Raw genomic sequence first — 144,179 nt, forward strand, 5'->3', positions numbered from 1 at the left:
TTCAGTAGGCAGGTGATTTGGGCAGAGACTGAAGGGGTGAGGCGAGGGGTAGAGAGGTAGATTTACGTGTCATTGGCGTAGAGGTGGTAGTTGAAGCCATGGGAGTGTATCAGTTGGCCAAGGGAGGAGGTGTAGATGGAGAAGAGAAGGGGCCTGAGGACAGAGCCTTGGGGGACCCCAACAGAGAGGGGAAGAGAGGGGGAGGTGGCAGCGTTATAGGTAACACTGAAGGAGTGCTGCGATACATAGGAGGAGAGCCAGGAGAGAGCAGAGTCTCTGAGGCCAAGGGAGTATAGTTTTTTAAGGAGGAGGGGGTGGTCGACTGTGTCGAAGGCCACGGAGAGGTCAAGGAGTAGGAGCACTGAGTAGTGGCCATTAGCTTTGGCGGTTAGCAGGTCGTTGGTGAGTTTGAGTAGGGCGGTTTCGGTGGAGTGTAGGGGACCGAAGCCAGACTATAGGGGATCAAGGAGGTTGTTGTCGTTGAGGTGGGAGCTTAGGCGTTTATAGACTAAGCGCCTGAGGAGTTTGGATGTAAATGGCAGCAGTAAGATGGGTCTAAGGTTGTTCAGGTCGGTGGGGTCCAGGGAGGGTTTTTTGAGTATGGTAATGATGTGCGCGTGCTTTAGGGGGGAGGGGAATGTACCAGTAGAGAGGGAGAGATTGAAGATGTGAGTGAGGGAGAGTAGGATGGGGGAGGAGGGTGACCGTAGGAGTTGTGTGGGGACAGGGTCAAGGGGGCAGGTGGTGAGGCGGGCTTCGGAGAAGACGTTAGTGACCTCTTCAGTGGTAGCAAGGTCGAAGGAGTGCAGTGTTGGGGGGGGGGTTTAGTGTGCAGGATGTTAGGTAGGGTGGGGGTCTGGGCAGTTGTGAGGTCAGAGGAGGGGAGTGTTGAGGGGGTTATCATGGTAGGGAGGCTAGGTGGGGTGGAGGTCTGAGCATTGGCGATGTCCCTACGAATTGCGTTGATCTTGTTTTGGATGTGGTTGGCAATCTCGTGGGCGGTGAGTGAGGTACTGGGTAGAGGTGGGGGGAGAGAGTAGGGAGTTAAAGGTAGAGAAGAGCCGGCGAGGACTGGAGAGGGTATTGATGATGGTTACGAAGTAGGCTTGTTTGGCAGCGTGGAGGGAGGATGTGTAGATGTGGTAGGCAGATTTGTATAAGGTGAACGCTTGTTGGGATCTGGATTTGCACCATAATCGCTCCAGCGCACGACTGCGTCGTTGAAGATTTTTGGTGTGGTCATTCTGCCAGGGTTGAAGCGGTCAGGGTCTAATGCTACGTGTGGCTGGGGGTGCTAAGGAGTCTAGGGCGGCTGACAGGTAAGTTGTTATAAGCAGGTGTGGCCAGGTCAGGGCAGGACAGTGGAAGGATACTGTCGTAAAGTCGGTCAGCTGCAGAGTGGAGAGGGGCAGGGTTCAGATTGCGGAGTTACAGCTGGTGATGGTTTGACGTTTGGGGGGGAGGTGTTTGAGGACAGGGCGATGGGGAATATAATGAGGTTGTGGTCAGAGAGAGGGAAAGGGGTGTTTCTGAGGTTGTGGGGGGTGCAGAGATGAGAGAAAACAAGGTCCAGGGTGTTCCCGTCGGAGTGGGTGGAGGATTGTGTACACTGTGTGAGTGCAAAAGAAGAGGTTAGGTGGATAACCTCTTCTTTGTCATATATATATATATATATATATATATATATATATATATGACATATATAATTAAATACGTAATACTGAAAAACTCAGAATTCTTTTGAGACACTTCATGATTATAGCAGCTCTGCCAAACTGTATGGTCAGGATAGTGACACTACTGTTCATTACTTCAGCTTTACAACTTCCTGTCATGTGTCACCCACCTGCTTATTGGACTATAAGGGCTTATTCACACCACTTGTGCTGCAGGAAATGCACTTCTCTGTATGTGTTTCCTACACCAATATTTCTTAATGGCACCCTCATGCACCTAGAGAACATGGGTGTGTTTACGGCCACCAAAACACATGGTACTGCAGTACCATACAGTTTAGTGTAACGCCATTTTAAAAACTGTGCCTGCCATACTTTTTGCGCATCCCAGTGAATTGGGGAGCTTATTGAAATAAATGGGCTGCCAAAAATGCACCATGCTGGGATGCAAAAAAATCATGCGCTCTTGGATGCACCTATATGGTGTGAACTAATAGAACTCCAACTTACTGCTGTGCTGCTCGTTGGGCTGTCCTTCTCCTGTATGCTTACAGAGCCATAGTGTATAGTCTGATTATCCTACAGTTCTTAAAATGTAGGTGAAACTCAAACTTTTTTTTTTGTTTTAGATTATTAGAATATGGACAGGTCAAAACCCACATCAGGATTTTTTTTTTTTCATGAAAGTTTTATTGAGAATAAACACAATACAGAGATACCAAAATAAAAAACCATTAGTAATAAAAAAAAAGGTACAACAAGGGTGTTCCCATTACACAATCAGTGATTTTGTCTGCAGAACATAGACAAACCTCTCCAGACAGTGCAATAAGAACCCCCACAGTATGAACAAGTATTAGTAGCCATTGCTATATAAGTACCCAGAGAGCCACACTTCCAGTAACAGCAGAGAGGGGGGAGGGGTTGAGAGTAGGAGAGGTGAGAGAACGGGAAGAGAGCAAGGAAAATGCCGAACAGGAGGGAAACAATGGAACACCCACTACAACCAATATTTCCTCACCACCCCCTCCCAGGGGACAGAACCCTCTTGCATAGCATAGACACAGGACCCAACAGGTAGGGTTGCACACTCATCCCTTTAAAACCAAACACATTATAATTACACAGGTTCTGAGGTTAATTTATTGCAGATAAGGTTGTAAGTGAGTTTAATTAACATTTCAATCAGCAACAGAACCTGTGTAATTAATATGTGTTCAGTTTTAAAGGGATGAGGTGGCAATCCTACCAACAGGCCATTCCATTCAGGCAAAATGCAGGGGGAGGAGAAGGACCATGACACAACTCCAGTAGACACCATGTCAGCAAATGTGCTCAAGTTGTGGGCACAACCTGTTTGTAGGCAAGCATTATTTTATAATGGAGCCAATATGCCCACGTCATGGTAAACAGTGAGATTCTATCATGGACTGTAAGAATTAGCTCCTCCATCTCCTCAAGTCTGTTGAAAAGGGTGAACCAGTCTTTTACAGTAGGTGAGGAAGTGTTCATTGACCAAATTGGAATGCAGAGCCTCCCAGCATTAATCATATGTAGTACCAACAATCTTCAGAACTATCCCCTCAATTTCTGTCCAGGAAAAGCGATAGATTCACTTCAATTGAATGGAATTCCCATTTCGGAGATTGGTCACAGGAACATTAAATGATTTTCCCTCTAAATGTTTGGATTCCCCTAACATTCTATCTCATGGACAATTGTCACCAGCACAAATAGGGAGATTTATTTTCCCAGTGGAGACACAGACACCAATAAAACCTGACAAAAAGCCTAATCCTTCTCTATTCTGTTTAAAATTACATAAAGCCACCTTTAGGTACACATTAACACCCAAATTTTAGTTAGATTTCTGGTATTCAGAAATTTACAGGAAAAAATATGAGTGGATTTCATATAATGCAATAGTAGCAAGGTTTTAAAATACATTTATTATATTTTTCATGAATACATAGCTGGGCTAAAGGGCATTTTTATATTTACCTGAGATATAACTGCAACTAAGCTCAGGTCTACCATTTACATTGATGAGGCAAAAAGAGGTTAAACCGTTATCAGGACCAGAAGAATGGGCTTTCTGGACCTTGGTGCTCCCCATGTGCAGAAAAAGTTTTCTCCTACAATACCCTTGAAAAGAAGATAGAGGTATTCCAATTCTCCTTTGAAAGACATATAATCATCTCTTTATGTTTTTGGCATTACACTTGACTGCAAGATTTTATTATACTAGTGTGAAAGTGTACACTGCCAATTTGAAATCCCAAGATTGCATTCCATTAATCTACTGTTCTTTGCCATATTTTCTTTTCTGAACCCTAATTTTTGAACAAAATTATTTGGAAAAAATACTTCTTGACTTCATGCTATGTTTCAACACACAGAGCCCCTTGAAGAAAACATAAAAGTATGAGACCCAGGCCAAAATCGTATCCATAAAGAAATACCATTGAACGTTAGGTTAGCAGTTTAATAATGTGTCCCATGGTAATAGGCATGGCCAGTAAAGAATGCAGGCTCCCTGCTGCACTAATGCCTTTAAAGTGTTCTGGTTTCAGCACACATCTGTATTGCCTTCTCTTCTGGACCAACATGAAGGTTATGATGGAGGCCCAGCAAGTCGTTTATTAGTCCCACATAATCATATTTTAATGGTACATCTTTTTGTGACTGCATAAACAGTTCCTAATAACTGTTTCCCCCGGAATCCCCTGGAACAAATTTCCACAGTTTTAGTGGGTTATACGGTTCTATTAATAAACAAAAAATAAATGCAGCATCTGTTTTCCATGAACATCGTTTCCAGGATTATACATTCATAGATGGACAAGCACTTGAACTCCTCTTACTGCTCCTACTGTATTTTGGTGTCTTTTATGCTTTAATTCAAGATTCCAAGAAAAAGCAAAAGGGAAAATGTCACATTCCACTGATTTGTCTGACCCATTTTTATATCGAAAATCTTATCTGAAAGTTAGCTACACAGTGAATAAAAAACAGAGATCAGGAAGGAAGATTCGGTGCCTTCTAAGTGCAGTATAAAAACTCTTTAATATGGTAAAGTAATACAGGCCACTCACAAAAGGTAAGATGAATTGCGCATTGGACCTAGGAAATCACCTGCTTGTGAAGGAATTGGAACCTCTAAGCATTTGGGGAGATCCGGTGTATGGCGGTGATGCTGGTGGCTTCTGAAAGCCATACACCGGATCTCCCCAAATGCTTAGACGTTTCAACTCCTTCACAAGCGGATGATTTCCTAGATCCAAAGCGCAATTCATCTTAACTTTTGTGAGTGGCCTGTATTACTCTATTTTTACCATATTACCACTTCAATACTGGGCACTTTTACCCCCTTCCTGCCCAGGTTAATTCTCAGCTTTCAGTGTTGTCGCACTTTGAATGACGATTGCGCGGTCATGCAACACTATAAACACTACCTATAAAACATTTTATCATTTTTTTCTCACAAATAGAGCTTTCTTTTGGTGGTATTTAATCACCACTGAGTTTTTATTTTTTGCTAAATAACAAAAAAACCTAAAACTTTGAGAAAAAAACTCCTTTTTCTTAATTTTTTGTTATAAAATTTTGCAAATAAATAATATTTCTTCATAAATTTAGGTCAAAATGTATTCTGCTACATTTTTTTTTAACATATTGTCACCAATCCAGTACAGCGTGATTATATAACTGGTGTGGTGGTAATCAGGGACACTGACTGGTGACAGTATGAAAAAAAAATACTATTTTTTTTTATTTTTTATTACATTATTTTTTCTTTTTTTTACTATTTTTTCAACACACTGTGACCACAGCAATACAATGTTACCAAAGTAACATTGAACTACTCTGGGCAAGTGATCAGGATTTTTTTTTTACACATTATGAGTGCTAATACCAATGTATTCAGTCTTTTGTTTTGATTAGCTGTGACTGGGCAAAGCTCATCACATGATACAGATGGGCTGTGATTGGCGCTGTCTGTACCATGTGACTGCTTTGATCAATAACAGCTAACAACACAATTCTATACAAGGAATGGCATGACAGGAAGCCATCCATTGTATACAATCGACATGTGAGCTGCTGTGACTGGCCACAGCAGTCACATGACACTGGCAACGGGCCGGTGTAGTGATTTGTCATCGGCTGTGTCCCATGGACACAACCGATGACAGATTGCGCCACTGCACAGCCGCTTGAACGGCTGCTTTTGACAGGACATCATATGACGCCCAATCACATTGGTGAGTGTCCCGCCCGGCCGTCAATCTGCTATAGGCCAGGCAGGAAGGTGTTAAAGAGTTTTTATACTGCACTTAGAGGGCGCCACCTCTTCCTTCCTGATCTCTTAGAGGGTCTCTCTAGCTCGCTACTGGCTGGCTGCCTCCTATCCAGCGGTGCATCAGAACTCTCCTAAGGACTATTTATTTAAGGACTTTACATTTATATTGGGGTTTTCATACATGTATATGTTTACATGCACATTCTTCACCTTATGTCCATTCTTATCTTTAATTATTGCCGCATATACCATTTTAACCCCGTCTTGGAGTGCACCAAATACCCATTTTTAATAAAAAACAGAGATCAACATACTCTTTATCTAGGTACACATATTTTTATGTCCTATTTTGTAGTTTAAACAGTCTATCTTAGCCTATTACATTGCTTTTATTTTTTGCTTTACTTTTTTTGCTTGCTGTTTTTACTTCTGTTGTTTATAAAGGCTAAATGCAATTTGCAGGAGAGGAATTTGGTGGAGATATTAGAAAAAAGACAAAGTCATCATGGACTAAGCAGGCCTTACAGTATATGGCCCCAGCTGTCAGCAACCCAGCTGAGCATTGTGTAGCAGTCACGTAGTGTCAGGATTAAATCCCAATGGATAAAAAACACTTCTTAGTTTATGGTCCTTTACTCACACACAGTTATCAACATTTTTGCGATCAAGCAGCATTCTTTACCTATTCTCCATAAAAAGGAGTAAGTGCCGTTATTGCTCTGAGCCACAGCTGTATGTCTGAATTTAAAAGTACCATTTCATATTGTTACAGTTACACAGTAATTCACCTACATGTGAATAGTAGTAGTGCTTTGATGACCAAAATGGGGACAAACTATCCAGGCTGTTGTCTGGGACTAGGGAAATTGACTACCTTGTGATATAGGAAAGGAGCCCCTCAACCCTACTCTCATCTATATCCTAGCCTCTGTAAACCAGTTATATCCTACTTTCTACAGGAGGAAATTATGTCACCGCAGTGTCACTTCCTCACTACCTCCTATAGAGAACTACAGATTATTGAAAATGAGTGTTAGAACTGTAATCCAGAATAAACAGTTCAGTCCTCAGTATCCATGACACCAATCAGCGGCTCATAACTCACTATTACATGCAGTGCCTTACACTTCTGTATACCAGTGCCACACACCTCAATCCTTGATATCCATGCCCCCAATGAATGCCTCATAACTCCCTGGTACATTAAGTGTCTAATAAGGTTAAATAGAACAAATATGAACATAATGTACAATATTATCAAGAAAATTACTTAAAGCCCCACTTTGGACTAAAACTAAGAAAGTGGGTGTGAAAATGATCCCAGAGTCTGGCCTTGAAAAGGCATGGGTAGATTATATAATGCAGCTCTACCCCCGAAGGAGCCACTGAGAATTTAAAGCAGAACTTCACTCTCTCGATCAACATGGACTATTTTTAATCCTTGTGTTGCTACCATTATTAAAGAGATTGAAAAGTATATCATATTTACTTGTTTTAAACTTTTTTTTTACATTTCTTCAGTTAAATCGTGGTTTACATGCCTAGGCAAATTATGTCACGCATTCTAGGATCCTTCAGGAGGGGAGGGTTCTCAGCTCAGCCATTGTCTGAGCTAGGGAAGTAAATGCTGCATGAATCATCTGCCCTTACTCAAGAAGGCCACCGCCAGCAATACTAGGGGATGTTTTTCAAAATTATTTTTTAGTAAAATAAAGCATGGAGACATGGATGGATGGGTGAGTTTGCTTTGATTTGTGGTGCTCAGATTCAGTGCAGTTCCACTTTAATGAGTTTCCCTATGCAGCACAGTGCAGTCACAAGAGCAACAGTCCATTCACTTTGGCTCCATGAAAATCTAGGGGATGTCTGCTTAAGTTTTATTGCTAAACAAATTCACCAAGACAGGGTGGGGGGGGTATGGGATACTCCAAAACGCTTAGGAACAGTTAGTAGAGGACACTCTTCTCTTGGTAAAGGTAGCACAGCTTGGGACTATGAGGTAGTTTACATAACAGTCTAGATAGCTCCAAAATAGTTAAACTCTCATAGCTGGGGACCATGAAGAAACTCCAGAACAGTAAAAGTCTCTGGGGACCATGAGGAATGTCTCTCTGGTAACACTATTTCAGATAATCAGTCAGGGTCTCTACTCAAGTCCTAGAGCAGCCACCTCTTCTGACTCAATCCCTTAGCAAAGAAATCCAGCTTTCAGTCCAGAGGTGCTTCAGGGTCAAGCAGCCCCCTGAGGGCTCGTTCACACCATGCTGCAGAGACATCAGTTTTTCAGCACGCGTTCTGCAAGGGCACAACAAAATCAATTGTTCTCTATTTGCCCTGTTCACACCACAACACTAGTATCAAATGCAGTTTTTTTCGGTGCAGAAATTTGCAACGTGTATAAAACTCATTGAAGCGTGCATGAAAACTGATGTAAACTGATGTCTCTGCAAGTTAAATCTAAACATAATTTTCCATCAGTTTTTCTGCACATATGGTGGGAACGAGGCCTGAAGATCACAGATCCATCCCTGATGGGGAAAAGACAGTCTGGACAGGTTTCAGGCTATTTACCACCTCCCTGGCCACCTCCTGGGAATACCTCCGCAGAGGCCAGAGCATGGTAAATATTCAGGCCAGTCATTTGAATTTCCCGCATTAAGTTCCGGAAGCTTCTCCTGGAGGCAGCGAGATACAATCAAACTCCTAGCCTGTGAAACCATGATCAAACTAAGGCAAATAATTGGTGTTTCTCACAGAGCACGCCAATACTAAATTTAACTAGCATCCTATACTAAGAGGGTGCTACACAGTATTAACAATAAAGAAAAAAGGGCACATTACCAAAGACACCATTTATTGAAAATAAAAATATAAATTGTCTACTCAAAAACCTGTGTGAAGTATAGGCATATATTAGAATATAGCAGAGACAGCCTCGAAGTCCATGATACCACATCAGTAGTATGGGAAGTCTGCGTAGCTTCCAAAATGTCTTACGTGTTTCAAGGGACTCTTCCTAAGAGCCAAAGTATGTTAATACTCAGTGGACTGCATGAACTGTTATATATACAACACTTAGTAACCTAAGCAGAGAGCATGTAGACCAAAAATAATCTTAATATCTACAACAATGTTTGTATTATATCTTCTGAGTGACGAGCCAACCAGGGAACCATATACATCAAATTCAAAAACCCTGTGTATTGCAATCAATATAATATTTTACATATATATATATATATATATACAACAAAATTTATTTTATATATATATTTATTTATTTACACACGTGTGTGTGTGTGTGCCTGTATCTGTACATCATTGGAAACTCACTGTCACGTACCTCGTTAGGGAGCCTGACGTGTAGAGGAAGGCCTCTTGTACAGCTCCAGCTCAGGGACCACTGAAGGTGGAACAGCAACCAAGAGAGCATGGCGTGGAATGAGCGCCTGATCAGTCCTTTAGTCTGCAGAGGAATAGCTGATGACTTTCTGAGTGGATGCCAGGAGTAAAGTAGCGGGCTGTAGGCAGACTTCATTGCGGAGCAGGCTGGTAGCAGGCAGATGACACAGCGGAGCAGGCTGGTAGCAAACAAAGCTGGATGCAGGGCCAGACGGGCCGGGTTGGTAACAGGCGGACAGGCAGACATAGACGGCAGGCAAAAGAAGTGTCAGGTGACAGGACATTATCAGCAGCAGAGAGGCAGATCAAGCAGATACCGTAGGCAGAGACAGAATCCAAGAAGCAAGCCGAGGTCAGTGCAGGAAGCATTCAAGTGAGGTCAGGATAAGCCAGGTCAATCAGGGGTATCAATACAGAAATGAACACAGGAACACAGGGAGAGCTGCACATCAGACAGCGAATCATTAGTGCAGCTGCTGTACCTATAAAGGCCAATAGGAGCCAGAATTAGCCAATGCGCATTTCCATGCACGCATATGCGCACGCCCACACACACCAGTACGAGCACCTGCAGGCTCACGCCTGTGCATTCACGTGCAGCTACGAGCCTCAGCTATGTCATGGCCAACATGTACCTCACACTCATGTTCTTAATATATATTGCAATTATTGCTCTAACCTTAGACGCTATTGTCAGGATCAATCAGTTAGGCTAGTGTGGTTTCTCGATATTCATTCTGGTTAGATTCCATAAGGTAGATATCACATATAGTGGTAGGGAAGATGGTGGATGCATAAGGTCCATAGTGGCGTGCTCTGCTGGAGTGCATGCCGCTTACTGGGAAGGAAGGAGCCGAAAGAGCAGGTGTGTTTGAGTTCCACCCGCACTTCCAGTTCCGGTGACATCACTTCTGGTTGGCTGCAATGACGTATATAAGTGTTCATGCAGTCCACTGAGTATTAACATACTTTGTCTCTGAGGAAGAGGGTCCGTCCCTCGAAACATGTAAGTCAGACTTCCCACACTACAGATGTGGTATCATGGACTTCAAGGTGGTCTCTGCTATATTCTAATATATGCCTGTATTTCACACAAGTTTGTGAGTAGACAATTTATATTTTTATTCTCAATAAATGGTGTCTTTGGTAATGCACTAAGTCAGTGCGCCCGTTTTTCTTTATTGTTATTTCTAGTGAAATGAGGACACCCAAAGTCCTATGAGGGTAGCAAGACCCATGCCACCTCTTGAAATCGATTAGTCTATGGGACCATTGAAATACATTCCTTGACACTGCACTGAAGCGCAGGAGTTTTGTTATTGTTTGTTCTTGCTACACAGTACTAAGCTGGCCACACATATTCTCTGTGTAATGTTCCCACATGTACCAATTTAGCTATATAGTGTGACAGCCTAGCTAAACATTCCATTCAAATTATATCAGTCTAATAGTTTATGTCAACTGTTAGCCATTCTAGTGTTTTATCTTTTAATTTTAAAATTGTAGCTCCCCACCAGTACATCACCCCTTCATTATAAAAGAAAACAACATTTTCTTCTGAATAAATTCAAGGTGCTTTGCTTGGAGTGCTGCAACCTACAAAACATTCTATGAAAGAGGGAGTAATTTGAAGCATTTTTTAATAGCAACCAGTGTCTGATTTCAGTTGTCATATTCAGGTGCCAGTTTGAAAATTAAAAAAGGAATCTAACATGTTGCTATCAGCAGCACTGTCTGCAACATTTGTCTTTTGAATCCATAATTGTCAGTTTGCTACAAGGGTTTAATGTGTATTTTTATTTTGTTCTGCATATTTTGTACGCTGCCCACTAGATGGTAGTGTACATATCTTCTTTGATTGTACAATTTCAGGTCACATATGTATTCTATGTGCTTTTCACTTTTTCCTAGTGAATTTATGTTTGCAGTCCATGAACTTAAATGTCCTTTCTGATTTAGGGTTAGAATGTTAATGGTAGCATATTAGTAAATCTAGTATATGGTATACGGTATAATGTTTACTATACCATTGTGTTATAGCACATATTTACCTTTTACCACCTCAACACCAGGATGTTTCTTCATTACCAAAAAATGTGGTAAAAATTACATTGCCTTGGGATGTCTACTTTTCATAAAAGGATCACTGGGGTCATGTTCGTACTATCCTGGCTTTTTTTTTTTTTTTAACAAAGTAAGGGAAACAGTGTTTTTCCAAAATGTTTGGTTTTTCTTTCTTTAGGTATTATTATATAAAAAGCAGGGTTTTTTTTCTCAGGGAAAAAAAATTAAACAGTGCATTGAGGTCAGCTTGTAAATTGAAGACATCCTGTAAGGATGTTATTCCACTGCACAGCTTCGTGTCATCTGCAAAGACTGAAATGGGATTTTTAATATCGTTTATAAATATATTAAAAAGTAAGGGTCCCAACACTGAACCTTGGGGTACACCACTGACAACCCTAGACCATTCAGAGTATGAATCATTAACCACTACTCTCTGTATGTGATCTTTTAGCTAGCATTAGTAAATAGGAAAGCATATCATATTTACTTGTTTTAAACATTTTTTTCCATTTCTTCAGTTACTTCCTGGTTGGCATGCCTAGGCTAATGATGTCATACATCCCAGAAGTCTTCAAGAGGGGAGGAGGGGTTTTCTCATCTAAGCACACCCTCCTGCCTACATACCTGAGCTAAGGGCAGATGGATTCCAGGAAGTAAATGCTACAAGAATCATCTGCCCTTACTTAAGATGGCCACAACAACAAATGCTATGGAGTGTTTTTTTAACCCCTTGGTGCTGACGTAACACAAATATGCGGCCTCACAGAACTGGGCTTTTTTCCGTGGAGACTGGGAGGTCACTGAGAGCCCCGTTCTAATGATCAAACCAGAGGCTATCACAGCAATTATGTGACTTGGAAACAGGAGTCCCGGGTCCCGTTCTAAAGATTCTGGGTCACATGATCGCTGTGGTAGCCTCTGAATGGCTATCACAGTGATCAGTCACTGTGAAGCCCGAACCCCTTGTTTTTTTCTTCTCTCAGAATGGAGGAGACAGATACATTTTAAAACCAACTGGTTGTGAAAAAAAAAAAAAAGAAAAGATAAATAAATATTAAAAAATGAAAGAAAAAGAAAGAAAAAATACCTAGATCAAGGTTTGATCTAGTTCAGTGCCAGGGTTTGTGTTTGGGTCAAGGTCAGGGTCAAATGTCAATGGTCAGGGTCAAAAGTCAGGATTTTTTTTTTAATTGGTATCAGTGTCAGTTAGAGTCAGTGTGTTTTAGGTAAATAAAAATATAAAGCAAAATGCGCACTATTGTTTCTAGGCTGTATTACAGCTTCAAACAACAAATAACACACATATATGGTAGTATTGCGATTGTCAAGAGCTGGAAAATGTATTTTGGGTTGTTCTTTGGTGGTAGGTTATGGTAGTAACAACAAACACTCAGCTAAATAAAAACTATTACTTTTACTATTTTGGGCCAGTTTTCCTTTGATAATGAAAAAAAAAATCAGGGGATATCCATTACCATTTATTACCAAGTGAAAGCCCAATTTGTCCTGAAAAAAACAAGGTATAATTCACCTGAATGTACAAAGTAGTTGTGATGATATGTACGGTTTTACTAACACATGTCAAAGTTGTAAAATTTTACTTAGGCTTTAAGATTTGTCTTACCCTCAGGCTTGAAGGGGTTAAAGAGATTTTTCAGCAAAATAAAGCATGGAGACATGGATGGATGTGTGAGTTTGCTTTGAATATTTAAAATGGGTTACATAGTATTTTTAGTTTGTTGTGCTCAGATGCAGTGCAGTTCTGCTTTAAAGTGGAGTTCCAGTTGAAAAAATAAAAAATAAAAGTCAGCAGCTACAAAAACTAGCTGCTGACTTTTAAAATACAGACACTTATCTGTCCCTCGGTGCAGCGGTGTCCTCACCATGGATGGTTTCACCGGCCATCTTCTCTTCCCGGCGTCGGTATCTTCAGTGAGGGCTCCCGGCTGTGACAGCTTGTGGCTTCACAGCCGGGTGTCCACTGCGCATGCACAAGAAGTTCTGTGCTTTGTGAATGGCCCCATAGTCTTCTGGGGCCTATCACCTGTCCCAAAAGACTATGGGGAGGGAGGGGGGAGGACAACTTCCGCTTCCGATCGCCTTAGGCGATCGCAGGGGAAGTGGGGGTGGGTACCTGTCAAATTCAGGTACCCACTGCTCCCCCCGCTCCCCAAAGGTGCCAATCCTTAATGTGGAGCGGGGGGCAAAGCCTTAAAGTGGAACTTCTCCTGTTGGGTGGAGTTTCGCTATAAATACCACCTAAAGAAAACTCTATCTGTCTAAAAAAAAAAGATATAAAATTCTTTTAGGTAAAGTGTTGTAAGAATGAGTAATTTTCAGCAGTGGCGTATCATTCATGTGTGAAATGTCGGCCCCATGGAAGGTGAAGCCTTCTATTTTTCAACTGAACAGATAGAAACATTTGTGAACCTTGGGTAAATAATATATGGATTTTGGGTGAAAACTTTTTAAATAGATTCCTAAGTTCCGGTTCACATATGTGCATTTCAAACCGCATCCAATCCGCATGACATTTGAAATAACATTGCTTCCTATGGTGCCTGTTCACATATGTCTGGTGCACTGGTGGTGCGGATTCAGTGCGGTTTGAAAAAGAGTCACATCCGATTTCTGAGCAGTGTGGTCCGGTTCAGGTGCGGATCACAGGCTATTGACTTCTATGGGAACTGTTTCTAAACTGCATATGTGTGAACAAGATAAGATCCTCCTGAGCTAAACCTGTCCTGAACCCGACTGAAATCTGACCTGAACCTGTGAACATCTACTGTATCAATTAGCTGTGAAACCTGACCTTCAATCTGCACCGCACATGTGTGAATCAGCTCTAAGGCTACTTTCACACTGAAACCCCTGAAAAATGCATAGGCATTTTTATCACGTTTTTGCTGCATTTTTTAAAGGACACGTGACTTAAAACTACACCCAAAACGCTTCTCAGAGGCGTTTTTCAAGCATTTTCCATTGATTGCAATGGGAAGAGGCATTTTTGGGGCATTTTTATAAACTCCCCAAACATGCCCAAAAGATGCTGCAAGCAGGAGTTACCGCACCACAAGCACAACGCCTCAGTGTGAAAACATACATAGATATACATTCACATACATAGGGAAGCAGTTTTCTTGAGCTTTTCAGGCGCTTTTTTTAACACAAAAATACTTGAAAAACTCCTCAGTGTGAAAGCAGCCTCAGTCAGCTAGTGCTCTTTTTTCCACATAATCAGTGCTCACTATTTTAGTCGCTAACTAAAATCTGCCAGCTCTCCTAATGCCATGGACAGTACAAAGATGCCTTCTACCTTCATCTGTGTTGCTTTCAACAATACATTGTATGAAAAAAAAAACCATCTTCAATAGATCAAAGAAAAACACCAGAGAGCCACTGTCAACACCATGGTACAGTTGCAAGAAAAAGTAGTGTTGTGTGTTCTTCCCAAACAACTCAATCTTGGTTTCATCTGTCCACAGTATATTTTGCCAGTAGTGCTGTGGAACATCCAGGTGCTCTTTTTCAAACTTCAAACGTGCTGCAATATTCTTTTTGGACAGCAATGGCTTCCTCCGTGGTGTCCTCCCATGTACTCCATTCTTGTTCAATGTTTTCCTTATTGTAGATGTGTTACTTTTGTAACCCTTTCCAGCTTCATGCAAGTCAACAATTCTTGATCGTAGGTCTTCTGAGAGCTCTTTTCTGCAAGGCATGGTTCACATCAGACAGTGCTTCTTGAAACCAGTAAACCCAAAACATGTGTGTGTTTTTTAAGGGCAGGACAGCTGTCAGCAACACATCCAATATCATCACACTGACTGGAGTCAAGATTGGCTCACTCCTGGCTCCAATTAGCTCTGGGAGAAGTCATTAAGCTAGGGCCTCACATACTTTTTCCTCCCTGCACTGTGAATGTTTACATGTTATGTGCAATTAAACCATGGCAACATCTAATGTTTGTGTAGTATTATGTTCAGCAGACTGTGTTCTTCTATTGTTGTGACTTAGATGACGTTCAGAGCACATTTTATGCCCAATTCATGCAAAACTCCATGTAATCCCAATGGGTTCACATACGTTTTCTTGCAACTGTAGGTGATGCCCTGATAATATGTAGCATATCTCCAACCTGTGATAGTGATATGAAATTGTGGTATATCCACAAAAATGGTTAAACTTCATTCTTTTTTTAGTTCTTAGTGGATTTTCCTTGTAAATAGGAATCTGAAAAATGTATAAAACACAGATTGAAACATTGCATCTAAGGAAAGCATATTTTATCTAAAAAGCAGTTGCATTCTGGTCTGTGCCAGATAGGTCAGAGACCCATATAATGGCATAAATATGAGATTAGGATAAATAAATAAATGACTAAACTTCATTAAATATCATAAAAGTTAAAATATATGTAGTTGTGGAATTTTATGGTGGGACTCTTGCACTCCGTTATGCACAGCAAGGCTCTGGATAGGAGAACTGGACATGTACCAGCTAAGTATTTACAGCTTTTTATTGCATCTAATACACTTTAAATAGGAGGAGCAGAAGTTCCACAGCATGTAGTCAAAGAACTGAGCTAGATGGATTGATTTTAACTTTGCGACTTCTTAGATTTAAAGCATTTCCCTGATATCCAGAATGGAATACTCTGTGTTCTTAACATCACAGATTCTACAGAATGATTCTGACTGCCCTGAGCATGCAACCATTTGTGACAAAACCTCCTGTCTTTTGCCGGAAAGTAACTTCAATGCCATTTTAAACAGAGTATTAAGCACTTCGATCACAATCATGTTAGCTCTGGTCATGTTTTCCATGGGCTGCACGGTTGAATTTAAGAAATTCTGGGGCCACATAAAGCATCCCTGGGGCATAGCTGTAGGATTTCTTTGTCAGTTTGGGATAATGCCACTGACAGCCTTTGTCCTTTCTCTGGCTTTTGACATTCTTCCAGTCCAAGCTGTTGTGGTTATAATTATGGGCTGCTGCCCTGGAGGAACTGGATCAAACATTGTTGCATACTGGGTAGATGGAGACATGGACTTGAGGTAAGTGCTGCAGATGGCACTGCAAAACATCAAGAATCAAGGCTATACTTTCATTACATAATCTTGTCATAGTTAAATTGATACTAAACTCACATTTTTTACATCAGTTGTCCTAAAATATCAATCAAGAATACCATGGCTCTGGATTTTTTTTTTTTTGGGGGGGGGCTTTTGTTTTTGTTTGTTTAATGAGTCTCTTACTGTTGCTTTCAGGCTTCTTTTTTTGCATTGTGCATGCTCTGCATCTTCTCACTTCTACTATGAGTACTACAATTCTTATAGAATTGAATGTGCCTGCATATGTAGTCTATCTTGGAGGCCAGCAGGAAATGATGGCTACATTTACATACACAAGGGGGCATGGGGATCAAACGTGGCCACGCTAGAACAGGAAGCCTGAGAATAGCAGAAAAAAAGCTTGCATTTGAGGGACGAAAGCAAGGAAGACAGGGATAGAAGGTATATTCTATTTATATTTAAATACATTGCAATTATTTTGTTGTATAACAAATCTGAGTTTAATGTCACTTTAACAAATCAGCAGTAAGAACTTTACCATGTTCTACTTAAATCTAAAGCAGAAAGTTGATAGGGCTGGTAGGTCCTACTTTTATTTGAAGTAGCAGTAGAAGACAATGACAGTAATATTCTAGGTTAAATAATTCACAAAGATCATGGGGGGGATTTACTAAAATTGGAGCACTCAGAATCTGGAGCAGCTATGCATAGCAGCCAATCAGCTTCTAACTTCAGCTTGTTCAAATATGCTTTGGTAAATAACCTGGAAGCTGATAGGCTACCATGCAGAGGTGCACCAGATTCTTAGTGCTCCAGTTTTAGTAAATCACCCCTAGGATGGTATTTGTGTAATTTAAAGATTAGACCATTAGATGATCCATAGAAATAGACAGTGATAACAAATGGGTTTTTGAACGTAAACCCATATCAAGCAGATTGGTATAAGAAATATAATAATGCATGTTAATCACCAGGGTCCATTTTAATTGGCTGTGGTTTGGCTAAACATTCACTTTGCCCAACAATAGATACTGGGGTTTATTTACTAATGCTGGAGAGTGCAAAATCAGGCTCACTTCTGCATAGAAACCAATCAGCTTCTAGCCTCAGCTTGTTCAATTAAGCTTTGGCAATAAAACCTGGAAACTGATTGGTTTCTATGTAGAAGTGAGCCTGATTTTGCAATCTCCAGCTTTAGTAAATAAACCCCAGTGTGTCACTAAAATCTAAATAGCTACAATCTCTGTAAATATTACAGACGAAGCATTACAACAGCAAAAAAATAAAAAAAAATGGATTTTATTGATATAAAATGCTAATGATATTTACAAACGAGATTTTAAAAATCCTTCATAATTATTTACTGGCAGGCATAAAGATTGTATTAACTAACCCTCATTCCTCATTATACAGCTGGCTGCATTAACTAGCAGATATATTGTTATAGCAGACTGGAGGGCAACATTAGATTTTCTACATCTGCTTTTGCTCTCTCTATGACTGCTATATTCCATTTGTTCTGAATAAATAAGATGTATGTAAAGCATCACTGCATATTGATTTGTTTTGCAGTATAAGCATGACAACCTGTTCCACACTCCTCGCATTAGGCATGATGCCTCTGTGTCTCTTCCTCTATACTAAAACATGGGTGGATTCCAGCTCCATTGTTATTCCTTATGATAGTATTGGTAAGTGGCACTATAAGTCACCAAGTTTTATTGTAATTACAAATATAGAAAACCATCTCTTTGTTATACATATTTTTTTAGAATGCCAACCTGGTTAGAAATATTAACATATATTTCCCACCACCACTTAAACTTCGATGTTTCCGCGCCACTCTCTCTTCTCTTTTTTTGGTGTGTTAGTAGCAAAATAAGAAATAGTTGAAATAGTGAGTATTAGTTGGGGTTTTTTTATATTTAAAGCGGAACTACACTTTCTCTGTCAACATTACTTATTTTCAATCCATATGCTGCTAGCATTAGTAAATGGATAAAGGTACTGTATATTATAGTTACTTTTTTAACCTTTTGTTTCACAGTCCTTCAGTTGTTTACGGGTTTCTGCCCTAGACTAAAGTTATACCATCCCAGTAGTCTTTGAAGACATCTTTTTTTGTTTAATCTAATTTTATTAGTTTTGTAAACAAAATTATAATAAAGCATAACAAAACTAAATCTTTTAGAGCGGTTAGATCTTCAATATAAAGTAACAAATACAAATATATTACAATGATGTGTATATATATATATATATATATATATATATATTCCAAAAAATTAAAGGAACACTTTTTAATCAGAATATAGCATCAGTTCATATCGATCTGGTCAGTTAAGTAACAGAGGGGGTTGTTATTCAGTTTCAGCTACTTTGGTGTTAATGAAATTAACAACAGGTGCACAAGATGGGCAACAACAAGACAGCCCCCAAAACAGGAATGGTTTTATAGGTGGAGGCAGGGGTGGATTGATCATTCGAGCACTCGGGCAGTGCCCGAGGGCCTGGGGTCAGTAGGGGGGCCCATGAAATGCCCCTGGTACCTTTTTATAGGCTTTTTTGGGTGTGCTTTGAATGTGGGCAAGGACACAGGGGCCCCATGATCCCCTATTGCCCAGGGACCCCATGAGTTGTCAGTCAGCCCCTGGGTGGAGGCCATTGACATTTTTTTCCCTACTCATCTTATCCGACTGTTTTTTACTAGTTTTTGCATTTGGCTAGGGCCAGTGTCACTATTGGTAGCATGAGGCCATACCTGGACCCTAGAGGTTGCACAGGCAGTCCAACTCCTGCAGGATGGCACATCAGTTCGTGCCATTGCCAAAAGGTTTGCTCTGTCTCCCATCACCGTCTCAAGAGCATGGAAGAGATTCCAGGAGACAGGCAGTTACTCTAGGAGAGCTGGACATGGCTGTAGAAGGTCCTTAACCTATCAGCAGGACCGTATATGCTCCTTTGTGCAAGGAGGAACAGGATGAGCACTGCCAGAGCCCTACAAAATTACCTCCATCAGGCCACTGGTGTAAATATCTCTGACCAAACAATCAGAAACAGACTTCATGAGGGTGGCCTGGAACCCAACATCCTCTAGTGCGCCCTGTGCTCACTGCCTGGCACCATAGAGCTCGAATGGTATTTGCCATTGAAAACCAGAATTGGCAGGTCCACCACTGGTACCCTGTGCTTTTCACAGATGAGAGTAGGTTCACCCTGACAGAAGTGAAAGGGTCTGGAGAAGCCATGGAGAATGTTATGCTGCCTGTAACATCATTCAGCATGACTATTTTGGTGGTGGGTCAGTGATGGTCTGGGGAGGCATATCCATGGAGGGACGCACAGACCTCTACAGGCTAGACAATGGCACCCTGACTGCAATTAGGTATCGAGATGAAATCCTTGGACCCATTGTCAGACCCTATGCTGGTGCAGTGATTCCTCGGTTTCTCCTGGTGCATGACAATGCCCAGCCTCATGTGGCAAGAGTATGCAGGTAGTTCCTGGAGGATAAAGGATTTGATACCAATCCAACAGAACATTCTGGTGCATCGGACACCGCCAGGTTGCACCTCAGACTGTCCAGGATCTCAGTAATGCCCTGGTCCAGATCTGGGAGGAAATACCCCAGGACACCATCTGTCATTTCATTAGGAGCATGCCCCAACATTGTTAGGTATGTAGGCAAGCACGTGGGGACCATACAATCTACTGAGCACCATTTTGAGTTGCTGCAATGAAATTTCAGCAAAATGGACTAGCCTGCTGCATAATTTTTTCACTTTGATTTTTGGGGTGTCTTTGAATTCAGTCCTCTACCAGTTGATCATTGTAATTTCCATCAAGAGATGGGGCATCCTTACGTTCCTAACACATTACCCAATCCATATCAGTATCAGAGGTGGACTGACCATTTGGAAACTCGGGCACTGCCCGAGGGCCCGGGGTCAGTAGGGGGCCCCATGAGATGCCCCTGGTACCTTTTTCATAGGCTTTTTTGAGTTTGGGCAAGGACACAGGGGCCCCGTGATCCCCTATTGCCCGGGGGCCCCATGAGTTGTCAGTCCGCCCCTGATCAGTATACATGTCCAGCATGATATTTTTCCCCATTGATACCTGATATGTTTTCAAAGTGTTCCTTTAATTTTTTTGAGCAGTGTATATATATATATATATATATATATATATATATATATATATGTGTGTAAAACTATATCATAGACATGCTAAAACCTTATAAGATAGCCACATAAGGAAATCTGTCACAAGGACTGAAAACATAAAGGACATAGCTTTTCCTAAATACCTTCATCAAAAATGAAAAAAAAGGACAAAAAAAGGGAAAAGAAGAGAAAAAAAATACTCTCCTCCCCTCTCCCCTCCTCTTCCCGCCCTCTCATGGCCCCATAGTAAAAACATCCTAGATACCTAGATATATATCGTAACCTGACACTCCTGTGAATAATGGAAAACACTCCAAGCGGCCATTTTTTCTTTAATCTGGAGGAAGGGCAGAGGGGCTTTCTCAGCTAAGCACACCCTCCTGCCTGCATGTCTGAGCTAAGGGCGGATAGATTCCAGGAAGTAAATGCTACATGAATCACCTGCCCTCACTCAAAATGGCCGCAGCTAGAAATGCTACAAGGTTGTTTTTTAAAGTGATTTTTCAACAAAATAAAGCAAATCCTGAGATATGGATGGATAGGTGAGTTTTCTCTGAATATTAAAAATGAATTAAATAGTGTTTTCAGTTTGTGGTACTAGGATACAATTTAGTAAGTTAATAAGGCTGGTGAGCCTAAGACTACTTGTGAGTTGCTATAACCTTGTAATTGCTTCAAACATTATAAATACCTTTATAATAACAGCAGTCATTCATATTACTTGAAAATCATTGCCTTAACATTATAGCTAGTGTTTTACATGACAAATAGTTTGTAATTTTGTTCAGCCAGTATTGTGATTCACATATCTCCAACACTGGCATAACCAGGAAGAGGATGTTTCCTTTAATATCTGTTACATTTAATATTTCATAGTTCATATTCCTGCTTAATGGAGAAGGAATACACAACATGCAGCATGATGATATTTATTCTACTGAAGGTCGAGTAGTGACATAGGAATTTGCAAAGTTAATCCCAAATAAAGGAGTCTCCTAACTGCTAGCACAGTATGACAGTAGGCATGTGAACCACTAAACTCGGTGATCAGATAAAGCAAGCTAATAAATGTATTTAAATGGTTTACTTAGACTTCTGCCTTGACTGGCTTTCACTTGCTTTCCTTAATAAAATGGAAACTTTTTAGGCTAAAAAAGTCTTCTGTTTAGGAGAAGTAAAACAACCTAAACCAGCAATTGGGCAATTTTTGATTTGCCAATGTTTAATTCTGCTATTTTTTAAAGTGGTTGTATAACGTAACAGAAATTGTCATTTTTAATAAACAAAGAAATAAAACCAGTTTTTCAGTATAGCTTCTCTCCGTTTTCAGCATATTATACCATGTTCAGAAAAGGCCCATGTCTTATTGAGTAAATGCAGAAGGAGCATCTCTGTCTCAAAGAAATCCATACTTTTAGCAAGATACAGTAATAGGGAATACTGTCTATTTCCTGGAACTCCACTTGCTTTACCAATATTTATATTTTAGGTATTGCATTGGTGGCCCTGGTTGTTCCTGTTGGATTTGGAATTGTTGTTAACTATAAATGGCCAAGATATGCAAAGAGAATTCTTAAGGTTGGTAAAGCGACATATTTAAAAAGTGCAAACCTGGCATCAGCTGCAACAATGAAATACCTGAAACTTGTTTCTCAAATCCACATCCTTACAACAAATCTCAGTGAAGTCAGGTTTATTAAACCCAATGGTTGGTTACACTCAAGCATTTAGTTGAATTGCATCATGCTTCATGTAGTCAAAGGGAAGCAAACCTTTAGAATGTGGCCTTTCAGGCCAAGTTATTTCTATTTATTTATTACAGGTACCTCTATTGAGCTGTCAACTTATGCAGCACTTTACATATAATATATATATTGTACATTCACATCAGTCCCTGCCCTCTAGGAGTTTACAACCTTAGGTCCCTAACTCACATTCATACATACACATACTAGGGCCAGTTTAGACAGGATCCAATTAACCTACCAGCATGTCTTTGGAGTGTGGGAGGAAACCAGTGAACAGGTAGTGCCATGGTTGGGATTCAAACTGATGACCCTAGTGGTGCTATTTTCATGCGCTCTAAAAACATTTAAAAGATGTATTGCCATAGCCAGTTTGCCTGTATTATGTTATATAAACGTATGTTCACAAAATGCTATAAACAATAGTGTTAAAGCTGGACCCAGGGCACAATATTTTTCAACTAAATATTTAGATAGTTTTCACTTACCCAGCATGCAACACTTTCCTCTGATAAACATATAAAAGCACTTGTAAGCTCCCCCTGAAAGTGTAGCTGCCACTGTACGTTTGGCTTCACAGAAGATCCCAGCACCACACTTGTGTTCCTGACCATCCCTGTGCTCTTTCTGACTCAGTGTCATTGAAAAAAATGGCTCTGGGGTCAGCTGAGAGGCCGAAAGAAGAGCGGCAGCTGGACCTCTTACAAGTTATTTTATATGCTTATCAGAGGAACATAAATGAATAAGACCATGATGTGTGGGAAAGTGAGGAATATAAAATCAAAAAGATATTTAAAACATTGGGGTTTATTTACTAAAGCTGGTTCACTCAGAATCTTGTTCATCTGTGAATGGTAGCCAATCAGCTTCCAACCTCAGCTTGTTCAGTTAGGCTTTAGCAATAAAACCTGAAAGCTGATTCGTTTATCTGTACAAGTGTACGAGATTCTGAGTGAACCAGCTTTAGTAAATAAACCCCATTGTGTCCAAGGGTCAACTTTAATGTTAACAGATGAGTGAAATCCATTAATCACAACAGACACAACCAGCAAATAGATGTATCTTGAGTTTGGATGTTACTGGAAAGTATTAATACTCTATTAAGACCACCTTCCTTTTATAAAATGCCATTGGAAATATCCGAAGTCTTGAATTTGTGTAAATAACAGTAAGGTAAAAAGGCATTGGCTTACTGTATGAATGTTATTTACTTGTTCATATTTTTCTCTGGTAGATTGGTTCGATCACTGGTGGTCTTCTCATTGTTGTTGTTGCCGTCATTGGTGGAGTTCTTTATAAAGGATCATGGGAAATTGCACCTAAGTTATGGATTTTAGGAACAATATTTCCACTTTGTGGCTATATGTTTGGATTCGTTTTGGCTTATATATCTAATCAGTCATGGAGCAGGTATGCATCACATTTAAACAAAGATTACAAAAAAACACAGCTATTCTTGTCATGCATTATGAAACACTGGCCATATACTGTATAAGCAGATCAGCCCATTTGGACCAAACAGCCGGGTGTTCTCATGATTAGATCATAAACGTTTATAGATATTTTTAAGTATCTAGATGTTTAGAGCTCAAGAAGTTGGTTAAACAGACTTGCCTTGCAGAGTGGAAAGTCAACATATAAAGTGATAACACTTTAACATACATTTACTTATTTAATTAGTCTCTGATGACCACATCATACAATGTAGCTTAGGTGGGTGAACTTCCCATTCATGGAATAAATTCAGGACATAATTACAGATGAGTGGAACCAAGTGGCCAGTGGTCATTCTGGGCTGTCAATATGGTTTCCAACATTCTAGAATCGAGGGCAGCATTCCAAGCACTCCTGGCTTTCAAAAAACTAATTCATGGTGTACCCGTTCTGATTAAGTTGGACAACACAACGTCAGTAGCCTACATATGCAGACAGGAGGGCACCTGCAGCATTCCCCTCTTGAGGGAGGTTACTCCAATTATGGAATGGGTCCAGGCCAACTTACAACTGTTAACAGCAATGTATGTGCCTGGTAGCGTGAATACCCAGGAGCATTATCTATCCAAAACGAGTTTGGACAACAACGAGTGGGGCCTTTCTCCTCAGGTTTTTCGGAGTCTAGTGGCATGTGCCTTTCTGCCAGAAATAGACCTGTTTGCCTCCCCAGAGAATATCAAACTACCTCATTTTTTTTCTCCAGGATCAGCCACCCACAAGCTATGGTGGTGGATGCATTGACAATGGCATGGAATTTCAAGACTGCGTACGCCTTCCATCCAATTCCAGTGATTCTCAGCTTGCTGCACAGAATACACCAGGAGAGGGTGACGGTTCTATCAATAATACCAGATTGGCCAAAGAGACCCTGGTACCCACTACTCCATTCATTAAACATCAGAGAACCATACCCTCTGCCAGTGACACTGGATCTGCTCATGCAGGGATCCGTTCGGCACCCTGCTCCAGAGAAACTCAGACTGACGGCCTGGATCTTGAAAGGCAAAGGCTGATCAATCTAGGCTGCTCAACTAAGGTCACAGATACCTTGATGAGAGCCAGAAAGGACAGCACCAACACAGCCTATAGCAGGATATGGCGCAAGTTGTGGAATTTTCAAACAGGCATGGCTTTGCACCAGATACCACAAGAATCTGCCACTTATTGGAATTCCTCCAGGCAGGGTTGATTATAGTTCTGTCTGTGAGTACTCTGAAGACACACGTTTCTGCCCTCTCAGCTTTTACAGGTACCCTACGGCCATCAGACTCTTTGGTGGTTCAGTTCTTTAAGGCAGCTATCCACCAAAGACCACCCAAGCCTCTGATTTTCCTGAAATGGGACTTGCTCCTGGTGTTGGACTTTCTCTCATCAGACACCTTCAGTCATCCTGTTTCACTATGGCATCTTACTACGAAAACAGAATTTCTCTTGGCAATAACATCAGCCAGAAGAGTCTCAGAATTGGCAGCCTTAGGGTTTAAAGAACCCTTTCTGTCGTTCTTTCTGGATAGGGTCATGCTTAGACCAATGTTAGGATTCGTACCCAAAGTTACCTCCAGGTTTCACATAATGCAAGACATTACACTCCCGATGCTCCTTTCAGAAAATTCCCAGGACCCACGTCCATTGGATGTCGGGCACTCATTGAGAAACTATATGAATGCTACTTCCAAACTCAGGGAGTCAGAGCATCTTTTCACCATCCCTAATGGTGCACAGAAAGGCTTGAGGGCTTCTAGCAGAGTAATCGCTACTTGGCTGGTCAAGACCATCTCTTAAGCTTACAAAGCGAGAGGCTTGCCTGTGCATGAGGGGGTCACAGTGCAATCCACTAGAGGGGTTTCAACCTCATGGGCAGCAGTGGACCCCAGAAACAATCTGCAAAGCGGCTACATGGTCTTCTGTCCATATCTTCATGACTCATTATTGTATAGAACCTGCAGCTTTGACTGCTGCTGATTTCGGCAGGGGTGTCTTGACATCTGCTTCCAGGCTAAATTAAATTGTTTTTGCATTACCCTCCCATGTGTGCCTAGTTAAATCCCAGCTGTGCTGACATGGAGCCGTCAGGAAAACGGAAAATCTAATTAAAATACTTACCGTAATTTTCCTTTCCATGGCAGCACAAATCCCACCCAGTTTAGTAGTACGAGTTACAGAACACCTAGGCTGAGGTGGGTCAAAAAGTTATTGAGTTAAGTTCTGATCAGGCAGGGGGTGGGTGGGGCCTCACCCAACTGTGCAGCCACGGAGCTCATCAGGAAAGCAAAATTATGGTAAGTATTTGAATTCAATTTTCCATTTTTTGGAATTCCCATCTCTGCCCCGACTCAATAACTACCAGTACCAGTGAGGCTCCCTCTTACAACAGGCAGGCTCCAACACAGGAGGCATTCCCATTTTAATGTCATCAGGAAGATCACTGCATAATTGTTTAAATTATCTTTTTAATAGACAAGAATAATGTCTTTTAATGGTTGGTTTCACTGTTAAAGTGATACTAAAGTTTGGGGTTTTTTTTTAAATAAAATAACAAACATGTTATAATTACCTGCTGTGCAGTAGTTTTGAACACAGCTGCCCCGATCCTCTTCTTTTCGGGTCCCCCACTGGCACTCTTGGCTCCTTCCCCTCGAACAGTGCCCCCAGAGAAAGCTGCTTGCCCTGGGGGCACCGCTATGTGCTCACTCCCGAGCTGCTGCTCTATGCGTCCATAAGACACATAGAGCCATGGCTCGGCCCCGCCCTCCCAGCTCTCTCCTTATTGACTCACTGGCTGTGATTTACAGCAGCAGGAGCCAATAGGCTCCCTCTGTTGTCTCAGCCAATGAGGAAGGAGAGTCCCCATACAGCCAAGGCTATTGTGAACATCGCTGGATCAGCGGGGGCTTAGGTAAGGAATGGGGAGGGCTGGGGGGGGGCACTGCACACAGAAGGTTTTTTACCTTCATGCATAGAATGCATGAAGGTAAAAAACCTTGAGCCTTTAGAACCACTTTAAGGTAAATAAAATCATGTCCCTATCGTTTAGATGTCGCACAGTGTCTTTGGAAACCGGAATGCAAAATACTCAGCTTTGTACAACAATTATTCAGCTTTCCTTTACACCAGAGCAGCTGAATTTGATGTTTACTTTCCCGCTTATCTACAGCATTTTCCAGATTATATTTGCAGCTCTATTAATAGCAGGTGAGTAATGAAACATTATTGTTCATGGTCTTTCATTTATAAAGCCTAAACCCATTATGCCAACTTGTAAGTCCCCAAAGGTTTCACAGACCCCATGGGGGAGATTTACTAAAACTGGAGCACTCAGAATCTGATGCAGCTGTGCCTAGTGGCCAATCAGCTTCTAATGTCAGCTTGTTCAGTTCAGCTTTGACAATAAATAAATAAGCTGGAAGCTGATTGGTTTCTATGCAGAGCTGCACCAGAATTTGAACTCTCCAGTTTTAGTAAATAACCCCCCATGTTTCTACTTTCCAATGTTTTTGGGATAACAAAACAGAAGCTATTTTTGCTTATCTGATCATCGGTGAACTTAACAGTGGATCCTACAGTCTTTATTTAAAATATTTATAACCTACCTGTTACATTTCCTTTGCTTTTGTAAGCTGTCACTTAAAATACATATCACTGGTTAGCTGCAAGCATTGGCCTTCATTTAGTCCTTTTGCTGCCAGAGCCATTTTTTTTTTATTTTGAGCATGATTAATAAAAGAAACTTTTTTTTGTACATAAAAATGCACTTAAAACCCCAAGACATTATAATTTGCTGAAATTTAATTTTAAAATTTAGCTTTGTAAGTTTATTTTATTAATCTTCAACTTTTAAACCAGGTTTCCTTTTATAATTTAACTGTATTGCTATCACAACTAGGGTGGAAAGCCCCCTATGTGATAGCATAGTGGGGAGGGGACAGGTTCTCTTTAAGGAGAAATCAGGGGTCTATTAGACTCCTGATGTCAACTCTGCACTCTGTTGAAGCTGATCGAGCACAGACTGTGCTCAGTCAGCTTCTTTTTCGGTCAGAGTGGCGAGGGTTTGGCAGCTCATCAGTTTATAAAATGATGTCCATATAATTACTGTATACAGTCATTGAAATACCCAAAATGTGAGTATTTACATACATATATGCATGCTAACAGCATGGATGTATGTGTGGGTGCCTTTTTGTCTTTGGTTTTCTTTAATTCTTTTATTAATTATTTGTTCATACATTTTACTCAGTTATTTAACTTTACTGCTATCTCAGAGGGTCCAACAATCTCATAGCTTTGACTGACAGTGATAGGTTCTCTATATCAAAACATCAGATGTCTAGAACAGTGGTTTCCTGGGGGCTGGATGAGGCCCTTTGTTTGCCTTTACCCATCCCTTGGGGCATTATTCCTGCAACTGACATCAATAATGGGGCACCTTTCCTACCATGACACCATTGACAGAATACTATTCCTTCCACTGATATCAACAATGGAGCACTATTCCTCTCGCTAAAACCAATGATGGGGCATTGTTTACTCCCACTGATACCGGGCATTTGTACTCCTACTGGTTACAGTCCGGCCCACCTAAAGCCTAAAAGCCAATAAACTGACCGTTTGTTTAGAAAGTTTGGAGACCCCTGATCTAGAAGACTCCAACACCTTCTCTTCCAGAAGCCCTTGCAGATCAGCATTATTAGCACAATACCAACATTAATTAAATCCAGATGTTTTGATCACTATTAATTATGCAAGTTGATCAGTGACCAAAGTGAAACGGACCGCCTGGCAACCCGCTTTCGTGCCTCTGTCAGAGAACTGCTTCTTCACAGCTGGGACACAGGACCAAGGTATTATAGCTGGACCAAGGGTGGACTGACAACTCATGGGGCACCCGGGCAATAAGAGATAATAGGGACCCCTGTGTCTCCGCCTACACTCAAGCCAAAGCCACACCCACACAACACTGCATCTACATATTGTAGCTCAGCTGCATAGAAAGAGCATTAAAAATAATTAAAAAGTAATAAAACAACCTCTTGGGGTCCCTCCTCCATTCATACCAAGCCCTTCGGGTCTGGTATGGGTTTTGAGAGGAAACCCATGCCAACATTTTTAAAAAATGGCATGGGGTCCCCCCCAAGATCCATTCTAGACCCTTATCTGAGCATGCAGCCCGGCAGGTCAGGAAAGGGGGAGAGAGCAAGCACCCCCCCTGAACCATACCAGGCCACATGCCCTAAACATGGGGGAGTGCTTTGGGGGATTCCCCCCTACAGCACCTTGTCCCCATGTTGATAGGAACAAGGGCCTCTCCCCCACAACCCTGACCTGTGGTTGTGGGGGTCTGTGGGCAGAGCGCTTATCGGCCCCCAGATCCTGCCCCCATGTGAATGAGTATGGGGTACATGGTACCGCTACCCATTCACAAAAAAGTGTAGTGTGAAAAAAAAGAACAGGAGACAGTTTTTGACAAGTCCTTTATTAAAAAAAGAAGAAAAAAGAATGTCCCCCGAAGTAGATCCAACATCAATCATGATGCCCGCGGCGGCACTACCCGAAAAAATAAGGCTCCACTCCTGACGCTGACTCCTGGCCGTCTGACTGCTCCGCTGGGTTGACAGTTCTTAAATATGTAAGGGGCAGGGCCACCCAGTGAGATAATGTGTGTGGCCCCACCTCCTTGTCACATTGTTGACCCAGCATGCCCGGTTGTTGATGCCACAAGGGGCGGGGTTACACGTGATGTCCCCAGGTGGCCCCAGCCCTTACATATTTAAGACCTGTTAAGCCAGTAGAGCAGTCAGATGGCCAGGAGCCAGCGTTGGGAGTGGAGCCTTTTTTTCCTTTTTTCAGGTAGCAGCAGCGGGCATCGTGATTGACGTTGAATCTACTTCAGGGACATTGTTTTATTTTTCTTCTTTTAATAAAGGGCTTGTCAAAGACTGTCTCCTGTCTTTTCACACTACACTTTTTTTGGGAATGGGTAGCATGTACCCCATACTCATTCACATGGGGGGGCGGGATCTGGCCCCCTACCTGCAGAAACCCCCACAACCACTGGCCAGGGTTGTGGGGAAGAGGCCCTTGTCCCCATCAGCATGGGGACAAGGTTCTTTGGGGGGGAGCCCCCTCCGCCCCAAAGCACCCCCCCATGTTGAGGGCATGTGGCCTGCTATGATTAAGGATGGTGGTGGTGCTCGCTCATCCCCCCCTCTTTCCTGACCTGCATGCTTGGATAAGGGTCTGGTATGGATTTTGGGTGAGACCCCCACGCCATTTTTTTCTAAATTTTGGCGTGGGGGTTCCCCTCAAAATCCATACCAGACTCGAAGGGCTTGTAAGGATGGAGCGGGGACCCCATGTATTTATTTAATTATTTTTTAAATTGCGGACAATTCTTTCTTTTACATTCAGCTGTCTGTGGGGAACCCTGCTGACAGCTGAAACATTAACACATGGTTTTCACTACTAAAATACCGCATGACTTGATAAAATAACTCATGTGGTATTTTAGTAGCATTTTTTGGTGAATTCAAACTTTTTTTTTAAATGCTATGCTGTATCCTACTGCATACTCAGATGCGGTAAGATACCGCTTAGTGAATTGTGCCCAGTGAGCCTCTCACTGGGCCCCCTACTGACACCGGACGCTCAGTCAATGTCCGAATGGCCAGTCCATCCCTGAGCTGGACATTGCACTCAAGGACTAGATGACACTAGCTTAGGTGGAACTAAAACTCTTTCTGCTGTACAGAAATACAGGTTTTTATACACTCCAGAAATAGGAGCAGTCCCCACATGAACAATAAAAAAAATATTACACATTAGGATAAACATTCCACACTGATTAGATAACAAGGTAAAGCTGACACCAGATTAATCCTATCATGTAGGAACCTCCAGGAGGACTAACCAACAGACAGAAACAATAGGTGACTCAATTAACAACGAGAGAAAGAAACAGTAAACACATCACACTTTAATAGACAGATAACAGAAGGAGACTTCAGCATCAGGTTGTTTGAGCTGTTTACATTAACATCTGCTTAGAGTGTCTGGGTCGAGAAGGGGGTGGGGGGGGGTAAAGGAGTCAATGCTGGTTTGGGCACAAAGACCACAAATCTGTATCCTGGTCCTTCAGTGCTCGGAGTCTGTGTGTTTCAGGAAGACATACACTTGAATCCAAAGTAAAACTACTCCAAAAGGTCCCCCAGGCACACACCTTCCAAAAAGAATAGAGCCCCCTCAGATGTCAGGACCCATGGTCAGTAGGCAAGAGGCTAGCTTGAAGTCTGCTCCAAAAGACCCTTTCCTGGTTGGGTCTGTCACATTAATTAGTCCAGAAGATCTGTAAATAGATTGTCATGGTAACATCCAAGTTGACAGGTAAAGGGCCACATGGTATGAGCAGTAACACCAACCTCTTTTACCTGTTTGACCAGACTTCACCAGATTTGTCAGTGCCAGTTTAGTGGCAACGTTGCAACTACCCCATAAGTAATTCCTGCAGTGTATGTGTTTTGTGGACATCCAGGTATGGGGTGAGTATTCCAAGGTAATCCAAGAGTGTTAGACTGGTCCATCATTATTTCTAATTATTGGATAAAGACTATGTACATTTGCAGAACACATAGAAAGACTGTATAACAAGAAATCTATATTTCTTTCCTAGTCTATCTTGAAATTCCCTAACAAAAGCTAAGTTAGGATTGGCTATTATTATAATATGTGGGTAAACACTATGGTGATACCACCTTATTGATCTGCTCAGCACTCCAAGCCCACTGACACAGTATAAATAACATTCAATCATGTACCTATCTACGAAAGGGAAGGAAATATTAGTAAACTACAATTTTTGTTTTGTATATCTATTTTTGTTATAGCATATCTAAAGGCAAACATTTGAAGAGAGCAGAGGTGGCTACTGGATTATCTGTTACATTTTTTTTATAACCATCTGTTTCTTATTTTGGCAATTTCCCTTTATTTCTCATCCTGTAGACTCAACAGGAAGTCAGGGGATATGTGAATGTGAAGGAAATAACCACTTGCCCTCCAGAGGATTTACCCCCCTTCCTGACCAGGCCATTTTTTGTGTTACGGCGCTGCGTTATTTTAACTGACAATCGCACATTCCTGCAACGCAAATAAAATTTAGGTTATTTTTTCCCCACAAATAGAGCTTTCTTTCCATGGCATTTGATCACCTGCGCGTTTTTTAATTTTTGTGTTATAAACAAACAAAGACCAACAATTTTGAAAAAAAAAAGGGTTTGACTTTTTGCTATAAAACATATCCATTTAAAAAAATCGAATTTCTTGATAAATTTTGGCCAAAATGTATTTTGCTACATGTCTTTGCTAAAAAAAAATCCCAAAACGTGTAAATTAATTGGTTTACATGAAAGTTATAGAGTCTACAATTGGCGGTATATATATATTGGAATTTTTGTTTTTATTTCTTTATACTAGTAATGGTGGCGATCAGCGACTTATAGCAGGACTGCGGTGGGCATTCTGACACTGGATGGGAACTGACCAACTGCCACTGACATCCCCAGTGACACTAATACAGTGATCAGTGCTAATAGAAGAATTGACACTGTACTAATGACACTGGGCAGGAAGGGGTTAACTCCTGGGATCAAAGAGTTAACTGTGTGCTGTGTTTTAATAGGGAGACATGTTGTTTTGTACTTCTCTGCTGTGCTGCTGCATGTCCATGCTGACAGGAGAGAGACCTGTGTTATTGACATCCCTAGCTGCCAATAGCGGTGCGGTTAGGGTGGCGTGCGCACGTGCCCCCTACCCAGAAATGCAAATCATGTATATACATGTGATTTTGCGCAGCTGTGCTGCCCTGTAGCAGTACTTCTACTATAAGGTGGCGGGAAAGTGGTTAAACATGGTACACACAATGAGAATATTGGATGAATGATTGTCCATTTTGGGGGGGGGGGTTGTATGCTAGACTGATATTGAAACTGAATAGGTTACGATAGTTACGAAAATCCTCTTACCACAGAATACAACTTTGGGAGTGATGTAACACATAGCATTGTAATGTATTCTTTTATGGACAATTACCATACTGAGTAAACAAAAATAATGTGTTCTGGTACTGTACACTAACCATTTCTGTGCTTGTCCTTTCTGATAATTTTGCATGAACTGTCATGATCAGCTCTCAAAAGCTGCGTACTAACAATCAGATTGTCGAACCATTGCTCAGAAAGCGGTATTTTTCATCTGATTTTCTCTTTGTGTGTACTAGGCATTAGACAATTGTTGTGGGAACAAATGTACTTATCGGAACACTACCACTGTTCTGGTGGCCACTAAAAATCTGGATATGCCCTCATTTTGATTCTCAGTGATCAGGAAAATTAGAGAAAGTTTATCTCCCTAATGGGGACAGAGTCAGCAATAGAACCTAACCTAATTTCTCATCACTTTATCCAAATCTAAAAAAAAAGTTGCCTTTTAGTTATACTTTAACACCTTCCCGCCCAGCCCATTGCAGATTGACGGCCGGGCAGGACACTCCTCGTTGTGACTGGGCGTCATATGATGTCCTGTCAAAATGAGCCACTCACAGGGCCGCAACAGCGTGAACTGTCACTGGCTGTGTCCACGGGACACAGCCGATGACATTTCATTACACCGGCCCATTGCAAGTGTCATGTGACTGCTGTGACCAATCACAGCAGATCACATGTCAATTGTATACAATGGATTGCTTCCTCTCATGCCATCCATTGTATACAATTATGTTGTTAGCTGTGACTGGTCAAAGCAGTCACATGATACAGACAGGGCCATTCAAAGCCCATCTGTATCATGTGATCAGCTTTGCCCAATCACAGCTAATCACAACAAAAGACTGAATGAATCAGTTTAATTCAGTTACAATGATTGCAAATATCAATGAAATACCTTAGCAATCATAATGTGTTAAAAAAAAAAGAAAAATCCTGATCACTTGCCCAGAGTAGTTCAGTGTTACTATGGTAACATTGTATTGCTTTGGTCACAATGTGTTGGAAAAAAAATAGTAAATAAAATAAAAAATAATGTAATAAAAAATAAAAAAAATTACTGAAAAATATGGAAAAAAATAAATTAAATTATTATTATTATTATGTTTATTATTTTCACCAAAGAAATGTAGCAGGATACATTTTTACCTAAGAAATGTTATTTATTTGCAAAATGTTTTAACAAAAAATGAACAAAAGTGAATTTTTTTCAAAAGTTTCATGGTTTTTTTGTTTTATTTTTGTTTTATTTAGTAAAATATTAAAAAAAAACTCAGTGGTGATTAAATGCCACCAAAAGAAAGCTCTATTTGTGTGAAAAAATGATAAAAATATCATATGTGTACAGTGTTGCATGACCATGCAATAGTCGTTCTAACTGCAACAGTGCTGAAAGCTGAAAATTGGCCTCGGCAAGAAGGGGATAAAAGTGCCCGGTATTGATGTGGCTAAAAAGTATGTAATTAAAGAATTGGTTAAATTGGTAGCAATATAGAAAGGTATATTTAAAGGTCTATGATCGGTATAAAGACACTGAAGTTAAACATATGGGGCCCTGCTATGCCCCTTCTTACTTGACTAAGCTGAGGCTAAGTCTATCCTTTGAAACAGTATCCATCTGAGTATCAGGCTACAAAACAGTTTGACAGCGGGGCTGAAAAGGCACAGCCACCATAGCACAACTCCCAAGGACTAGAAGATAACTTTTTTCTGCTCTTAACATTGGATGCATAAGTTGGGTAGGAACGGAGGTAACACAGTCCATTTAGGATTTTACTATTATTGTATGATGTTATTTGCCTTCCAGGTTACAGACTGACTTTACGTTTCACTCGTGACAAAACAGATAATAAGGTCGATCCAGTGGATGGAGAAACAAATACAGGGTTTCAAATGGAGGACAAATTGAGCAATGGAGATGTCAGTGACATGCCAGAATCATGCCAAAATGAAATCTGACTAATAAAATTAACTTTTGACAGGGGTTTAGGTTTTTCTATTGTACTGAGATGCCAGATGGGAAAATCAGAGGCACATAATGATGTCAAAATCAAACCAAGCCTGCAGCGTTTATTGCTTACCATTTTAGGCACCCTTCCCCCATGATGTCGCAAGAAATAATGCAAGGTCCCGTTTTTCAAGTAAAGAGGTTCTTTACTACACTACAGTGAACACTGCAGCTCCAGAACCAGTTTCATTCCCTATAACTGTGGCACATTGTCAACTTTGTATATCATGTCTATATACTGTATAATAAATAGCAATACATTGCCACATTAAAAGGAACACGAAAATGTCTTCCTGTATATACTATTAAATTATTGTGTACAACTGATGTTTTTGTGTTTCATTTCATGTTTATAACAGAAAACTGTCATTTAATAAATCAGTGTGAACAATTACACTGCGCCCCCCCCCTCCCCCCCAAAAAAAACAAAAAACATTTTAAAAACAATAGAAAATATTAAATCAACAAAACATGGAATGGCTAAATGTCTTTTAATTTGCAAAAATAAGTGCCGTAAGATGTCACCAGCACCAACAGTAAAGACAAAATCAATGTCACGGACGGACTGTATCTGTGGCTGGCAGTGGCAGGGTGACAGATGCAGTGAGTGGAGGATGATGGATCCACGATCTTACAGATCTCAGGCTGGAATTCCCCAGGCATTGGGGGAGATAAAATGCTGTGACAGCAGGCAGCCCAACCCACACACACACACAGACAGTAAACCTGAACTGAGCGATCCCACACAGTGACAGATCCAACACAACACACCACCACCAACACTGACACAGATCAGCAGGCCCAGCAGGTGCTAAAAGAGCAGGCTTTGGGATTGTGATGATGTCATCATTCACTGACACATTGCACATGTGATGGATGTCCGCAGGGGTCACACACAGGCACAAGACATCAGAGTCAGACATTACCTTCCTCAGCAGGCACAGCTTGGCCTCTGCTGATGAATGGGAAGAGAAGGGCTGCAACTCCACAGTGATCAGCAGCCACCAGCTTGCAGCGAGGGACTGAGTTTGAGAGGAACACTGGAAGGTGCGGCAGCTCAGCTGCTACACTGGCCCCAGACATCCGGCATCTTCTTCTGTCTTTTCATCCTCCTCTCTGCCACCCCTCCCCTCAGCTGGAAGATCATTCATGACATGGTGGCATCCCACACAGAGAGAGTGCCAGCCTTTGCCGCACCCAGGCGCCCCTAGGCGGCAGTGTGCCCTAAGCGGCTGCCTAGTTTGCCTAGTGGAAGCACAGGTTCTGTGTGTTGCATTAATTCAGGAATGTTACTGCTCATTGTTTTAATCACTTGCTGAGTGCCCACCCACATTTTACTGCAGGTGGCACATACAAGCATGATCATGTACCTGTATATCAGCAGTGGCTTCCAGGTTCAGGGCACGCAAGCGCCCCTCTTACCTCCACCAATTTCCGCTGTGATTGGAAACAGCAGGATTTTGTCAACAGGTTTCAGCCTATAATTCATGGCTAAGATACTGAGACCTGAGACACTGAGACCCTATGCGTTTGTCAACACAGCCCAGAGCCCAATGTGTTTTTGACAAACACACAGGGCTTCTTATAGAAGGAACTATCTGCTTGTTTCTTCTCCTTGCAAAGCACCATGGGTGGAAGGAAAGAAAGAAAGTTGCTAGACTCCCCCATCAACACAGTCTGTGGAATCCCTCCCAAAGATCCATTGTATTCTGCTGTGGAAAAATAGAAAAAGACGGATAGGGAATATGATTATTAAATATTTGTATTGTATGTTCAGTGTGGTGTATACTGGTGTATACTGTGAAAATCACTTTTTTTTTCTTTCATTGCTATGGACTCTGCACTATTGCTATGGGTTATCCATGGATGTCTAGAGGTGAGTTTTATGGTCAAGGGTTGGTGTGTCTGTAACTGTATGCATTTGTACAGATGGTTTTATGATGATGGGTTGGTGTCTCTGCAACTATATATATTGGTTGCACGTATTTTAATAATGTTATGAGTTTCTTTGTCACATTACCCAAATTGCTTTTTCTCCTTTACTACCACCTTAATTTACACAGAACATCATACAGTACATTTGCTGCTAAAAAAAGAAAAAAAACATACAGTAATTCAAGCTTGTATTGATTGGGAGTGACAAGTTTGGGCACAGCTGTTACATCTAAGCAAATAAAAAAAAAAAGAAAAAAAGAGTAGGAAGATAAGAGAATAGCTGCAGAGAGTGCAGTCGATTGTTAGGTCAAACATCAAAATCGACAGAAAAGGCACAAAGCACAGATACGTAAGGACGTATCCATCACTGAAAGCAGAAGCATGGCAAATCTTATCTGTCTGAATTAAAAAGAGACTTATCAGGTGCTAACCTTACCTCTTGGAGAATAAGTTAGAAACAATATTTAAACAAACAAAAACTGAGAAAATGTCATCTAATAAGATCTATAAACCCCTTTACTGTTTGAAATGCCTGCAAAGGTGTATGGCTTAAAGGGATAAAGAAAAAAGTTATGTGATGGGGAAAGCAGAGTAAACAAAGGATTTCAACTGACATTCAGTTGAAAGGTGAATCACAATATTATATTTACCTATTTCTTACATAGAATGACTATCATTTCTGCAGCTCCAACAAAAGATTACAGAAATACACTGTATACATATTTATATATTGTAAGTGGGACTGGCTCAACTGGTATTGACAGTGGTAATCCATGCACGAGACAGGGACAACCAAGAACAATCCAGAAAGGCTTGTCCTTCACTTTTATTCAACAAGGCAATGAGCAAACACAGGTTCAGTACAGGAGAGTTTTTACAGCAAGTCCATAGTATAAAACAAGAAAAATATCTGCTCCTCTGAGCCACTAACTAAACTTAGGTCAACTATTTTCTAACAGGGGGCCCCCTAATGGGTTCCCAAAATTAAACAGGCAGCCCTTGTCCCTTTTAGTGTTCTGTCAGCAGTCAATCTTTTCACCCAGCAGGCACCCACAGCAGACTGAAAGAGAGCCACACATCATCAGTCAGTTCTCATAAAAAAATAACCTCTGGATAGCTGAGACTGATTAATGAGGTCTGACTAACAGGTAAAAATTGGACAAAAACTGCAGGCTTTATCCCACCCAAAGCCGTATGAAGTCTTTGGGCTCCAATACCCAGATCAAAACATCTTAAGATCTAAAAAAAAAGTAAGTTTGTTTCCTATGTATCAGACACCCTCAATGTGTAGATGAGAAACCTCTCTTCATTATTTTGTTGGGTTGCTGGCCTGTGTTGTACATAAAATCTGAAATCTTGCAGAGCCATTTCCAGCTTGTGTCCCTTGCATTGTTCCTTTTGTTTTAAGCCATCCACTGTTGTGGAGAATGGTTTGTAATCAATCAGAACTGTCAAAAGGTAATACCTCAATAACTCTAGTGCCCACTGTATAGATAGACACTCCCTTTTGACTATGGCAGAGCACTTTGCAGGGGTTAGTTTTTGGCTGAGGTGTGCTACTGGATGTTCTTCCCTATTCATTTCCTGGGACAAGACTTGTCATGTTTCACATGACTGTCATATGCCTTTAAGTGTTTTCTATATTTTGTCTCTGCTCCTCCCTTTCCTCTGGTTTAGTTAATGCTGTATAGATAGCCCTCCCCCTTTCCCAGAAATGCATTGCAGCTTCTAGCCTCATTATTATTATTATTATAATACAGGATTTATATAGCTTCCAACGGTTTGCTCAGTGCTTTACATGATAGTGGGAAACAATACAGTAAAAATACAGTTCGATACAGGAGGGATTTAAGGGCCCTGCTCCTTGGAGCTTACAATCTAGGTGGGCGGGGTGAATGGTACAGTAGGTAGTCATTGTGGGGATGGAGTGGTTGGAAGAGTAGAGGATTCCAGAATTGGCAGAGGGCGGGATAGGCTTCCCTGCAGAGAAAGGTTTTCAGTGATCGCTGAAAGGCAACTAGAGTAGGTGATAATCTGATAGATTGGGGTAGGGAGTTCCAGAGGATGGGTGACGCCCTGGATAAGTCTTGGAGACGAGCATGGGAGGAGGAGATGAGGGAGCTAGAGAGTTAGAGGTCTTGCGAGGAGTGGAGTATAAGGTTTGGGTGATATTTAGAGATAAGATCGGTTATGTAAGTTGGGGCAGTGTTGTGGATGGCTTTATATGTCATTGTTAGAGTTTTGAATTGTATCCGTTGGGCAACTGGGAGCCAGTGGAGGGATTGGCAGAGAGGGGAGGCGGATACAGATTGGTTAGTGAGGTGGATGAGTCTGGCAGCAGCGTTCATGTTAGACTGGAGGGGGGATAGTCTACGTTGAGGTAGGGAGTTACAGTAGTAGAGGCGTGATATGACAAGGGAGTGAATAAGTTGCTTAGTGGTTTCCGAGGTAAGGAACGGTCGTATATTCGAGATGTTGCGGAGGTGAAGTCTACATGATTTTGTCAGCGATTGGATCTGGGGCTGGAAGGACAGATAGGAGTCTAGGATTACACCTAGTACCCTGGTGTGAGGGGATGGACTGAGGATGGTGTTAGCGATATTTATGGTGAAGTCAGTGGGGGTGGCGCGGGCAGGGGGGAATACTAGGAGCTCAGTTTTGGAGAGGTTGCGTTTGAGGAAGTGGAGTGACATACAAGCCGATACATCGCTTAGTAGGCTAGCGATGCGGGTGGAAACTGAAGGGGTGAGGTGAGGGTTAGACAGATCGATTTGTGTGTCATCAGCATAGAGATGGTAGTTGAAGCCGTGGGAGTTTATCAAGTGACCAAGGGAGGAGGTGTAGATGGAGAAGAGAAGGGGTCCAAGGACAGAACCTTGGGGGACCCCTACAGAGAGAGGGAGTGAGGAGGAGGTGGCAGCGTTATAGGTAACACTGAAGGAGCGCTGCGATAGATAAGAGGAGAACCAGGAGAGAGTGGAGTCGCTAAGGCCGAAAGAGTGTAGTTTTTTGAGGAGGAGGAGATGGTCAACCATGTCAAAAGCCGCGGAAAGGTCGAGTAGTAGGAGTATTGAATAGTGGATTCATGTCATGAAGCAGGTAACATTATGATCTTTTGACCTATCAGATGTTCATTGTTGTAAGATTCTCTCAGTTTATGGAATAAACTTCACAAGACCTACAAGATATCATCCGATTTAGTCACTGACTGTGGTATTCAACTAAGATTAGAGTTATCGCTATCTCATCACAACTGTAAGTTACAGAGATCACACTTTCAATGCTTAGATTGGAGAGACAGATCAGTCAAAAGATCAGTGAAATGTCTTCATAGAATCCTTGCTAGCTTTGGATACACAGTGAGGTGTTATATGGACTGGATATAGCAGCTAACAGAGTGCAGCCATCTCTACACAAGCCTGTACATGTCTGCAAGTATATCTCAGCATAACACTCATCAGTGTCAGGACAAATTATTGATGTGAATGGTTTACAACTGCAAGTTTATACACTGTATCTGTATGCATTAGCACATGGCTTGTCTGTGAAATTATAAGAAAGTGAAAGAAAACTTTTCTGCAACCATTGCCTGGAAAACCTGAGCTCACTCACAGAAAAATTGATACATTTCACTGTAAACTTTCTATCAACCCCTCTCCTTGCTAACATTATGTTTCAGGAAAGTAATATACAGTCTGGGGAAACTAATACACAACCACAATCAGAGCTTCATCCAGAGCAGTATTTAGATAAAAGAGAAAAATGCTTAACAAAACCAAGCTTAAAAGTGTAAGTGAATTTTAATACTGACAAGGAAGAATTGCTGTCTGATATTAATCACTTATGGTTTAATTAATGTTAAATGCATGTCTGCTCTCTCCCAACAATCTCTTGAGCCAATACAACTAGAGGCCACTATCCAGCAATTGAATGTTGCTTATGAGGATTATCAAAGACTGTGTGTTAAATATATTGCTCTCTTAAAGCAGTACAACACTCAAAAGTCATTGGAAGAATTAATGAGTTTTGAGGAGCTCAATCTTGAAAGAGACAATTTAGTGGTGCGAACAAAGACAAAGGCAGAAGTGAGAATAACACAGCTCCATGAATCCAGATCTTATCGCTCTGCATCTACTAGACGTTCCTCAAGATCTTCCAAATCCCTACAATCAAGGTCTTCTACACTCAGTCAACAACTAATAAAAGCCCATGCTGATGCTGAAGCTCCTAAAATTCAGGCAGCTTTCGCCCAAAAGAAAGCAGAAATGGAGGCTCAGGCCACAGAAATGAAGGCTCGGGCCGCAGAAATGGAGGCTCAGGCCGCATATAAGAAAGCAGAAATGGAGGCTCAGGCCGCACATCAGAAAGCAGAGAAAGAAGTTGAAGCCACATGCCAAAAGGCAGAAATTGAAGTTTTGGAAAAACAATGTGAGCATGCCACAGCCATGGCAAGGTTAAGGGTCTTAGAACAAGCCGCTAGTGAAAACGAAAGAGACAACAGTTCCAGACATTCAGTTGTATCTTATGTCTCAGACTCTTCACACACCTGTCCAGAACATCAACTCTCTGTCACAGCAGCCAAAGCAGTCAATCAAAATCTCTTCTCTGCACCTACCATACCTCAAGGCGATTTTTCGTTATATCCTCCTATACATCAGAATGCAGCATCTAAGCTAGCCGCAGACACTGGTGTGTATTTAATAGACCGTCCGTCATACTTTGGCACCAACAGAGTACCTCCTAGCAAATGCACTACTCTACAAACTAAGATGCCAATGGACTTTAAACCAGCTCTAGCATTGAATGCCTTAGCAGCAACATATGTTCCCACTTCACTCCACGAAAGTCCACCAACCATCACAACCTGCACCTGCAGTCATGCACTCAAAATCTGAAAACACAGATATGTCACAGTTTGCTAAATACATGCTCCACAGAGAGCTTGTTAAGACAGGCCTCACCAAGTTTGATGACAAGCCTAAAAATTACAGAGGCTGGAAATCCACTTTTAAGGTCACAATGAGTGGCCTAGACATCAATGCCACAGAGGAATTAGATCTACTCATCAGAGGCTAGGTCCCCAGTCTACTGAACGCATCAAGAGGCTAAAAGCAGTTGATATTGACAACCCAGCTGCAGGCCTTAATGCTGCTTGGGGCAGACTTGAACATAACTTTGGCAGCCCAGAGGCCATTGAAGATGCTTTATTCAAAAGTTTGCAAAGCTTCCCAAGGATTTCTGCTAACGACAATCTAAACTTTCAAGAACTCAGCGATGATCTATTAGAGCTTCAACTTGCTAAGGCTGACATCAACTTACCTGGTCTCAGTTACCTTGACACCTCTCACGGCATCAAATCTATTGTTCTCAAGCTACTATGATTTAATTTATTTTTAGCTGTAAACAGCAAGCACATATGGGAAAAATAAAAACGCTCAATTTCAACAGAGGTACTTTTCCAAGGCTGAGAGCTGCTCTCCAAGACTTAGACTGGGAGGGAATATTGGCATTGATGAACACAACACAGAAATGGGAGTTCTTCAAAAATACTGTATGTGAACACACTGCAAAATATATTCCCATGGGCAACAAGTTTAAAAGGCTAAAAATCAAACCTATGTGGCTTACGGCCAAAGTTAAAAAGGCTATAGATAATAAGAAAAGAGCTTTTATTCAATATAAAAATTAAGGAACACTATCATCGTTTAAATATTACAAAGAATATAACAGAATATGCAAAAAGGAAATAAAGGCCGCAAAAATTGAAAACGAACAACAGGGGGTGACAGGGGACAAAGAGAAGAAGAGAAGGAAAATTTATTTAATACCTTCTTCAGCTCTGTGTATACAAAGGAGTATGGGGGAGCTCTTGTCCATAATGGGCATGGTATTGACACAGCTCCAGATGATCCACATTGGCTCACAATTGATATGAAAAATATTTAGACAGTATAAAGGTGAATAAAGCACCTGAACTGGATGGCATACACCTACGGGTCCTTAAAAAATTGAGCTCTGTCATTTCAAAGCCATTGTTTCTACTTTTTAGGGACTTTTTAATGACTGGCATAGCACCACTGGATTGGCATAAGGCCAATGTGGTGCCAATATTTAAAAAGGGGTAAAAATATTTACCAAGTAATTATAGACCTGTTAGTTTAACTTCTATAGTTGGGAAGATACTTGAGAGTTTAATAAAAGACCACATAGACGAGTTCTTGCTGGACAAAAATATTTTAAGCAACAGACAGCATGGATTCATGAAAGACAGAAGTTGTCAAACAAATCTGATTTCTTTTTATGAGGGTGTGAGCAAAACCTTGGACAGAGGGGTGGCAGGGGACGTGGTATACTTGGATTTTTGCAAAAGCGTTTGACACCGTTCCCCACACGCGGCTAATGTGTAAGGTAAAGTCTACGGGCTTGGAAAAATCTGTATGTAAATGGATAGAAAAATGACACCATTAGCCTAGGCATGGCAACCAGGAAGTAACTGAAGAAATGTGAATTTGTTTTTTAAAACAAGTAAATATGATATGCTTTCCTATTTACTAGTGCTAGCTAAAAGATCATATTCAGAGAGTAGTGGTTAATGATTCATACTCTGAATGGTCTGGGGTCATCAGTCGTGTACCCCAAGGTTCAGTGTTTGGACCCTTACTTTTTAATATATTTATATACAATATAGGGTCTGAGATTAAAAATCCCATTTCAGACTTTGCAGATTACACCAAGATGAGCAGTGGAATAACGTCCTTACAGGATGTCTTCAACTTGCAAGCCGACCTCAATGCACTGTTTAAAGTTGATCCAGCGAATATCCGATTGCCTCTCGGGGGATAAGGCAGGATTTTTTTTCCCAGCAGGTGCAAATTGGATCGTGCTTTGCTGGGGGTTTTTTTGCCTTCCTCTGGATCAACTGTGGGTATATGATGATAACTTTTTTTTTATATGGTTGAACTGGATGGACTTTTGTCTTTTTTCAGCTGGACTAACTATTTACTATGTAACTATGTACCATATAGAATTCAAGAAAGATGGGCAGTGCTTGGATCAAAGTACAAGGAAGAACATAGAGTTGCCTTTCCTCTTTTTTCCTACTTCTGCGAGTTCATCTAAAGAATTGCAGACACTAAGAATGACCCAAGTTTCTCATATGGGGACTGTAACCTTCTCAGTACACTCTCTCTAAGACCTACAAACACACGTATGTCACACCGAGACCGTAGAGGTCCAGCGTTATTGAAAATGACTAACATTCTACCTGCCCATGCTACAGTTCTTGAAAAGACTGATCAAAACAAGAAAATTGAGGACCCAAATCGCCAATTTCCAATACATAGCAAACCACATCCACTTAAGAAATGTATCAGCTTCAGAAAGAAAACCCTCCAAGAACGTAAGGAACTTTTGAAGAAATTTGGGGTTTGCTACAAATACTGTGCCTCCACAGAATACTTTGCAAAGAACTGTAAAGTGCTCATCAAATGTATAGAGTGTGACAGTGATGACCTCTTCATCAATATTCGCACAATTCTACTACGCTCACAAACAATCTTCCTGAGGCAAAGCAAGGTGGGGAGCGCCCAGATCAAGCAGCACCTAACACCCTAGTGTTCTCTACATGTACAGAGGTCTGTGGAGAAGGATTCTGTGACAAATCCTGTGCAAAGATTTGCTTGGTACGTGAATACACCAAAAGTCAACCTGAAAAGGCCATAAGACTGTATACTATTCTGGATGATCAGAGTAACAGATCTCTTGCAAGAACTCAGTTTTTTGAACTGTTGAACATAACTGGAGATACTCTGCCTTATACCCTAAGCACTTGTGCCGGCACTACAGAAGTCTTAGATATTAGAGCCAGTGGTCTTGTAGTTACTCCTCTGAATGACAATGTGGAAATATCTTTAACCACTATCACTGAGTGCAACCAAATTCCAAACACCAAAGAGGAGATCCCTACTCCTGAAGCTGCTTTTCACCATTCTCACTTAAAGCACATAGCCAACCGAATACAAGCCCTCAATGAAAGTGCAGATATCCTGCTGTTACTCGGTCGAGACATCCTAAGGGTGCACAAAGTTTGTCGTCAAATCAACGGTCCACACAATGCACCATATGCTCAGCGACTGAATCTAGGATGGGTCATCATAGGCAATGTCTGCCTAGACAAGGACAGAAGGTCCTACTCAGTCTCTTCCTTTAAAACACACATCCTGTCAAATGGGCAAAGAACTTGTTCTGCACAACAACCACATAAATATATTGTGAAAGAAAGACTGTTTGAAAAGGGTGCACAACAGCACATCATACAAGACAATAAGAAAGCTCTTGATCTCTGGGATGGCATCGGCAACACAGTGTTTGAGGTAACCACCAAAGACAATGAGTTGGCAGCTACCATAAAAGACAAAGAATTCTTGAAAACCATGAGTAAAGAGTTCTACCAAAATGATTCCAACAGTTGGGTAGCACCTCTAATATTTTGTACCCCAAGAAAGAGACTACCAAACGCAGTTTGAACCAGAAGCCTGAGATGAAAAAGTACTTTGTTTACTTCATGCAGAAGGTGTTTGAGAGAGATCATGCTGAGCCTGCTCCTCCTCTTACAGAAGGAGAAGAATGTTGGTACCTACCATGCTTTGGTGTCTACCATCCTCGCAAGTCTGATCAGATTAGGGTGGTCTTTGACTCAAGTGCTCGTCATGAAGGCGTCTCCCTCAATGACAATCTTCTCACTGGGCCTAATCTAAGCAACAATCTCATAGGAGTTTTACTTCGCTAAAGACAAGAGCCAATTGCTGTTATGGCTGACATTCAGCAGATGTTCCACTGTTTCATCATCCGTGAAGACTACAGAAACTTCCTCAGGTTTCAATGGTACCGCAATAATGATGTCAACGATGAAGTCATAGACTACCGAATGAAAGTAACAGTCCTTCTCCTGCAGCAGCAATTTATGGACTGAGGAAAACAGCTCAAGAGGGTGAGAAAGAATTTGGATCTGATGCAAGACAGTTCGTCGAAAGGAATTTGTAGACGACTGACTCAAATCTCTGCCCAATGAAGAAGAAGCTATTGACCCCAGAACATGCTTGCCACTGCAAACCTCAGACTTCACAAAATCATCTCTAACAGCGACAAGGTCATGATAGCCTTTCCTTCTGATGACCATGCTGTCAGTGTGAAGATATTCCAACTAGGATCTGACCTTTCTATTACACAATGCAGTCTTGGATTGCTTTGGAATGTTAAACAAGACACATTCACATTTCAAGCATCAGCCTGTGACAAGCCCTTCACAAAGCAAGGAGTTTTGTCTACAGTGAACAGCATTTATGATCCATTAGGTTTCATTACACCTCTCACCATTCAGGGTAAGATACTGCTGTGACAACTTAATTCTGAAAGTTCAGACTGGGATATCCCCTTACCCAAAGAGAAACAACAAAGGTGGGAATCCTGGAAACAGTCTTTAAAAGCATTAGAACAACTCCAGATACCACGCTCTTACACCCAAGCATCCTTAAAAAATTCCACCAGAAGAGAGATTCATGTCTTCTCCGATGCATCCAACGAAGCCATTGCTGCTGTGGCTTATCTTCAAGCTACAGATCCCAGTGGAAAAGTGGGTGTAGGATTTATCATGGGCAAGACCAAGATCACACCAAAACCTGCACATACTATTCCAAGGCTCAAACTTTGTGCAGCTGTGTTAGCTGTGGAAATTGCTGAGCTTATAGAACTTGAAACAGACTCCTTTGACTTTTATACAGACAGCAAAATAGTGCTAGGATATATACACAATCGCACAAGACAGTTCTACATTTATGTCGGCAACAGAGTGGAACGCATAAGGAAGTTCTCTACGCCTGAAGAATGGCACTATGTTCCCACTAGTCTCAACCCTGCTGACTGCGGCAGTTGTGCAGTACCTTCTACTGCATTTCTGGACACATCTTGGCTATGTCCATCATGAAAGAAGGTTCTGCACACCTTTACTTCAGGCCTATAAAGGAACTAGTACTTCTATTGCCCAAAGAGGAGGACAAGTCCTCAACTTGATTTAAAGGGAGGTTAGAAGGAATAATGTATGTTGCTGCCTTCCCCCCTGAATATGGATTTCCATGTCTCAGCCTGGACTTTCGAGACCAATATCTTCAAGTATTATGCTAAATGTTTGCATTGTTTTCCTTTGTTCTTCCCTTCCCTCTTGTTTTGCAGATGTTCCTGGAAAGAATCTTCATTTCTTATATTGGACTTGAACTAAAGTTTGTTATAATAGAAATCATAGATTTCGACGGGGAGTGTCATGTTTCACATGACTGTCATATGCCTTTAAGTGTTCTCTATATTTTGTCTCTGCTCCTCCCTTTCCTCTGGTTTAGTTAATGCTGTATAAATAGCCCACCCTTTTTCCCAGAAATGCATTGCAGCTTCTAGCCTCATGTCATGAAGCAGGTCACATTATGTCTTTTGACCTATCAGATGCTCATTGTTGTAAGATTCTCTCATTTTATGGAATAAACTTCACAAGATCTACAAGATATCATCTGATTGAGTCACTGACTGTGGTATTCAACTAAGATTGGAGTTATTGCTATCTCAGCACAACTGTAAGTTACAGAGATTACACTTTCAATGCTTAGATTGTAGAGACAGAACAAGACTGCTTCAAGGCCTACACATTTCTGCCTTCAGCTCTTGGACAGCCATTTGCCTCTTCATGTCATTTCACCATGTTGGACTTGCTCCCTTTGGTGAGATCAGCCAGTGAAACTGCTATCCTTGCAGTTAGGTGCAAGCCTTCAGTAGTATTTTACAGTTCTATGTATGGATGGGGTCTAGGGGTATATGGGATGCCCAAGGAAACTGTAAACTTGAGGACAACTTAGAGCAACCTTATACAAAAATGTGGACAAAAATAGTCTCTCCTCTAAGAACATCGAAAGTTCTTTGGTGTATCTCAGACCCCAGATCAATCCTGCTCTTTGCCCAGCTGCCTGAGGGTATCCCTGAGCTAGGGGGGCTCAAGAGCTGTGGATTTAGAACAGTCGCGGATGCACTTGACCTCTCTCCCCCCTTATCTGGCTCAACAGAGATCCCTCCCTTTTAGAATCCTCCCTGTAGGTGGGCTCCCCTCCCAGGCTCCTCACTCCAGTCTACCTCTCAGTCCATCTTCCACCCAACACTCTAACTCTGTAACTGTATAGGCTCTGCCACTTTTGAGGGTTGCCCTGCACACCATGCCCAACTTCCTGCAGGAGATTGGCCAGGGTCCTTCAAACATGCAGAGCTGAGCCCCCCCCCTTCTAGAAAGTTCTCTAAGTTTCTGGAAGGGTGAGAGGGCTCCAGAAGCCTTGACCTGTTAGAGCCTCCCAGCCTGTCCTGAGCTGAACTCCTGCCTCACTCACAGGCTGACTCATCACAGGCTTCCACTCAGCCTCTGCCTGAAAATATAAAAGAGCAAATCTATCTAACTAAGCCTGGAGGGTGTTGCATCTACAATTTCTAAAAAGGAGCTAACCTGTTTATTTTTCAGTACCTACTGGAGCCAACGTCTAATCGCTTTATTCTTATCCATTATAGACTTTATGTTTTAGCCCAAAATACATGGCTTCCTAAGGGCCTATTGTATGTTTTTTGGGAATGGCTATTAACCCAGCCTTTCAGATAGAATCCAAACTATTCAAGCCTTTCTGTAGGTAAGAAACGCAGTCAAAATTGAAAATGATAAACAAAACATCTGCTCCTCTGAACCTCTAACTAAACTCATGTCAGTTCCTGACTAAAAGTGTACAATCCAAACGCACACGTTCCTGCGCTAAAAATGGCTGTGTGTATAAGTGGGTGCTGCAGCGACCGTCAGCTGGAACCGAACAGAATCAGCAAGGGAAAATGTCACCAGCACACCGAGGATCACCAATATGGGTCCAAAAGTTTTAATGAACGATCACATAGTTACAGCAAGGCAACATTTCGGAGTCTTACAGGACCCCTTCATCAGGCATGTGACAAATTGTGACAGAAACTGGAGAACTATTTAAGAAAGCCATCCACCAATCAGAGTGAAATGAAATGAGCTCAGCCCCACCCCATGGTGTCATGTTCCCTCCAAAAATGCATTCAAATCAATGTAAACAGAAACATTAAAAACTGTGAAAATAAATAAAACAATAATCAGATGTGCATAAACTGCATTTCCAGGAATATAAACATTGTGGTCACATGTGTATCAGGGTACTCCTCTGATTGTAATAAAGTGTCATCTGAAAGCAGCGCTGGATTCTGGAAACAACGACCAGCAGCATATATGTCCCTAACAGAAGATAAAGACTGTTGCCTAGAGATGTGGGTGGTGTCTCCGATTGCCAAGTGAGCTGCAATGGGGACACACCTACAGTGGTCCTATTAGTGCAGCGGCCAACAGTTTCATGGCGACGCATGTCACCTGCGAGTTTACTACTCACGCATGAGCTCAAAGACATTCCTGCACCAGCCGCCATTATCATGGAAACCCATGACGTCAACGCCAGGAAGGACAAGGCGGAGGCAGGTCGCCGGCGTCATAGAAAGACATGGCTCTGACGCCACACAAGCCAATGAGCGGGCGGGGTTGCAGAGATGAGCTGTGAAGAAAAAAAAAGAACAAAAATTTTTTTCGGACTGGCTATTAACCCGGCCTTTCAGATAGAATCTAAAACTGTTCAAGCCTTTCTGTAAGTAAGAAACACAGTCAAAATTGAAAATGATAAATAAAACATCTGCTCCTCTGAACCTCTAACTAAACTCCTGTCAGTTCCTGACTAAGGGTCCTTGCACACTGGGCTAAAAAAAATGCCAGTTCCCTTGGCAGAAAAAAAATGGTCATAAAGAGCATTTTTATACATGAGCAGGGGCGGACTGACCATTTGAGCACTCGGGCACTGCCCGAGGGCCCGGGGTCAGAAGGGGGCCCCATAAAATGCCCCTGGTACCTTTTATAGGCTTTTTTGGGTGTGTTTTGAGTGTGGGCAAGGACACAGGGGCCCCATGATCCCCAATTGCCTGGGGGCCCCATAAGTTGTCAGTTAGCCCCTGTACATGAGTTTGGCCTCATGCACACTGCAGCTCAAAGAAGCTGCTCCTACAGGCATTTGAGCTATTTTGAGCTTTTATTTTCTCTGCCTGTAAACTTCCCTCTATGTTAGCCTATGTGTTCATGCACACTATAGGCCAGAGGTATTGAATTAAAATTCACCATGGTACGGACAGTAAAATTATCAGACATCAGAGGTCCGAATCTCATGTAGGCATTACTGTCCTCTGCCCCCCTCCATGTTACTGTCCTCAACCAATCCACATTACAGTTCTCAGTCCCCCACTTTAATGTCCTCAGCCTCCACAAATCACAGTCTTTAGCCCCCCACATTACTGTCTTCAGCGCCCCTCCCACTTTATTGCTCTCAGCCCCCCCATATTACAGCCTCTAGCCCCTCACATTTCAGGCCTCAGCTCCTCCACTTTAATTTTAATGTCCTCAAACCCCCACATTACTGTCTTTGGTCCCTCCACATTACTGTTCTCAGCCCCCCCCCCCCCCCACATTCAGTCCTCAGCTCCTTTTCACATCAGCTCCCCTTCACAATAATGTCCTTAGCCCCTTTAACTTCACCCCCCACTGTCCTACCTTACACAGACAGTGATTGACAGACAGTGATTGATTACTAGGACTGCCCTTCATCCTAGCAACCAATCACCTGCTTGTTAACCTTGGGCAGCTCCCACCATCCATCCAGAACCATCCTGCCTCTTGCTGTCAGCTCTGTGAGGATGACCACAAGACGGATGGGGGAAAAAAGGCTCCTTAATGGCAGAATTGCATGGGTCCAGATGAGACAGTGACTCGGTCCGCGTCTGGACCCTGGTCCACGATTTAGTGATGCCTGCTATAGTTGTTTTCAGGAGTTCAGTGGCAGGGGAGTTTACAGGCAGAAAAAAAACCCTTTAAAAAAGGATCATCCTCTTTGAGCTGCAGTGTGCATTCTCTGAATGGCAGCTGTGCTGATTGACCAACTTCCTGTGTTCAAAATGCAGTCTGGCAGCCACTTAGCACAACACAAGATCTGGAAGCAAGTGGAGATCACTGGAGTAGTGGTGACTATGTCAGTGATTTCTGGCTTGCAGGGGCATTGGCCAGGTATGGTAAATGCAGTACATAGTTCCAAGCTGAATCAATGTAAATATGTATAATTTATTGATACTTGTAATTCTTCTTTAATACAAATATAGAGTCTAGTCACATATCTGTTATGAGGATATATTGATTCAGCAGTCTTTTATTTCTCAATTTGCTATTCTCTAATTTGGAGATAATAAAGATACTCTACATACAGTAATAACTGAAATTTTCTGGATGCTGCTAAAGTGGCTTCCCCTTTTCATACTGAACACAATGGGTCACTCGCTTGACACAACCCCCATTCAGAGAATACCTGCATTTTTTTTTCAATTAATACAAGGATACTCCAACACTAGCAACAAGAAGACAGTCTCTTAACAGGAATCTTTAGTAGCAGCCTTTTGCTGAAGGTGGGAGGAATGGCTAATAATCTAGAACTGTGTACAAATGGCTCCAGTCCTGAAAGCAACTTCTGGCGCTCACTTTCCCAGGCACATGCACACCTGGGACCTCCAATCAAGATCTTTATTTACAATGACAGCACAATGACGCTCACTCCAGCTTTCACATTACATTCTTTAGTGCGGGAAAAAGAAAAGACCCTTCTCCAAACCGGTATCTTCAGGTGATGCCCACCAACAAACATCTTTAATTAAATCTCTTCTTGGCCTACAGTCCAGCACATGCTGAGGCCTAAACAGCACCACAAGGAAACAAATTGCATTCCAGGGGCCTTTTTTTATTAAAGTAAATCTTTCTCTATAGTAACTCTTCTTTTTTTTCATTGTAGGTATACAATTATTATTATTCTACAGGATTTATATAGCGCCAACAGTTTGCTCAGCACTTTACAATATAATGGGAGACAATACAGCAACAATACAGTTCAATACAAGAGGGTTAGGAGGGCCCTGCTCCTTGGATCTTACAATTTAAGAGGGAGGGGTTGGTGGTACAAAAGGTAATAACTGTGGGTGATGGACTGGTAGGAGGAATAGAAGATTCCGTTATTAGCTGAAGGCAGGATAGGCTTCCCTGAAGAGATAGGTTTTCAGAGATCGCCTAAAAGTGAGCAGAGTAGGCGATAGTCTGATAAATTGGGGTAGAGAGTTCCAGAGCAAGGGGGAAGCTCTGGAGAAGTCCTGGAGACGAGCATGGGAGGAGGAGACAAGAGAGCTAGAGAGCAGGAGGTTGTGCGAGGAGCGGAGAGTACAGTTTGGGTGATAGTTGGAGACAAGATTGGTGATGTAATTTGGGGCAGAGTTATAAATGACTTTATATGTTATTATTAATGTTTTGAATTTTATCCGTTGGGCAATGGGAAGCCAATGGAGGAATTGGCAGAGAGGGATGGCAGATACAGAACGTTTAGTAAGGTGGATGAGTCTGGCAGCAGCATTCATGATAGACTGAAGAGGGGATAGCCTGCGATGAGGTAGGCCAATGAGGAAGGAGTTACAATAGTCAAGGCCAGAGATAACCAGGGAGTGAATAAGTTGCTTAGTAGTTTCAGAGGTTAAGAATGGGCGTATCTTGGAGGTGTGTTGTGGAGGTGAAGTATACAAGATTTGGACAGCGATTGGATTTGGGGCTGAAAGGACAGATGGGAGTCTAATATTACACCTAGTACCCTGGCATGAGGGGAGGGACTGATGGTTATGTTATTGATCTTGATGGAGAAGTCAGGGGAGGGGGCATGGGCTGGAGGAAATAGTATGAGCTCAGTTTTGGAAAGATTAAGTTTGAGGAAGTGGAGTGACATCCATGTCGATATGTCACTTAGTAGGTTAGTAATGCGAGAAGAGACTGAAGGGGTGAGGCGAGGAGTAGAAAGATAGATTTGTGTGTCATCAGCATAGAGATGGTACTTAAAGCCATGGGAGTTTATCAAGTGACTAAAGGAGGAAGTGTAGATGGAGAAGAGAAGGGGTCCAAGGACAGAACCTTGAGGGACCCCTACAGAAAGAGGGAGTGGAGTGGAGGAGCCAGAGTTATAGGTAACACTGAAGGAGCGCTGCGATAAGTAGGAGGAGAACCAGGAGAGTGCAGAGTCTTAGAGACCAAGAGAGTGGAGTTTTTTGAGGAGGAGGGGATGGTCAACAGTATCAAAAGCTGCAGAGAGGTCAAGTAGTAAGAGTATGGTTAGTGGCCATTGGTTTTAGCTGTTAGTAAATCATTAGTGAGTTTTAGTAGAGCGGTTTCAGTGGAGTGGAGTGAGAGAAATCAGTAAGTGAGTTACTGGGTGAAGGTGGAGGTGGAAAAAGTAGAGAGGTAAAAGTAGAGATGAGATGACAAGGGCTGGGTGATAAGCTATTGATGAGCGTGACAAAGTAAGCTTGTTTGGTAGCATGAAGGGAGGAATTGTAGGTTAATAAAGCAGATTTATATAGGATGAAAGCTTGCAGAGATTTGGTTTTACGCCACAATCGCACCAGTGCATGCTATGTCGCTTAAGATTTCTGGTGTCGTCAGTCTGCCACGGTTGTGACGGTCGGGGCTTGATACTTCGTGTAGTTAGAGGAGCAAGTGAGTCTAATGTGGATGAAAGTGAACTGTTGTAGACAGCAGTGGCCAGGTCAGGGCAGGACAGGGGAGAGATTCTGTCATAGAGGTGGAGTTGTGAAGGTTTCTGCGGGTAATTGTTTGCTGCTTGGAGGGATAGGTGTTTGAAGACGAGGACACTGTGAAGGTGATGAGACTGTGATCAGAGAAAGGAAAGGGGGTGTTTGTGAGGTTATAGGGAGTGCAAAGATGGGAGAAAACAAGGCCTAACGTATTCCCATCAGAGTGAGTGGAGGACTGTATACATTGTGTTAAGGCAAAAGATGAAGTTAGGTTGAATAGTTGGGATGTAGCTGGGTTATTCACATTAATGGGGATGTTAAACTCTCCAAGAATGATAGTGGGTATTTCAGTGGAGAGAAAGTAGGGTAGGCAGGCAGAGAAGTCATCAAGAAAGCAGGACACCGGTCCAGGAGGCTGATAGATCACTGCAATCCTCAGAAAAATAGGAGAAAACAGACGAATGCAGTGAGTCTCAAAAAAGGGAAGGATAGAGAGGGAGGGTTAGGGAGGACTTGAAAGGTGCTCAGTGGGGATAGAAGCAAACCAACTCCACCACTTTTCCAATCACTGGGTCTGGGTGCGTGGGTCCAGAGAAGGCCTCCAAAGGAAAGTGCTGCAGGAGAAGCAGAATCTGCTGCTTTAAGCCAGGTTTCTGTAAATGCTAGTAGGTTAAGGGAGAGGGAGACAAAAAGGTCATGGACAGAGGTGAGGTTATTAAAGACAGAGCAGGCATTCCAGAGTGCACATGAAAAAGGAAGGGTGGTTTTTAGGAGCACGGGGACAGAGATTAAATTGAGTGGATTGCAGCTATTCCTGGAGGAAAGAGGCTGCCTGGTGTGGGGGTGAGATAGTGGAGGACCAAGGTTCGGGGAAATATCCCCAGAGGTTAGGAGGTGATGGATGGATTCCAAGCAGAAGCGACATGCTGTCAATGAGTTCTTGATGTAGGAGAGGGTGCAGGCTATCCAACATCCACATAAGGTTACAGAGTGGTTATTGATATGACACCATTGACAAAAGTTACCTATGATAAAATATTGCTCTTGTCATTGGTGTCTCATGTCAATGGTGTCATATTATTTTGCAATTTAAAAAGAAGAGTTACTACACAGGAAGAGTTACTCAACCAACATGTAAATGCCGTGTGTAATGCCCTTTTCACAAGGCGGGTCCAATCAGGTCTACCTGTCAGTTCTTCATGGGACCCCGATGGATGATTCATGTAACCCTATGACTTGTGTCTGTTTTCACCCATCAACCTCCGCGTCAGATCCGGTTTGTTAAAAAAAAATGAAGGGGAGCTATCCCCTCTGTCTAGATGTATCTGTTCGAAGGGCAGGTCCGTGTCCAATCAGTTTAGGAAGAGCAGACACAGACAGAGCTTGCTCTGCTCTATTGGCAGCTAGGTGTAAACAGACTCCGCTGTCCATTTGCACCCAGCTGCCTAAAGAGCAGAGCGGGCTCTGTCCTTGTCAGTTCTGCATAAACTGAGCGGTGGGCACGGACCTGTTCGCCTGTTCTGCTCCAATCAGTAGGGGATCTGTAAGCGGATTCTCAGGTGATTGGACAGAGTCTGCCTAATTCCATAAAAAATGTATGTCCACTCTTGCATTACTTTTGGTACAGCCCTTGCGTATAAATAAATATACAGTGCATATATACTGTATATATATATATATATATTTAAACAGTTTGCTTTGAGTTCTGCTTTATTATATGATATTATTTAATGGAAAATAGCAAAGAAAGCAGCAAACTAGTGGAAGGTGGGAGTAGGAGAGAAAGAAGTCATCTATCCCTGTGCAGCCAGAGGAAAAGAATGGGCCCCAGATGGCCCTTTATCAAGTCAATAATCTAATGTTTGCTCCAGTATTACATTGTCATGAGGACAGTATAATAATTCGCTTGGAGAGTACTTTCTATTAAAAAATAGATTGTTCTAGATGACAAGAAGAAAACAGAATGACAAATAATCTATCTCTGTTACTTTGGATTCTTTCCATGTCAACAAATGCTCCATCCCTGTTCAGACATATTAAAGAAAAAGAAAAGCCGGGTTATTGTTTCTACAGTTGTGTTGCTGCCACCTACAGACTTTCTTCTTTTCAGAACGCTGAGCCATGTGCATTGTGAACAAGAATAAATGTTTGCTGAAAATTCACCTCAACTCAGTCAGGGAGAAGGATTTTGTAAAAACATGTTTTGTAATGGTTTAACACATTTGTAAAATGGATACATTTCTCCAGTTACCTTGCATGCTCCCTGTTAATTTTTACTGACTTAACAAAAGGGAAATGTGCTTTTCAAGGCTACGACGTTCCGTGTATACAGACACCTTCAATGCAGTAGTAGCAGTTTTTGTTTGTACAGATTTCATTTTCTGACCTAAACACCTATATGCAAAACATTTTAAGAGATGAATAGAAATATAAAGTACCGTAAGCTGTCATGGACAACTCCTGATCATTGTTTGCTTGACACTGTGCTGAGAACGTGCAGTGAGCACACTCTCAGCAGAAAAAGACACTAGACATGGATGCGTGTGTACAGCAGCTCGGCATTACAATACCCCTGTCCAGCATGAATGCGTACAGCTGGCGGTAACAGGTTAAATCAGGGGTAGGCCACCTTAAAGAGGTGGAGATCTACCTGAACAACATGGGAGAAGTCAAAGATCACCGGGCACAGTGTTGGCCAGTGTCACCTACTCACACTTGATTTAAACCTCTAATTGCTGTGCTACCGTGTCACAACCGTGTGCATTGCCAGCAATCATGGATTTAAATCAGGTGATGAGGAGGCAACATATCACCTCCTCACCACCTCTCAAACACACTTGGATCAGTTTGCAGAGGAGCAGCAGTGTCTGCTGCACTTGTGAATGAGCCCTTAGTTGAGTCCGGCAGTGACACCCTTAGGGTTCGTTCACATGCAAGGTTGGGGGGTGGTAAAAACTCTGCAGTTGAGTCACAGTTTTACTGCCCCCTATCCCCTTTAGCTGCTGAGGCAGCAGTCAAAGGTGTACACATGCCACAGAAGGAATTACACCCCCTGTTGCTTTTGTTGGGCACTACTTCTTGGCAGTGGAGGCCCATTCAAGTAAATGGGGCCACTCTGCAACTGCATGCTTCTGTAGGATCCAAGAGGTTAAAACAGGTGGTGAGAAAGTAACACATTACTGCACAAGGTTGCAGGGCTCTTGCAAAGCGGCCTCATTCACTTGAATGGGTTATGCTTGGCAGGTGCTACACCCATCAACCATGACAGGGTAGTAGGAGCCAGCACTACAGAGGAGACATCAACATATTGCTCCCTACTACAGCTCCAACTTTACAAGTAGTCCCTCTGCATTGCACTCTGTTTGATGCTCTGGGATGGTGGGTCAGCAAGCCCTGACTGTGATCTACCAGTCACCTGGCTGAGATCTACTGGTAGATCACCATCTACTGGTTGCTGACCCCCGGGTTAAATTATTGTAAGCTAGAGTGAGAACTTCTGACAGTGTTTTTTTTTATCTTGACTCCTGTGCCTCTCTGTCCTAGTGAAGACCACATCCCTTCTATTGATACAAGAGCCACAGGGACAGGAAAAAGTGAGGAAAAATCTCCCCAAAGGTGTCAGGAATATATAACGGACAGACACTCTATCCAAAACTAAAAAAAAAACATTTTATCTGTCGCCAGGCTTTATTTTTTATAGAGAAATGCAAAATACTAAAGGATGAGTTCAGGACTGCTGAAGCTATTCACTACCAGGATCAAAGAGCAACTGAAATTCTAGGGCAGTTATCATGTTTAAATATTAAGTGAAGAACAAACCAAACAAAACAAATGGTAACCAAATATATATCCAAAACCATATACCGTATATACTCGAGTATAAGCCGACCCGAATATAAGCCGAGGTACCTAATTTTACCACAAAAAACTGGGAAAAACTATTGACTCGAGTATAAGCCGAGGGTGGGAAATGAGGCACCTACTAGTCAATGTAAAAAATTGGTGTCAGTGGGAGGAATAGTGCCCCATCATTGGTTTCAGTGGGAGGAATAGTGCCCCATCATTGGTATCACTGGGAGAAATAGTGCCCCATCGTTGGTGTCAGTGGGAGGAATAATGCCCCATCATTAGTATCAGTGGGAGGAATAGTGCCCCATCATTGGTGTCAGTGGGAGGAATAGTGCCCCATCGTTGGTGTCAGTGGGAGGAATAATGCCCCATCATTAGTATCAGTGGGAGGAATAGTGCCCCATCATTGGTGTCAGTGGGAGGAATAGTGCCCCATCGTTGGTGTCAGTGGGAGGAATAATGCCCCATCATTAGTATCAGTGACACCAATGATGCGGCACTATTCCTCCCACTGACACCAATGACACTTGCTGACCCCTGTTGCAGTATGGTGCTGCTGCAGCCAGCATATGTGGTTGCAGCAGCACCTCTGCACTGCACACTTACCGGCTTTTCCCTCACTCGATTTTCGCGGGTCCGCTCGGCTCCGCCTCCTCACCCGTGATTGGCCGCCTGTGTACCTTTCCTGAGCTACAGTTCTGGCGGCCAATCACCGGTGAGGAGGCGGAGCCGAGCGGCAGGAGTGAGGGAGTGGCCGGAGTGACGGAAGGAGCAGCGCTTCCTGGATGGATCATCGTGGGAGCCAGGTAAGAGACAGCAGCCCTCTGCCCACCCCTGTACGCGCCCCCCTTGACGGAGCCTCGGGGCGCGCCCCACTATCTGCAGATATTGACTCGAGTATAAGCCGAGGGGGCCGTTTTTCAGCACAAAAAATGTGCTGAAAAACTCGGCTTATACTCGAGTATATACGGTATATATTGTGTTGCAGCTCCTCACTGTTGTGCATTCAAACATCAATAGAAATCAATATGGAAAAAGTGAAGCACAACTGAAATGTGTATAATCCAATAGAAATGTGCAAAAAAAAGTTTTAAATAAAATGACAAACACATGTAAATGCAGAAACCACAATTACTGATATAACTGATGATGTGAATAGGTAAAATGCAATTAATAACCCAATAAAAATGTGCAAAAAAAATTGTTTTTTAAATTACAAATGCATGTAAATACAAAAAAAACAATTAATGATATAACTGATGATATAAATAGATAAAGTGCAATGAACCCCAACCTCCCTTGTATGTACAGAGCCTAATAATTCATATTCCCCCTAAAAACTTGATAGATACTATAAAAAGAAAAGTAAAGCATGCTTGTTATACTCGCTGTGGAGCCTAAGGGGTTAATCCTCGGCATTGTGTAAAAATGCTGTTTGATCCTGACTTCTCTGATCATCCCCTTCTTATCATCAGTTATATCATTAATTGTGTTTTATGCGTTTACATGTGTTTGTCATTTTGTATTAAAAAAAAATGTTTTTGCACATTTATATGGGGTTATTCAGTGCACTTTATCTATTCATATCGTCAGTTATATCACTAATTGTGGTTTATATGTTTACATGCATTTGTTATTTTTATTTAACTACTTGCCCTCCAGAGGATTTATCCCCCTTCCTCACCAGGCCATTTTTGCGACACGGCGCTGTGTTACTTTAACTGACAATTGCGCAGTCATGCAGTGCTGTACATAAATACAATTTATGTCTTTTTTTTCCCACATTTGACCACATCTGTGGTTTTTACTTTTTGTGCTATAAACAAAAAAAGACTGAGAATCTTGAAAAAAAAACTATATTTTTGAATTTTTGCTATAAAACATATACAATAAAAAAATGTAAAAATCAAATTTCTTCATAAATTTAGGCCAAAATGTATTCTGCTACATTTTGGCTTACGTGAAAGTTATAGCATCTACAAATGGTGATATATATACTGGAATTTTTATTTTTACTTTTTTATACTAGTAATAGTGGCGATCAGCGACTTGTAGCGGGACTGCAGGATTGCAGCGGGCATTCTGACACTGGGTGGGCACTGAGTAACTGTCACTGACATCCCCAGTGACTAATACAGTGATCAGTGCTAATAAAAAGCACTGACACTGTACTAATGACACTTAGCAGGAAGGGGTTAACATCTGAGGTGATCAAAGGGTTAACTGTGCGTTGTGTGTGCTTTACTGTGTGCTGTGTTTTATTAGGGAGACATGCTATTTTGTACCTCTCTGCTCTGCAGAGAAATACAAAACAGCATGTCCATGATGACAGGAGAGAGACCTGTGTTGTTTACACACAGATCTCTCCCCTGTCTGCTTTACCTGACAATCGCCGAGTGCCAGCCGTAAATTGCTGGCTGGGACCCAGTGATTGACATCCCTAGCCGCCAATAGCGGAGCGGGTAGGGCGGCGCACGCCCCCTACCTGGAAATGAAAATCACACATATATATATATATATATATATATATATATATATGATTTTGTGCAGCCCTGCCACCCTGTAGCAGTATTTCTGCTAAAAGGTGGCGGGAAAGTGGTTAAAATGTGTTTTTGCACATTTCTATTGCATTATACACATTTTAGTTGTGCTAATGCCATATTGATGTCAAAAATTAAGCAAGCCAAGCTGGCAGCATTGTGTGCACACAATGGGGGGAATTTATCGAAACTGGAACAGACAGAATCTGAAGAAGCTGTGCTTGACAACTAATCAGCTGCTATCTTCAGCTTGTTCAGTTAAACTTTGAAAATAAAAGATAGGATCTGATTGGTTGCCCTGCACAGCTGCTCCAGATTCTGTCTGCTCCAGTTTCGATAAATCCGCCACGATGTGGTTTTATGTTGCTAGGCCACAAGCTGTGTTTTGTACATTCAGGAAGACAGGAGGAATCCATAAAGCATTTTACAGTGTGAACTAAAGTTTACACCAATCTGCTGAAACAATAAACATTTACATTGCAGCCTGAACATAAATTACATTGGCTTTAGTTTTATATAGGGACATAATGTAGCACGGTAAATATTGTAGGTTTCAAAAAGACACAAAAAGTCACATATTGTTTTTATAAAAAAACAGAATGAAAACAAAAGCTCCATCCCATACAATAGTTATCTAAACTCTGGCTCCTCCACTAACATCTTTCTAATGTCTCCTGACTATGGACATTAAATAATTTTATTCATTCTTATAACTAAACCTAAAATGTAACAAGCTGCAAACTGGCAGCTCTGTATTGCAGAAGAGACCGCTTAGAAACACCTGCTGTGTGTTTACATTAGAAGACTGGCAGACTGCATACACAGTAATATGAAAAAAAACCAGTGCATCTATTGTGAACTTTGAAGACAAATGTCCCCACAATGCCTATGTGGGTAAGTGCAGTGTGGTGCAGCGGCAGTAAACACATGAGGGAAGATTTACTAAAACTGAAGCACTCAGAAACTGGTGCAGCTGTACATGGTAGCCAATCAGCTTCTAACGTCAGCTTGTTCAATTAAGCTTTGACAATAAAACCTGGAAGCTGATTGGTTTCTATGCAAAGCTGAACCAGATTTTGCACTCTCCAGTTTTAGTATATAACCTCATGGAGTCCAATTGCAAATAACAGAACTTTTTGAGAACTATTGAAATCACGGTCCAAAGATACAAACAGCCCAGTAGGACACTGTAAAGGGAACAGTCACAGTTCTGAGCAGCAATGCAGAGCAGAGCAGGTCCTGAGTGCTGACAGTGCCTGTCTCTGAGGGTGGAATGTGGCCTTGCCGGCCAATGTCCATTTGGGAGGATTCCTGTAAAGGATAGCATGTCTATATCCTACTGTTATTCACTTTCCTTGACAGATGGTTACCCTGTCCCTTCACTGTTCACTTGCAAAATGCGCACCAAACCCAGGAGCCAAGGTCTTAAATAGAGTCTGCTCAACCCAAGATGGCTGCCAGAGTCATATGGGGTGGCAGCATCCAACCGGATCACTTCCCCAGTGACCCAAGTACTCATAGAGGAGCAGGTTCCTTCTGACTTCCTCTCCTCCTGCAATGCCGCTGTGGTTGAGCTCCATCTGCAGTGGAGAAAGGAGACTGACCCTGGCTGCACCCAGAGTTACAGAGGTCAATAAAGGCTTGTTGTAAAGTGCTTTTACTGCTTGTTGTGGTGTGGTTGTAGATCGCATAATAAAGGATCCTGAGTATCTAAACAGGGTTCTTGGGAAAAACTCAGTGTCCACCAAAAAAGAAAAGGGAGGCAGGAGTACAGTAGATTAATTCAGAAACAAGAATAAAATGGTTCCACAGTAAAATGAAAAAGGTCAAATGGACTCACCACTATTGTGGCTGCAGAGGGGGAATATGCAGCCTTCCTACTGTATGGGTGAGGAAAACCTGTCTCCAGGTCAGTGTGATTGCTCTCTATGTCTCGGCATTCCCATCTTGGGTGCTCTGTGGGGTTCTCAGGTGGATTAACAAATTGGTAGGAAGAGTCAGTTAAAAAAAAAGCCCATTGGTATTTCAATTGACAGAGGCACCCGATGTGGATAGGCAGAAGTCGTCTGCTTTAGTAAAACATCTGATCACTTTATTTCACCAAATAAAATGTCTTTTATGACTTCAAATTGCCTACATGTGATCCACCTAGATGACATCACTGCCACAAATTTTACACCAACTTTATCATCTTGAACTGAGTAAGTGTCAATTTAAAGCCACAAAACACATTTTATTCAGTGAAATAAAGCTATTGGATGTTTTTCTAAAGCAGATGACTTTAGTAAAATGATTTCAAAGCATTTACATTAGCTGTGAAAAAAAAGTTATGGAATTAACATATGATGCCATTTTAAGATGCTGTTCCCCTAGCAACCTATGAAAGACTAAAGCTGTGAAACTATTTCACAATGGATACAACTGTCATCATCTCGAAACTGGGACAATAAAATAGACACCACTATTAGAAAATATGTATTATAAAAACATGCAGATAATTCAGCAGAGAATAGAACTCTACACATGGTCAGCTCTTTTAGGGCTCGTTCACACTTGACTGTTTTACCAACTCTTGCCAAACGCCCCTATAGCGTTTGGCAAGCATTGGTCCGGGGTTTGCGGAGCGTTTTTTAACGTTCGGCAAACGCTCCGCAAACGCTGCATGCGCGGTTCAGCGGCAGTTTCTAGGCGTTTGCCAGCATTAAAAACGCCCTACAAACGCCTATAATGAAGTTTGAATGGTGTTACCACTCCGCAAACGCCCCGAAACTGCGTCGCAACCACACCGCAAACACCAGTCGTTTGCGGAGCGGCACCATAGACTAGAATAGGAGGCTTCAACACCTCCTGACTCGACCAGGAGGTGTCCGTTTTGCCGCAACACGATGCTAACGCTCCCGTTAGAACAGCACCATGTGCTGCAATGTGCAGAATTGTCTGAGGCATTTGGGAAGCGGTAAAAATGCTTCCCGAACGCCTTTCTGCCGCCTGCGCACAACGCTAGTGTGAACGTAGCCAAGGGCCAAAATAGTGACTTTAGTGGCATGTCACAATCTCTTCTTCTTGTAATCTTGTTAGATGGAATAACTACACAAAAAAATACTGCACTAAAAGCCACCAAACAAAAATAGTGACTAAATAGAAAAAGTGACAATTCCAAATGTCCAACTTGAAAGTCTGTGTGAAATTGCTTCTAAAAGGGAAGAATGAGTCTTCAAATGAATCTATTCCATTGTGACCCACTTCCAGCAAAAGGAGACCTAAACCAAATGGATATACTCTCATATCAAGAGTCATATCATGATTGTTTTAAAAATCCATACGGGTCCTCGTTCAAAATGACCTCTGTATACCAGGCAACATCTCCACTGCTCCTGCCAGGTTAAAGCGGTAGTAAACCGCGCCATTAAAGAAAAAACAAATCTCCTTCAAGGCAATGGCATAATGTGCTAGTATGCAATTGCATACTAAAACATTATGAAATACTTAGATTAGAAAAAAGCACTCCAGAGGCACGCTGTCCCCGCTAACAGGGCTTCCATCTTCACTCAGTCTTCCTTTCAGGTTCACGGGCTCCAGCGGCTTGAGAGGCTGAGCCGCGATGATATCACTCCTGCGCATGCGAGACACAGGCCAAGGTACAGCACTCTGAAGGAACCGCATGGGTATGCCGTTCCTTCAGAACACATGTGCCAGTGATGTCACCGGCTGCATAAGAGCTAATATCTCCTACACGATACACATTTAGGAGCTATTCATTTTACCTACTGGTAAGTTTTTTTATAAGCTTACCTGTAGGTAAAAATCACAGAGGGGACTTTACTACCACTTTAAGGACACATGCACACAGGTAAGTACCCAAAAGAGAGAATAACATGCTCCACAAAGTATGAAAACTGTAGGATGTTATTCAAATAATGATAAAAATACACTCACATATGAATAAAAAAACAGCACTGTTTAAAACCCTCAAACATCTGAATATACCGCACTTCCGACTCACTTTTGGTGGAACATGATGACGTCACAGAAGGCTCTGCCCTACTTGTTTTGTCACAGATGATGTCTTCCAGGGCATTTTGAATATTCATTCATGCCTTTCAGTAGTAATTTCACAAGGACTTTCATATTGGACATCTGGAATTGTCACCTTTTCTGTATAGTCACAATTTGTGTTGGTGTTTTTTAGCGTAGAACATTTTTGTGTACTTGTATATTGCTATGTCAAATATCTCACAGAATGCCTACTGCTCTTATTGATTTTGTCTTTTGTTTCCACAAACGCGGTAACCACTTTTTGTTTTTATTAAGATGGAATGATAGTAGGGCAACTTCAACCGATGGCACTGCAAATTAAAATAAAGAATTATTGATCACAAATGTAATTACAATAGAAACTAGTAAAAGACATTTTGCAAAGCATTAGAGCAGGAGTCTCAAAACTACAGCCCAGAAACCAAATCTGACCCCCTTCAAGATTTTATCCGGCCCTTGCATGTAAGAAGGGACTCTGATGGGGTGACTCTGATGTAAGGGGATTCCAATATAGGGGGGACTTTGATGGGGATGAGTTCAGGTTTATTTGGAATTTATTCACGTTGTGTTACTGAAAGTTTTTTTCTGTTGTTCTAGATCATATCATACTGATTACAAAAGAACCCAAGTAAAACGTATTAATTCATTTAAATTTGATTTGTTCATTTATAAAACTGTTTTTTTCGTACTGGGAATATTTGTAAAATATATCATGTGGCCCTCCTACTGAAAAGTTTGGATACCCTTGCATTAGAGCAACAATGAGAGGCATTTTCTACCTTTTCTAAACAAAACATTATTTACAGCAATACACTGAACTATAAAAATACCTCCTATATTTTACTGACAGCTTGCATACATCTGAAACGTTATGGAAATAGTATCATAGACAGAGTACAAAAATTCTAAATATATGGAAAGAGCTTCTGGTAAAATAGTGGTTTAAAGATTACCATCAAAAATGAACACACCTACATTCACGTAAGCACGGGCCCCATTAATATTTAAGCTAGAGTTCTTGTAAAATTTTACTTCAAATATCTTTCAAGGATTCCATCACTTAACTGTCGTCTTTCTAGTTTTACGTGATGTCATATGGAGGACTGAACTCATAAAATACATCTGACACTTTTTACTACATTTTAAGTGTATATATAACAGATCCTTCGACATTGGATTGTTTTCAGCGCCAGATGGAATGATCATTCAGTACGTTTATATCATAGCATAGTACATATTATATCAGAAAATAGCCATGAGTCAGTCAACATTGGGCAACAGTAGTTGTCCGGAAAACTCCACTATATGCACCGGTTCATCCTGCTTGATGCCCCCTGACAACTACAACAGAATACTTAGCACCGTCATGAGTGCCTCTATCACAACCCTGTTGGCGCTGGTCATGTTTTCTTTGGGATGCAGTGTGGAATTTAGAAAATTCTGGGGTCATATAAGATATCCATGGGGTATCATAGTAGGATTCCTCTGTCAGTTTGGAGTTATGCCGATTGCAGGTTTTATACTAGCAAACATATTCAATGTCCACCCACTTCAAGCTGTGGTGGTGCTTATCATGGGATGTTGCCCAGGAGGAACCGGCTCCAATATCTTGTCATACTGGGTGGACGGAGACATGGATTTAAGGTAAGACAATGGGAACATTTTAATCACTTTTTAAGGTTTTATTTTAATTCATAAACTTTTTTCTTTAATTCAAAATATACGTCCATGAATGCGCTTATATATTATTACTAGGAGATTCCATACAAGCCTAATATGTCAGTAGTGGAACGTGGTCAATACATTGAATCAGCCACTGATATACTTCACATAAAATGAAAAAAAAAATTTAAAGGGAAGTAAGAACCTGCCCAACCATGTCAGATAGGTGTTTGAAATTTTAAGTTTCAAAAGGCTTTAAATGGCTCCTGAAGTGTAGGAAATCCCCTTTTAACTAACCTGAATCTGTTCTTGTGTCAAAAAATTCCCTATCCTCTTCAGCCTCATTATTTTATGTTTAATCCATGTTTATTAAGACGTTTTCACAAATACAAAGAGACCAGAACAAGACATAGCTAAAAAATAGAGTCAATATTAGATATATGCATTGACAAGAGCAATCAATGGTTGCACAACCTATAAAATGAACTTGAGAAATATTTCTACACATCTCGACTACCCATATATGTGTGAAATATATTATCTTAAACTTAGACATATAGCCAAAGAAAAAAAGAAAGTGATGGTACATATACATATACACTCTGAGACAGACTAAGATGTAATCTGGCCCCTGGAGTATACAGATATGGAAACTAACAGGAGCCTCATTAAACCTATATTGTAAGAGATATTCATCAGGGGGGTTAAAACTTATAATCACTGCTATTGAGATTTTCTGTCACTAAGAGAATGGGAGGTCAGTGCTCACCAAGTATGTATTGCTATGAGGAAACACAAAGGAGGGTAGGTATAGAGAAGAAAGGGTTGAAGATAATCTAGAAAAGAAAAGAGAGAGAAGGAAAGGGGGAGGGGGGGCATAGGGTTATAAGGAAGGGGATAGTGGAGATAAGGTATGGGGAACGGAGCCTGATGCCACCTCCAGCACTCTTTTGCCCAAATCACAAATGAAAGTCAACATATGATTGCCCTATACACAAAATGAGGGTCAATCAATTGAAATACTAGCTTCATTATTTTATGTCTTTTTGTTTCACAGCACAGCAAGGAAAAATTAGATTGTGAATAGAAGTAAAACTAAAAAATAAATATTAATACTACGGTATAAAAAAAACAATCAAATACACAAAAAAAAACCCAAATCACTAAATGAAATGGACTAAACTACTCTATGAACCCCCATACACAAAACCACACCTTCTAAAGAAAAAAAAAAGTTCAAGCAAATTTCATCTAAACAGTTCAGTGAGGGAATCTGAAAATATTTGCGTTGGTGAATTTTTTCAAATGTCTAAATTAATGTATTCTAAATCACGCCACTCATCTATGGTAGATGTCATGACCATAAACACATTTATCTGATTAACAGAACACTATAAAACAACAGTACAGATTGACTATGATAAGTCACAGTAGATAAGACACTTAGATAAGTTACACTTACGCACCTAAAGTGTTACTAAATCCGCAACAGTAAAATTAATCTGTATATGCAGTAGAGCATGTGTGCTATACTCACTATGGAACTTAAGGGGTTACTCCTCTGCATTGTGTAAAAAGGCTGTTTGATCCTGTCTTCTCTGATCCTCCCCTTCTTCTACTGTCCCCAATCCATCTTCTGATAGAACAGAGCCTTGGGAGCTAGCTGCACATGCTCATTTTGGTGTGTATTGCTAACTCTTTTTTTTTTCTTGGGAGAGTGCTTGTGATGAGCACTGTCCAGACAGAGGGTCAAGGGTTATGCAGCCTCATAGGACAGTCAGTGGAGAATGAAAACTCCTCCTACAAGCTTTAACTAGTGCTCTGCTGGAAACTGATAGAAGTCACAAGACTGCTCTAAGTGCTGATGAGAAAAGGTACTTAGCAGTTTATAGTTACTAAAATAATTGCATTTCCATTTTCTGTTTACTGTGGCAGACCAGATATAGTGAATGCATGGATTTAGTAACACTTTGGGGTTTTATTTACTAAAACTGGTTCACTCAGACTCTTGTGCACTTCTGCACAGAAACTTATCAGCTTCTAACCTCAGCTTGTTCAAGCTTTAGCAATAAAACCTGGAAGCTGATTTGTTTCTATGCAGAAGTGCATGAGATTCTGAGTGAACCTGCTTTAGTAAATAAAGCCCTTTAAATCACATGTAATTTACACCTGTCATGATTTTTGAGAACTTGGCAGTATATGTTGTACAAATGACTGCAACAGATATGCTAGGAATACCATAATCTGGCAAGAATGTTTCTGTTAATTTCCATTGTTCCTGTGTGCCCTATGTAGTAATAAACATGACAGCATTTCACAGCCAGATTGCACATTGTGGCAAACAAATTGATTGGTTTGTAATATCTGACTGTCCAGTAATGTTTTAGGGTCCATGCACACTAGTGGCAGAAAACCTCTTCTCAATTTTTAGTGTACACTTGAAAATGCTGAATGCTCCTAAACACTGCGTTTATGCATGATTATGAGCATCAAGCATTTCTTCTGCCCAAAAGCGTCTCTCAAAAATGCACTTGTAATGGTTTTTTTCAGCCTTCAAATTCTCCTCTGCAAATATGCCTCTAAATGCCCTAATGGTGCATGGACACATAGGCTAACATAGAGTTGCTTATATAGACTAATGAAAAAAAACTCACTAAATGCCTGCATAAGCAGTATTTATTATGTCCGGTATGCATGAGGCCTAAAGTAATGCTTAAACACCCATTTCAATGCACAAGATTATAACACACTTATCCCAGTGAGCCCCAATACCACCCTTTGCTGATTTTGATAGTATAGACACCAATCTAATGCTTACAGTGAATGGGAGGTTTTAGCAGGCTTAATAATGTTGTAAATTTGATAGCACCTAATCTCTAAGAGGAGAGGCCGATATTTAGATGGAACAAATGGCTCCCAATAGTGCAAACTACACATGTAGCACATAGTAGCAATTCATTTCAAAGCACAAAGCTTTGAAAGCTACTTATCTAATTGACATCATAGGCGGACATTTGTTCTGTCTTTGCAGCGATCAATCACTTATTGTTAGTGATTTTGGAAGCTATCCTTTGTAGCTCTATCTCCTGTGTAGTTCTAGCATCAATCTGGCCATGCACATGACAATTTTCAATACATTTTAACCAGCAGAAACTAAGAATCTACTGCCCACAAGTTTGAATTGGTTGATTGTGATATGAAAACTGCTGAATACATGTGCAGCTTTAATATGTTCTTTTTGTTCTTAAATTTAAAATGGAACCAAAACTGGTAAAAACAACAGCTTGTTTTGTGTATGACCACAATAAGGGTAGAGATTAGACCATCCTGCATATTGTGCAGTATCTATAAAAGAAGGGGAATAATAAAGCAAGGTGTGTAGATTATTTACTTTCTCAACACCTAAAATAGTATTCTCATTCTGTTTGATGATAGAAATGACCCTTCATATACACTGCTTGTAACTGAATTTTAAATCTTTTTTTTTATCTAAATAAAGGACTCTATCTCCTTAGATAACATTTGTGGCAGCACTTGTGATAAATACATGATGCCTTATCTACATTATCAATTTCAATACATTCGTAAGATTCTATAAAAAAAACAGATAGGCAGAAAAGGCCACAGGAAATTTTCCTTTACAATAATTCTTGGTATCTACATATCGCTAAAAGAAATGTTCTGTTAATATTCAACAGCTTTTGCACTATGGGGAATATTGTGTCAGTGAAATCCACCACAGATGATTGTAGCATAATGACCCTGGAACACATACACTAGTAAAACAAAAAAGAGCCTCTCTATCTCTGACTGTTTTAGTTCAGCAGTTGTGTTTGCCAGTTTCCAAAAATAATGTTTTGCCTGAAACTTAGAAACAAGTCCACCACTTTTGCAGTATGACACCTAGCTCTTTGAATCATGTAGTAGGATATGGTTGGTGTACATGTTGTCAAAAGTGCCAAATGTTAGTACAGCACTTTATAAATAGGTTTCAAGGTTTTACATCCTGTTTGTAAATATGATCATGCAAGCTCTTCCTTAAGTGCATCTTACAGGTGAAACTCGAAAAATTAGAATATCATGCAGAAGTTCATTTATTTCAGTAATGCAACTTAAAAGGTGAAACTAATATATGAGATAGACTCATTACATGCAAAGCAAGATAGTTCAAGCCGTGATTTGTCATAATTGTGATGATTATGGCTTACAGCTCATGAAAACCCCAAATTCACAATCTCAGAAAATTAGAATATTACATGCAATCAATAAAACAAGGATTGTACATAGAACAATATCGGACTTCTGAAAAGTATAAGCATGCATATGTACTCAGTACTTGGTTTGGGCCCCTTTTGCAGCAATTACTGCCTCAGTGCTGCATGGCATGGAAACTATCAGCCTGTGGCACAGCTGAGGTGTTATGGAAGACCAGGATGCTTCAATAGCAGCCTTCAGCTCTTCTGCATTGTTTGGTCTCATGTCTCTCATCTTTCTCTTGGCAATGCCCCATAGATTCTCTATGGGGTTCAGGTCAGGCGCGTTTGCTGGCCAGTCAAGCACAGTAATCCCACGGTCATTGAACCAGGTTTTGGTGCTTTTGGCAGTGTGGGCAGGTGCCAAGTCCTGCTGGAAAATGAAGTCAGAATCCCCATAAAGCTCGTCTGCGGAAGGAAGCATGAAGTGCTCCAAAATCTCCTGGTAGACGGCTGCGTTGACCCCGGACTTAATGAAGCCCAGTAGACCAACACCAGCAGATGACATGGCTCCCCAAATCAACACAGACTGTGGAAACGTCACACTGAACTTCAAGCATCTTGCAGTGTGTGCCTCTCCATTCTTCCTCCATACTCTGGGTCCTTGGTTTCCAAATCAGATGCAAAAGTTGCTCTCATCAGAAAAGAGGACTTTGGACCACTGAGCAACAGACCAGGTCTGTTTTTCTTTAGCCCAGGTAAGACGCTTCTGATGTTGTTTGTTGTTCAAGAACGGCTTGACAAGAGGAATACAACATTTGAAGCCCATGTCCAGGATCCGTCTATGTGTGGTGGCTCTTGATGCACTGACTCCAGCCTCAGTCCACTCCTTGTGAAAGTCCCCAACACTTTTGAATGGCCTTTTCCTGACAATCCTCTCCAGGCTGTGGTCATCCCTGCTGCTTGTGCACCTTTTTCTTCCACACTTTTCCCTTCCACATAACTTTCTATTAATGTGCTTTGATACAGCACTTTGGGAACATCCAACTTCTTTTGCAATTACCTTTTGAGGCTTTCCCTCCTTATGGAGGGTGTCAATGATAGTTTTCTACACAACTGTCAGGTCAGCAGTATTTCCCATGATTGCGATTCCTACTGAATCAGACTGAGAGACCATTTAAAGGCTCAGGAACCCTTTGCAGGAGTTATGGCTTAATTAGCTGATTAGAGTGGGACACTTTGAGCCTAGAATATTGCACCTTTTCACAATATTCTCATTTTCTGAGATTGTGGATTTGGGGTTTTCATGAGCTGTAAGCCATAATCATCACAATTATGACACATCACGGCTTGAACTATCTTGCTTTGCATGTAGCGAGTCTATCTCATATATTAGTTTCACCGTTTAAGTTGCATTACTGAAATAAATGAACTTTTGCACGATATTCTAATTTTTCGAGTTTCACCTGTATATCTCTTAGAGAGTCCATTGAAAAGATTTTCATTGAGCAATTTGTGTTTTATAAGCTATCCCTACTTATGCACATTAGCAAGCTTTGCATGGTCAAGTGATCCTGAGAACTATAACAGTGATACCATGGCAATCATTAGGGCCGTCCATGCTAAGATTTAAGGGTTTCATCTGTCCCTCCACATTTAAGGCTGGCGTAGTACTAATATTTCCATACTGTAAAAAAATGTGTTGCAAAGCCCAGAAATAAAATCTATAGAATGTAGCAGGTATGTTTGTTTGGGCACTATGGGCGAAAACCTTACTTCTTTTTCTTTCAATCTTTTCTCCAGCTTTTTATAAATTTACCCCTATATTTACCTTGATTGGTAACAGATACTTTAAGGAAGCTTTAGAAAAGATTTACGTGACTTTCACATGAGTGATGCCATTAGGTCCACCTGTCAGTTTTTCAGGCGGACCTGATCGGATGGTCCATGTAACCCTATGAACCAGCCTACACCTGCCTACCTTAAATCTGATCCAGTCCACTAAAGAAAATGTAAGGGGATCCATTCCCTTCCTTCTATGCAGATCGGATCAAAGGGCAGTCGGGTGTAAATGGACAGCCGGTCCACTTATACCCAACCACCCATAGAGCAAAGCGGGCTGTGTCCATGTCCACTCTGCAGAAACTGAGCAGGGGATCAGTGGATAGATCATTTGCTTGATCATAACAGAGTTCGCTCTGTTTGAAAGGGGCCTATGACAATTATTAAGCATGTAGGTATAAAGAGCAATGACAATGCACAAGGAGGGGAATTTATCTAAACTGGAGCAGACAGAGCATCTGTTCAACCAATCAGCTTCTATCCTCAGCTTGTTCAGTAAAGCCTAACTCCAAGTTTATAGATCCCTATTGATGCCGCGCTGCCTTAACAAATATTAATCCCTCAATATACATAAAAATAAAATAACAATATATTTTCTAAAGTGATCCAGCATGAAAAAGTCCACAAGTCCATTTATAAGTGCTCTTTTAAATCTCCAAACAAAATTCTTCTACATATGTCTTGGAGTTAAACCCAAAACTCCAGTGCTCCAAGTATGTGCATAGGAATTATTAACCAAACTCCAGTGCACAACAACTCTGTGACTGCTTCATGATTGCTAATTAGTTTAATCTAACTCAGCTCCAGCTTGGCTCATACAAAATTATTTAAATTAAAAGTAAACATGGAGTTAGGATTTAAGCTTTGAAAATTAAAGATAGAAGCTGATTGGTTGTTATGCACAGCTGCTCCAAATTCTGGCTGCTCCAATTTTAATAAATAGACTCAGGATGCAATAATCCATAACAAGTAGATTTCAATTTAATGTAGTAATTTGGGTGAAAGATTCATTTTTAATCACAGGTACAAATTACTGCATTTTGCTCTTTGTCTTGCTAAGTCATTAAAAAAGTTATATTGATGTGTCAGTGGAGGAAATCCACACATATGCTTCTAATTTGGCTGTTGACTCTTCCTAGGGTACAAGCAGTAAGCTATAACATATTTTCATTTGGTTTTATTCACAGTTTAAGTATGACCACCTGCTCTACATTGTTTGCTTTGGGCATGATGCCTTTATGTCTCTTTTTGTACTCCAAAAAATGGGTTGATTCAGATTCCATCATTATACCTTATGATACTATTGGTAAGTATACCAATATAAACTGTATTGTTTGCTGTTATTATTATTATATAATACAGAAATTATAGCGCCAACAGTTTGTGCAGCATTTTACAATATAAATATTTAATTACGGGTGTACTCAAACATGCCACATCCCTATTTTCAAATAGAGCAGACTATTTTTTCCCTTTAGTGGGATTTTAAAGGCATATGTATCATAACAAATCAAAAAGTGTATTTTTCTAAAAGAACATCATATTTATTAGCATACAAAAATAGTTTTTAAAAGAGAACACATATATGGTTTACAGATTAATGTATCTCAAAACCTGTAATAACAAAGGATTGTATAGTTCATGTGTCTTCATATACCCTTCACCCGACGCGTTTCAGAGACTTGTAACTCTTTCTTCAGAAGTATTAAGGGTTTCAAATCTCTCCAATACAATTGGACATATATTATATTACACACATCATTCAATACAAAAATTTGATACACACATATGTATACATACATATGCAATGCATTACTTATAAATTGACAGGAATACATGAGAGCAGGGAGCCGTACAGATAAAGATAAAAACGATGAGTGAGAATTTTACCATTCCATGGAAATGAACCCAAGGCGGCAAGAAGACCCAAACTATCTTACAGAAGAAGGGAGGAAAGAACAGGCAACATCTACTGGGGCCAGGAAATGGACCCTAGAATAATGTATACAGGAAAAAGATTTTATTGACAGGTCCCACATTATTTAAATTGTGTATCCAAAATGGCAAATCACAGTAGAGACATGTTATATATGTTAAGAGGCCATTATTCATACCCATAATGCAGCAAATTTGAAAAATGTTGAAAAATTGTCTTCTAAAGTTGAGCAGTAGTCAGAAAGACTTCAAAAAAGAACATTTCAGGAAGACAGATATATGCCTTCAATATTCATATAAATATATACAATATATATATATATATATGAATAATATTAGTGGGCAAAAAGAAATGCAACAACATATTACTAATGTCTAAGTATTTATAGCCCTTGCTGACCAGAAATCTGTGGTATCAACTCCAAGTGGAGATTAAAAAAACAAATTTGAGGCAGATATATAAATAACTAAAGGGAAGGGCATCTATATGCATAGATCTTGATAGCCACCCATCATACTTCTAGTGAATTTGTTCACAAACGGCAAAAAATTTAAATAGATAAACCATCCAGGAGAGGAAAAGAGTATTGTAACAACAGCCAAGCTCTGATAGTTTGTTTGTCTGTTCAATATAATGGTCTCAATCTTACCCTGCTAGTTATGGGTTCTTAGCACAACTGATAGTCCCTCCTTGTGGCGGCGGTGATGTGCGCCCAACCTTATGTGGATGCCCCTTATATAGGCTTACTATTGTCCCCTTAGTACATACACCTGGTGTGGCAAAGAGGGGGATCCACTCCCCATTGGCCCCCTGGGTGGGCTGCACATGGCAGTGCCCCACGCTGATCCGAGGCCCACTGCGGGACCATGTGCGGGCACTTCAACATTGAAGAATAACATCACGTGCCACCTGCCCACCTGCACGCATGCACCGCACACCTAATAGACGTAGTGGATACGTAGGAGGGGGAGGAGCTGGGAGGCCAAAGCCAGACCATTTGTCCACATTCCCCAGTCCTGCAGCCAGGAGATGGCCTGACAGAGTATGCGTGCCGAGCATGCAGCAATCACTAGCAATTCCTCAACCAGACCATGCGAAGCCGAAACTCTGCCATCCCTGGACTAAAAGACAAAAAAGGGGGTCATGGTGAAATCCTCACTCAAAAGTCAAAAAAGAAAGAAAAAAAAAATATGTAACATAACCTAAAAAGAGGGAAGGAAAGAAACACAAAAGACACTGAATTACATAAATAAAGAGATATTATATCTTTGCAAAAAGGGACATACATAATGATATCTACCATAGTTTATTTGCACAGCTATGTCAGTCATGCCTTGTAATGCAAAGAGAATTTTTTAACATCCATAGAGGACCAAGCAGTTTGTGCAGCACTTTACAATATAAATGGAGACAGTACAGTTATAATACAATAAAATACAAGAGCTCATAAGAGCTTACAATATAATAGGTTGAGTTATTAAAAGATGTCCTAATCATATTAAATAAGACCGCTATTTATCTGATTTTGAATGTTTGACAAAGAGAAAATATATGGGCAACATAAAACCTATCTTTGCAGTTCCGTTATTTAAAACCCCAGATTTCTTTATCTATATCCTACATTCCCTGTTCATGCTATAGCTACCACCTATTAAAAATTGTCATCTACTACATGGGGGTTAATTATTGAAAAAAGAAAAAACTTTTCACTTAAGCAGACCATAGACGGGGTTGCAGGGAAGAAATTTGCCCGATTCCCTCCCACCAAGCCATTGTATTCTGCTGGTGGGGGGGGGGGGGGCAGGAGAAGCCAGTAATTGTTGCTAGCAGCTATAACAGCCACTAGCAATAATAGCATGTAAAATCCATCAGGCTGGTTGTACCCAAGTTGATCAATCGACGGGTACATTCAGACTACCCATACATGGTTCGAATGTCATCTGGTCCCTGATGAACCGGCCAAGATTTAGCCACAAACCCTGTGCAGAACAACAAAAAACAACAATAGCTATTTCATTTGTATGTGACTGATTGATTAAAGCTAAACTCCAGGAACAAAACCTTCATTTAAATATATTCCTAAAGAGTCACAATGGATATAAATCCGCATTTGTATCAAATGCCTTTGCAAACTTATGCTAGGTACACACGATAGCCCCAGGTACAAACGAGAGGTCACCATACTAACTAAGGGGATCTCCTCCACTGAGCTATTGTGTTTTGACAGGGGAACTGCCCCCACCAAAACACACTGATCAGCTCTTACAGCCTCTGTCTGCCAGCACAGATCGGATGCTGGTTTTCCAGCATGTCCGTTTGACAGAAGCAGAACGATAGATTGGGTTGTGTTGAACAGGCTGCTGTACACTGGCCAAATGTCAGATGGTTTCTGTTAAACTGGCCAATATTGATCGATATTCAGCCCATGTATACCAGCCTTTAGCTATTACCTTTAAACATAGTAGTGACATCATCACTGTGCTGTACATAGCCTGTGCTAAGAGGAGAGCTGTGGGAGGGACCTACAAGTCAACCCACTACAGGATGCCTGCAGAAAACTAGGGGGTGTAGACAAGACCAGTCACTCTGCACAATATGAGAGTGCAAGAGCGAATGGTCTTTTTACAGCAAGCTCCTGGCAAATAAAAAACTGACCTAAGTGCAAAATATAAATTGTAAAATATCTAAATATCTGATCAGCAGCACTCACAAGTATCTGAATACAAGATAACCACAAATATAAACACAAAATTGTTGCACTGTATGATTTCAATCTGTGCTAAATTATTATAAAATAGGTTACTAACAAAGCAAATGTGAAATCACCAATGTAAACAAACAATTTTTATAAAAACAAAAGTCCATATATCAGCCCAAATGTGACCATAAAAGTACAGGTTTGTTCCTGTGCACATCTGCTCCTGGATTAAATGTAAATTTTTCATGCTGGATTACTGTTCATATAGGAGATACACAAAAATCACACCAAGATTCAAATAGGAATACACATGCTTCTTGTATTTAGATAAGCTTTGCTTATGCCAGAGTTCAGCTCTGTTTGTTAATGTGAATACAGCTCCAGTTAGCTAAGTGAAAAATGCTGTCCTTGACTAAATCAACCCTACTGCTTACATAAAATAATAAAATGTGTGTTAGAAGGAATGTCTGTAGTACAGGATCTAAACAGCACAGGGGTGCAATTATAAGTTTTATCCATTCCGTAGCATATTCTCACCATTCCTTCCCAAAAGAATGTGATTTCTTTTGGAAGTCTTCTCTACAGGAAAACTATAATACTCAATTTCTTTATGTCAGTCAATGCATTTCTAACTGATATTATGCATTTTTTTTTATAACTGTACATTGTTTTTTCATAAATAAACATTTAACCTAAGACGCATGCCCACAGGAAAGAACAAAGTTGTTTGTCTTTATACTTTCCTTACTTTTCTTGCAAAGCAGGTAGGGTGGTGGAGGGATGAAGTGCTCTTCTTATTTGTTTAGCTGTGTGTACACTTCACCTTGAGCTATTGGGCTCTATAAGGATCCACGCACATTAGGTTAAAAAAATACTAGTTCCCTTGGCAGAAAAAAATTCTTATATATAGTGTTTTTGTACATACGTTTAGGTGCGTTTAGTGCTTTTTTTTTGCCTGAAAACTCCCCTCAAAAACACAAACAAGAAGGGTTTATTTTTCTGCCTCTAAATGCTGAGCTTAAAAAATGCCTCATGTGCATGGACACATGGGATAACATTGAGCTGCTTCTACAGGTAAAATGCAAAACTGTAGGAGGAGCATTTTTAAGCCAATGTGCATGGACCCTAAGCAGTCTTTTTTTCCAGCAAAACAGGTAAGCTAAGGTCAGTTTGGAAAATATTTCTACACGAGCCTAGCTCCTGTCTATAGCCAAAAATACTAAATATTCATATGTGAAATGCCATATTTGGTTGACTAAAAATCACATAAGAAATTTAGTCCTGATCATATGAAAAGAAAATACAATTATAACCATTATACATTTCCTCTAATACTGATGTATATAAAGTATAGCTAATGTACGAACATAGGCTGGATCTGTTTAAAATAGGTTTTACTTATTTCTTAATTTTAATGTTGATTCTGTTTTACTGTATTAAGGCTATTCATAGAAATAAGATCATTGCAGTCCACTTTGATATAGCCTATGGACATTGTGTAACCTCTGCAGATTGCTGGAGAAAATCAGTTGTCAGAAGTGAAATTTCCCAGGCACATGCTATCAAGCACTAATATCAAGCAGCCACACCCCAAAAAAAGACCACAATAAATTCAGACACTCGTCATTACATACTCCCAGGAGTAAATGTATGTTTTTGAACATTTTTTCATGAGGTTACACAAATGAATTATGCACACCACTGCTATATACTGTATACACTCACTGGCCTCTTTATTAGGTACACCTGTTCAAATGCTTGGTAACACAAATTGTTAATCAGCCAATCCCATGGCAGCAACTCAGTGCATTTAGGCATGTAGCCGTGGCGAAGACGACTTGCTGAAATTCAAACTGAGCATCAAAATTGGGGACTTAAGTGACTTTGAACGTGGCATGGTTGTTGGTGTCAGATGGGCTGGTCTGAGTATTTTAAAAACTACTGATCTACTGGGATTTTCACACACAATCATTTCTAGAGTTTACAGAGAATGGTCCGAAAAAGAGAAAATATCCAGTGAGCGGCAGTTGTGTGAACGAAAATGCCTTGTTGATGTCAGACGTCAGAGGAGAATGGGCAGACTGGTTCGAGATGATAGAAAGGCAACAGTAACTCAAATAACCACTCGTTACAACCAAGGTATGCAGAATACCATCTCTGAATGTACAACATGTCTAACCTTGAAGCAGATGGGTTACAGCAGCAGAAGACCACACCGGGTGCCACTCATCCCATATGAAATTGATCAAAAGAAGACTGGAAAAATGTTGCCTGTTCTGATAAGTCTTGATTTCAGCTATGAAATTCAGATGGTAGGGTCAGAATTTGACATAAACAACATGAAAGCATGGACCCATCCTGCCTTGTATCAACAGTTCAGGCTAGAGGTGTAATGGTGTTGAGGATATTTTCTTGGTACACTTTGGGCCCCTTAGTACCAATGAGCATCATGTAAACATCACGGACTACCTGAGTATTGTTGCTGACCATGTCCAAAACTGCAGCAACTGCATGATGCTTTCGTGTCAATATGGACCAAAATCTCTGAGGAATGTTTCCAACATCTTGTTGAATCTATGCCACAAAGAATTAAGGCAGTTCTGAAGGTAAAAGGGGGTCCAACCCGGCAAGGTGTACCTAATGAAGTGGCCGGTGAGTGTATAGTGGTGGTATGTATAACCTGTGGTGGACTGCTTATCAGAGAGCGTTTGGCAGGTGGTGATATGTTACCTCTTCTTTGCCTATCTTACCTTTACAAAGGGTGAACCAGCATGCTGCAACTGCACACTCGTGGTTACAGGGTGGTTGCGATATGGCCCCATACTTTTGATGGGATGCGTTTGGTGGAGGTACCACCTGCTGAATGAATTATTGTTTACCTGCTGAGTGCAACATGGGTGATATTTTGCTAACTTCTTCTTCCCTGTGCCTTCTTGTTGGTAAGTCAGGCCATATATTGCATTTCAGAGCTAATAGAAAAGTGCAGGGGGTGGGAATAGGGAACCAAAATATTAGCAATGGAAATTATATTCTGTATTTCTACAGTAGAGCACCCTTCCTTTAGGGATATGAAAGTACTTTGAAGATAAAGAGAACAAGTAAAGTGAACCCATGGGTTTTGTCAGTGTCAGTTTAGCTGGGAAGTAACAATATTGACTGAACAGGATGTTTGGCCCTGTCTGATCAATTGTATACCATGCAGGACAGACAACTGGGGCTTATTACAGGAAATGTGGCTAGATGTAGTGTGGCACATTTTATGTCTATAAGCTGCTTCATTGTTCCTCCAAGTAAAAATGTGTCATGTCAATTAAAAACACAGCTAATTATGGATGACTACTAGGTTAATTTTACCAAGCAATATGCAAAGTGCTTTAACTTAAAGTGGCCCGTCAGCACTCATTTTTCTTTATCCTTAAAACTCCGAACACATGAAAGGTGACATTAGATTGTTCTCTGAGGGTTATTGCATCTTTCACAGCATAATTTCTATTTGTATTGCTGTATTAAATAAATAGTCTCAAATATGTAACCGTTTTAGGACCGCAGATTTTAAAGAGCCACAGCAATTACTAAGTCTCATTAAAAATCTGTTTTTTTGCCCTAGTGAAGCTTTTAGTTTTTCGAGATATGTTACAGCAATAGCTGTGTGCACTGTCATTAGCACCTAGCAGCAAAGTGTGAAGGGAGCACAACAAAATTATCTTCAAGTATGATAATTTATGCATAAAGTGCAAATAATTAACCTATGCAAAATCGCCAACGCATTCTCAGGAACAGCAGAGTGGAGGCCAGTAATACATTTACCAGTTCATACTTGACTGTTTTATCTTCGCTGACACTTTGAAACTCATTGACTTGGAATATATTATTTTAAACTCAGTTCCTTCAAAAGTGCAGTATAATCACATAGCTCACTTACATTATCCAGGTAGTGATTTTTCGAGAACACAATGCAATTGACTTTGCAAAATGTTAGAAACAAATCAAGCTCAGGTGATAAATGGACTAGATAAGGGTATACATTATTACAAATGATTAACGCTAGTGGGGAGGTTAGTGGACGAGAAAAATGGAGCAAGTTAATGGATGCACACAGTACCTCAGCACGCTTATTACTTGGCATTGTAGCATTTTACAATGTCAGATGAGTTTCTCTGGGGTTGCTTTAGAGAAAACACAAAGTGCTGGGCAGTTCATACAGCATTTACCTATCAGGATATGGTCCATTCAGAATAAAATGTACATTAGTATCACTTTTTTTTTTACTGTTTTCAGTTCCCGATAGGACAAAGTACATGTAGTACCATCTTCCTAGGTGCCCTGTAATGTTAGCTGTGAGGTCCAACAGGGTGTCCCACCTTGTCACACAGCCACCCAAAACCACAGCGAGCAAGGAGATGGTTGCTTTACTAGCGAGCACTTGTCTCCAGCTCCCAGCACTTTCCCAAAACAAGCACAGACACAGGGAATCGAGAAGCAGGTGAAAATATCATACCTCACCTCCTTTTTTATTACTTGAGCTGGTGCATACTGTGGGCAAGTGCAGGGCAACAGCTGCTTACTAGTAAAGAAGCCAACTCCCTGATGGCTGCAGTGTTGGGTGGTCATGTACCAAGGAAGGGGGTGCCCTGTCCAACATCAAAGTTAGCACTGCAGGGCACCTAGGAAAATGGGACAAAGTACTACATATATCTTGTCCCATCACGAAATAAATGCTGTTAAAATAAGTGTTATTTCTTTTATTAGCCTGCTGTTCATGTTCAGAACAGGTCACCTGACACAACAAGATCTAGCCACAGAAGGGATTATCTGACTGCCATCAGCTTGTTTTGTGGCCATGTTTAATATGATCTGATTGGCTTATCAGGCAGAAAACCCTTAGTTACATTTTTTGGTTGGAAAAAATTTACACTCTTTGGGTTCAAAAATAAAAACCTTAGGCCGCTTTCACAGTGCCGTGCTGCAGTTTGGCCACAGCACAGATGCAGGCCAGTTGTACCTGCGGTTTTCCATAGACTTTCTTTTATGTTCCGCATTTTTGGCACGTTTTCTGAAAGTCCTGCATGCTGCATCCTTAGTGCACTTTCAGAAAATGAATGAATGAACATAACAGAAAAAAGGGAAATCGTGGGTAACCCACACAAAAACTGCAGGTACACTGCGCTGCAGCCAAACCGTAAAGTGAGATAGCACCCCATTATGCTAAAGCTAGACTCTGTATCTCATGAAGAACACACTTTGGGAGACAGGATCCCAGTGAGTCAATCTGTGCAAACCTGATCGGGCTAGGGGATGGGGGTGAATAGGGAAGCAGGAACACTTCTGGAACCAAGTGTGAGTCATCAGGCCCAATGCAAGAAGTGTCCTCAGACAGAGAAAGAGTTGTTGTCAAGGGTGACCAGGAGTATGGTGAGTGGGTGTTCAGGGCACTGAATGTCTTAGACACACTATAAGTGCATGTGCTGGGAGTTTGTGTGGCCTATGTGCTAGACCTGAGTCTGCGTTGTATTAGGCGGGTCCTGGTGGAAAGGTGCACAGGCGCCTTGAGTGCAGTTGGACCTTCCTGCAGATTTCTAAAAGACAAAAAGGCTGTTCTCTCTGCAAGGGAAAGATTGTGAAACATCGCTTTGTAGAAAAAAACAAAAAACAGCATTTTTACTTGCACACAATTGGATAATGAAAAAACAAAAAAAATCTTCTGCAAAGTGAAACTGAAGGTGCACTGAGGGCAGAGTGTCCATGTGGATACTCAATCTTCAGTGCAGCTGTGCTTCCTCCTCACCACTGCACCCGTCAGACAGGGCAGCAGCGGGGAGTTTTCTACCTGGGGGCAGAGCCTGATGGAGATTCACAGACACTAGTTCCCCATCAGGTTAGCTCCCCTTGCAACTGAGAGCAATTTCTGGAAGGTAAAACAGTTTACAATTACTGTGTATATTTTAAGTGTGCATTTAGCTTTTTGCCCACTTTTAAAGGCACTGTTCTATATACTCTTAAGCTTGACTCAGCTCCCTGAAAAAAACAGAAATGAAGGGAAAGCCAGGCTATACAGCAATACAAAACTGACATAGGTTCTAACCCTTCTCCTCGTTATCCAAAACAAGGATAAACGTTTTGTCTAAATTTAGAGAGTCTATAGATTTCATTTAAAACTGAAACATATTTTCTGATCGGTTACCAAGTTACTGCCCTTTGCACATTGGTTTATTACCTATTACAAAAAATTACATAGGAAGAATGAGTATGGTTGAAACATTTGGACTGTCACTTTTTTGCTCCTTAATTCATAAAAACATAAACTAGAATAAATCACAGTCATCTGTGTCACACTAGACAGGTTACTTCTGCAAAGAGTTGTCTGCAGATCCATCAACAAGTAGTATCTGAAAACATGTCATCACCAGGGCCAGCGCCAGTGTAAGGCTGCTTAGGCATCTGTCTTTGGGTGCCAGAATAGGGGGGTGGAAAAATCCAAATTTCCATTCACTTGCTGAGTATTCAAATTTTTAACCCCTTCCTGCCATCCGTACACATACTGTATATGTGGCCTCACAAAAGTGGGTCTACTTCCATATATGTGTGTTGCACTACCCCCGCAAGAGCTGCTAATTGTATTGGGTCCTCTGTTCTTACCTTGACCTCTACAAAGACCTTTGCACCTCTGACACCTTGGGTATGCACGTCAATAGAAAAAGACTGATAGCTCCTGATTAGTACCTTAGGGTCACCCTGAAATGAGACTGGAGACCTTGTAGTGGAATGGCAAAACATTTTGAGAATACGAATACTCAAAAAGAAAAAGATATTGCAATGTGGAACACTTTTTGACATAAACAGTTTCAAATATCAAACAATATAGTAGGAGTGCCACCTTAAGTTCTGGTAAGGTCAGTGTAAACCGTAGCTTTCCTCACTGAACTAAGGTGACGGTATAATTGGTATCTAGAAAATAATGTCTAAGTTGCCTAGAGTCACTTTTAGTGAGAAGGCTAGGCCTAGGCTCTAATTCATTGACTATAAAGTCTTCTGCCGGCTGTTGGAGCTCTTGAAGACATTGGTGCACTAGAGGGAAAAGTTCTTTTCTTGGCAAAAATAGATTGAATAATTTCTTGGGTGTGTGTGTGTGCGTGCGTGCGTGCCTGCCTGCCCATTCTATTTTCCTGCACTTCTATCTGTTCCTGAGCCGGGAAGGGGGGGGCTGCCCGCCTGGAGCGGAAACTGTCACTTACACAGCGTCCAGGCTGTCAATATCATATGTGTCCGGGACCCCAGGACCCATATATTGCCCTTCCTGAGCTGGAAAAGGGTGTGGGGGGGGGCAGCAGAATGTCTGTTGGGCACTGCAGGGTGGCTGTAGGGCTCTCTTGCTGTGTGGGCAAATCAGTCTCTCACTCTTTCTCTCTGTCGGCACAAACGCAAAGCACTCTCTCTCTCTGTGGAATAGCGGTGAATCCTTACTTTCTGTAGCGGCTATTGGAACAGAAATTAAGGGGAAATTTATACAGTTGGAAAAACTTATGCTTTATAATAACCCACCCTCACTATATCAAAAATAACAGAAGACATATGTTTTTTACCTTAATATCTACCTTAAATCACATTACTAATTGCATGTTGTACTTGTTTGCAGTTTAAATACTGAAATTTGCACTTAAGGCCCCTTTTATACGGGCAGACCTATTGGGTCCACCTGTCAATCTTCTAGACGTACCCGATCAGACCCTCTATTGCCCACTATGGAGCAGCGGATGTCAACAGACATGTGTCCATTGACACCTGCCAACATTTGATCTGATCCTTTCCGCTAAAAACAGATGTTCCCCATCCATCTGGTGGATCAGATGGCAGCCAAATGGAAACGGGCATGTGGTCCGTTTCCATCTGACCTCCCCACAGAGAACAGCGGCTGTGTCTGTGTCTGCTCTGCATAAGCATATTTTGTAACTTCGGAAAGGCCAGTAAAAACGTGGCTGTGCAAGTAAATTTTGGGTGTTGTATCAGTAAATTTCAATCTGGTAGGTTGGCAACACCATCAGGTTTACAGTTCTGAGCAACAGGTTCCGAACAGCTGAACGGCAGAACGTAAATGGAAAATAGGTGGTGCCTTTAAGAAGGATAGTGTAATGTGTGGCTTTCAATAGATTTCACTACAGAGTTAGTCAATAGTCACAAAGTGTTATGATATCTGCAGTAATCAAACAGCAGTAGCTCTGCGATGCAGCTGCAACTTTTAGCTAGGCTCAGCGATATCAGCAGGTCTGGATCTCTGGAGGCTCCGGGTACTAGGCCTTAGGATGATCCCCAGCTCCAGTAGACAGCAGCATGGACAGAGACTGGACTTGACAGACTGCAGCAGCTTTCTCAGTTCTCCGGAACTGACAGACACCATCTCTCATGTAATGCACAATCCTTTACTGTATCGTCCTCTCTATCTCTCCCTCTGACAGGAACTTACCTTCACCAGTCTCTTTCCAAGACTGTCCTGTGTTCTTTCCAGGCTTTTTAATTTATATGACCCCCCCCCACCTTGACCCAAAGCACTTTGGATGTTGTAGTTTCTTGGGTATTGTTAGTAATGGAGTTCCTTCTGGCTGGGACCACAACTCCCAAAATGCAATTCTCTTGGGTTTCTTGGGTATTGTTAGTAATGGAGTTCCTTCTGGCTGGGACCACAACTCCCAAAATGCAATGCTCTTGACTGATGATGAATCAGAGTCCACAAAGCTTCATCTTGTGGCAGAAAAACTCCTTGTGTGCAGGAAACTCCTTGCAAGAAGGGTTAGCTATGATCAGGGGCGGACTGACCATTTGGAAACTCAGGCACTGCCCGAGGGCCCAAGGTCAGTAGGGGGCCCCATGAGATGCCCCTGGTACATTTTTCATAGGCTTTTTTGAGTTTGGCCAAGGACACAGGGGCCCCATGATCCCCTATTGCCCGGGGGACCCATGAGTTGTCAGTCCACCCCTGGCTATGATAATGCATAACAAATCCTGCACCTTTCAATTACAATGAGCCTTGTTATATGCGTACCACTGCAGTTGGCCCATGTGTCTTTTTTATCCTTAGTCCTCTGAATGGACAGAAAGATACATTGGGGTTGATTTACTATAACTAGAGAGTGCAAAATCCGGTGCAGCTGGGCATGGTAGCCAATCAGTTTCTAATGCAGGCCACACACGGGTCGAATTCCAAACAAATTTTCTTTTGAAAATTCTAACTAAGAATTTTTGCTCGAACTTCGTACCATTAGTGGGCCACAGCATCAGCTGATTTTTGTGCGCCCTTTGAATTTGACTCACCGGGTATGTTGGAAATTATTTGAAAAAAGAACAATTTTTAAACAATGATGGGAGAATCGTGTGAGAAATCTAATCAAAAAAGAAATAAGCATGAGCTGTGACCTGGAAAGAAAAGAAGATTCTCAGCCACAAAATTTATTTTCTTTAGCAACATGAGATGAAATTGAAGGCTTGGTTGGTTGAATTTCGAAAGCAATGGTGGCACCATTGGCTTACAAAACACACAAAGTTTCCAATTTTCTGAAGAAAATGTATTCAGAATTCAACCCATGTACAGTATGGCCTGCATAACTTCAGCTTATCCAGCTTTGACAAAAAAAATAAAACTGAAAGCTAATAATTTTCTATGCAGAGCTGCACCAGTTTTTGCACTCTCCTGTTTTACTGAATCAATCCCTCTATAAAGAAAAATGTAAACAAACGAGTGTTAAAGATATAATAATAGAAATCTAAAAAAGAAAGAAAGAAATAGCTAGATCAAGGCTTCATCTAGGACTCTATCAGATTTACTCTTACTACTTGACCTCTCTGTGGCTTTTGATACTGTTGACCATCCCCTCCTCCTCAAAAAACTCCACTCTCTTGGTCACCAAGACTCTGCTCTCTCCTGGTTCTCCTCCTACCTATTGCAGTGCTCCTTCAGCATTACCTATAGCTCTGTCTCCTCCTTTCTACTCCCTCTTTCTGTAGGGGTCCCTCAAGGTGCTATCCTTGGACCCCTTCTCTTCTCCATCTACACTTCCTCCCTTGATCACTTGATAAACTCTCATGGCTTTAAGTACCATCTCTATGCTAATGACACACAAATCTATCTTTCTACTCCTCACCTCATCCCTTTAGTCTCCTCTCGCATTACTAACCTACTAAGTGACATATCGGCATGGATGTCACTCCACTTCCTCAAACTCAATCTTTCCAAAACTGAGCTCATATTATTTCCTCCAGCCCGTGCCCCCTCCCCTGATTTCTCCATCAAGATCAATAATACAACCATCAGTCCCTCCCCTCATGCCAGGGTACTAGGTGTAATCCTAGACTCTCATTTTTCCTTTTAGCCTCAAATCCAATCACTGTCCAAATTTTGTAGACTTCACCTCTGCAACATCTCCAAGATACGCCCATTCTTAACCTCTGAAACTACTAAGCAACTTATTCACTCCCTTGTTATCTCTCGCCTTGACTATTGTAACTCCCTCCTCATTGGCCTACCTCTTCGCAGGCTATCCCCTCTTCAGTCTATCATGAATGCTGCTGCCAGACCCATCCACCTTACTAACCATTTTGTATCTGCCACCCCTCTCTGCCAATCCCTCCGCTGGCTTCCCATTGCCCAACGGATAAAATTCAAAACATTAACAATAACATATAAAGCCATTTATAACTCTGCCCCAAATTACATCACCAATCTTGTCTCTAAATATCACCCAAACCATACTTTCTGCTCCTCGCACGACCTCCTGCTCTCTAGCTCCCTTGTCTCCTCCTCCCATGCTCATCTCCAGGACTTCTCCAGAGCTTCCCCCATCCTCTGGAATGCTCTACCCCAATTTATCAGACTATGGCCTACTCTGCTCACTTTTAGGCGATCTCTGAAAACCTATCTCTTCAGGGAAACCTATCCTGCCTTCAGCTAATAATGAAATCTTCTATTCCTCCTACCAGTCCATCCCCCACAGTTATTACCTTTTGTGCTACTAGCCCCTCCCTCTTAGATTGTAAGCTCCAAGGAACAGGGCCCTCCTATCCCTCTTGTATTGAACTGTATATGTTATATTGTAAAGCGCTGAGCAAACTGTCGGAGCTATATAACTCTTGTATAATAATAATAATAAAGTTAGTATTAGGGTCAAAGGTCAAGGTAAGGTTCAAAAGTCAGGGTCAGTATATTTTGGGTAGGATTTTTTTTTTCTTAAAAGCACTTTTTAAATTAGTATCGGTGTCAGTCAGTGTCAGTGTGTTTTAGGATTTTAAAAAAGCAAATATTTCTATGTGCACTATTTCTGAGCCCTACTATGGGTGCTAACAACAAATAACATACACATATGTGGCATTGTGTGATCGTCAGGAGCAGGACAATATATTTTGGGTTGTTCTTTGGTAAGTTTTGGTAATAGCAGGAAATATACAGCTACATTAAAAAAATTTTTTTTTTTTTATTCTTGGTCCAGTTTCCTTTGATAATAAAAAGAGCTTAGGAGATATCCGTTACCATTTACCACCATAAGAAAGCCCAATTTGTAGTGGAAAAAAATAAGGTATAATCTACCTCGATACACAAAGTAGTTGCAATCATAAGTACAGTTTTACTAACACATGTCAAAGTTGCAAAATTGTGTTCAGGCATTAAGATCTGTTTTTACCCTCACTCGCAAAGGGGTGAACCACCTGCCGACCATTCACAGTAAATATACTGCGAGAGGGCTGCAGGTGCAGGCATGATCATGTACCTCTACATTGGCAGCTTTGTCCGGATTTGGTGGCATTCATGCACGTGCCCCCTGCCCCCTCCAGAACTGTGCTGTGTTTGGACACAGCATGAGTTTGGCAGCTGAGTTCAGTCAATGATTTGGGCTGAGGTCAGCTGATAAGCTATGTCCAATCACACACAGAGTTCTGTGTTTATAATAACTCCTTGTACAGGGAATAGCAATCTGTCTGTTTCTTCTCCCTGCAAAGCAGGGGGGAGAAACAGCCAGATAGTAAAGTAAAAGCAGCACACATTACACATTGTGGCACACATTTAACCCCTTGATTGCCCCTAGGTCTTAACCCCTTCCCAGCCAGTGTCATTAGTACAGTGTCAGTATACAGTATTATGGCTGTATTAGTGTCACTAGCGATACCAGTGTCAGTTAGTGACTCTCCCAGATAGTGTATGTTAGTGCCAGATTGTCCATCTCCCTATCATAGTCCCATTATAAGTCACTGATCACCACCATTACCAGTATAGCGTCGATAGCTGCGTAAATTTCAGTATACTGGTATACTGTATATCATAGTTTATAGACTCTATAACTATTGCGCAAACCAATTAAGATACACTTACTGAGATTTTGTTTTTTACCAAAGACATATAGCAAAATACATTTAAGGCATCAATTTATGAAAAAATTTGATATTTTTTATTTTTTTATTGGATATGTTTTATAACAGAAATTAGAAAATATCTTTTTTTTTTTCATTTTTGGTCTTTTTTTGTATATATAATAAAAAATGTAAAAATCCAATGGTGATCAAATACCACCACAGAGCGTACAGTGTTGCATGACCATGCAATTGCCAGTTAAAGTAGCACAACCCCGTTCCCGGGCTGTGGTTTCCATTCAACTGACTTTTGTTTGAAGCCAATTTTAATACATTTATGTAATTGCAATTTTGTATTTGATTGGAAATAAAGTTAATACTATGCTATGAAGGTTCCCTCTTCCCTTCTGATCCTTTTTATTGCCTGATGTGGTTTATCACCCTGTTTCCATTGCCATTACTGTATATGCCATATAACCTGGAAATCCATAAAAGAGGATTCCTCCTGTCTTGAATTGTATTGTGGCTGTACTGTCTGCTCTCATGTTGTAAAGTGCTGTGCAAACTGTTGGCGCAATATAAAGCCTGTAAAATAATATATCATTAAAGAGGAACTAAACCCATTGATTTAATAGTTTAAAAAATAACAGTTGCATGCTGGGAATGCTAACGGTCACATTTGCTTATTCTCTTAACCAAGCTGTCAAACCATCAAATAAATGATGTTACAACTGAAAAGGATAGGAGGGTTTAGTTCTGCTTTAAGTATGCAAGTGTGAATGAGGCCTAAATACACTCTCAAATCCATGTCCGTGGTAAGATTTATAAATGGAAAATCTTTTTTTAATGCCAGATAGACAGATGGATGGATATTTTTAAGTACTATATAGGTTGTGCTCATTTAAAACCTTACCCATTTTAATTCCAGGCATCTCACTCGTGACATTGGTTGTTCCTGTTGCTATTGGAATGTTCGTTAACTATAAGTGGCCAGAAGCAGCAAAGAAAATTCTAAAGGCATGTAAGAAAGACTGGAAAGTAAAATTAGCAATGATGCATATAAAAGTCTATAGCACTGATTTAGAAAGAGCCCTGCATTTTAAAATAGAATAGGATAAAAGCAAATGTGTTTTAGTAACCAATTTAAAAAAAATCACTAGTAATTTCTGTGTTCCCAAAAACAGTCAGGGGGATTCATAAAAAGTGTCTAAGACACCAGAATTTTGATGTGACTCCACTTGATAAATGAGCAGGAGACAAATTCATGTACAGTACCTGTTGTAGAGAAGTTTTGACCTGGGGGGATGAAGTTTGATGGGGATTCACAAACATTAGTTTGCCATCAAATCAGTTCCCCTTGTTATTGACACCACTCTATTGGCTATAGAATATATCCACTGCCTCCTGTCAACTACAAGGCAAGAGCAGACATGATAGGGACATAGTGTCTTTGTTTCCCCATCAGGATCCACCCACTGCAGCATCACAGGTTGCTAGGAGGCTGTGAAGCAGACAGCATCCTTAGCAACCAGTGATAGGAAGAGGGCAGTGGCCGCAAATATGCAATTCTGCTAAACTGTGCGCTGGGACAGGCACTCTGCCTGTCTCTGTACTCCAAGTTACAGTTGGTCTTAATTACCTCCAGTTTTGCTATCTACGAACTGCAGGTTTTTTTTAAATTTGGTGCATTAATAGAGCCAGTTTGTAAACTGGCTCTATTAAGAACTACATGAATCTGCCGCACATGTCGACTAAGTTACCAAAACGGATGGTAGGAATTTTTTAATCTGGCGCAGGCCATTTTAAAGGGCCATAGCACCAGAAAACTGCCAGTAGTGCTTTACTGAATTCCTTCATATGACTTTTCACATTGTCATATGAAAGACAGCTTAAAGTGTAGGCAGAAAATGGCATATATGGATTTTGCCTTGTTCTTTTGTAATAAACAGTAAATGTAATATAATAATAAACAATGTTTTCTACAAATAAAGAATACAAGTTTAGATTTAATTCTGAATATTTTAAACCCACAACATTAAAAATCAGCTTTGGGCTGCAACATTGTTTTTAAACTTTGTTTACAGTTTTATAAAACCAGCGATTATTATAGCTGACCTCACAAAAATAGGAACAAATTCAGTTAAACATATTCAGAGTTAGTCTGGCTGAAAAAAGACTAAAGTCCATCCAGTTCAACCATAAAAAAAAAGTTATACTCCTACACCCACAGTTGATCCAGAAGAAGGCAAAAAAACAGCAAAGCATGATCCAGTTTGCTCCTGCTGGGAAAACAATTCCTTCCTGATCCCCCAAGAGGCAATCGGATATTCCCTAGATCAACTTTACCTGTACATGTTAGTATCCAGTTATATTCTGTGTATCTAAGAAACAATCCAGGCCTTTTTTGAAGCAATCCACTGAGGTGGCCAGAACCAACTCTTGAGGGAGTCTATTCCACATTTTCACAGCTCTCACTGTGAAGAAACCTTTCCATGTTTGGTGATTAAATTTATTTTCCTCTAGATTTAATGTATGCCCCCTTGTCCTCTGTGATGACCTCAGGGTGAATACCTCTACACTGAGTTCATTATATGAACCACTGATGTACTTATACATGTTGATCATATCCCCCCCTTAATCTCCTCTTCTCAAGAGAGAATACATTTGGTTCCTCTAAGCTTTCCTCATAGCTGAGCTCCTCCATGCCTCTTATCAGTTTGCTTGCCCTTTTCTGTACTTTCTCCAGTTACCCAATGTTCTTTTTGTGAATTGGTGCCCAAAACTGAACTGCTATTCCTTAGCCACAGAGGGTATAAACCTACAATACGTGTACCAAATGCCTATGCAAACCCAGACAGCACCTTCTTAACCTCTACCCGCCTGGCCTATGGCCGAATGGCAGCCGGCAAAAACACTCACCTTTCCGGGTGGACGCCATATGGCAACAGTATGGCTTCATTCATGCCATCCATTGTATACTAGTGTCTAGCTGTGAATGGTCACAGCGATCACATGCACAAGCTGGGCCAATCACAGCCCAGCTGTGTCATGTGATTAGCCGTGGCCAAATCACAGCTAAGCACAAAAAAAAAAACCCTGAATAAATCGATGTCATTTAGGTACATGCTTGCTTATAGCAAAGTAATTCTTTGCTATAAGCAAATTGTGTAAAAAAAAAAAAAGAATATACTGATCACTTCCCCAAAGTAGTACAATGTTACTATGGTAACATTATACTACTTTGGTCATAGTGAAATATGAAAAAAAAATTTTAAAAAATGTATAATTTTTTTTTGCATACTGTCACCAGTCAGTGTCCCTGATCACCGCCATGCCAGTTATATGATGACGCTGTACTGCACTGGTGACAATATGTAAAAAGAAATAGTGAAAATAATTTTTTTAATTTTTTTACTTTCCGAAAAATTATGACAAAAAAAATATAACTTCAAAAAACTCACCATGCATCTTATGAAGTACGTCGGACTGTCTACTCTCCAAAAAGGGGTCATTTGGAGGATATCTGTACTGTTCTGACATTCTTGGACCTCAAGAAATTAGATTGGCCGTCAGTACTTCAGGATTGATCAATTTTCAGATATATCCCATAGTTTGTGAACTCTATAACTTTCCTAAAAACTAAATAATGCATCCTAATTTGGGTTATTTTCACCAAAGACATGTAGCAGAATACATCTCGGCCTAAATGTATGGAGAACAATTATTTATTTGCAAACTTTTATAACAGAAACAAAGACAATTTTCGGTCTTTTTTTGTTAATTTAGCAAAAAATAAAAACCCCAGCAGTGATTAAGTACCACCAAATTTTAGTTTGGGTACAATGTTGCATGACCGCGCAATTGTTATTCAAAGTGTGAGAGCGCTGAAACCTGAAAATTGGCCTGGGCAGGAAGGGGGAAAAAGTGCCCTGTATGGAAGAGGTTAAAGGAGCAATGACATTATCACTTTGTGTAGAGCTGTGGGAGGGGCCCACTATAGGCTGCCTGCAGAAAACTACAGGAGGGGGCGGATACAAAACCAGCTGACTTGCAGATGGAGAGAGGGCAACAGTGAGTGGTCTCTTTTACAGGAAGCTCCTGCACAAAGGCCACATTTTACACTGCATTACTGAACAGATCTTAAAGAAATACACAATTATTCAAGTCATAATACATGTCCAATACATAATACATGTTAGGAAATAATTGTTTAGCTTTTAGTATCTCTTATATTTATAAAACCGAAGAAGAATCCCAGTACAATAAAATTCAATTAAAGGCAAAACTTTTTTTAGTTTTGGATAGAGTGGTGAAGGATTAGAACACCTGTCAGGCTTTTACTGTTGTCTGTGCCCCCGCTAAGGAAATTCATCCTCTTTATTTGTCCTGTTTACTATTATAACCAAAAATAAATGTAAAAGAAAAAAACTCAAATTTTGGGTTTTTCCCAGAACAGAAACAGAGGGGGAAACTTCCAATGGAGACACTAGTTCTGGTGACCCTGGTGACCAGAAGGGATTCCCCTCACTTTGGAGGGATTTCCTCTCACTTCCTGTTTTGGGTATAGAACAAGAAGTGAAGGGAAATCTCCCCAGTGAGACACAGATGGCAAAAAAAAAAATCTGGTGGGGTTATAATTTTCCCTTACTCTATCCAAAATGAAAAAAAAGTGTTGTCTTTAGTTCTACTTTTAATGCCTCAATCTTATTCAGTCTCATGTTTTGCTGCCCAATAAGTTGGGATGCTGTGACGTAAATATGTTATTATTGTTAAAATCCCCATGATTATGATGTGTTTCAAGCACAGTGAGTCTTTAATATAAATAAGAATTGAAGTACTGATAAAATCAGCCATTTATTATTTAAAAGATTTTAAATAATAAACCTCAAACCCCTCCCGTACCCCCAGCTCCCACATCCTTTTGAGTTATTTAACTGAATTATTGGCAGGTACAAGACACCAGTCAGTGCAGCCCTGTAATCATCAATACATCATTAGATTATTTATTAACTGCATGTAAGTGCCTGAATATGACCTGGTATAAGCCATTTACAGTCCCTGTACAGCAGGGCTGGAGTGTGAGAGGAAGAAGAAGCACAAAGAGTCAATCAGTTCATGTGTTGATAAGAAGAATGCTGGTAGGAGGAGAAAGCAGAACAACGGAGAGATGAGTTCAACACGGTTGCTTCTCATTTCACTGACCAATCACAGGCTAGGGGTAGGTACAGGATGAACTGAGCTCAGGGGAGGTGAGTCAAATGATGCTTGCCATCAGATTGAGGACATCTAGTGGCAGTGCTAGTGGTGAGAAAACGCTGTGAACTGAGAGAGAATTTTGCAGCAAAAGCTAGTTTTATTTTATCTTTTGATGGGCTACTCAATTTTAACTTACACTATATTGCCAAAAGTATTGGGACGAATGCCTTTACATGCACATCAACTTTAATGGCATCCCAGTCTTAGTCTTTGGGGTTCAATATTGAGTTGGCCCATCTTTTGCTGCTATAACAGCTTCAACTCTTCTGGGAAGGCTGTCCACAAGGTTTAGGAGTGTGTCTATGGGAAGGTTTGACCATTCTTCCAGAAGCGCATTTGTGAGGTCAGGGAATGATGTCGAACAAGAAGGCCTGGCTCGCAGTCTCCACTCTAATTCATCCCAAAGATGTTTTACAGGGTTGAGGTCAGGACTCTGTGCAGGTCAGTCAAGTTCCTCCACACCAAACTCGCTCATCCATGTCTTTATAGACCTTGCTTTGTGCACTGATTGGAACAGGAAGGAGCCATCCCCAAACTGTTCCCACAAAGATGGGAGCATGAAGTTGTCCAAAATTTTTTGGTATGCTGATGCCTTAAGAGTTCCCTCCACTGGAACTGAGGGGCCAAGCCTGACCCCTGAAATACAACCCCACACCATAATCCCCCCTCCACAGAACTTTACACTTGGCACAATGCAGTCAGGCAAGTACAGTTCTCCTGGCAACCGCCAAACCTAGACACATCCATCGGATTGCAAGACAGAGAAATGTGATTCGTCACTCCAGAGAACATGTCTCCACTGCTCTAGAGTCCAGTGGTGGCGAGCTTTACACCACTGCATCCACTGCTTTGCATTGCACTTGGTGATGTAAGGCTTGTATGCAGCTGCTCAGCCATGGAAATTCATTCCATGAAGTTCACTACGCACTGTTGTTGTGCTAATCTGAAGGCCACGCAAAGTTTGGAGGTCTTTAGCTATTGACTCTGTAGACAGTTAGCAACTTCTGTGAACTGTGCACTTCAACATGCACTGACCCCGCTCTGTCATTTTACATGGCCTACCACTTCGTGGCTGAGTTGTTGTTGTTCCAAGTTGTTTCCACTTTATTATAATACCGCTAACAGTTGACCGTGGAATATTTAGTAGCAAGGAAATTTCATGGATGGACTTATTGCACAGGTGGCAACCTATCACGGTACCACGCTTGAATTCACTGAGCTCTTGAGAGCGACCCATTTTTTACAAATGTTTGTAGAAGCAGTCTGCATGCCTAGGTGCTTGATTTTATACACCTGTGGCCATGGAGGTGATTAGAACCCCTGAATCCAATGATTTGGAGGAGTGTCACAATACTTTTGGCAATATAGTGTATCTTCTTGGGGGGGGGGGGGTTGCGTCAAAACATAAAAACAAACTTCAGGTTCACTCTTCTCCAGATTGGTAAAATGTATAGAAACGAATGTACTAATATATATATATATACACATTTGCACATCTAAACTTGTACTTTCTTTTTGTTTTCAGGTGGGATCTATTGTTGGAGCTATTCTCATTGTTACTGTTGCTGTAATTGGTGGAGTACTGTACAAGGGATCTTGGGTCATCGAACCCAAGCTATGGATTATAGGAACTATATTCCCAGTCATAGGTTTCATTGTGGGTTTTATCTTAGCCATTTTAGCTAATTTGTCATGGAGCAGGTATGTGTAATTTGCATATGTATTTAGTGGTTTAAATCACATATAGACTTTTGAGATGAAGAACTGACTCAGCAGCATATTGTTCATTAGCACAAAAAAAAAAAATAACTACACAAATTTGTTTACATCAAGGAATTTACATGCTTGCTGTCTGCTCACAGCAGGTTTCAGTCAATGATTTTGGCTGAAGCCTGCTAATCGGCTGTGTCCAACCACAACACAGAGTTCATTGTATACAAGCACACATATTTTGGTGTAAGCAGAACAGCAATTTAGCTGTTTCTTCTCCCTGAAAAGCAGGAAGAAAAAACAGCCAGACCTATGAAGAAAAGCAGCACACATTACACGCAAATTGTTTTTTTTTTTAATTTTTGATTTTTTCATTACTATAATAAAAAATAAAAAACCCAGTGGCGATCAAATACCACCAAAGGAAAGCTCTGTTTGTGTGAAAGAAATTATATAAATTTAATTTTGGCACAGTGTTGCATGACCGAGCAATTCTGCTGAATAGCAAAAACTGCCCAGGTCATGAAGAGGGCAAAAGGGGTCAAGTGGTTAAACATGTCTCAGATAAGTGACTGCTACTAAGAGCCAAAGAATGGATTATTCTGTGTTTCCACAACACTGCAAAAATGACAACTCGCATCAGCCGTGTTCAGGTGCCATTCATTTTCAATGACACCTAAAACGCAGTGCGGTTCTGCCGCAATTGTCGCACAATAAATCTCACTGTATTAATGGCAAACCCTATCGCATGAAGCTTGTTACCCCAAAAGAAGCTCCTGCTCCTTTTTGGGTGACAAATTTTGCGCAATGCGGTTTGCATGATTGCAGCACAATTAATCGTGCAACAATCACAACAAAACTGGTGCGAGTTGTCATTTTTGCACAGTGTTTTGGGATCATAGGCAGAATCACAGTGATTCTGCCCTTGATACAAAACACTCTGATGTAAGTAGAGCCTTTAGAACTGTTAAAAGTGCTTTTGAAAAATATCAGTAGACTTCCAAGGATACGAGGGTACCTAGGCACTCCTGTGCTTAGAGCCATATATCTGCAGTGTGAAATATAAGGCACTGCTGCCTCTGATGACTATTATCATGAGATTGGGGGTGAGAGTTAGATTTGATGTCACTACTGTGCTGCTCACTGCCAGTCTTGCTGGAGGCTCTGACTTGAAGAAGCAAAGTATTGTCTTTCCCAGCATGGCTTCCTCCATTTGGAAAGTATACCATATGGCGCTGCTCCAAGCTGCGGATGGAAGGTAAAAGATCACCCCACCAGCAAGTGAGAAGAGGGGAATATGAGTCCAAGCGATTCCAGTGTCAGCCAATACAAGTAAAGGGGTGGACGCTAACATTGGACTCCTGGGGTCAGTTGAGCAGTGTCCATCCCTTTACTTGTATTGGCTTCCTCCATTTGGAGACACAGTACAGAAAAAGGTATATAATTAACAAGGGAATATCAGCTGTAGGGAGGTCACAGTCAACACTGGTGACTATTTCTTTGTCCTCTGGCTGCCTTTTTTGGACATAGTTCAGTTCCTCCTTAAATCTTTTCTTACAACATTGCTGTATATATTGGGGCTTCTGTGGGTAAAACAGATGGTTGGATGATAAAGTGGGACTTCCAGTTTATACCCACCACATCATTACCATGTTTTAGCACCAACGTAATTATCACAACAGACACCAGGAAAGTTTCTTTCGGGCTGACCATTCACTTTTTTTCTTGTTCAACCAGTAGGTTGGACAAAAGAAAAATACTTAATTTCCCTATCCACACATTTGATGTGAATAAGGGAATCCCTCCTGCTGAGCTATTGTATTCTGACAGCAGAAAGACTTCCCCATCCTCAGAATACACTAATCAGCACTGCTGGCAATAGCCAGGAGCTCTGATCAAGAGAAAAAATTTCAACAGGCTGCCCATACCCAGATCGAAATTCATCTGGTCCTTTTGGCTTTAGTTTGGCTCATCTGGCTTTTGTTTCAAATAGGTATTTTACTGCAAAAATATGTTTTCTCATTATATACAGTACAATGAGCTATTCATGATCTAATTACTGAATGTGCTCTAAAAATGGGTTCAATTTTGTATATTAAAGGTGTCGCACTGTGTCATTGGAAACTGGACTGCAAAACACTCAGTTATGTTCTACCATTGTACAACTCTCATTCCGACCTGAGCAGCTGCCTCTGATATTTACTTTCCCTCTGATATACAGCATTTTCCAGCTCCTTATAGCCATTATATTCCTAATAGGTGAGTTCACATAACCTATGCACCTTTACATGCCTACAGTATTAATTTTTACATTTTTGCAAATTATGAATGAACAAGGAATAGAAAATATGTAGCTTTCAACAAATTCAACAGCAATATACTGGATTAGGATATTAACTAAATATTTTTAACTTCATTACGATGGGCTAAGATTGCTGTTACCTATTGCAAGTTTTACCAGGGAAATCTGAGCCATTCAGGCATACACTAAGTGGTTTGCATTCAAAAGTTGCATGAAAGCCAATAGGACATTATATCACTTGGCATACAGTATCTCACAGAAGTGAGTACACCCCTCACATTTTTGTAAATATTTTATTATATCTTTTCATGTGATAACACTGAAGAAATGACACTTTGCTACAATATAAAGTAATGAGTGTACAGCTTGTATAACAGTGTAAATTTACTGTCCCCTCAAAATAACGCAACACACAGCCATTAATGTCTAAACCGCTGGCAACAAAAGTGAGTACACCCCTAAATGAAAATGTCTAAATTGGGCCCACACTGTCAATATTTTATGCGGCCACCATTATTTCCAGCACTGCCTTAACCCTCTTGGGCATGGAGTTCACCAGAGTTTCACAGGTTGCCACTGGAGTCCTCTTCCACTCCTCCATGATGACATCACAGAGCTGGTGGATGTTAGAGACCTTGCACTCCTCCACCTTCTGTTTGAGGATGCCGCACAGATGCTCAATAGGGTTTAGGTCTGGAGAAATGCTTGGCCAATCCATCACCTTTACCCTCAGCTTCTTTAGCAAGGCAGTGGTCGTCTTGGAGGTGTGTTTGGGGTCGTTATCATTTTGGAATATTGCCTTGCGGCTCAGCCTCCGAAGGGAGGGGATCATGCTCTGCTTCAATATGTCACAGTACATGTTGGCATTCATGGTTCCCTCAATGAACTGTAGCTCCCCAGTGCTGGCAGCGCTCATGCAGCCCCAGACCATGACACTCCCACCACCTTGCTTGACTGCAGACAAGACACACTTGTCTTTGTACTCCTCACCTGGTTGCCACCACACACGCTTGACACCATCTGAACCAAATAAGTTTATCTTGGTCTGATCAGATGACAGAACATGGTTCCAGTAATCCATGTCCTTAGTCTGCTTGTCTTCAGCAAACTGTTTACAGGCTTTCTTGTGCATCATCTTTAGAAGAGGCTTCATTCTGGGATAGTGTGTGCGGCGTATGGTCTGAGCACTGACAGGCTAACCCCCACCCCTTCAACCTCTGCAGCAATGCTGGCAGCACTCATACATCTATTTCCCAAAGACAACCTCTGGATATGACGCTGAGAACGTGCACTCAACTTCTTTGGTCAACCATGGAGAGGCCTGTTTTGAGGGGAACCTGACCTGTTAAACCACTGTATGGTCTTGGCCACCGTGCTGCAGCTCAGTTTCAGGGTTTTGGAAATCGTCCTATATCCTAGGCCATCTTTATATAGAGCAACAATTCTTTTTTTTCAGATCCTCAGAGAGTTCTTTGCCATGGGGTGCCATGTTGAACTTCCAGTGACCAGTATGAGAGAGTGAGAACGATAACACCAAATTTAACACACCTGCTCCCCATTCACCCCTGACACCTTGTAACACTAACGAGTCACATGACACAGAGGATGGAAAATGGCTAATTGGGCTCAATTTGGACATTTTCACTTAGGGGTGTACTCACTTTTGTTGCCAGCGGTTTAGACATTAATGGCTGTGTGTGAGTTATTTTGAGGGAACAGCAAATTTACACTGTTATACAAGCTGTACACTCACTACTTTACATTGTAGCAAAGTGTCATTTCTTCAGTGTTGTCACATGAAAAGATAGAATAAAATATTTACAAAAATGTGAGGGGTGTCCTCACTTCTGTGAGATTCTGTAGATGTGAAATTATGTTTACAGATATTGTGAACGTTTTACACCTAAATGCATGAGGGAAGGGAACACATAGACAGGTATACAGTATAATGTCAAAGAAAATAGGCGGGCCTAGCAGTTAAAGTGGTTATAAAACCCTCACATAAACCCAGTGAAGTGACTGGCCTCAGCTGATATACAGAGATGAAACAAATCCTCCTACATAAGTTGCACCTGTTTATCTGTAGCATTTTCTTCTCTACATCCAGAATTTACACAGCTTTTCTGAGCTTCCATAGGCAGGAGACAGGGATGTGATGTCACACACTGCACAGCATAGAGAGGAGAGCTGAATGTAATCAGAGACCTTAGTAGAGGGAAGGGACACATCCTCCTCTACACAATCTCATAGGAAAACATGCACAGCTAAGGCAATCGCAGGCTGTGTGCTAGAGCACCCCTTTCCTGCTCCTCACTTGGAGTCGGTACAGGCTGTCAGAAATTACTCCTGCAGATAGTGGAGGAACAAGATAGCAGACAGAAATCATGCCCAGTGCTTTGGATTGACACAATTACACACTATAGAAGAATATGCTTTGTTCATTTGTTTAGGCCTGAAGTTTATAGCCAGTTTAAAGCTAAGGTTTAATCTACTTACTATACATTTTGCCTTCCACGATTCTATCATTCCCCCTCATCATCATGCTAATTATTATTATTTATTTATTTTTTTATAAATTACATACCTTAATTTAGACACTGTGACATTCACTGGGCCCTTGTGCTTTTCTATGCAATGCAGGCATGGTGGTGGGGGCAGTCAAAGTGCTGTACATAGATTCTGGAGAACATCACAACAGCCAACCTCAGTACTCTTCTCAAGAGCCCTCAGCCCTGATATAAGCAGTATTGTGGAAGTGGAAAAACGCAGATACTCTTGCGCTTAGGGATGGGCTCTATGTCATAAGGACCACACAACGAAAATCTTGAAATATGCACGCCTTGCCACCCTCAAATAACCGGGGAGTCGAAAAGTACTAATAGAGAGAAACAAAACAGAGGGATCTCTGGCCTTGTGCATTACCTTTAAAAGTATATTTATTGAATATAAAAAAGTATTCTACTCACAATAGTAAATAAATATACAGGTGAAATTCAAAAAATTAGAATATCATGCAAAAGTTCATTTATTTCAGTAATGCAACTTAAAAGGTGAAACTAATATATGAGATAGACTCATTACATGCAAAGCAAGATAGTTTAAGCCGTGATTTGCCATAATTGTGATGATTATGGTTTACAGCTCATGAAAACCCCAAATCCACAATCTCAGAAAATTAGAATATTACATGCAATCAATAAAACAAGGATTGTACGTAGAACAATATCGGACCTCTGAAAAGTATAAGCCTGCATATGTACTCAGTACTTGGTTTGGGCCCCTTTTGCAGCAATTACTGCCTCAATGCGGCGTGGCATGGAAGCTATTAGCCTGTGGCACTGCTGAGGTGTTATGGAAGACCAGGATGCTTCAATAGCGGCCTTCAGCTCTTCAGCATTGTTCGGTCTCATGTCTCTCATCTTTCTCTTGGCAATGCCCCATAGATTCTCTATGGGGTTCAGGTCAGGCGAGTTTGCTGGCCAATCAAGCACAGTAATCCCACGGTCATTGAACCAGTTTTTGGTGCTTTTGGCAGTGTGGGCAGGTGCCAAGTCCTGCTGGAAAATGAAGTCAGCATCCCCATAAAGCTCATCTGCGGAAGGAAGCATGAAGTGCTTCAAAATCTCCTGGTAGACGGCTGCGTTGACCCTGGACTTAATGAAGCACAGTGGACCAACACCAGCAGATGACATGGCTCCCCAAATCACCACAGACTTTGGAACTTCACACTGGACTTCAAGCATCTTGCAGTGTGTGCCTCTCCATTCTTCCTCCATACTCTGGGTCCTTGGTTTCCAAATGAGATGCAAAAGTTGCTCTCTTCAGAAAAGAGGACTTTGGACCACTGAGCAACAGACCAGGTCTGTTTTTCTTTAGCCCAGGTAAGATGCTTCTGACTTTGTTTGTTGTTCAAGAGGAATACGACATTTGAAGCCCATGTCCAGGATCCATCTGTGTGTGGTGGCTCTTGATGCACTGACTCCAGCCTCAGTCCACTCCTGGTGAAAGTCCCCAACACTTTTGAATGGCCTTTTCCTGACAATCTTTTCCAGGCTGTGGTCATCCCTGCTGCTTGTGCACCTTTTTCTTCCACACTTTTCCCTTCCACATAACTTTCTATTAATGTGCTTTGATACAGCACTTTGGGAACATCCAACTTCTTTTGCAATTACCTTTTGAGGCTTTCCCTCCTTATGGAGGGTGTCAATGACGGTTTTCTGCACAACTGTCAGGTCAGCAGTCTTTCCCATGATTGTGATTCCTACTGAACCAGACTGAGAGACCATTTAAAGGCTCAGGAACCCTTTGCAGGTGTTATGGCTTAATTAGCTGATTAGAGTGGACACTTTGAGCCTAGAATATTGAATTTTCTGAGATTGTGGATTTGGGGTTTTCATGAGCTGTAAGCCATAATCATCACAATTATGACAAACCACGGCTTGAACTATCTTGCTTTGCATGCAATGAGTCTATCTCATATATTAGTTTCACCTTTTAAGTTGCATTACTGAAATAAATGAACTTTTACACGATATTCTAATTTTTTGAGTTTCACCTGTAAGGCACATCATGAAGGGACCACTCTGTCCAATTCGCACTGCGTTTCTGTCTTATAATGAGAATGATGGACATGCAAAAGGCTGATGCGTTTCGAGGACTAGCATCTTCCTCAGAGCCTCATTATAAGACAGAAACACAGTGCGAATTGGACAGAGCAGTCCCTTCATGATGTGCCTTATATTTATTTACTATTGTGAGTAGAATATTTTTTTATATTCAATAAATATATTTTTAAAGGTAATGCACAAGACCGGTGCGCCCTCTGTTTTGTTTTTCTCTACTAATATAAGCAGTGGGCTGGCTCTTGGGAGACATTAGGCAAATATCTAAGTGCCTTGATGGGTGAATGTCAGTCTAGAGGAGAGAGCATTCCTGAGCAAGCTGTATTTGCATGCTGACTGCCCTAGGTAACACTCAAGAAAGATGCTGAGCCTCCATGATTAAAAAAACTAAAATCCAATAAATGAAAGGGGTATTATTTTTGTGGCACAATGCATTAGACACATTCAAACAGGCCGAAAGAATTTACACAGCTTTTTTGATGATATATATCTTCAATACATTCTGCATTAAACACACAAACTTAGGAGTCAAAGTGGAACTAAGGTCTCACTTTCAAAAACTGGGAGCAGGAAGGCACTTTATTGCAGAAAAGACATGCAATGCCTCTTCTGCAATAAAATAAACCTGTGATGTAAGTGATATAAGTCCCTTTAAATCCGTCTGAACCAAAAACAGAATGTGAAAGACGCACCACCAATTCACCACTGTGTATGCAAATACATCCTTACCAGATGATATGACCACCGATAAAGGTTAGGTCATATAACCTTCCAAACAATCCATGATGGGATGTACAGTTGCAAGAAAAAGTATGTGAACCCCTTGGGATTACATGGAGTTTTGCATGAATTGGGCATAAAATGTGCTCTGAACGTCATCTAAGTCACAACAATAGAAGAACACAGTCTGCTGAACATAATACTACACAAACATTAGATGTTGCCATGGTTTAATTGCACATAACATGTAAACATTCACAGTGCAAGGAGGAAAAAGTATGTGAGGCCCTAGCTTAATGACTTCTCCCAGAGCTAATTGGAGCCAGGAGTGAGCCAACCTTGACTCCAATCAGTGTGATGATATTGGATGTGTTGCTGACAGCTGTTCTGCCCTTAAAAAACACACACCTGTTTTGGGTGTACTGGTTTCAAGAAGCACTGTCTGATGTGAACCATGCCTCGCAGAAAAGAGCTCTCAGAAGACCTATGATCAAGAATTGTTGACTTACATGAAGCTGGAAAGGGTTACAAAAGTATCTCCAAAAGCCTTGATGTTCACGTGTCCACGGTAAGACAGACTATCTACAAATGGAGAAAGTTTAGCACTGTTGCTACTCTCCCTAGGCGTGGTCGTCCTGTAAAAATGACTGCAAGAGCACAGCGCAGAATGCTGCATGAGGTAAAGAAGAATCCCAGAGTGTCAGCTAAAGACCTACAGAAATCTCTGGCACATGCTAACATTTTTGTTGACACATCTACAATAAGGAAAACATTAAACAAGAATGGAGTACATGGGAGGACACCACGGAGGAAGCCATTGCTGTCCAAAAAGAATATTGCAGCACGTTTGAAGTTTTCAAAAGAGCACCTGGATGTTCCACAGCACTACTGGCAAAATATACTGTGGACAGATGAAACCAAGATTGAGTTGTTTGGGAAGAACACACAACACTATGTGTGGAGAAAAAAAGGCACAGCACACCAACATCAAAACCTCATTCCCACTGTAAAACATGGCAGAGGGAGCATCATGGTTTGGGGCTGCTTTGCTGCCTCAGGGCCTGGACGGATTGTTGTCATTGATGGGAAAATGAATTCCAAAGTTTATCAAGACATTTTGCAGGAAAACGTACGACCATCTGTCCGCCAACTGAAGCTCCGCAGAGGATGGGTGATGCAACAGGACAATGACCCAAAGCATACAAGTAATTCAACAAAACAATGGCTGCAACAGCACAGAATACGCCTTCTGGTGTGGCCCAGTCAGAGTCCTGACCTCAACCCGATTGAAATGCTGTGGCATGACCTTAAGAGAGCGATTCACACCAGACATCCCAAGAATATTACTCTGAAACAGTTTTGTGAAGAGGAGTGGTCCAAAATTACTCCAGATCGTTGTGCAGGTCTGATCTGCAACTACAGGAAACGTTTGGTTGAGGTTATTGCTGCCAAAGGAGGGTCAACCAGTTATGAAGTCCAAAGGTTCACATACTTTTTCCTCCCTGCACTGTGAATGTTTACATGTTATGTGCAATTAAACCATGGCAACATCTAATGTTTGTGTAGTATTATGTTCAGCAGACTGTGTTCTTCTATTGTTATGACTTAGATGACGTTCAGAGCACATTTTATGCCCAATTCATGCAAAACTCCACGTAATCCCAAGGGGTTCACATACTTTTTCTTGCAACTGTATCTACCTGCTCACAGTCTTCTTTGGAATGAACACTGAGCTGTACCAGTGAGACTCAGTTTCCAATCTGGCACATTACCTGTGTGCCGAGCAGACTCCACTCCTATGCATGCGTAGTAGGGATGCCATTCCACACTGGCCAATGAACACATGCCTTGTGGGTATGTTACATGGGCAATTTCAATCTATGCCTATAGAGTTATTTAACCACTTTTGGAAAAAAACACCAGCGATTCGGTTGTTTGTTTTTCCTCCCTGCAAAGCAGGGAGATAAAACAGTCACATCACTTAGTAACAGCAGTACATATTACACACTTTAACCCTTTGATTGACCCTAGATGTTAACACCTTCCTAGCCAGTGTCTTTAGTACAGTGACAGTGTATAGTATCAGTACTGATCACTGTATTAGAGTCACTGAACATTTCAGTGTCATTTAGTCAGTTCCCACCCAGCGTCAGTTAGTGTCAGATTGCCCTCCACACTATCACCGCCATTACTAGTATAAAAATATAAATAAATATTCTAGTATAGATACCATCGTTTGTAGACGCTATCACTTTCACACAAACCAATAAATATACACTTATTAGGATTTTTTTCCCAAAAGACATGTAGCAGAACGCATGTTGGCCTATACTTATGAAGAAATGTGATGTTTAACTTTTTTTTTCATTGGATATGCTTTATAACAGAAAATATCTTTTTTTTTCAGAATTCTCAGTCTTTTTTCATTTATATAATAAAAAATTAAAAAAACCCAGTTGTGTGAAAAAAATATATAAATTTCATTTGAGTACAGTGTTGCATGACTGCACAATTGCCATCTAAATTAGAACAGTGCAGAAATGCCCTTGCCATGAGCTTAAGCATTAAATCACTTGCTGCCATTCATCTCCTTAGCAGCATGTTCATTTCAGCGTGTTTCACAAGATGCATCTGCCAACAAGTAGCTGGAGTGACTATTGGTGTGTCAGATTTCTGTGTCCACCACTACGGACTATGATTCTGCCTGCCTCTACTATCTATTACTACATCACTATGGTGTCCTGTAGTGATGTAGGAGCTACTTGGGCTGAAGTACCTGGATGATCCTGCCAGTTACCTTATTTCCCTGTTCTAAACTGACAATACAAAGTATAGAAGCTGATCTGTTCTTGGGTAGTCAGTTTTCATCCTTTGGCTGGCCATTCAATGGCAGCATGCCTATATTGGGTAGTTTGTTCAGCCACCACACCCCCTGACCTACCACAGCCTGCCTCTGGCACACACCCTCTCCCAATCACTGCCTGTCTCCTGAACATGGCTCCTGCTCAAGCACAACTTACATCTTGCCTCAGACGGAAGAGACTATGGAATACAGGCATGCTATGTGTCTGCACAGTGGCCTGTAACCTCACCCCCAACTCTGAGTAAGAAGAGATTCATGGTTACGTGACCAAACTTTTTAACCCTATAAGAATGCTAAGAAAGATCATTTCTATTGCTGATTTCCTTCAAATACTGTGTGTATTAGTGTTAGAATATAGCCATCTTCCAAAATTTTAATTTTGAAAAGAATAAAACAAAATAGGATAGAAAATAGAATAGAAAACAATAGAATAGAAACAAAATAGAATACAATAGAAAGAATATAGACTTTTTTTCAAAATATTAATTTCAAATAGACTAGGATAAAATAGAAATACCATACCCGTCTTCCGAAATTAAAATTTTATAATGAATAGAATAAAAAAGAACAAAAAAGAGTAGAAAATAATAGAATTGAAAAGAATAGAAGGAAATAGAAAGAATATAGCTGTCTTTCGAATTTCAAACAGGTTAGGTTAAATTAGAAAGAATATAGCCATCCTCCAAAATTTTAATTTTGAAAAGAATAGAATAAAAAAGAATAGAAAATAATAGAATAGAACAGAATTGAATAGAACAAAATAGAAAGAATATATTTCTTCTGAAATTTGAATTTAGAAAATAATAGAACAAAACAAAATAGAGTAAAAAAGAATAGAATAAAATAGTAAAAAAAACAAGAACAAATAGAATAGAATAAAACAGAATAGAATAAAATAGAAAGAAAATATCCATCTTCCAAAATTCGAATTATGAATAGAAAAGAATAAAACAGAAAGAACACAGCCATCTTTTGTAATTTGAATTTAGAAAAGAATATAATAAAACAGAATAGAATAGAAAATAAAATAAAAGAATGGATTAAAATGGAAAAAAAAAGAAAAAATAGAATAGATTAAAACAGAACATGATAAAAATAGAATAAAATAGAAAGAATATATCCATCTTTCAAAATTCGCATTTTTAATAGAATAGAATACATTAGAAAGAATATAGCCATCTTTTGAATTTCGAATATGATAAAATAGAAAGAATATAGCCGTCTTCCGATACTAGAATTTCAAAAGAAAAGAATAAAATAGATTAGAAAAGAACAGAATGGAATAGAATCAAAAAGAATAGAATAGAATAATAGAACAGAATGGAATAGAATAGAAAAAGAATAGAATAGATTAGAAAAGAAGGAGGGGGCGTGGCCGGCTCCGAGGATGGAAGCTCAGTGAAGAGAGCTCCATCCCCCACCAGCAGGATCAGGGCACACTACGGCCCCAGGGAATATAAACAACAGCAGCAGAAACATTAACCCCTCGCCATCCGACAGGGCTATGACCCAATGTCAGAAAACACTGGGACACCCTGGTAAAATGACCAGCTTCTTCCCTGCTCTCGGCCCCAGCTGACAAGATGGCGCCGGCTGCATGCAAAATGGCCACACAACACAGCCAGCACGGAGAGAACACAGATCTCCAGGCAGCATATATTCCAGACCCCAGGCTGAAGGGATCGCTATATCCAGGGGACCCTGGTGAGTCTTCTCCCCCCGTCTCCTACGGCCAGCAGCCCGGCAAAATCCAGACCTAGACTGGACACAGGTTCACCCCCTGACAGACAGCCTTCTCTCTCAGCTACTATTCTATCAGCTACTGCTCCATCTTTAATCGAATCCTATCCTGCTTCTGACCAACCTATCACAGAGATTTCCATGAAAAACATGCTCCTTTCCTTGCGACAAACGCTACGTAATGACCTGGCAGAATCATTATCTCAAATTTCAAATACGGTCCAAAATCAAGAAAAACGCATCCGCCATATCGAAAATAAACTAGGGGAAATGTGCACCACACATAACGATCGTATAGATGTACACACAGACCATGAGGCAGACATCGAACAAATCAATCTCAAATTGGCAGACTTAGAAGATCGCTCCAGGCGAAACAACATCAAATTTCGTGGGATCCCGGAATCCATCACCACAGACCCCATAGTCCCATACATACAACAATATATGAAAACTCTCATCCCTACCCTCACAGATGTAGAATTGGCTATAGATCGAGCACATCGAATCCCCAAACCGTCATTCCTACCAGCGACGGTCCCCAGAGACATATTGGCATGCACTTTTTCCACGTGAAGGAAAGAATAATGATGGCAGCAAGAAATTCAACCTCCATTCCTCCAGCCCAAGCAAACATCAAATTGTTCGCAGACCTATCCAAAGCCACACTCTCCAACCGTAAGAAGCTCATCAGCATAACTAAAGCTTTACGGAATCATGGAATCGGATATCAATGGGGCTTCCCTAGATTAGAATAAAGAATAAAAAGAATATAACAATCTTCGGAAATTTTAATTTCAAATAGAATAGAATAAAATAGAAAGAATATAGCAGTCTTCTGAAATTTGAATTTCGAAGAGAATGGAACCAGATCATCTTCACAATTCGGATCAATTTGATATATTATTTCAAATATATACAGTGGGGATCGAAAGTTTGGGCACCCCAGCTAAAAATTTGTAATAATGTGCATAAAGAAGCCAAGGGAAGATGGAAAAATCTCCAAAAGGCATCAAATTACAGATTAGACATTCTTATAATATGTCAACAAAAGTTAGATTTTATTTCCATCATTTACACTTTCAAAATAACAGAAAACAAAAAAATGGCGTCTGCAAAAGTTTGGGCACCCTGCAGAATTTATAGCATGCACTGCCCCCTTTGCAAAGCTGAGACCTGCCAGTGTCATGGATTGTTCTCAATCATCGTCTGGGAAGACCAGGTGATGTCAATCTCAAAGGTTTTAAATGCCCAGACTCATCTGACCTTGCCCCAACAATCAGCACCATGGGTTCTACTAAGCAGTTGTCTAGAAAACTGAAACTGAAAATAGTTGACGCTCACAAAGCTGGAGAAGGCTATAAGAAGATAGCAAAGCGTTTTCAGATGTCAATATCCTCTGTTCGGAATGTAATTAAGAAATGGCAGTCATCAGGAACAGTGGAAGTTAAAGCAAGATCTGGAAGACCAAGAAAATATCAGACAGAACAGCTCGCAGGATTGTAAGAAAAACAATTCAAAACCCACATTTGACTGCACGATCCCTCCAGAAAGATCTGGCAGACACTGGAGTTGTGGTACACTATTCCACTATAAAGAGATACTTGTACAAATATGGTCTTCATGGAAGAGTCATCAGAAGAAAACCTCTTCTACGTCCTCACCACAAAAATCATCGTTTGAACTTTGCAAATGAACATATAGACATGCCTGATGCATTTTGGAAACAAGTTCTGTGGACCGATGAGGTTAAAATTGAACTTTATGACCGGAATGAGCAAAGGGGCACAGAATTTAATGAAAAGAACCTCTGTCCAACTGTTAAGCATGGGGTTGGATCAATCATGCTTTGGGGTTGTGTTGCAGCCAGTGGCACAGGGAACATCTCACGAGTAGAAGGAAAAATGGATTCAATAAAATTTCAGCAAATTTTGGATGCTAACTTGATGCCATCTGTGAAAAAGCTGAATTTAAAGAGAGGATGGCTTCTACAAATGGATAATGATCCTAAACACACCTCGAAATCCACGGGGGATTACATCAAGAGGCGTAAACTGAAGGTTTTGCCATGGCCTTCACAATCTCCTGACCTCAACATAATTGAAAATCTATGGATAGACCTTAAAAGAGCAGTGCGTGACAGACAGCCCAGAAATCTCAAAGAACTGGAAGACTTTTGTAAGGAAGAATGGGCAAAGATACCTCAACCAAGAATTGAAAGACTCTTGGCTGGCTACAAAAAGCGTATACAAGCTGTGATACTTGCCAAAGGGGGCAGTACAAGATATTAACTCTGCAGGGTGCCCAAACTTTTGCAGATGCCATTTTTTTGTTTTCTGTTATTTTGAAAGTGTAAATGATGGAAATAAAATTTAACTTTTGTTGACATATTATAAGAACGTCTAATCTGTAATTTGATGCCTTTTGGAGATTTTTCCATCTTTCCTTGGCTTCTTTATGCACATTAATACAAATTTTTAGCTGGGGTGCCCAAACTTTCGATCCCCACTGTACTTCAAATCATTCGGATAAATTCAAATCTGGTCAAAAATGAATAAACAAAAGGAAATTAAATGAAAGGAAATTAATTTTGTTACAAATTCAACAAAAAAAATTGGTAACTTAACCAATTCAATACCGGTCAATTTTACACCTTCCTGCCCAGGCCAATTTTCAGGTTTCAGCGCTCTCACACTTTGAATGACAATTGCACGGTCATACAACATTGTACCCAAACTAAACTTTTATCATTTTTTTCACACAACTAGAGCTTTCTTTTGGTGGTATTTAATCACTGCTGGGGTTTTTATTTTTTGCTAAATTAACAAAAAAAAAAAATTTTGAAGAAAAAACACGTTTTACTTTGTTTCTGTTATAAAAGTTTACAAATAAATAATTGTTCTTCATAAATTTAGGCCGAGATGTATTCTACTACATGTTTTTGGAGAAAATAACCCAAATCAGGATGTATTTTTTAGTTTGTAGGAAAGTTATAGAGTTCACAAACTATGGGATAGATCTGAATATTGATCAATCCTGAAGTACTGACGGCCAATCTAATTTCTTGAGGTCCAAGAATGTCAGAACCGTACAGATATCCCCCAAATGACCCCTTTTTGCAAAGTAGACAGTCTGACGTACTTCATAAGAGGCATGGCGAGTTTTTTGAAGTTGTATTTTTTTTTGTCATAATTTTTCGGAAAATTAAAAAATTAAAAAAATAATTTTCTCAATTTATTTTTTACATACTGTCACCAGTGCAGTACAGCATCATCATATAAATGGCATGGCGGTGACAGGGACACTGACTGGTGACAGTATGAAAAAAAAATATATATATATATTTTTTTTATTATTTTTAATTTTATATTAAATTTTTTTTTTTTTTTAAGATTTTTTTTTTCATATTTCACTATGACCAAAGTAGTACAATGTTACCATAGTAACATTGTACTACTTTGGGGAAGTGATCAGTATTTTTTATTTTTTTACACAATTTGCTTATAGCAAAGAATTACTTTGCTATAAGCAAGCATTTACCTGAATGACTTTTTTTGTGCTTATCTGTGATTTGGCCACAGCTAATCACATGAAATGTGTATGTGATCGCTGTGACCATTCACAGCTAGACACTAGTATACAATGGATGGCATGAATGAAGCCATCCATTGTATACAACTGTCATGTGACCTGCTGTGATTGGTCACAGCAGGTCACATGGTACCTGCATCGGGGGGCCGGTACTCAGATCTGTCATCGGCCGTGTCCGAGGTACATGGCCGAAGACAAATCGTGCCGCTGCGCGGCTCTGCAAGTGCAAAAACTGCGCATGTGCGGGAGGACGCCAAATGGCGTCCACCCCAGAAATCTAGTGCATTTTTGCGGCCGCCAAATGGCCATTGGCCGGGCGGCTAATGGTTAAAGAATAACTAAAGGCAAAACTTTTTTTTTTTTTTTAGTTTTGAATAGAGTACAGAGAGATTAAACCCGCAATCAGATTGTTATTGCTGTCTGTGCCTCTGTTTGGGAGATTCGCCCTCTATTTGTCCTGTTTACCATTATCATTGAAAGTAAAAGTAACAGAAAATCACAAATTTGGGTTGTCCCCAGAAAAGTAATAGAGGGGAAATCTACCAATGGGGACACTAGTTCTGGTGACCTGGGTGGCCCCAAGGAATTCCCCTAATTTGCAGGGATTTCCTCTCACTTCCTGTGTTGGCTATGGGACAGGAAGTGAAGGGAAATCTCTGCAATGGGACACAGATAGCAAAAAAAAACTGACAGGGGTTATAATCCTCCCTTACTCTAACCAAAATGAAAAAACTGTTTTGCCTAAATTTCTACTTGAATGAATCGATCCAAAACGAACACATTTTTTCATTCTGCACATGTCTAGAAACAAAGCCAAAGCAGTTATGGTGCCTGCATATTTATTATTTAACATTTTAAAAAACATCTATCAGGTGTGTGGACATTTAAGAAAAAAAAATACTTGTCCATGGACTAAATCCAGGGGCGTACTTACCACAAGGCAAACAAGGTATTTGCCTAAGGCAGATTTTTTCAGGGGGGTAGCGCCATGCCCCAGAAGAAGGGATGGAAGAAGGGGCACACGCAGCATGGGGACCAGGTGGGATCCGAGAGAGGCTGTGGGCTGCTTGATGGTGTATGCAGCTTGACTCTCGTTCCTGGGGATGCTGTGAAGGCGAGTGTCTTCTCTCTCTCACTGGGGTGGGGGGGGGGTGGCCAGTGTATGGGGGGCGGTGGTATTGGAAGGCTCTCTCGGGTGGGGGTGGGTCTGGGGTGTTGTTGGTCAATGTCAGGCTCTCAGTAGGGGGGGGGGTTGAGCAGTGTTAGGGTCTCTCTGTGGGGGGGGGGTGATTTTTGTGTTGCCTAGGGCAACACGAAACCTAAATACACCCCTGACTAAATTGGTGTCCCAGTCTACTTGTGATAATAAAAATAATAATTCCTTTAGGAATGCCTGGGGCGTTTAAAAACAAAAGGGGCTGTATGGCAACCAAATCAAGTTCTGATGTCTGCTCCGTTAGGCCCTGTTCACACTTGGGTGTTTTGGAATCGCTGCGACTCTGCCTGCAATCTAAAAATGCACTACAATCACAAAACGCGGGTTCAGCTGTCATTATTTTCAATGGCACCTAAAATGCAGTTCGTTTTTACCACTTTTGTCGTGCAATTTATTGTGCAGCAATCGCGACAAATTGCACCGCGAGAGGCTTGTCACCCAAAAAGGAGCAGGAGCTTCTTTTGGATGACAAGCTTCACGAAATGTGATTTGCCGAGATTTACTGCATGGCAATTCGCATTGCTTGAAACTTATCTCCCAAAAACGAGCAGGATCTTCTTTTGGGCAATATGTTTAATGCGATGTGATTTGCCACAACAATTGCGCCAAAACTGTACCACGTTTTAGGTACTATTGAAAATAATGGCACCTGAACCTGCACTTTGCGTTTTGCATTTGTGGGCAAAATCGCAGAAATTCTGCAGTGATCCCAAAACGCCCAGGTGAGAATGGATTTGCCCTGGTTCACACATATGCAATTCTGGATTTGCATGACAGGCTAGATATTATGTGTTCCTGTTGAGGTGGTTCGCACAGATACGATTAAGTTTTGAGTGCCATTATAAAAAGGGTCTTGTGCGAGTTTGCAGCAGTGTGTCCCAGACTTGCTACTAATAGAGTGGCATGTGGAGGTGTTCACATAGGATTGCTATTGTCAGGCATTTTTGCATTGAAGTCAATGGGTGGTCGTTTTTGCAGTGCTGTCAATGGGAGGCGTTTTTGCATTGAAGTCAATGGGAGGCGTTTTTGCAGTGACGTCAATAGGAGGCGTTTTTGCGATGAACTCAATATGAGGTTGTTTTTGCAGTGATGTCAATGGGAGGCATTTTTGCATTGACGTCAATGGGAGGCAGTAGCAGTGCATCTCAGACTTGCTATTAATAGAGTGGCATGTTGAGGTGTTCACATAGGATTGCTATTGTCAGGCATTTTTGCATTGAAGTCAACGGGAGGCGTTTTTGCAGTGATGTCAATGGGAGGTGTTTTTGTGATGAACTCAATGGGTGGTCATTTTTGCAGTGATGTCAATGGAAGGCTTTTTGCGTTGAAGTCAATGGGAGCCGTTTTTGCAGTGACGTCAATGGGAGGCGTTTTTGCGATGAACTCAATGGGAGGTTGTTTTTGCAGTGATGTCAATTGGGAGACATTTTTGCGTTGAAATCAATGGGAGGCAGTAGCAGTGCGTCCCAGACTTGCTATTAATAGAGTGGCATGTGGAGGTGTTCACATAGGATTGCTATTGTCAGGCATTTTTGCAGTGACGTCAATGGGAGGTGTTTTTGCAATGAACTCAATGGGAGGCGTTTTTGCAGTGACGTCAATGGGAGGCGTTTTTGCGTTGAAGTCAATGGGAGGCGTTATTGCATTGAAGTCAATGGAAGGCATTGACTATCTGTAAACCCAGGCTAAAGAGGCTGCTTGCCCGAAGCCAGGCTAAACGTAAAAAAAAAACCACCTGCCTGGTGCCTGGAACTGCATGTCCCAGGCATCGGGCGATATAAATTCCTGATCTATAAAACTGTATATTCACAATTACAACAACTAATATTACTACTAATATTGCAACATTTTCTTCTAGTGTACCGGATATATTTAAGGTTGTGTGGAAAAAGAGAACAAGAGGAAGAAATGGTTTCACCCTACGCACAAACAAATTTAGGATTTGAAATAGATGAGAAAGGAAAGAACTACGATCCAGCAATGTAAGGAGACCGTTTCATTTCTGAAAGACTGACAGATCTCTGGAACTGGTTGATGTATCAGTCAGTCTTGAGATGATGAATGAAGTGATATACATTTTTTTCCATACTGTGTGTTAGTCATATACAAAAACTTTTTGGACAGGGACTATTATATTATCTTTGGAACTAGTCTACTTATTACTCAGCAAAATATCCATGTAATATGGGCTTTAGCTATACAATAATTCAAACAGTATAAGCAATACACTAAAAGTTGAGGCGTTATGTTGATGATATCAAAAGTTGTACTGCTGCTCAATGCAAGAGTTCTATGTACCCATATGACCCAAGTAAAGTACTCCTGAAAAAAACACTGGGTAATTCAAACTAATGAGAGAAAACTACTATATACAGTAAATTGTAATACCAAATTTCCAGATGTTTTTTATTGGGAAAAGAGACCCGTCCAGAGGATAAATAGTAAAATTCCTGGTCCTCCACAGCTTGCTGACTATTCTGTCACTGGAAACCTTGTCTAAAGTATTATGCTGGCACTTTACCCTGGCAAGAATATCAACATGCACTTACTGGCCACTTTATTAGGTACACCTTGCTAGTGCCAAGAAAATATCCCCCACACCAATACACCACCACCATCAACCAGAACCGTTGATACAAGGAAGGATGGATCCATGCTTTCAGGTTGTTCACACCAAAATCTGACCCTACCATCTGAATCTCACAGCTGAAATCAAGACTCATCAGACCAGGCAACGTTTTTCCAATCTTCTATTGTCCAATTTTGGTGAGCCTGTGTGAATAGTAGCCTCCATTCCTTATTCTTAGCTTACTGGAGTGGCACTCGGTGTGCTTTTCTGCTGCTGTAGCCCATGTGCTTGAAGGTATAATGTATTGTGTTTTCAGAGATGGTATTCTGCATACCTTGGTTGTAGCGAGTGGTTATGTGTTGCCTTTCTATCATCTCAAACCAGTGTGCCCATTCTCCTCTGACATCAACACGGCATATTTGTCCACACAACTGTCGCTCACTGAATATTTTCTCTTTTTTAAACCATCCTCTTTAAACCCTAGAGATGGTTGTGTGTAAAAATCCCAGTATATCAGCAGTTTTTGAAATACTCAGACCAGCCTGTCTGGCACCAACAACCATGCCACATTCAAAGTCACTTAAATCCCCTTTCTTTACCATTCTGATGCTTGGCTTGAACTTCAGCAAGTCGTCTTCACCATGTCTAGATGCCTAAATACATTGAGTTGCTGTCATGTGATTGGCTGATTAGAAATTTGTAGTACCAAGCAATTGAACAGGTGTACCTAATAAAGTTTCCGGAGAGTGTATGTTCCCTTCCACTCCCATAATTGCTTCAAGGGATGCAACGGTCATTATAAACCACAAGTGATGGACATGCCTCAAAGTTCAACTTCTCTATATAAGAGTGTTTACCACCTTATTCATTCTACCCTAATTTGATTCTGCAAGGAAAAGCTTTGCTGTTCCAAGGATTATTCAACTTCTCAAATCAGGCATCTATCTTAATCTCCCATATTTAGCACAGCTGCAAAACATTCCTAGACCAGAAGAGTCCAACATAAATAAACCACCCCTCCAGGTAGGTCCACACTGTCCCTTGTATAACGTGCCCACTTGGCTCGCAACCACAGAGACTTGAGAAGAAAAACTGCACACTCCAGTGGGACGTTACAAAATGCAGAATCTCTAATGTAGCAAAAAAGCCAATAAAAGACAAACAGCACAAGGATACACAGAAGGTCTGCTGATGCGTTTCATGCTAAAGAGCACATGCTCATAACACGTGTTAATAATAAATAATAATCCTTTCAAAATAATATTCCTAACTACCTGACCCCTAAAACCAACTTTAATGAATGTTCAAAAAAAATAAAAAGTTAACTACACTAGTACTAATATCAATCAAAGCTACAAATTTATCAGTCAAGGAATACATGTACCAAACTACACCCCATAATTTACATTGTAAGGATGACAGCCAAAAAGCACTGGCACTCTAAAATCCAAAACAACCTTTTGCAAGAAAAATTTAGAAGGGACAAAGAAGCAAAAAAAAAGGCGTAAGGAGGGGAGTGAGAGAAAAGGGAGGGGGAAGGAAAGGGGAAATGTAGTGACTGAAAGAATGTTGGATTTAGGGTGTATTCACACTTGCGAATACAGCCTCACTGCGATTATATGTAGGAACCCCAGTGAGGGTCTCCTGCGATTAGCTGCGAGCGGCAGCTCCATTGAAAGCAATGGGAGGCTGTTGGCTCTTGCGTTTAATCACGCCCAATCGCATGTAGTTGCTCATGCTGCCATCACATGTACATGATCAGACCTAAATGTTTACAAATTTAATGCGTTCTGAGGGACGTTTCATATTGCCGAAAAAGCGGTTTCCCATAGGAATGCACTGAAAACCAATTCATCCGTTCCAGAGCTCAGAAAAAAGTAAAAAAAAAGTCTTTTATCTGTTCAAAACTCTTTATAAAGTGCACTTTAAAGGCATAAATACTGTACAGGGACATGATTAAAAATGAATTTTCTAAATGCAATGAAAACCAATTAATCCGTTCCGGAGGTCAGGAAAAAAGTCAAAAAAGTCTTATCTGTTCAAAACTCTTTATAAAGTGCACTTTAAAGGCATAAATACTGTACAGGGACATGATTAAAAAAAATTTGTAAATGCAATGAAAACCAATTATTCTGTTCTGGAGATCAGAAAAAAGTAAAATAAAGTCTTATCTGTTCAAGACTCTTGATAAAGTGCACTTTAAAGGCATGGGGCCGGCCTATAAATACTTTGTATTGCGAAAAAAATGTGTAAACCGAGGCATTATATTCAATGGATTTTCATTCGTAAACTGAAAATTACGTTAACCAAGGCGTTCGTAAACCAAGGTACGCCTGTATATGGGAGCCACAGGATTATGCAAAAAAAGTCACATTTTTATGCAACATGGCCGGTTGATTTCTGCATTACCCTGCATTTAGCAACCAGTGTGAGCAACTGCTTATTTAACAGATAAAGGAAAATGTGTTGTTAGCAAATGTAATATAATATAACCTATAGCTGTATATCAGGCATCCTCCTGCACCAACTCCTGTCTACCACTTATATCCCAAGACCTCCTGCTCTCTAGCTCCCTTGTCACCTCCTCCAATGCTCGCTTCCAGGACTTCCTCAGAGCCGCTCCCATCCTCTGGAACTCCCTTTCTAAATGTGCCAACTATCTCCTACTCTGTCCACTTCTAGATGATCCCTAAAAACTCATCTCTTTCGAGGGGCCTATCCTGCCCCCACCTAGCAACTGTACATGTATTTTCTCCATCAGCCCATCCCCCACATTTATACCTTTTGTACCAATTGATCCTCCCTATTAGATTGTTTAGCTCTAATGAGCAGTCCTCTGAACCCTCCTGTATTCATTTGTATTGTAATTGTAATGCCTGCCCTTATGTTGTAAAGTGCTGTGTAAACTGTTGGTGCTATATAAATCCTTTATAATAATAATATCCACACTGCAGCCTCATTGAAATTACTTACTTTTGGGGCACACAAGCATGTGTCCCTTTAGTTTCCCACAACGCAATTTGGTGTCTAAGCCGCCACATGCCAATTCAAGTGCTGGAATGTGGGAAACATTAGGCATACCTACCAACACAAACATCAATTTAGAAAAGTTAAGTATTTGCCATGAGGGTAGCAGCATAGATTGGGGCTAGTGGACAGAATCACTACTGGTAATATAGGGCACAAGAGTGAGATTGCTTTGGTGGAGAGGATTCTTTCCTGTCTGATTTCCTGATGAAAGATGAGTGTTAAGGCTGAACTCCATGCATTAAAAGACACCAATTAAATGCAGTTATTGAGTGACTTAAAAAGTAAAGTTATGTTTAAATAAAACTAGTGGAAGTGCTGAAATAACAACATTATGTAGTTTGTAAAAAATATTTAAATGTAAAAAGAAAGTTAGCCTAGCTAGGCATCATTTAGGCCTTGCTCACCACACGTGAAGAAAAATTGATGGAAACTGACATGCAGATTTCACTTGCAAAGACATCAGTTTTCATGTGCACTTCAATGAGTTTCATACATGTTGCAGATTCCTGAGCAGAAAAAATCTGCATGTGATACTAGTGTTGTAGTGTGAACAAGGTACATAGAGAACAATTTATTTTGTTGTGCCCTTGCAGATTGTGGGTAGAAAAACTAATGTCTCCGCACCATGGTGTGAACGAGCCCTTAGCGTAGGCATTCACTAGAACTGCTTAGCCTTAAAAAACAGAAAAATGTGGAAATCATTGCACTACACATCCCCCAAATATTTTATAGTTGTGTAAGATGTGATGTCTTGAGTCAGTTTTAGATTATACCCATATCAATTTGCAGTTTAAATGGAAACACATAAAAAAGGAAGACAACCATTAGTCTTTCAAGGTCATTGTGAGTTAAAGCTGATCAGTGATAAGCTGGGCTCAGTTTTTGCACATAAATTGAAAATCAATCCTCTAATAAATCTATAATATGTAAATATATATATTTACAAATAAACTATTTTTTTTTATTTTGAGCAAGCCTCCTTATGTATATTGACTGTTATGTATCTGTGTACGAACATATCTTGTATAAAAATGTATGTTTTGGCCACAGCAATCTTGTAAATATTAAAATACTCTGGGTTTTTCGTGGCAAGACCTGAAATTTAATTTATTTATTTTAGGTACTTATATAAACGCTGTCAATTTACGCAGCGCTTTACATATATATTGTAAATTCACATCAGTCCCTGACCCTCAAGGAGCGTACAATCTAAGGTCCCTAACTTACATTCATACATACTACGGCCAATTTGGACAGGAATCAATTAACCTAGCAGCATGTCTTTGGAGTGTGGTAGGAAACCGGAGTACCCAGAGGAAACCCACGCAGGCACAGGGAGAACATGCAAACTCCAGGCAGGTGGTGCCGTGGTTGGGATTCGAACCAACGACCCTAGTACTGCCAGGCGGAAGTGCTAACCATTTAGCCTCTGTGCTGTAATCCTGGTATTTTACATCTATTGCTTATCAACTATTTTGAAGGGGAGGGGCAACCTAGAAGACTCCGCCCCTCTTACATGAATTAATGGCACTACATCATCCTGTGACATCATAACACAGATCACTTAGAACAAGAACAAGCAAGTCAACACATTTTTGGTGGAAGAATCCCCAGTGTAAGCATGAGCTGTTTTAAAGGCATTGTACACTTTCAAATGTTTGGTTGTTTTAACTAGGTTTTAGTGTAATTATACTCCCCGTGTTGTTTGCCTTATCTTGTAACATGGTTCACATGTTGTGGTTGCAGTTTGTAGTGATATGGCTGATTATTCCCCCTATGTCCATGCATTTCTTCAGCTAGTTTGTCCCTATTTGCCAAAGGAGCAAGACAACTTCCTGTTTCAAGTCAGATAGCATCTAATGCATGCTTCATCATCCCATTTGTGTTGCTTCACAAATGTGAAAGAAAGAGCAATTTTCAAGGCTGGCTTGAACCCAAAATGTTGTTTATATTTAAGAAGATAAAAGGCACAAGCTCAGGGCACAAGCCCAGTCTTTCCATGTGCACCTTCCTTCCATGCTGTCCCTTTTTTATTTAGAATGCTGGAATTGGTTTGGGAACACATTGGACACCTTCAGCTACCATTGTGCGGTGCCCCTGCCCCTTCAAGGAGGAATATGCTGCTTACAGGCATACCTCCCCTTAATTTATCCTTTGCTATAGGCTCCAACATGGAGACTAGAATAAGGACCGGAATATACAGGGGAAACTTGGCATTGCAGTACAGTTTCCACATATACAGTATTTTGAAGTGTTTTGCAACTAAAAACCATTTTAAACAGTGTACATTGTTAATATTCTAGCTAGCTGGTGAGTGATCTGCGAAAAAATGATTTGTTTGCTGTGTACAAAGTCCTTCTATGTGCACCTTGCTCTAAAAGCTAGTTAAAAATTGAGACAGTTGCTGTTTTTGTTCATCACACTAAAAATGCCTTTATATTAGCAAAACTCAAAGTTGGATTGGGAGAGGCAGCATCAACAGGTAACTTATCTCCACTGGAGTGTACAGTGTTTTCAATCTAATATCGGTTACATGCCTATTGGAGAACAGAGCCAGGGATAACATCAGTGTGCTACTGCTCCCTACTTTTTTGAAAAGATGCCAGAAAGCAGTAGACACATTAGCCAATAGGCCAAAAAGTAGTAGATTTATTAGCTAGGTAGCACAGCATGCAAGGGGTACATAGAGTGTATGTTTCCCTAAGTATGTTTTATTTCCCTATGTGATCACGTGTATTTTATAAATCATAGGGGGATATTTACTAAGACTATATGGTACAAAATCTGGCACAGCTCTGCATAGAAACCAATCTGCTTCCAGGTGTAATTGAACAAGGATTGGCTACCATGCACTAGATTCTGAGTGCACCAGTTTTAGTCAATCTACCCCATACCCTATCTTTTATACAGCACTATTGGTTTTTGTTTAAACATGAAGTAAGTTAATTTTTATTTGAGACACTTTATTGAATCATGTTTCATTTTTATTTGAGGATATGAGCATCGTAGAGAATGTTTTTATTGCACATATAGTGCTGTATAAAAGATAGGGTACATATAAGGGCTGATACAATTAGTATAGCACTTGGTACAGCAGCAGTGGTGAATAAAGGAATCACATCCAAAGCGCTGGTTCACATTATTTAAATCTCCCCCATAGTCTCTTTAATTTTCATGTACTTCTTCCATCTGAACTACCTGCTTGATCCTGTCACGCAGCTTTCTTCCATGTTCTAAACTAAACAATGCACAGAAGCTGTTCTGTTTTTGCGTGGTCAGTTCTCATCCTTTGTCTGGCCATTCAGAGGCACAGGACACTGTGCAGACACACAGCATGCCTGTCTTGGGTAGTTTGTTTAGCCACCATGCCTCCCCAACCAATTGCAGCCCACCTCTGTGACACAGCCCCTCCCAATCACAGCCTGCCTGAACATGCCTCCTCCTGCTCAACCACAGCCTACATCTTGCCTCAGGCTGAGCAGACATGGAGTACAGGCACACTGTGTGTCTGCAAGGTGTCCTGTAACATCCAATCCCCCCACAATCAGGAAGAAAAAATGCATTGTCACATGACAATGTTTTAACCTTGTACAAAAGGATGAAAAACCATTTCTTTGGTTCAATATTTTTATTAAAATACATAACATTTCAATACAACTGGTTGCCAGCACAGGGGTATAAAGCAAAAAGAAAACAGATAAACCAGGCGCTAGCTATATCAACTTATTTTACAATAAAATTATTTACAGTGCAGTCACACGACTTAAGCCGCAGGACACCTTCAATGATCTAGTCCAGAGGGCTCAAAAGAGAAGTATGAAAAACTAGATATAATTTTTATATAATAATTAAAAGTGAAGCAAGGTAGAGAAAGACAGAAGAAAGAGGCAGAAAGAAGGGGTGGAGGATGGCAGAAGTTCCTGCAGGCCTGGGTGGGAATTCAGGAAATGCACAAACCAAATGGGGATAGGGTAGGAAATGCATAGGTTCACCAGAGACTCCATACTTTCAATAATTTTGCATGAGAATCGTGTATGATGCTGGCCATCTTTTCGTGCAACATTAGGATTGTCAGGTTAGTTTTAACCATGTGAAAAGGTACTGATGGTTTCTTCCGCGCATTGGCGATGACATGTTTGGCGGCTATAAACAGGTAAGTGGATAAGCCCCTAATCGAGCAATGTAGCAAGGCCAGTTTAGTTTCTTTGGGCCTGGGGTATGGAATATGGCGTATAGGAGGGAAATTGCCACAATTGCATTAAAGAGGTGACTGTCCAAAGGAGCAAATAATAGTTGAATAATAGTTGGTCGAGAAGAGTGTGGAATAAGATGAGGTCAGCTTGACTCCTAGGTAATCTAGAGAGCAGTCCGCCCAGTGGTAGGGGAAATATAGTTGGAGATGAGAGATGGAGGAAGGGGACAAGGAGATGTTAAGTGCCGTCATTTTATGAGGGTTAATCCGGAGACCAGATAGTGACGAAAAACTAAAAAGAAGGCGTTGTAGGTTAGGAAGAAAGGTTAGGGGATTTGTCAAGGTAAGAACTGCGTAGTCGGCAAATAAATTTACTTTCTGGTGGGTTTCCCACATAAGGGACCCCAGATATATTAGGGTCCGACCGGAGAGCAATAAACCATTTCTGAAACTAAGCACAAGCAGTTATGGTGTCTGCACAGTTTGGTACACACCGAGGTTTTTTTTTTTTTCTTTTTTTCTTGGGAGAGTGCATGTGATTAGCACAGGGCCAATCAGCACTGTCCAGACTGAGGTCAGGGGTTCTGCATCCTTCTAGGACAGAAAGAAAACTCCTCCTACAAGCTTTAACCAGTGCTCTGCTGAACACTGATAGAAGTCACAAGACTGCTCTAACTGCTGATGAGAAAAGGTATTTAGTGGTTTAAATTTAATAAAATAACTGCACTTCCATGTTCTGTGTACTGTGGGAGACCAGATATAGTGAATGCAGGGTCCTGGGTTAAGTAACACTAACTTTATTCCCCTTCAAACCACTTTGATGCCCACAATACTTTAAATGTGCATGCTTTTTTTTAAATCCTTCCCGCCCAGCCTATTGTACGATGGCGGCCGAGCAGGAACCCTATTATCCTGGGAGGATGTCATATGCCTTCCTCACAGGAACGGGCCACACTCTGGCGTGATCTGTCACCAACTGTGTCTACAGGACACAGCCAATGACAGATCACTACACCGGTGCACTGCTGGTGTCTTGTGATCGCTGTGACAACTGTGCTGCAAGCTGTGATTGGTCACAGTGATCACCTGTACAGACTGGGCCAATCACAGCCCATCTATAGCATGTGATCAGCTATGGCCAATCACAGCTGACCACAACAAAAACTACTGAATGAATCAGTTTCATTCAGTAAAAATGCTTGCTTATACTAACTAAATTCATTGGTATTAGCAATCATAATGTGTAAAATTAAAAAAAAAATCCTGATCACTTGCCCAGAGCAGTACAATGTTGCTCTGGTCACAGTAGAAAAAAAAAATAAACTAAAAATTACAACTTCAAAAAACTCACCATGCTCTTACTAAATACCTTAAACTGTTTACTTCACAAAAAGCGGTTATTTTGGGGGTATTTGTGCTGTACTGGTGTTTTTGGGCCTCAAGAAATGGTCAGTACATCAGGATTTACCAATTTTTAGATATATACACACCATAGGTTGTGGACACCATAACTTTCTTACAAAGTAAATAATAAACATTGATTTGGGTTATTTTCACCAAAGACATGTAGAATACATTTTGGCCTAAATTTGTGCAGAAAGATTATTTATTTGCGAAATGTTATAACAGAAAGTAAGAAAAGTGAATTTTTTTTTCTAAATTTCTGTTTATAGCACAAAAAAAATAAAATAAAAAACCCAGTGATGATTAAATACCACTAAAAGAAATCTGTGTAAAAAAAAAAAAAAAAAAAAAAGATAACATTTCATATGGGTACAGTGTTGCATGACCGTGTAACTGTCATTTAAAGTGCGCTGACAGTAGAAAATTGGCCGGGGCAAGAAGGGGGTAAAAGTGCCTGGTGGGCAAGTGGTTAAACTAAGCTACAAGATCTTAAAAACATGAAAACAGTTTATGCATACTATTAAATTTTGACATCTGGTAAGACTAACAAGGTCAGGAGTTTTATTCTGGACTTAAAGTGGTTCTAAAGGCTGAAGGTTTTTTACCTTCATGCATTCTATGCATGAAGTTAAAAAACCTTTTGCATGCAGCAGTGCCCCCCAGCCCCCTTAATACTAACCTGAGCATCATCACGATCCAGCGATGTGGATGACAGCCTCGGATGCCCCGGGTCTCTGCCTCCTCATTGGCTGAGACAGCAAGCAGGAGCCAGCCAATGAGGAAAGAGTGGGCAGGGCCAAGCCACGGCTCCATGTGTGAATGGACACATGGAACAGTGGGTACCCTCATAGCAAGCTGTGGGGGCACCCGACAGAAAGGAGGAGCCAGAAGAGCCTGTGAGGGACCCGAGAAGAGGATCCAGGCTGCTCTGTGCAAAACCACTGCACTCAGCAGGTAAGTATAGACAGGTTTATTTAAAAAAAAAAAAAAAAAAAAAAAGAAGAATATGAACCTTTAGAATCGCTTTAATGGTTTCAAGTCAATGTTAATTGGATCGAGTTAAAAAGGATTTCAATAAATATTAGCAAAAACTGACCAGAGTGAAGGATGTGTCACATTGCTTGTGATAACTGATTGGTGTATGGCAGTGCAAAATATGACAGTTTACCTTTTCAACCAATTTAATTTTAAATTAGTAAAAACACAGAACACAACGTGTATATTGCATTTATTGGTTTAATAACAGTTTACAGGGAATTTAATATCTTCTAGATCCCAATTGATGAGAATATATCATCTATGTCATCTGTTTCAGGAAGACTTTTTGTTTTCTTGCTAGTACTGGACACAAATGGTTCAGAAGTCTGAGATCTTAAAACAGTATCCTTGGCAACTGGTGACACCTCTTGATCACCAGACAACAATTCTAAGCACAAACTTTTTAAATCAGTCCTTTTAACTTGAGATTCAGAATGAACAACGTGACATTTGTGAAGCCTGCGCTTTCTTGAGTAAATGACCTTCCACTTCCAAGACTGGTGACATCTTTGTATTCTTAAATAGGTCTTCAGATGATCAGCCTTCAGGGTTCGCTCACGCAGACAGTGACACATGGATTTTTTCCAGCTTTGCAGCTTCTTGTTTAAACTAAAAGAGAGGGGAAGACATGTTTAATGATGATGCTTGAAACCGCTAAATAATGAACACACATATAAACTTGGTCACTATGAATGGAGCAGTAATACTTGATGTTCTTTTCTTTACTAAAATATGACCCATAAACCAAAGCAAATATGGACTAATCCTGTTAGCTGTAACAAGCAAGAACAGCAGCCTGCCAACCAGGACAGACTTTTGTTTGCCTTGATTATTGCTCACCTGATGGGGGCTACTGTGAGAAAAAGTTCCTCCCGTTAAAGAAAATCTGTCATTTATTTACTTATTGCAGGTATTTATATAGCTCAAAAAATTTATGTAGCACTGTATATTATATTGGACATTCTCTGCCTCCAAGGAGCTTACAATCCAAGGCCCCTATTCTCTTATGCATACATAGACATTCCAGGGCCAAACCAGACAGGAGCCAATTAACCTACCATCATGTCTTTGGAGTGTCTGAGGAAACTCACGTTAGCACACAGAGAACATGTAAAAAAACTGGTGCCCTCTTATTATGCAAAGCTAGATGCCCGACTGCCATATTTAACCTTCTGTGCTTTGGCACTTGTGTCAATGACCCAGGACAAGTATGCACATAAAGACTTGTAACTTCCTGATCTGCATTCTCATTCTGGGACTCAGAAATTAATAAAACCAGTAGGTCAGCATAACAGCCATGCAAGTAGCTTTTGCAACATCAGGTCAGCAGTGGCAACCCTTGATGTAAGCATCATTACTGGTTAAAGGCCTAATATCTAAATGATCAAAAATTAAATTAGGTCAGCATCCTGCATTATTTTGTCTAGCAAAATAGGATTTAGTTAAAGTGATACTAAAATTGTTTTTTTTTAATAACAAACATGCCATACTTACCTGTTCTGTGCAATGATTTTGCACAGAGCATCCCTAATCTTCCTTTCTTGGGTCCCCCACTGGCACTCCAGGCCACTCCCTCCTGTCAGGTGCCCCCAAAGCAAGCAGTTTGCTATGGGGGCACCCAAGAAGACATGCTCCCAAGCCACAGCTCATTGTGTCCTTTCACACAGAGAGCTGCAGCTTGGCCTGTCCCCTCCCTCTCCCGATTGGCTTACTGGTTGTGATTGACAGCAGCAGGAGCCAATGGTTTCTGTTGCTGCGTCAGTCAATCAGGAGTAAGAGTTCCCAAAGAACAGAGGCTCTCATGGACATCGCTGGATCAAGAGGGGGCTCAAGTAAGTGTTAGTGGGGCTGGGGGGCTGCTATACACAGCCTTTAAAACCACTTTAAGTCCAATAGCACACAGGTTAATAAGATTCTATCAAGCAATGGCAGCATAAAATGCAAAATGTAAGAATTGTGTCACACTGGCAACTTTGCAGCAGATGCAGATTTCCAATTATACTTACAATATTTAGATGTATAGACATGTTTTGTAACCAGCTACAAATTACCAGTGTGAAATAAATCAGCAGCTTTGTACACCGAACAACTACTGAAGCTGGCAATTTAGTAAACTTTTTCCAAATGCCACTAAAAGTCAATCGCTCAGCAAATGAGCTCCATATCACTGAAACTGCTGCACCACAAACCTTTATGGGACTACAATTTATTTTTCACAGCTAAAACAAAGGACAAGGAAAGAAATTATGTAGATGCTTAGAATTGTTTTTTGCCCTTACAAAATAGTCTGCAAAGCATCAGAGAGAAGTGAGTTCAGCCCTGCGCTTTAATTTGAGCAGGACAGTAGCAGTAATCAGCAGTTTACTCATCCACATAGGAAAACTGTGATTGAGGTGCATATAATAATTTTTCCAGAATGAACTTCAATGGCTTCTAAAAAATATTGTCAAATAGTAGCGTATTGTAGAATTGCTTCAAAAAGCAGCGGAAAGAATAGTCTGTGTAACCAACAACCCAGTGAGGGCAAAGGCCATTTCATGACTCCCCTTTATAGATCAACCGGTCAGGTGCTGGCAGAAACATGGGCACTAAAAGGTGTCACATAAAAAATGTATTATGGTGGAAATTCTCAGCACAATTTTTTACTTTTAAAATATTCTTGACTGTGACACTATTTTTAAAGTCCAGAGAGTTTCATTTGACCAGATAGACCGTGATATATAACATTTCATCTACAGATTCATTATAAGGATTAGTAAAAATGCTGATTACTAGTGTTGTTTTGTCCAAATCAAAAGGCAGTGCCAAATTACCTCCGACTCCTACATCATCTAATGCTGTTTTATGTTTTTCTATTGTCTGGAGTGTATATTGCTTTACACCCATTACATTTTTGGTTAAATCCCATGTCTACGCATTTAGCATTGCACGGCAACATGAACTCATATGCTTTCATTGATTTCAATGGAAACATATGGGCATTAAAACAGACATGCTGTCTTCAGTTGTTCTTTGTTTGTGGATCTTTCTGCCTTTTGTTTAGCCTTCAACAAGTGAAATGCACACTCAATTGGGTTGAGATCTGGTGATTGACTCAGCCATTGCAGAATATTCCACTTCATTTCCTTCAAAAGCTCCTGGGTTGCTTTTGCAGTGTGTTTTGGATCATTGTCCATCTGTACTGTGAAGCGCCATCCAATCAACTTTGCTGCATTTGGCTGAAAGTATCTCTCTAAACACTGCAGAATTAATCCAGCTGCTTCTGTCACATCATCATAAACACCAATGACCCAGTGCCACTGGAAGCCATGCATGCCCATGCCATCACACTGCATTTTATGGCTACAGAGCCTGAAGTAGTTGTGTGCAATATACACATCAAATAGGCTCACATTCTGTTTAACTATTCCCCTTTAACTCACCCCTTGCTGTTCACCATGACATAATTAATTCCCATACAGTGACTCAGGATGCCCCAGTTCTGTCACAATCTTAGGAATGCCTCTGCTCAAGTCTCTAGGATTTGAAGCAGTGACACGGAACAACATTTCATTGTTGATATATACAGTATATGTAATGATGTTTCATATAATTTTTTATATCATAGGTGTGAAGCGCATTGCTGACATTTTTTATAGGGTTTAGGGGGAGGGTGGTTGGGCACAATTTTTACTGTTCACCTCAGACAGCAGAACTAGGTCTACCCCTGGCCACATATAAACTGAAACTTGCCAAGTATAAAAAAATATGCTTGATTACAAAAATGTTTAATATAATGACAAGACCTATTTACAGGCACTAGCCATACACACCTGTGCCCCAGAGTTTCAGCTTGTTGCAGTCTGTTGCTGTGAAAGTACTTGTATCTGAAGAACATGGCTTCTCTTCTCAGCTTTTTCTTCCTACACCATATTACTGCATACAAAAGATGCTCAGACAGAACTTTGAAACTTGAGGCTTCCTGAATTTTGGGCAGTATATGCTTAATGCACGTCCTTTGATTAGGAGACAGCATCATTGGTTTTCTAATGCGCTTATTGGACTGTTCTTTTGTGTTTAAGACCTGTTGTAGAAGATGTAAAATAAACACCATTATAATAGGCCCAAAACAGCAAGGCTACCAACATTTATTCTACATCCCATCTCAAAAAATGCTGTATTGGTGATTTGCCACAAGTTGCACACAAAATCTAACAAAAAAAAATAAAAAATACTAATAAAACAGGACTTTCAAAGTGCCATATCCAAATATACTGAACAATAAAGTAGTAAGCTGGAGAAAAACAAAATCTTCAATGACCACTAAAAACGGACTTTGTAGGCACACCACAAGACAAAAACAATTATATAAATACAAATTTTATTACAAATTTCTTGGTACATAAAAAACATACAACACAATAAAATCAAGAGAGAACAAAGATACCCTCTACTGGATTGGTATAGACACAAATCTATTATTATGTACACATTAACAAAAGATAAGCGGAATATATGTGTAGGCATGCTTGTCTAAATCTAGACACGTCAACGCGTTTTGCAAATAGATCACTTCATCAGGACAATGAGAGTATACAAACCAAAATGAATATATGGCACTGGAAAGTCTGACAGACGAATATAGGGACAGAGCTGAGGTGATCGGTATATTACATGTAGAAATAATCAATATGCGTACCCATTTATTGGGTCACAACAGAAATGAGGCATGTCTATATTGAAGATATTGGTATCCAAAGTACAAATAAATACCACTCAATAGTTTAGGGTCATACCCCCTGAAGTGCAGCCAAAAACGCTGGGGATCTTGCACCAGTTTAACGATACCAATGTGCTTGACTCTGCATCAAGCAGCCCAGAGATTGGATGGACCATCAAGAGTCTGTATAGCAACTCAAATGACAAAGGATAGGTATTGCCACTCAAACCCAGAAATATTACAGGGTCCAGTTGTTCCACCTGGCCATTCTGAGCTCTAAGGCCTCTGCCCGTAGGATGTTAACCTTGCCTGTAGAATGCCTCAATGAGTTTTATACACCTTACAGATTCCTACGCAGGAAAAATCTGCATGCAATACTAGTGTTGTGGTGTGAACAGGGCACATACAGATCAAATGACTTCATTGTGCTCTTGCAGAACATGTGCAGAAAAACTGACGTCTCTGCACCATGGTGTGTATGAGGCCTCAATGATAAACAGGATAAATAGAGAGCAATAAAAACTGACAAGCATTTAAGTCCCTCTCCATTCTATCCAGAACTGAAAAAAAAAATTGCCTTTAGTCATACTGTAAATGGTGAAATTAATTGCTGAAAGGCAGAACCCACCTCCAACAAAACAGCAGAGTTCATAACCACATTACAGTTTCTCATTCTGTCACAAAATTATAGCTCTTCTAGTTATTGTGCCCGTAGTAAACATTAATTGAAAAAAAAATCTAATATAAAAGTAGGATTCTCTCATAGCTGATGTGGCAGAACTGTAAAGCTCAAGCAAAAGGCTCATACCACTGCAATCGCTGAGACACACAAGAAAAATAATTTTTTTTTTTAGCCATTACCAAAACTGAAGTGTAAAAATTGTACTTGCAAACAGCCTCTATTAATGTAGTCGGTCCCATTCACAGGGAAATGTTATTTTTACTTACTTGAAAATGTTTATCCTCTGACGCTATTAATGCTCTCACATCAAAGGTATCAAGCTTTTCTGCATGTGACAAAGGAGAAGTAGTTTAAAAGTTGGTCACATTGACAATGAAATAAAGTTAGAAATACACATTTGTAACATTACTTTTTTTGCAGTACAAGAATCATTATATATTATCTTTGCTACAGTTTTGCATGTCATAGAAACAATTGTAAAAGGGCTTGAACGGGCAAAATGGAACTCCACTAAAACACAGAACATTCAGTTGAGGGTGAAATGTTATGGAGTGCTGTTGCTCAAACTCACCCTATACCAACAACATCAAATTGTACTTTTGGAGGACAGGCATACAAGAGCTGTCATTATAAATGTACTTTTTTTTTTTTTTTTTAATGATGCAAGCTCCTGGGCATGTCAACTTAATTCTGAATAAACCATTTAGTGAACCACAGACCTAAAACAAATATGTAGCCACTGAAGTCTGAAATCCTCTCTTGTATGCTTGTTCCTGGATTAAAATCTAAAAACAGCTCCAAAGCCCTTTTTAAACCAAGCCAGCATGTTTTATCCTCGCAGTCCTATAATTATCCCAAAATTGGCATACGGAAAGCTATTGGGTGTAAATCAACCATCACCAACCATTCACAATTAAAAGGGTAATTTGTGGTGGGAATTTCCTTAGAGCAGACCTATACAGCAATCCCAACATAGCTATCCTGCTCCCCTATATGAATACAAGATAGAAGAGCTGCTCATATACTGTACCATCACTGGAGACGTTGCTCTAGTCTTATTTCAGTGCCAATCATACGACCAAATGCAGGGAACACCAATCACATGAGCTCTTTAGATTATGGAGAATGACAAAGCAATCAGTGCCCTTTTAAGGGCCCGTGCACATGGGCTTATTGTAGGGAATATGGCTGCACAATGTAAAATACCCCTTTTGTTAGGCACCTGGGAACCTCATCTGCCTCGTAATTCTGTCCATAGAATTACAAAAAACATTGTATGAGGGTATACACATGTAAAACAACACGAACACGGATGTATTTCCCTGCATGCAGATGTCTTACAACAGGGTAAATACAGACATATATGTGACTGTGTAATGAAAGTACCAGTGTTTACATACATATACCTGCGTACAGTGCATTCTATAATACTTTTTTATAGGCAGAAATACGCAGTAGATGTGGTTCCTTGGTGCCACAAATGCAGACATATTTTACACTGTACAGCCATATGTTTTACAATATGTCAATGTGCATCAGCACTAAAAGGGTAGGACAGTGGTGTGTGTTTGTGTGGGGTGAATGCTCACTTTATACATACTATGGTTACAAGTTTCCAAAATAATAAATAAAAAAAGGCATGCTATGTATGCAGAGCTGCACATCATTCCTTAAAATACATATTACCTATAAAAATAGATTTGTTGCTTTGTTTTCTGTCTAACAAGCAGCAAGGTACATAAGGTTACAGGCTCTAATTATCTGATGCCTTCTTAGCATTTTTTCATACTCCACACTGTCATACTGTTACCTCTGTTTAACCTAACTTGTTGCCCCAAATCGTTAACTCTTCCTTTTGCTTCTTTTGGTCCTGTAATGCTTGGCGATTTTAACTCTTCAGTAACCAAATCACTAGTTTTGAATAATTCATTCAGCAGTCGTGCTGAGCTCTTCTCAATGAACATTTTAGGTAGTTTTCTATTAACTAAGTCATTGAACACAGGGCCAAGGTAATCTTCAATCTTGACAGGGAACTCAAAGTCCTTAAAATAAGGCATTTTCTGAAACGCTGACACCTCATGTTGTACCAATATTTGCGCACTGTATACGGAGATAAGTCTTTTCAGAAGTCCTCGGTACAGAACCCTAAAAAAGAGGAACATTACGTATCAAATAAAGGTTCAGGACATCATTTTTAATACACCTTTCCATACGGATATATTTTTGCTTCAGTTAAAGATGATCTCACGTTACAACCCAAGTGCCTCCCCCTACCCCGTGAAATCAACTTGTAGCCCAACAAATTAAAATTTGTTTTTCTAAATAAACTATTATATTTCCTGCATTTGAAGCCCAGAGTATGAAATATGAGACAACTCAACAATACCAATATACAAGAATCCAGAAATGTATTTAAGTCACCCCTTCTTTGCCCTCTCTCACCTTTGCACAAAGCTGACACTCTACACTGTCACTGGTACTAATGTGAAAATAGTGTCTGAACATAGACAAGCAACTTTTAAAAAGTTTACTAGGGCCAACAGGTTCACAACAAAACAAACTACAGTGATTGTAAAGCTTTATATTTGTTTAATTAAAATAATAAACATGTTATACTTACTTGCTTTGTGCAATGGTTTTGCACAAAGTAGCCCTGATCCTCTTCTTCTGGGGTCCCCCACTCTTCTCCCCTGCCACGTGCTCACCATAGAAAGAGGCTTTCTATGGGGGCACTACGTGTGTGCTGGACTGTTTGCATCTATTTAGAGTTGATTCACACATGGGCGGATTGAAGCTCAGGTTTTACAGCTAATTGATACAGTAGTTGTTCAGTGGTTCAGGTCAGGTTTAGGACAGGTTTAGGTCAGGATTTTAGCCTGTTCACACATGTGCGGTTCAAAAACGGTTCTCATAGAAGTCAATAGCCTGTAATCCACACCTGAACCTGATAGCACTGCTCAGAAATTGTAGATTACTCTTTTTCAAATCACACTAAATCCGCATTGCCATTGCACCGGATATGTGTGAACAGGTACCATAGGAAGCAATGTTATTTTACATGTCATGCAGATTGGATGCGGTTCAAACCCCATCCAATCCACATATATGGGAACCACCACTCAGACCAGTTCATCCCCACCCCCACTCTCCGCTCACAGGAGCTGAATGACAGCAGCAGGAGCCAATGGCTCCTGCTTCTCTCAGCAAAGCCTGTGAGAGCGGGGAGAAGAGAGAAGATGCATCTTTCAGCACTGATGGTGCTTTACAGATATGCAAGCAGCCCACTCCATATGCACTAATGCACTCCTATACCATCAGAGATGCAGGCTTTTGAACTGAACGCTAATAACTTGCAGTTTTGGAAGGTATGGCGAACTGTGTTCACAGACAGTGATTTTTGAAAGTATTCCTGAGCCCATGCAGTAATGGCTTCTTGTAGACATGAAATCCCTTAAAGTGGTTGTAAAGGCTCAGGGTTTTTTCTATTCTATGCATGAAGGTAAAAAACCATTGGCTCCCACTGCTGTCAATCACAGTCAGTGAGCAAATGAAAAGGAGAGAGGGGGCAGAGCTGAGCCGTAGCTCCGTGTGTGAATGGACACACGCAGCAGCGGCTTGGGAATGCGCCTGCTTAGGTGCCCCCATAGTAAGCTGCTTGCTGTGGGGCACTCGACAGGAGGGAGGGCCAGAAGCACCGGTGAAGGACCCAAGGAAAGGAGAATCCTGGCTGCTCTATGCAAAACCACTGCACACAGCAGGCAAGTATAATATGTTTGTTATTTTAAAAAAAATATACATTTAAGCATTTAGTATCACTTTAGAACTGAACATTACAAATGGATAATGAAAAGATAATAAATATTTAGGTACAAACCATAAGCGGCCCATCAATCCCAACAGTACAACATTTAGAACTATAAACTCTTCCAAAATCAAGTGCTGCAAGCATAAGCTGTTTTACAAGATAAAGGAATAATATCCAAAACTGATTACTTACTTTTGCCATTTGTTTTACATGTATCAAAATATGCAAGGTGGCCAATATAGAATCGAGATTTCAGTCTATGAAACTAATACTTCCCATTTTTATCAGAAAAACAGTAGCCAATCTAACATCTTACATACTAAAACAGACAGAAAAGAGTTTAAATTGGAACTCCAGGCAACATGAGAGGGTAGTCATTTTACAGTAGGTTTCAAGTAGTATCAGTCATCGGGGCAGGAGGTGAGGTAATATCTCCCCAAGAGTTAGGAAAAGCAACAAAATCCTGTTTTTAATATTTCTTTAATCAGAAAAAAGTGTTATTATTGTCCCCATTGAGAAGATTCATTTTTTTTCCTATGTGGCCTACGATGGGGAAATCTTCTGAATATACACACGGGTGCAATGCCAAGCTACTGAAGACTCTGCCTCCAGCTCCCTACCCGTACCTCTGTACTACCTTTCAGTTAAAGAGCTGGAGGACTATGAGTGCGGTGGCAGATGTGACTTGTACTTTGTGCAATCAAAGACCTATGTGAATGAATTATTTCAAATTTGACAGCTGCTACAGAGGAGAACAGCATCTGAACACGGGGGAAGCGCTTTGGGGTTGGGGGGGGGGGGCGGGGGGTAGGTGCTTAGCAACATGTTATATCTTAAATTCATGTGTAACATGTTCCTAAAAAGTGGAGTTAGCCTTTAATGATTACCAGCCATTACTTATTTTATCTTCACAGATGTAAAATGCAATCTATGTACCATTTTTCTCAACTTGCTATCTTGTGCCCCTTATTTTACTAATTTCAACAACTGCAAAAAAATGCATGCATTTATGTGGTCTTGAGCACGGGCTGCACCTAAATATAGACCTAGATTACACACACACACACACACACACACACACACACACACACACATACATATACACACACACATACACACAACTAAACCAAGTTGCCCCTAGCATTCACTAAGCTTTCATACTACCAGTGAGAGAGGCAGATTGCTCGCTATAGGGAGAATGATTCCTTTGGTCTCTTTGTGTTCATAAAACCCATAATGACTATGCTGCCACAAATTCCTCTATGACTACACTGCTGGATGCTGTTGCCCTGTCTGTATATATGCATTATTTTCTGCAATCTTACATATCAGATAAAATCAGAGACAAAACAAAAGGATACTGGAAAGCCTTGCAGCAGCAGTCCATGAGACGTAGTAATAACTTGCAAGCACCCAAAATCTTCATACACACCAGTTCCATTATAGGCTGGCTAGGAACAGGGACACAGCTTGCAGTTTTCAGCTCAGTTTCACTAAACAGAAAAAAAAAAAAAGCTCTCTTTAAAATGCATGATTTTTCTACAGCATGCAATGATTACTGATTGAAAAATGTTGTGCCTCCTTAAATTAATTGGTGCCCACCATAAAAATAAGACGCAAAGCAACTGGTTCTCAGCAACCCCCCCACCTACTCATACCAAGTTCCACCATATCTCTCTTGAGAGATATGTAGTACATCAGGGTATGAGGAGGCATGGGACCTTGTCCCCGAACGCAGTGCACAGGATTGAGCAGCTAATCCCTAGGCAAACAGTGGCTGGGACAGAGGGGCACATAGAAGGCAAGGATCAGTAGGTTGGAGGGTTTATTTCTGGTACCAAAGAAATTTTATTGAATAAATTAAAACATTTGTGAACGCATGTGATACATAATAGAACAATCATTCAAATGGAGGGTTTATTTCAAGTAACAGAGGCTCTGTGATGGACAGGAAAGTCAAAGGACATTGTTGCCATAACTGCATAAAATAACGATCACAAAAACTAAAAACATTTTAGATTTAGCGATTACATTTTTATGTCAGTTTAAAAAAAATAATAATATGTGTGTAGCAGTATGGTAATTATGTTGCTCTTAACATAATTGTATTTGTCCTACTTTCAACCTTTTTTTCTCTTTTAGTTTTGGATAGAGGAGGGAAGGGTTAGAACCCCTGCCAGGTTTTCTTGTCATCAGATTACAGTGAGGATAAACTTTCAATGGGGACACCTGTTCTGATGACAACAAGGTACAAGGGAAATCTCCGCTTTGAAGAGATTTCTTATGATTTAAATGTTTCTCCAGAAGAGGAAAAAAAAAAAACTGGGAAAAAAAAATAATGAACTGGGGTTGTACCTTTCATAGTCTATCAAAAACTTAGAAAAAAGAAATTACTATAGACACACACTGTGCAGAAGAATACAGCAGACAGTGAGCTAACTAAATGCCTTGACACATGGGAAGAATTATAAAACCTCTAAAAAAAAAACTTAAAACTAACATACTTCTGTTTCTGACTAATAACACAAAAAATGTTCAGCCTGTGTGAGATTTACAAATGCCAGACTGCTATTTTTAGCCAGCCTGAGACCTGTCCTCTCTAAGGCCCCATTCACAGCTCAAGATTTGAGATCGCATGCAGAATTGCTGTGATTCTGCCAACGATCCCATATCACGAGGAGATTGCTGCATAAGGAGCAGTGCACATTTGGGTGCCATTATCCCTTAATGGCACCCCAAATGCATCACGATTCTGCAGTGATTGTCACCCATCAAATCGTGCTTTTCAAAATCACGTAAAGCTTGTCACCCAAAAAAGGAGCAGGAGCTTCTTTCCGGGTGACAAACCACGCATAGGGCAACCCATTCAAGTGAAAGGTCTGGCTGGTCTTATGCAACACACAAAATCGTGTGCAATTCACAAAAAAAAAAAAAAAAGGGGGAAGGGGGGGGGCAGCTAAGGTAAAAGGTTCTTAAAATCCAGAACTGGCAGCACTGATAAACATATCATTGATATCAATGATATCTTTCAGTACAGGGTTGCCAAGCATTTCTTCGTTTAAGGGGCAAACAACAATAAATGATTTGTAAAGTGCAGTGATCTAGATAGATGTAAGCAGAGTAAACAACAGGTACAAAATTAAAAAAGGCACTGCCCATACATAGACTGCTAAAAATAATGTAGGAAGAAATACAAGAAATTAGGAAGAGTTTGTATACCAAACATTCTTTGGACACAAGTCCAACATCTCCTGTATGGAAGCTTCCAAGCCCATTGCATGGATTCGCCTTATACATTGTTGCACCTAAGGAAAGATAAAAAAAAGTCTTAAAATGAATTTGTCACCACAATATACAGTACCATAAACATGTCCACTGGAAGGACTGAAAATTCAGCCTGAAGCTGAACACATTTCCATTAATGTATCACTTACAAGCAAGAAAATAGAATGGTAATGTGGTTTATTCCTAAAACATGCATGATCAAGGAATGTCAGAAACTTTACCTAAAGTTAGCAATATGATGAGAATTATAACAATATTGTTGTATTTAAAGACTTCTTGTCTGAAGAAACATTGCTTTTTAATAAATTTGTTATTAGTGCTAGGTTTTTATACTATTCACTCTGAGAATATTGGTTACAAGAGTGCATTCATTTACAGTATACAGCCCTTGACCTCAATCATCTTAAAGCCACATATAGACACATAAAAAGCTCATTCCACTAGTACAAACAACTAATACATTTTAAGGTGAAGTACTACAGATGGAACATAAAGTATTTAAAGGAACATTGTCCACATTGAACTCTAAAGTGTCTGGGGAAAGTACATACAAGTGTCTTAGAGTTATAGCCTATAAGTGACAGGCTCAGGTGCATGATATGCACAAGCCCAGCAGTGGGGGGGGGGGAGAGACTGTATTGCCTCAGTTCATCATGAATCAGATATTCCTCATAGGCAAATCTGATAATAAATGTAATAAATCCCATGTGCTTCATAGTGGTGGGAGTCAGACAAGTTTGCAATGTCCCCAGATTCTATTTTACAAATTGTAAAATATTTTTCTCAAGCATGGTTCCATGGAACCCAAAGGTTTCTCCAGAGGTTGCTAGGAATTCCTTGAGCAATGAGTAATTTTTGCCTCTCAGATAAGTTTCCACTGACACCATTGGTCATTTTAGCTATGTGGAAAAAGGGAATTCATCCCGTGACCACAAGTGTAAATAGCATTCTTACCTCTGACGATCACACTGATGTATCATGAGTTGTAGATATAGTCATTTTTACCAGGGGTTCCCTGAGACCGGAAAGTTATTTCAAGGGTTCCTCTGTGTTGAAAAGGTTGGGAAAGGCTGATCTAGCCCATGCTACAGTATACTTATGCTCCTGCTGGGTTCTGTGTTCAACTTAACTTGGGACTCGATCTGCAAGATGACTATGGAGTTGATTTACTAAAGGCAAACAGACTGTTCACTTTGCAAGGAAAGTTGCACTTTGTAAGGGATTTTGTCACAGAGCTCAGTGAATATTGTGAAGTTTCATTTTGCAAGATTACCCAATCATGTGCTAGGATAATTTGCTTGCACTTGATTGGATAATGAAAATCAGTAGTGCTTCACCTTATTCACTAAGCTCTGAGGCAAATTCCCTTACAATGTGAACAGTCTGTTTGCATGGGTTTCCTCCCACAACCCAACTCTGACAAGTTATAAGACCATAGTGTATATAGGGATGGCAGGACATTAATTTGCAATCTACTTTGGGAAACGGTCTGATGTAAATGTAACTGTTAATTCCGTAAAAGAACTGTACTATATCAAAAAGAGAAATAACATTTCAATGTTTTGTGTCTATGCTAAATACATATTACGAGAAAAACATTATAACCACTGCCAGGTAATGTGAATAATACAGGGGGAGATTTACTAAAATTGATGCACACAGAATCTGCTGCAGCTTAATAGAACAAGCTAAAGTTAGAAGCCGATTGCTTACTATGCACAGCTGCACCAGATTCTGAGTGCTCCAGTTTTAGTAAATTGTCCCCATTGTGTATCTCGCTACAATAGCATCTGAAAGTGTGTGGAATTAGAGAGCAAGTGAACATGTTATCTCTGAAGTTGCTGTATTCAAAGCAGAAAACAAATGGGCAAGCTAAAGATTGGGGGAACTTTTAACAAGGGCCAAATTGTAATGGCTAGCCGACTAGGTCAGAGCAAATACAAAACTGCAGCTCTTGTGGGATGTTTCCATCTGCAGCGGTCAGGACCTATCAAAAGTGGTGCAAGGAAGGAAAACTGGCAAACCTTTGACACCGTCATGGACGGCCAAAGCTCACTGAGTGAAGGCTGGCCCATGTAATCTGATGAAATAGAACTACTGTTGCTCAAATTGCAAAAAAAAAAAGTTAATTCTGGTTCTGATAGGTGTCAGAGCACACAGTGCATCATTATTTTGATTTACTTATTTATTTCAGGTACTTATATAGCGCCGTCCATTTACGCAGCGCTTTACATATATATTGTACATTCACATCAGTCCCTAACCCTCAAGGGGCGTACAATCTAAGGTCCCTAACTCACATTCATACATACACATGCTAGGGCCAATTTAGACAGGAGCCAATTCACCTACCAGCATGTCTTTGGAGTGTGGGAGGAAACCGGAGTACCCGGAGGAAACCCACGCAGGCACAGGGAGAACATGCAAACTCCAGGCAGTTGGTGCTGTGGTTGGGATTCGAACCGACGACCCTAGTACTGCCAGGAGGAAGTGCTAACCATTTAGCCACTGTGCTGCCCACATTTGATTGGTCTTGGTGGTGGTAGGTTGGTCGTATTCCCTTATGGCAGTTGCTTCTTTCAGCAGGATCATGATACATCAGTGTGATCGTTCAGCAGGATCAAGAACCCTGTCACACTGAAAAAATGGATCAAGAATGGTTCAAGGAACACAACAATGAGTCTGAGTTTGTTGATTTGGCCTCCGGATACTGGAAAAAAACAAATCCAATCCATGTAGGCCCCTCTTTGCGACTTACAGGATCTGCTACTGATGGCTTGGTGCAAGATACCACAGCATACCTTTAGATGTCTAGTGAAGTCCATACCTTGACAGGTCAGGGCTGTTTTGGCAGCAAAAGTGGGACCTACTCAATATAAAGGTGGGTTGTCATAATGTTATGGCTGATCAGTGTATGCTGCCGTTATATTGAATATGATCATTTCTAGCATGCTCGCTATTACTAATGTAGGCTTGAAATGGTTAGTAAAGTCAAGGGTAACACAACTGCACTCACTTAAATTGGAAAACCTTATGTGGTGCTCCTGAAGTCGAGCAACAATAACAGAAGTATGCTACCCAGTCCTACTTCTATGTGCAATGACCACGGAGCATCCAAGCATAGAAATCTTAGAACCCTTTTCTGTGAAACCACCATATTTTAGGACAGTGCTTCCTAATCCACTCCCACCAACTGTTAATTTCATGTGAACGCTCACATAGGTAATTTAATCACATTGTACAGACACCAAATACTGGAAACACCAGTTTTTAACAACAAGAACAAGGAGCCTTCTACATAGAGCTCTCTGTGCTGGAAACAAGTTCAAGAAAAAAAAAAATGGATCCCAAAATGCTGAATCCACACAGATGCTTTGTTCTGCATAGTACAAACACCATGATCAGAGGAGGGAATAGGCAAAGAAAAAGCGTACAAAAGAAATTCTTGTTCATATCATAAGTTTACTATATGTACCTGCTTTAAAGCAAGATATGGCTTGTGGTAGCTTAGCCGGTGATGAAAGACATATAATACAGAATACAGAGTAGCAGCTTCAACATTCAGTTCTTTGCTCTTCAATGAGGAGTAGGCAGCTTGACAACTTTCTGACAGATTAATGAGGAGTTTTTCTAAATATAAAAAGAAAAAGATTTCTACATTGTTCAAGATTGGAATACACAAGGACAATGATTAAATAAACAAATATAAACAACTAGTTCAATTTAACCCCATAACATCGGCCATACTCATATGGCAGCACAGCAGTGAGAACTGATGCCAAGCTGTCTGTCACATGGATGCATACAGCCAGCAGCCTCAGCAAAGTGACCACGCTGCTACTGACAGCTCCCAATCATGTATTACAATCAGGAGTGGGGCGGGCTCCCAATCTCATGATCACTGCGACAGCCAATCGCAGTGACTGCATGCATGGGAAGCACAAATAACATCTCCAGCATTATGAATTTGTAAAGGGTTGGCTTAAAAGGTTGATATACAACTTGCATGTTTTTACAAAATTAAAGCTGAACTCCACCTATGACCTTAAAGAGGGGGTCAGCAACGAGTAGATCGTGATCTACAAGTATATTTTGGCAAGCTGACTGGTGGATCTCGGTCTGGGCTTGCTGACCCGCCATCCCAGGGCATCAGAGTGCAATGCAGAGAGACTACTTGTAAAGTTGGAGCTGTAGTAGGGAGCAAGATGTTGGTCTCCTCTGCAGTGCTGGCTCCTACGCCCTGTCATGGTTGGTGGGTGTAGCACCTGCCAAGTATGACCCATTCAAGTGAATGAGAACACGCTGCAATTGCCCTGCAACCTTGTGCAGTACAGTAAACAAGGGGTTAAACAGGCAGCGGTGTGTTGCTTTCTCACCACCTGCTTTAATCCCTTGGACCACACAGGGTGGTAAAACTGTGATACAACCGCAGGGTTTTACCACCCCCAACTTTACATGTGAACAAGCCCTTAGGGTGCCGCTGCCAATTATAACTAAGGGCTCATTCACAGGTACAGTAGGCACTGCTGCTCCTCTGCAAAGCGATCCCAGTGTGTTCGACAGTTGGCGAGGAGGAAATATTTTGCCTCCTCACCACCTGATTTAAGCCCATGATTGCCATGCAATGCACACAATTGTGACACGGTAGTATGGCAATTGGAGGTTTAAATCAGGTCTGAGGAGGCGACACTTTGCCCGGTGATCTTTTGACTTCTATGTTGTTTAGGTAGATCTCCACCTCTTTATGTTTGCCTGCCCCTGCCTTAAAGGATAAATTCACATTTGGTAACATGTTACATCCATATTCAGGGTATAATCCCTCAATCCCTGTTGTACCAGCTAACGGGGGATCTTCTCCCTGCAAGCTGTCACATTTTTAAAGAATGCAGCCATGCACGGCTCCGTCTGCTAGGCAGCGGCACTCATTCACATCATTCTGTGAATGGGAAAACTACAAGTCCCGATAGTCTTTGCAGCTGTTGGCTTGTAGTTCTCAATGGTAGTTTATTGAGCCTTCCTACTGGCAAGTATCTGCCTGCCCGTACAAAATGTACGAACATCAAATACACTGACAGGTAAGAGGCAGACCTGCATGACACCAGCGATCTGTTGGTTCCATGCTTTAGAGGCTCCAGCAACAAAAAATAATAAATGCACATTTTTTTTTAACCTGCAATAAAATGTGCATTTATTATTTTTGTTAAAAGGTGAACTTATCCTTTAACTGCATACTTGCATCAGTCAAGCTTTAGATATATCTAATAGATGGCCACAGATGAATTGAAATTGGGCCAGATCAGCAGGGAGCGACAGAATTTCAATGCCTGTTCCTGCTCAGGAATCCTGTCATTTGATCAGCACTGCAGCTCTGCTCAGTCTTTTCTGAAAGTGGAGAAATCCTCACTGTCAGACTACAACAGTGCAGAGGGGAGGATTCCTCCATCCAACTCCAATTTTGTAGATGGAGAAAGCTGTCTTTTTTTTTTTTTCTTTTGGATCAACCTGCAAACTGATAATAAAGAAAATGAGAAATAATCCATCACTGGCTAGCTTAAGCATGCATCTTACATCCACAAGGGACCGCTGTAGAAGCTGATAATCACTGTAATCATTGGTGCTTCTACAAGTGATTGACGCCATCTTCTGGGTCCTATACTGAGCCGCTGCCCCTCCGCACACTGATCACTGTGGGTCATTTGCTCTGCACGCCACCATTCACAGAACACCTTGAAATTTTTCATCAAACACAAGCTGTTCTCTGATTGAGATGGAGCAAAGGGGTGGTGACTTCACAATCTCCACTTCATCCAAATAAGAGAATAACTTGTATTCATTGAACAAATACAAAATGTTCTGGGAATGGTGGTGGTGCCACCCAGTGAGCGCCCCCCTGTGATCAGTGTGCACAGGGGAAGCCACTGGCAGAGACCCCTGGCAGGACCCAGAAGTATCACTGACTACCACAGTGATTGTTCAGTTTCCCCAGCATACAGATGAGATATGCATGCTTACATTTTGCCAAGATGGACCAACTCATGAAGTCCAAGAATGGGGCACCATTCCTCCCGCCGGCACCAAGGACGGGGCACCATCCCTCCCGCCGGCACCAAGGACGGGGCACCATCCCTCCCGCCGGCACCAAGGACGGGGCACCATCCCTCCCGCCGGCACCAAGGACGGGGCACCATCCCTCCCGCCGGCACCAATGATGTAATTTTTTTTTTACCCCCACTGACCACCAAGTTTATGGCACAGTTTCATCCCACTGATGCTGGGGTATTTTCTACTTTGCCTGGTTGCAGTCCAACCCCTGCCTCAGCGGGTTGAAGCTGCCTGGGTAAACACTGTACTCTGCTACAGATCACCACATTAGACATGTACAGCTATCCATCTCTGCAACTGAGTTGTTAGTATGACGTTGTCATTTGCTGGCCTGAGCATCCAATCTCCAGTGCCAAGTGCTGTCACATGACAGTAGGGAACAGCTAGCTGGGGCCCTGGGCAGGTTTCAATGTTCAGAAGTAGAAACTGGCTCCGAGTTTCTGATGAGCCTGGTGGTGGCTCAGGGGAATGGAAAGGAGATAGGTACCAGACCCTACAACACAGCCCGCTCTGACAGGGCTAATTCACACCAGCCCACACAGTAAAACATAGGCACGCGGGGGTAGGTTGTGTAGAGGCAGTGCAATGCATTGTTACATCAAAGATTTTTTTTTTCTAACTTTATTGTACTAAAATGTCACAAAAT

The 144,179-nt window shown here is 40.8% G+C and overlaps 3 protein-coding genes across 3 annotated transcripts in view; 2 read left to right on the forward strand and 1 right to left on the reverse strand.

Moving 5' to 3' along the window:
• Window positions 1–16,004: 16,004 nt before the first annotated feature.
• Window positions 16,005–35,289, forward strand: LOC149456741 (ileal sodium/bile acid cotransporter-like). The gene is made up of 6 exons (XM_089684516.1): window positions 16,005–16,502; window positions 18,093–18,211; window positions 22,173–22,261; window positions 23,663–23,838; window positions 26,957–27,114; window positions 34,762–35,289. Exons 1-6 carry the CDS (start codon window positions 16,093–16,095, stop codon window positions 34,911–34,913), a joined length of 1,104 nt encoding a protein of 367 aa, XP_089540642.1. The 5' UTR covers window positions 16,005–16,092; the 3' UTR covers window positions 34,914–35,289.
• A 29,965-nt stretch (window positions 35,290–65,254) lies between these two features.
• On the forward strand, window positions 65,255–119,418 carry LOC149456742 (ileal sodium/bile acid cotransporter-like). Its single transcript, XM_089684517.1, has 6 exons — window positions 65,255–65,693; window positions 72,934–73,052; window positions 89,636–89,724; window positions 95,489–95,664; window positions 97,775–97,932; window positions 114,586–119,418. The coding sequence occupies exons 1-6, from the start codon at window positions 65,305–65,307 to the stop codon at window positions 114,711–114,713; spliced, it is 1,059 nt and encodes a 352-aa protein (XP_089540643.1). The 5' UTR covers window positions 65,255–65,304; the 3' UTR covers window positions 114,714–119,418.
• Window positions 119,419–125,133: 5,715 nt separating this feature from the next.
• The window catches only part of RMP64 (ribonuclease MRP subunit p64), a 19,979-nt gene continuing 933 nt past the window's right edge, over window positions 125,134–144,179 (reverse strand). Inside the window, exons 2-9 of the mRNA XM_089684518.1 lie at window positions 140,907–141,061; window positions 137,366–137,451; window positions 135,508–135,639; window positions 134,216–134,293; window positions 132,152–132,486; window positions 130,608–130,666; window positions 128,773–129,023; window positions 125,134–125,569 (exon numbers count right to left, since the gene is read on the reverse strand). Of these exons, the coding sequence (XP_089540644.1) occupies window positions 125,191–125,569; window positions 128,773–129,023; window positions 130,608–130,666; window positions 132,152–132,486; window positions 134,216–134,293; window positions 135,508–135,639; window positions 137,366–137,451; window positions 140,907–141,061 (1,475 nt within the window). The 3' untranslated portion in view covers window positions 125,134–125,190. The remainder of the gene's footprint in view (window positions 125,570–128,772; window positions 129,024–130,607; window positions 130,667–132,151; window positions 132,487–134,215; window positions 134,294–135,507; window positions 135,640–137,365; window positions 137,452–140,906; window positions 141,062–144,179) is intronic.

Source organism: Staurois parvus, unplaced genomic scaffold, assembly GCF_062004578.1.
Source record: "Staurois parvus isolate SC_StPar_1 unplaced genomic scaffold, SC_StPar_1.0 ptg000349l, whole genome shotgun sequence".
Taxonomy (NCBI): domain Eukaryota; kingdom Metazoa; phylum Chordata; class Amphibia; order Anura; family Ranidae; genus Staurois; species Staurois parvus.

What these genes read in the sequence shown, in the direction of transcription:
- LOC149456741 (XM_089684516.1), top strand. Translation starts at nt 16,093, where the DNA reads ATGGAATACTCTGTGTTCTTAACATCACAGATTCTACAGAATGATTCT. An exon ending in GATGGAGACATGGACTTGAG is followed by an intron (nt 16,503 to 18,092) that starts GTAAGTGCTGCA and finishes TTTGTTTTGCAG; the next exon opens with TATAAGCATGACAACCTGTT. An exon ending in ATGCAAAGAGAATTCTTAAG is followed by an intron (nt 22,262 to 23,662) that starts GTTGGTAAAGCG and finishes TTTCTCTGGTAG; the next exon opens with ATTGGTTCGATCACTGGTGG.
- LOC149456742 (XM_089684517.1), top strand. Translation starts at nt 65,305, where the DNA reads ATGAGTCAGTCAACATTGGGCAACAGTAGTTGTCCGGAAAACTCCACT. An exon ending in GACGGAGACATGGATTTAAG is followed by an intron (nt 65,694 to 72,933) that starts GTAAGACAATGG and finishes TTTTATTCACAG; the next exon opens with TTTAAGTATGACCACCTGCT. An exon ending in CAGCAAAGAAAATTCTAAAG is followed by an intron (nt 89,725 to 95,488) that starts GCATGTAAGAAA and finishes TTTTGTTTTCAG; the next exon opens with GTGGGATCTATTGTTGGAGC.